General features: G+C 41.6%; 2 long non-coding RNA genes across 2 annotated transcripts; both read left to right on the forward strand.

The window, feature by feature from the left end:
• Positions 1-2,449: 2,449 nt before the first annotated feature.
• On the forward strand, positions 2,450-18,033 carry LOC128327921 (uncharacterized). Its single transcript, XR_008308886.1, has 3 exons — positions 2,450-3,134; positions 12,197-12,301; positions 17,163-18,033. It is a non-coding gene; the product is annotated as an uncharacterized LOC128327921 (long non-coding RNA).
• A 20,503-nt stretch (positions 18,034-38,536) lies between these two features.
• On the forward strand, positions 38,537-94,254 carry LOC128327818 (uncharacterized). The gene is made up of 4 exons (XR_008308799.1): positions 38,537-38,629; positions 56,672-56,757; positions 81,053-81,109; positions 91,249-94,254. It is a non-coding gene; the product is annotated as an uncharacterized LOC128327818 (long non-coding RNA).
• The last annotated feature ends 49,925 nt before the right edge of the window (positions 94,255-144,179 follow it).

Here is a 144,179-nt window from a genome sequence, read left to right on the forward strand (position 1 = left end):
AATTAATCCATTTGTTCTTTTCTATATCACTCTGGCCTGCCCTCCCCTTTAGATAGTTATTCAGTAGTATTGCTTTGCTGCTGTTTTATTTCCTTTTACTTTTCTTTTCCACATGGCTGTGGCATCCGAAGGCAAAATGTTAATTAGATTAGGAAGAAACTATATAGCAGCAAAGATAACAAAAATGAACAAAATTCCTGCCCCCTATCACTGCTGTCTTTTGAAGAGCTTTTAAAACTATTCTCATGCAAAATCATCCTTAGCTCCACACTGTACAGGCTAATTAGACCAGTAAAAGTGGTAAATCTAGTGTTAGTCACATTGAGAACTATAGTGCTTCTCCCAGAAATCTGCTATTGTTTTCAACTGTGTATGGATGAAACAATCCGATTTGCATATTCAACCACATAGCACCCTAAATAGTGATCTACACAACATATTTGGGGCTTGGTTTCCAACCACATAGATGGAAAGAAGCTGTGCATAGTGAATTATTTATTTAAGCAGTTCATAAGGATACATTTGCTAGCTCGTTTTATTTCTTTTAATATACATTGCCATTTTGTTTTAATAATCATTTGCATTCATTTTGATCTTATTCTTCATTCTTTGCTTATTTACACCACTTCACTTTTTTCATGCTTTGCATTCTGTTTTAAATGCTTCAAAATTTGTACAGAGGTATCTTTTTAAACTAAATATCTGGTTGAAAATAAACCTGCTCTTGTGCAATGCTTCCCCCCCTCTTTTAAATCACTTTAAAGGAAAAGAGATGCCAGCACTCAGATATCATGTGCTGAATCCCATTTGAAGAGGCAACAAGACAGCATGAACCCTTCCTACTTCCTCATCAAGAACCCACGGTGAGGCAGCACAAACAGATGCACACTGACTGCAGATAGGAACATAGGAACATAGGAAACTGCCATTTACTGAGTCAGACCATTGATCTATCTAGCTCAGTGTCTTCACAGACTGGCAGCGGCTTCTCCAAGGTTGCAGGCAGGAATCTCTCTCAGCCCTATCTTGGAGAAGCCAGGGAGGGAACTTGAAACCTTCTGCTCTTCCCAGAGCGGCTTCACCCCAAGGGAATATCTTGCAGTGCTCACACATCAAGTCTCCCATTCATATGCAACCAGGGCAGACCCTGCATGACAAGTCATGCTTGCTACCACAAGACCAGCTCTCCTCTTCAACAGAGATGAACAGAGGCTTACCACAATGAGTTCACACTGGCTATACTGCAGGATGGACAATCAGTTGTTAAACAAAATCCAAAAGTAGGTAGATTATTGAGACAAGATAATGCAATTTGGTGTGAACATCACATATAATCTCAATATCAAAAGCCATGGATTGAGTGAATTGAACCTTCTGAAAACATCCTTTGAGAGCCCATGAAGAAACTTAGAGAGGCTATTTACATGTGCATGCAAACTGGGTTAAGGAAGCCCAGCTCAGTTTTGCATGTGCATGTGTACTGCCAGGATTGGGCCCGATCCTGGCAGCACCATGGCAGCAAACACCACTATGGAGCCTCCTCTAAAACAAGGTTAAGGGAGCAAGTGCTCCCAAAGTGCTCCCTTAATCTCGTTTTTCCAATCATCTGTCAGTCTTGCAGCTAGCAGACTCAGAATCATCTTGCAGACTCAGAATCATCTAGCAGAATCATCTTGCAGCTAGCAGACTCAGGGAGGGAAGGGGGAAACCCCATTATGTGGGGCGATGCATCCCGACACTTGGAGCTACCAGCAGTAGCCAGTGCTCATCTGGGCAGACAATGCACCCACCCAAGGAAAGTGAACTGCTCATGTGTGGGGAGATAAACTCTTCAGGACTTCCTCCCCACTAACCCTAGTGCCCTTTCTCACTGCTCGTGAGAAGGGCTCAGAGACTTTCCATACATAGGTCATCAAAGGCTCAACAGCAGCCTCAGCTCAGGCAGAACCATTGAAATCACCAGTTTATCACGTAGAATTCTAACTTCATTTTCTTTTTCACGTGCCCAGTTTCTCAGCTATTGTCAAAATCACTCAGAATGTTTACTTGAGTTGAAGTTCCATTTAAGGAGATCTGAGAGGGATGGTGCCTTTGGACACTGACATATATCGCCCTGATATACATAGGGAATCTTTGCATGAAATAAGCGCTGGAAGGTGAAGATCACAATCTGAACCACACTTACTGTAGAGTAAACTGAATGAAAACTGAATGAGACTTCCATCTGAGTAAATATGCTTCCATTTGTTCTGCAAGGACAACATTATACAAGGGCCTTCTATCAATGTAGATGCATTTCTCTGTACCTTTTCCTCCATTGAGATGTGCTGGCTATTTTGTTGACAGGGAAAATTGCATTGGTTTTATTGATTACACCTGTACCCCTTTCACATTCAAAGCATAGGTCTGCTGATTTAAAGTTTCCCAGCAGACCCAGATCTGTTATGGATCAGCCAGAAAACTCCGTTCTAAGCCTGGCAGTAATTTGGCCCAAATGAAGTGTTCTCTATATCCAAATAGATGGCTTGCAAGTTTTCTAAAATATGCCTTAATACAAACGTGTATTTTGCAGTCTAGGCCCTTGTAATGGACTTTTAATAAAGCCGCATAGCAATAAATAGCATGCAGCCAATTGGACCAATGCACATCCATGCGGATGTGTCATCTTTTTTCCAAGCCTGCATAACTTAGTAGGAAGTTGAAAGAGCTTCTTCTTGTTGCCCTCTCCACTTTGGCATGTTTGTTTTGCTTTCATCTTCCAGTCTCTTCTCCTCAGTAGCAACTGCCAGGCCTTCAGCCAAAGGGATGGCCCCGGGGTTCCTTTGTTTAACAGCTGTTCTGTGCTGCTTGCACAAATTGCTTGGCAGAGGGTGATTTGTAGTGACAAGGCCTGAACCTTTTCCCCAGAGATTCACCAGATACCTTAGCAATGCTCAGTGTCTCTCAAGACTGGGAAGAGGAAGTCCAACTCCTTCACTGGAGCTTGACCTTGCAACATCTGATCTCTCGCATACTTTGTTCTTGCTTCCACTGGTACAACAATTTCTTAAGCAGGCTGGATGACTCTCTGTATGTTACAGATGGAGGAATACATCTGCAGTGACTCATTTTCATTGTTCACCTCTTCAAGTCAGGTGAGAAAAAGTCTTATGATTCAGCCTTGCAACCTAATGTTAATTGTTTGCATAATCATAGGGTTGTAGGAAGACAATTGTCTTCTTGAGTAAATTAGACTTAAAATCTGAGCACATGTTGTGTATGCAGTTTTTAGGAAAAGAGGCCTTTGGTTTTATTTTTTTTAATGCAGTCATGAATAAATCACAAATATTCTACCACTTTTAAAAAAATGATTTGATAATTGATTCAGATTCTGCATACTAATAGCCCCTCTGAATGAATTGCACTAACCTTTGTCACTCTTGCTCCCAATGGATTTGCCAGTGTTTTCCAATTTTAAATGTTTATTTTCTCTTATTGCACCCCACCCAATTCCCATAATTCTTAACTGTATTTTTGACATTTTCCAGATTTTTAAATGATGCACCTAATTCTGGCTTTTTTCTTATTGATATAGTTTGAAAATATTTTCAGCAGCTTTCATAAATCCATTTTCCTTTCTTGAAATTCTCACGTTTGTGTTTGGAAGATAAAAAGAGACATTTCTGTGTCAAACAAAGGTTCTGATCAATATTACCTACAATAAGAGTTCTTATTTCCTTAGTTGATGCTACTATACATATTTCAAATGCATATCCAATGCCAAAAAAGTTTTATTAAGCCGATAAATTGGTCAGGACATAAATGTAGACTAAAGATCATTTCTGCTGTTTCTTTGGGCATTTCAATAATTCTGTGTGTACGTGGTGTAGTGGTTAGAGTGCTGGACTAGGACCAGGGAGACCCGAGTTCAAATCCCCATTCAGCCATGATACTAGCTGGGTGACTCTGGGCCATTCACTTCTTTCTCAGCCTGACCTACTTCACAGGGTTGTTGTGAAAGAGAAACTTAAGTATGTAGTACACCGCTCTGGCCTCCTTGGAGGAAGAGCAGGATATAAATGTAAAATAATAATAATAATACTTGGAAATAAGCACCATTGAGTTCAATGGGATTTATGTCTGAGTAAAAATGAACTTGATTGCATAGGGGGAAGGCTATTGTGTTGTAAGTAGTGAACCATTATTTTCATGCCAAATTTAAAATGTCTAATGTGTGTGCAGTACTTAATGTATCAATTCAGCTTTATAGCTTAGATGGGCAATAATGTAAATAAGGGGATTGCAAGTCTGATCCAGAGAAGGATTTGTGACATTTTCTTGGACTGGTGTGACTGCAAATAGAAGGTCATGGTCTTGGAACATCTTTGCTTTTGCGCCTTGTGGAGGCTGGGATTGGGACAGATAGGATTAAAGGATATGAGATCCTGTATGGTTGAACCATATTCTAAATCCTCTTGTCTCCTGCTGAGGTTGCATTCAGACATGCACAGTCCTTTGTCAGTGACTGCAGCATACACCGATGCACTTAGATATGAAATAGCCATCCTAGATCAGACACAGACAGAACTTTCATGTCATCACTGTAACAGAATATTTCACATTGGATGCAATAATTCAGCCATTCAGCTTCAAGTGACTGGAGAAACAATATGCATATGTGAATCTGTTCTGACCTAACTCACAAACACAACCACTTACAAAGGCAGGTTCTTCTCACCTGTTCTGTACCTGAACTCGACCAAAGATATGGCCATTATATTACATACTGCGCTTACACAGACCCATTGTGACATCAAAGCAGACCAGCCACTCACTGTGAATTGTGGACATTTATTTATTTATTTAATCATATTCATACACTGCCTGATATATGTATCTCTAGGTGGTGTACATAATCCAAATTACAACAAATACAAAACCATAAAAACAAAACACTTTTCACAGAATAAAAACAGACAATTTACAATTCGTTTTAGTTAAAAGCCTGAGAAAACAGGTGTGTCTTGAGCAGTGTTCCCTCTAACAGGAATTCTCAGATGTTTTTGACTACAACTCCCAGAATCTCGAGCTGCAATGGTTTTTGCTTGGGGGTTATGGGAGTTGTAGTCAACAATATCTGGAAATCCCTGTTAGAGGGAACACGGGCCTTGAGGGTCTTTTTAACAACAATCAGAAATAGAAAAGCTCTTATTTCAAATAAGGAGTACATTCCAAAGCTTGGGGGCAGCCACAGAGAAGGCCCAGTCCTGAGTCACCACCAGGTGAGCCAATGGCAACCGTAAGCAGACCTCCCCAGACGGAGCAGGGTTCATGAAAAAGGAAGTACTCTTTTGCACACATGATAGGTTACAATTATGCTGTCTTTTAAATAACCTAGGAAAATGTTAGGGAAAGTGAAAAAACATTATCTTATGATGGGTGTCACTACCATGCTATGCACAGTAAATACAGAAAGTCTCAACCATAAGAAATGGTGGTGATAGGTTTTATATTTACTGTGACTCCATTTAGTGACCTTTTTCACTCAGCTACAATCAAGAAATCATATAAATAGATAAACATTTTTACTCCCAGAGGTTGTAGGAGGTGAGTGACTGTTCATATAATAATTGTAAATATCCTTGGGGCAGTGCAGAAACCAAAGATCATGACCCTTCCTCTCATTTTCAAGACATCCTTCAGTATCTAGAATGCATGGGAATCTTTAAGAAGATTTAGGTAGAGCCATAGTTTAAAGAAATTTACTTTGTTTTTAGATGTACATTCCAGATTGGATGAATCCAAAATATTCTGAAACAATGGACTTTCATGAAAAAAAGTTTGTAAGGATAACAAAAAGAATAAAGTATATAAACATTCTGGTTCTCTCTCCCCCTGCCCCAAGCCTGCAGGCTACAGTCTTTCTTGCATTTGGATCACAATCTGTAAAGATTGAGAGGATGCATAGGATTGCAGTCTTAGTCTGATTGGATGTCATTTTGTTTTTATTGGACATTTTAGTTGAATATTACATTGATTTATTACTACCTGTCCAAGAATTTTGTATGAAACAAACTATGTTTAAAGGTCCAGATCCAAAGATCTACTTTGGGCATGCTTAATGAACTTTTTTATTTTCATCTTTGAACAGCAGACTCTTCTCATGCCATATTACAAATGAATTTGGTAGTCCTCCTCAGTTTCAAAAGTGAGGGGCTGTTGTGTTCCAGAACACAAGCCTAAAGTCTCCTTGAGCAGGCAGAACTTGTTATGGATTTCTTTGGATTATTTTCATAAATAAATCTATGGATGATCTGTTTATTTGAGGAAGCATGTATTAAGGTGATGGAGTTTTTTGGTAGAAAGAGGACACTTGGGTAGATTAAGGCAACTAAGTGTTGAACCATGAACTGATATTTTGTGCATGGCAAGTAATTATATGCATGATCTGACAAGCTAACTTTGCTGTTTGTTGTCTCTGGGCTTAATACACTTTACAGAAGTTTCCAGGCAGTTGGCAAGTTGCAAACCTAGCACATGACTGAGATGCATCAGTGCAGTCAGACCATTATGTATCATATCAAAATATCTTCTTATCTGGACTTCAAAATGATCATTTGAAAGGACTCTTTGGCATCTTAGTACAGAATGAATGAATGGCTATAAAACAGGGGTTCTCAATGCTGGGTCCCCAGATGTTGTTGGACTTCAACTCCCATAATCCCCAACCAAAGGCCACTGGGGCTGAGGATTATGGGAGTTGAAGTCCAAAAACATCTGGAGCCCCAACATTGAGAATCTGTGCTATAAAAGGCCATTTGGAAAGGCTATTGAAGTTTCCAGGGCTTCACAACTTTGGCCCTCCAGCTTTTGTTGGACTACAATTCCCATCATCCCCAGCCACAGTGACCGATAGCCAAGGATGAGGGTAGGTAGTCCAACAACGGTTGGAGGGCTGAAGTTGTTTAACCCTGTGTTTTAGCCCCTTGCACCTGTGGAGTTCAATAGTTCTTAAATGGCCTTAACCTCAAATATTCTAACCACCATGTAGTTCAACCGTATGACTCTAGCCTGGCCCTCCTTAGCGTCCCAGGCCCTGGTGTAGTGCGTGGTGCCTGGGCCCATAGGAGGGCCTTCTTTGTGGCTGCCCCTCTTCTTTGGAACACTCTTCCCCCCACTCCAGATTTGTTCAGGCCCCCCCCCCAGCTGCTTTTAGGCCCTTCTTAAGTTCTACCTGTTTTGGCAGGCATTTGCCTTTTAACTTTTTAAAAAAAATGTTATTGGTATTGTTGTTCACTGCCTAGAGCCTTTGGAGGAGGCGGTATATAAGGAAATTATAATAACTAACTAACTAACTAAATAAATATTTACTCAAAAGAAAGTCCCACTTCATTCAGTGGGACTTACTCATATGTAAGTGTTCATAGGATTGCAGTCTTGGAATTTATTTCTTTATTGTTTGTTTGATTTCTATACCACTTTTCATTAAAATAATCCCAAAGTGGTTTGTGCAAAACAATGCACAATTAAAATACAAAAAGTACAGATATTAAACATAAATATAGAAATAATATCTCTGTTTAAAAGTGTAAAATCCTATATAAAACCAAGCAGCAGCAGTAAAAACTGTACTCTCGTATAAAAGCTTGGGTGAAGAGCCAGGAAAGGTCCTGTGTCTAGGAAGCAAGGCAGTGCCAGCTACCTCTGCTTTGGTTTTCAAGACATGTCCCTTGCAATTCCCTCCTTTGCTATCAGTTACAACTGGCACAGTATTCCGCCAGCTCCTTTGGCTCCGGTGAGCTAAAAGCTGGACTGTGAGTTGGGACCTGGCACAGTGCAATTGGATAAGTTGTCGCTTTATATTGGCACTAAGATTCTTGAGCTGGATCCTATACATTGATGCTGCCTCCGCACACCAGTTATAGGATCAGGCTGCAAGTGTCATGGAATCTAGTAAGATGGAAATTGGCTCGTATCCTGGTAATGAGAACTGCACTGGGCTATGCGTTGGGCTGTTAAACATTATTTTTAGTCTGCCCATTGCTTGCCTACGAAAGTGTCTCTTTTCTCTGAAGCCAGACATGCTGTGCACCTGACCTTTTACACATGCTAAGTGATGCAAAGAGGAGTTGGGTTTTCCTATGTCTTAATTAAATAAACAGGCTAAAGTCCAATGAGCACAACAAACAGTAAACAGGAGCCACCTTAGTTGCTATATTATATGTCTTATGTTTGTCAGCTAGGATGTGAACTGTGAGGTCTGATTCTACAAGGCCAATGAAGACAGATTAACACAAGCTGAAGAATACCCAGGAGTATGCTCTATGCCGAAGAATCCCTGATTTATTATAACAGGAAATTGATTTTTTTTTAATACGCTGAAAGACATGCACAACCTATTTCTGTGTCTCTAGACTTCCACTTACAGGAATGACCACTGATTTGTACCAATTAACCTTTCTCTAGGCTCTTTAATTATAGTCATTACAGATGTAATGAAACAAAATGTATTTAATGCATCAGATAGTTGAGACTCTCTGCATTCTAAGTAACTGGTCTAGTAACAGGTTTGCAGATGTGGCAAATGTACTGTAGCGCTTTCAAGTACACGCAAAGGTTTACTCTCTATTGAAAATACAGAAGACAACTTGGTTTAACTTCCATATTGCCACACTTTTTTGGCACGCACAGTGTGTTAGTATGCTGTTACAAAGACATAAGGAGGCTATTCCCATGATCAGGAGAAAACAGTCTAGGGGAATCTAGCCTGATTTCTCCTGACCGTGGGAACCACCGAGCTCGCAAGCAAGCCCGGTGGCCTCCTGGTGGTTAACACGCCAAAGTAACCCTCCCCTTAAACCGGGTTTGCGAAGCGAGCGCTCCACAAACCCGGTTTTAAATATCGTGAGTAGCCTTGGCGCGGCTCTGCGTGCGGCTACTCACGGGTAGGCCCCCGACGGGAGGCTGAAAAGCAGCCTCTTGGCTCGGGGTTCTCCCCAGTATGCCGTGCGCACTCATGCAGGACGTACTGGAGCTTCTGGGAGCCGTGCGCCCCCGAACTCCCCAGCCCCTGCTGGCTCTGTCATGGAGCTGGCAGTCATGTGGGTGGCTGATCTGGCCGCCTAGGGCTCCTGCCCAGCTCGTCTGCTGGGAGAGCGGGCTTAGCCCACTCTCCCTGCTTACCATTCCAAACTGGGTCTCACTGATCGTGAGACCCGGCTCAAGGACTGAAAAATACAGCCAACTTTTACACATGTTTTCATTTTCATTTTTCATTTTATTTTAGCACATTTGTATACCACCCCAAAATAGGAATGTGCATGGAACCGGTTTGGAGGTACTTTATGGGCCTCTGAACTGGTTTGAAAGACCGGTGGTTTGGCTGGTTCGAAGGTAGGGGGGTAACTTTAAGGTGCTCTTATCCTCCCCAGGTTTCCCCTGCCAGTACGTCACAGACAGGAAGTGGATGGAAGTGGCCTCTGTGCATGCACAGATTGTGACATGCACACCCATGAGCACAATGTGCACACACACATTGTGAAGTGTGTACATGCAGCAGCCACTTCCAGTACATGACGTATCAGGGCAGCAAGGAGGTACACTGCCGCCCCAGCGGGACCGTTACTGCAGGGGCATAACTACTATTAGGCAAGGGGAGGTGGCTGCCTGGGGGCCCCCACACCTCGAGTGGCCCCCCAGAGGCAAGTCACATGTGAAGTGTGTGTGTGTGTGTGTGTGTGTGTGTGTGTGTGTATCAGCGAGGGGCCCATTTTAAAATTTTGTCTCTGGGCCCACTCCAGCCTTGTTACGCCCCTGCATTATTGAGAACAGCGCTGGCGAGGGAAATACGACTTGGGGGGGTTAAGAGCACCCTCCCCGGTCCTTAAGGACTGGGAAGGGTGCTCTTACCTGCCCCTCCGGTCACATTTCCACCTTTTAACCGGCAGTCGCTAGTTCCGGGCACATCCCTACCCAAAACTGATGTCTCTGGGCAGTATTGAAGTCAGCCCATGCTGATTTGTATGTGTGTGCTAAAATCTTGTTTGACTTGTGAATGTTCCGATGCGTTTCAAAAATTGTCATTATGATAGTGCCCAGATTCAATCCACTTGTTTCCAATGGACAGTCAGATGCTGCTATGAAGTCACAAGCAAGGCAAGATGTGAATAGTCTGTAGCGATGATTTCCATTCTCTGGTTGCTGTCTTGGGTAATTTGTTGTTTTTGATCAACAGTTCCCATAATCCCTGGCCCTTGGTCATTGTGGCTGAGCATGATGAGAGTTGTAATCCAAAAACAAGAAGTTGCCCAAGACTGGTTGACTGTCTATTGTGTTACGATACTAGTTCTTTTGTTTGTTCTGAAACTAGTGCCAATCAATTTATCAAATTTATCAATTTATCAATTTATCATGGTACATACCATGATTCTGTAAAAATGCTGAAGAGTAAGCTTAGGTTGTGCTCACATTACACATGAGATCTGGTGTAATATTGCCAGAATTAATTTCCAAGTGAAACAACAGCTGAAATCTTGCAATGAGCTATTTTCTGCGCTATAGCTCATGGAATGCTGAGAATGAAGTCCTGTTTTCTGTAATTTTGTATTGATTTCTGCCCTGGCCTCTGTCTGCTTAGACAAGTAGTATAAACATGACACCACAAACATGGTGATATGGTTTGCTGTTTCTCATAAAGATACACAAAGATATATTTTCCCCCATGTGATTTCTTATCTTTATGACCCCAAATAATGAAACCATGGTCTCCACAACAGAATCGAGAGATTGCTATACTCAAACTCTGTTCATGATTCTAGAGCATGGATTCTCAAAATATTATCAGAGTGAATGTGAGTCTTCCGAAGTGGAGAAACAAATGGTTGAATTCTTCAAGTGTGATTCGGGCTGTAATTCTAAGAATACGTACTTGGCAGTAAATCCAATGGAAATCAATAGGATTTACTTCTAAGTATACATTGTTAGGACAGGGCTTCAAGATGAGTACTGTATGATTCATTTGGCCAGAACTTACTCTCATCAGCCATAGGATAAGCCAAGTCAATGGATAAAGGAGACACCATGACATGATTCTGAAAAGAGGGGTCTAGGAAAGGAATACTCTCTTGCAGTAATAAGGAGCTGCTGCCTTGGCCTATACCATTGTTGACTTTGGGAATCTAAGCTGGAGGTAGTTGCTGGTAGATTTATATACTTTGATTACTACTTAAATATTCCATGAACCAAATTTCCTAACTTAAAGAAATTCTGCCACGTGCCTTTTGTAGGTCCATTCCTCTCTATTCTAAGAAATCATCTTTCAGCATCAGAATTTTTAACTTTTTTGAGATCTGTAATGATCAAGAGACATAGTTCAGGTTTAACGTGTGGGATTTGTTGCATTCAAGAGAAGCAACTCTGACCATTCCAATGAAATAAGCAGTTTAAAATAACTGACTAGCTAGCTAATAGGGGCTCACATGTTCTTGAAAGGAAATCATTTATTTCCTCATGATTTCTGAACACCCATGTCACCCAAACTGTTCTCGTGAGGAACTTGTATTCCTTTGGTATTGTAGACAACCAGTGTCTATGCTTATGAGACTGGGTAATTCAGATTGTGCCTGAAGAGCCAATGTGCATCCATCTTACAAATGCATAGCTCCAAACACAGACATGATCCATGCTTAGACCTCAATGCACAGAGGTCAAGGGTGGGGTCAGCATGTGCAACCCTGATTTTCCCTTTGTACCTTTAATCAAGTCCTATGCAGGACATCTGAACAGAAGGAGTGGGATCTTTGTAACAGGCAAATAGATTTGTGATTGTATGATTCACCAGTGAGTTAAGTTTAATTACTTAGAGTGAACTCTTAGAGTTAACTCTGAAGCCACCTCCAGCCTCAGAAGTGGGATGCCTCTGAATTCCATTTGCAGGGAAGTAGCACTAGGGGAGGGGGCATGTCCTCAGCTCTTGCCTGTGGGCTTCCCAGAGGCATCTGATGGGCCACTGTGTGAAGCAGAATGCTGGACTAGATGGGCCTTGGGCCTGATCCAGCAGGGCTTTCCTTATGTTCTTGTACTTTGTGTGTCTCCTATCCATTTGTATCCACCATTCATGGAAATATTTCTCTAAGGAATAAAGCCATCACATCAAGTCTTGAAAATCAGATCAGTTTGAAACTTTAATAATTCACTTCAGCATCTTTCTCTCTTTTAGCTCCTCTTGTTAGTTTCTGGTTGTGAGTGCCCTGGTGTCTTCTGACTAAGAACCTGTGTGCAGAATTGCCCTGAAGACTCTATTGACAAATTCTTCAACATTAAGGTCTGTAGAAAATCTCTTGTATATGATGCAGACATAAGACACTGGAGAAGAGTATTGTGGTGGCAAAATGGTGTCTTTTTAGTTAATATGCTAACCCATCTAGAGATGACTTTAGGAAACCTATGTAATTAGTTTTGTGAGTATAAGCTTAAATAACTGATATTTATTTATTTATTTATTTAACACATTTATATACCGCCCCAAACTCACGTCTCTGGGCGGTTTACAACAAGCAAACAAAAGTTAAAATAAATGACAACAAAAAACTTAAAACAGTAGTTAAAACAAAATAAATGACATAGTAAGAGTTAAAACATTACAACAATTTAAATTTTAAAACAACATTTTAAAACGATGATAAAACTGTTAAAACAATATTTAATTAAAAGCCTGGGTGAACAGGTTCGTTTTTAAAGACTTTTGAAAAGTTGTCCGAGATGGGGAGGCTCTTATTTCAGCAGCGAGCGCATTCCAAAGCTCTGGGGCAGCAGCGGAGAAGGTCTGTCCCCGAGTAGCCACCCGACGAGCCGGACCTCTCCTGCTGATCTCAATGGGCTGTGGGGTTCATAATGAAGAATACTTTAACTTAAATATCCAGGCCCCAAGCCATTTAGGGCTTTATAGGTTATAAACAGCACCTTTTATTTTGCCCTGAAACTTATCGGCAGCCAGTGTTGATATTCCAATATGGGAGCAAAATGGTCAGTCTGAGATGTCCCAGACATCAACGTGGCTGCTGCATTTTGAACCAGCTGTAGTTTCCAGACTACACACAAGGGCAGCCCCACATAGAGCACATTGGAGGTTGTTTATCTCAAGAAACGGAAACAGCTGGCATATCAGCCGAAGCTGATAAAAGGCACTTCTGGCTACTGCCTCAACCTGGGACACCAGGGAGAGGCTTGGATCCAGAAGCACCCCCAGACTGCATACCTGTTCCTTCTGGGGAAGTGTGACCCAATCCAGAACAGGCAGATCAAACTCATCTCCCGAGTTTTGACCCCACACAGTGAGTATATTGCTTGGAGCCAAAAGCCATTGCTGATATATACCATCTCTGCAGCGCAGGGAGTAAATAATTCAAGATGCACAATTCACAAAAGGGCTTACACAACTCAGAAAGTTTGAACATAATACATCACAGGATAGAATGAGACTTAGGTCTGTGTTTTGAATAATAATTCCTTGCTACATATATCAAGTACCAATTTATGGTTGGGGCAAAAAAGATTCTCTTATTTCTTTATAAACAATAATTCTTTACAAGATGAAGTCTTGCATACCATTGTTCTTCCTGGAGATTTAGAGCTGTATGACGCAATCTTCACCAACAGTTTTAAACACTCTTTCAATTCAGGCAGTTTTACATAATTAACTGATTGATTGATTGATTCAGTGCCATCAAGTCAAATAATTAACATTATTTAGAATGAGGTCCCATTAATTGCAATTCAAATTATATGAAAGTTATGTATGCTTCACAACTATCATCAGTGCTAACTTGTTCTAACTGCTGGACTAAAACTAGCAATAACTCTATGATAGTCCTTATAGAATCTCATATGGCTCATATGCCTATCATCACCTACATTAAGTGCCCAGTATTTTTCCATATCTGATCTTCTCTGCGAGCATTTTGAGAATTATCACTGAATCTGAAAATACGTTGTGCTTGCACCCTGCAAATGCAGGCTTGCTTCAAAAAAACTGTGTGACTATACCACCTACTCAATGGACTTATCCTTCTCATGTAGCATCTCTGGATTCCACATAACAAGGGGAAATTCCCTTTGATGACAATGGGGATTTCAAATGTAGTCTGTAATGTGGCAGGGGATCTGCAAATCAAAGGGGGAAAGTCAAAAAAAGCTACTCAGCATGTGCAAACCTGTGGGTATGCCTAAAGTATTTATTGGATATGATGCATAGTCTGTTTAGCCCAAGGATGCCTAGAATTGAATGAGTTTGGCAGGCAAAGTCTCTTGGAGAAAATGGGAGGTTATTAGGTTTATTTATTTGTTTGTTTGTTTATCAAATTTATACCTCGCCCAAACCTATGTCTCTGGGCAGCCAACAACAATTAAAACACATATAAAAGTTAAAACAGTTCAACATAAAACACATTTAGAGTTAAAACAATACAATAATTTAAAAACCATAAAATTAAACAGTATTTTTTATTTAAAAATCTGATAAAGCTTGGTTAAATATAAGGGTTTTCAAATGTTTTTTAAGAATAGCCAGAGATGTTTAGATGTGAAAGCAAGCACAGAGTCACTTACCTAGGATAGATGCTTCCAGAGGCATCGTCATCAAAAAGGAGTGATCAAATGTTCTGCTCTCCTCCCTCCTTCCCCACCATTTTCAAGGTGTGAAATATTGGAATATAAAGAGTGTATCTTTAGAAACCTTTAGGAAACAGGTGGCTGCTGTGGCCAGGAGTATCTTTGTACAGCTTTGAATTGTGTGCCTGCTGCACCCTTTCATTGAGAGGCCACTGTCATCCATGCCTGGGCCACACTGGCATTTGGATTGCTACCATGCCGCCCTACATGGGGCAACCCTTGAGGAGCATTTGGGAGCTACTGGTAGTGGGGGGGGGGGATTTTATTTATATATATATATTTATATATATATATTTGTTTGTTTAACATATTTTTATACCGCCCAAAACTCACATCTCTGGGCGGTTTACAACAAAATAAACACAGGAAGTAAGACATTAGTTAAAAACTCAAACAAGAAATTTAAAACACAATTAAAAAAAAATTAGAACAATATTTTCTAAAACAACATTAAAACCATTAAAACAAGATTAATTAAAAGTCTGGATGCATCTTTAAAGACTTTTTGAAAGCTGTAAGAGATAGGGAGGCTCTTATTTCACTAGGGAGCGCATTCCAAATCTTTGGGGCAGCAATGGAGAAGCCCCGTCCCTGAGTAGACACCAGATGAGCCGGTGGCAAATGCAGATGGACTTCTCCTGATGATCTCAGTGGGCGGTGGGGTTCATGACGAAGAAGACGTTCTCTTAAATACCCAGGGCCCGAGCTGTTTAGGGCTTTATAGGTTATAACCAACACCTTGTATTTTGCCCGGAAACCTTTTGCCCGAGCATAGGTCTTCAAATGAGCTCTATGTTGCAATCTGTCACATTCAGGCCAAGTCTTTCTCCACTTGCGCTCCAGTCATTTACCTCACCGCTTCAGCCCCCATAGTTCTTCTGTATACCAAGGGGCCAGTTTTGAAGCGGGTTGGAGAGGACGCTTAGGAGCAGTCATGTCTACTGCTCCAGTGAGTTTGCTGTTCCAATTCTCCACCAGGGCATCAACAGCATCAACCGGTAGAGCCAACACTAAATCTCTGCAAGGCTTCTTGAAATCTTATTGGATCCAATAACCTTCTCGGACAGACCATCCTAATAGGTCCCTCGCCCCTGCAAAGGTGGGGTGTGACTGTAAGTCCAACCTTAACCAGATGGTGGTCCGTCCATGACAATGGGGAAATCACAGGATTCCTCACCTATGGAACACCACCCTGATCAGAGTGAAAGACCAAATCAAGCGTGTGACCAGCAATGTGCGTCGGTCCCGAGACTACTTGAGATAGGCCCATAGTTGTCATGGCCACTATGAACTCCTGAGCTGCCCCAGACAAATTGGTCCCGAAATGAACATTGAAGTCCCCCAGCATCACAAGCCTGGGGGACTCCAACACCAAACCTGAGACCAAGTCCATCATCTCAGTTAGGGACTCCATTGAGCAGCAGGGTGATAGGTACACCAACAGAAGTCTCAGTCTATCTCTGGTCCCAAACTTAAGTATACACATTCGATATGGTCCGAAACCTCAACAGGGATCCTGGTAAGAGAGATATTGTTCTTATAGACCACAGCCACTCCACCTCCCCACCCATGGGCCCTCATCTGCTCCTCAACAGAGTACCCTGGAGGGAGAATCTGGGACCACAGTGGGCCCCCAGACTCCCCCAACCAGGTCTCTGTAATACATACCAGGTTGGTGCCTTCATCCAGAATCGTATCATGGATGGTTTCTGGACCAACCTGGCATTACAGAGGAGCAAGTTGAGGTTCCAAGGGTGGTTGGCACTGCTCCCCAATGACTGGCAGGGCAGCCGGAAGGGGAAACAGCTATTAGATTTCTAAGTCCCCTTCCCCGTAAGAGCCCACTGACCTGCCACCTTTACTTCTTCTGTTCCCCACCACCACTGGAATTGCCGCCCCACAGCCAGTGGACACGCTATAGTAGTTAGATTTTAATTGGGAGCTGCTCAAGTTACTGCTCTGTTTCTGAAAGAGCTGCATTGGCTCCCAATTTATTTCTGGGTTCAATTCCAACTTCTAATTATTACGGTTAAAGCCCTAAATTTCTTGGGGCTAATTATCCTAGTTATCTGAAGGACCATCTGCTCCTAGTTGAGTCCATTCACCATACAAGATATTTGGAGCGGGCCATGCTCCATGTGTTGATACTGACTCATTTGTCATGCATGTGGGTCTTCTTGATGATTGCCCCCCAGGCTGTGGAATGCTCTCCCAGAGGTGATTCATTCCCTCTTTCACTTCCAGACTTTGCAAACAACTTAAAATTGTGCCTTTTCATTTGGGGCTGTTGAAAACTTATTGGCCTGATTTGTGGCATTTTAGATGCTGCTGGATGTGATTAATGTTTTTGTCTACTGGATTGTGTGGCTTACAGTTTTTATTCTTGTTTCTTGTATATTTTTAATGCTGTACACCACATTGAGCCTGGAAGGCAAAAGGTGGTTTAAACAATATAAATTAAATAAATAAAAACCAAGTGTAGGCTTAAATTGCCTTCTTTCTTTGGTTTTTTCCAGGTGAGAGAAATCCCAGTGTGATTGGACTCTGAAGTTGATTACCAGTACTACTACTCCTTTTTGCCTCATCTTCCTTTAAAACTAGGACTGGATCAAAACTACCCATACCATTCATTTTATATAAAACACATATTATTTCTGTTTTCTGAAGCCCTTTGAAAATTTTCAGTAGACCGATGGAATCTTCAGAGGAGTCCTAAAGGGACATGCTTGGAGAAGCCCTGCAACAGAGGCCATTTTGAAAGAGAAACAGAACTCATGAATATTCAGCTCAACCCTAATGAACCCCCCATCCCCGCATGCACTGTACAGATCCTGGGAAAATAGAAAATGGTACTAAGAGAAATTTTCCAAGAGAAATTAAGAACAACTTTGAATTGGGAATATCTGAACTTTGCTTGTGATGTCCTAGGCAGAAGAGAGCGAAAGTTGAGCATACATTTTAGCCAAAGTCAGCCGTGTGGGGTGACTGCTTGCATGGCAGGGCCAAGAAATTCTGGATGTCCAAGAGAAGCACATTGTCAATCACGTGTGTTTTCCCTTAAAAAAAAAAAAGATCTTGTCCATTAATGCACACTCTCTAGATCTGGAGCTATACAACTAATTTTTGGTGTCTTAAGATGATTGCATAGGAATGTAATGAAAATAAATAGTGCATTTTGTCATAACAACATCTGGGTTCATCACATGTGCACCCACAGCTTGGGTGAGGTGTTTAGAATCCTTTATGAAGAGCTGTTCTAGAAAGTGTTTATCACTTTAAGAGAAGGAACTTTCACACATGAAGTGAGAGCTAGTGAGGAAAGGACCAGAGAGTTGCAAGCTAGAAGAGATAACTATGCAGTTTGTTCAATAAAGTTATGTTAATATTTGAAGCAACTGGAAATGTCTGAGCAGTGTGTGTGGCGATGGTGGGTGGGTCCTTAGCTGGCCCTGGCAAAGCTGATTTTTCATTCATATTACAGACACAGGAAATGCAAAAGCTTATTCACATGTCACTTGTAAAAATGGCCGAAGACAAAAAGAACTGAAGTGCATGATGAGAGAACCAATACATCTAATAGTTCATAATCCCCATGACTCTTTTTTGCATCCAGCACAGTACTCAGCATCAGCGTCTTGCAGGCAGATGAACTCAATGATTTGTAGACAGTTTAGGATTTCAAAATTAGGTCAGGCCAGACCTTAGCAAGATCTGTCGGGTGTTCAGAAAGAGATGACCTCAAAGTTAGCTCACTTTGGGTTCAAGTTCTGCCAAACAGCACTTTAATTAAACTTTGGGTACACTGCCTTGTGTTTAAAACTGAACCACTAAAAGGAGAGATGCAGAAGTTTAAAATAACAGCATGCAGATTTCTTTTTAGAATTTAAAGAATGAAAAACACTTGAGAAAATATCAGCAGGCAGGGGCAGGAAGAACAAACGGTAACCAAATTGGTTCCTGTGACAAACCATAACATTTACTTTAAACCATCAGCATGCTACTCCGTAAAAGTCAAGCTACTACTCTTTTAATAGATCCCAGGCCTTCTTAAACTCACAGGTCTGCCAGTATTACCCAGGTCAAGAGCAGGTCAAAAAGTGAAAACCCATGTGAAAGTAAACTTTCAGATATCTGCTTTGGGAGAGCTGCCGCAGAGTGTCTCCTCTATGGAAAATACACTTCCTCGGTTTGTATCTGCATATGGTTGCCTGACACAATGTACTGAAAAAAGTTATACAGGTATATTAAGCAACACAATAGGGATATAGATTGCACAAATCAGAGCCCTGTTGTTTTAACACCTGCATCTTGTTTCACATATGTTTACTAACGGTGGTTTGGCAGCCATTTATGAGCCATGATCAAAAGATCAAGAGAAATGGACTATTGGGCCCTAGAAGCAGACATTTTGAATGAAGGTACTTTATCAGGAGGACGGAAGGAACCATCAGTTGAATAGTAGGGATGTGCACGGAACCACGGCTGGGCGGTTCGGAGACCCTGGGGTTGGCACTTTAAGGGCAGGGGGAAGGTGCACTTACCCCTCCTGCCACTTTCCCCCCGCTGGCACCCTATTTTTCTAAAAACCTATGGGGCGTTGCCCCATTGCCCTCATCGGCCGGAAGTGGCTGGATGTACTGGGCGCGCATGCGCCCTTTGCATGCACATGCATGCACGGCAGATGGGCGCACACAACAGGCGCATGTGCACCCGGTACTTCTGGCCACTTCCAGCTGATAAGGGCAATGGGGCGGCAGGGGGGTACACTGCCGCCCCGAAGGTTTTTAGAAAAATATTATGCCAGTGGGAAAAAGTGGCAGGAGGGGTAAGTGCACCCTCCCCCCACCCTTAAAGTGCCAACCCTAGGGCCTCCGAACATCCACTGCAGCATGGCTCAGGTCTCACCACCACCATTTCTCTTATCCACCCCAGGCAAACTTGCTCTTCCCTGGTAACAATGGGGGTCCTATTTCTGCAATTACCTCCTCACTATACAGACCCTTGATTTTCCTCCAGCAAAGCAGAAGGCTAAACTGCTTTACTGCCTGGGCCCTGAAAACCAAAGAATATATAATCATTTTCCATTTCCGGTCAACTTGGAAGGGGATGCCAATTCTTATGAAGCTGCTCTTCAAGGTTTAGATGATCATTTCAACCCTACTTTGAATGTGATTGCTGGAAGTTTCAAGTTCTTTTCTAGATCCCAACTTCCTGGTGAATCTATCCATCAGTATGTCAAAGCATTGCATGCCTTAAGTGTAATCTGTGAGTTACTGCATAAAAAACTGCTATTGGAGTGGAAGCTTACCTTGGATATAGTTATAGAGATGGCTAGGAGGGTGTAAACTGCTCTTCATTGTGCCAAATTGCTCTCTTTGGTACCCCAAAACCAATCTCCTGAAATCCAGGCTGTTCAGTCTAAATTCTTCCAAACCAATTCTTCTCACATGGCACTGCCCCAGAATTGGCAGCAGAAGAAAGGAAGAGCTACCACTGCCACCAATGTGGAGACTCTGCCCACAAAGCCAATTTTGTTTACGATCCTCCACAGAAGGTAACTTGCAGCAAGAGCAAAAAAGGGGACACTTTGCTAAGTTTTGCAAGTCTGTTCTCCACTCCATCAGGTCTACACCTGGAGCCTTCAAACATCCACCCATGGGGATGTGGAGGTACGATATGAAGTATAAATGGATACTTCACTTCTGTCCTGGAAAACAAAGGATGTACTGCAGAAGAGACAGTGTATGTGTCACAAAAAGGAGTCTCAATATTGGGCTGGAAACATCAGAAAGATCTACAGATTGTGTTAGACCCAAATAGCACAGAACCCATATTGCAGATGATGGAGCATCCATATGTTAATATGATTGCTGATTTCTGATCTCTCAGATGTTTTTTCTGATACTCCTGGCACTGCCATACATTTCAAACAAAGTTCAGATGAAAGCAAATACAATACCTGTACAAGACAAAATGAGTAATATACCCATAGCATTGCACCTACCACTTAGAGAGGAGCTCTTAAGACATGCTGACATCATAGAGCCTGTTGATTCATCAGAATGGATTTCTCCCATTGTTCTTGTGAGGAAATCAAATGGTACACTTTGAATGTATGTAGATTTAAGAGATCAGAACTCCAACATGATCGTGGATTATCATCCATTAAGCAATGTCAATTAAATGCTGCTTACTCTGAAAGAGGCCTCAGTGATCACAACTTTGGACTCATCTGCGACCTATCATCAAATTCCTCTGCTCTAAAGTTCTTGCAAATACACAGCCTTCAATACCCCAGAGGGTCTCTTCCCTTTGGATTAGCCTCTGAAGCTTCTGTATTTCAAAGAATGACGCATACAAAGAATTGTGCACCTAGATAAAACACACCATGACATACGCAGTATTTTAACACGTGGGTTCTTGAGGACACAAACAGCAACTGAACTCACAAGAATGTAAGAATTTAAAACAAGTATGTTTCTGCAAATATGCATTATCAGAAAGAAACTATTCAGCGTGCTAGTTAATATATTCCCATCTCACATATTTCCCCCCTCTTACCCTTCTATGTTTGGTTTAATCATAAACCATATGTTTAGAAGCTGTTCTGCTCTCCCCCAATGAGTATGTGGGAGCAGAACAATGCAGGGGGTGGGCGGGCAGAATGTGCATCCTTGTTTTTAATCACATGGTGTTTGGGGCTGATGGACAATATTGTCTGAACTGGTCCAATCCAAATAAACAGAAACATGAGGAAAAGTAAGGAAGAAGGGAAAGGGGAAAAACAATAGAGGAAAAGTGACACCTAGTTAAAATCTTAGCAAATCCAGCTCTTGTGGAACTGGCTGGAGACACTTGAGCCAGAGAGGGCCAATTCTGTGTTCATAATAAAACCTATAAAGCTGGGTGCAAGTGTGTGTGTGTGTGTGTGTGTGTGAGAGAGAGAGAGAGAGAGAGAGAGAGAGAATTCTTTTTTAAAACACCAACAGTATTGTAACCACTGCTGCTTCTGAAAATGGTTTAGGTGCTGTCTTGGCGCAGCAAATCTTGACAGGGAAGTTAAGAACATAAGAACAGCCCTGCTGGATCAGGCCCAAGGCCCATCTCTCCTGCTGTTACTCCCCTGCAACTGGTACCCAGAGGCACTCCGCCCCCGAGGCTGGAGGTGGCCTACAGCCCTCCAACTAGTAGCCGTCAATAGACCTCTCCTCCATGAAGTTATCCAAACCCCTCTTAAAGCGATCTAGGTTGTTGGCTGTCACCACATCTCGTGGCAGAGAATTCCACAAGTTGATTATGTGTTGTGTGAAAAAGTACTTCCCTTTGTTGGTCCTAGATTTCCTGGTTACAGTTACAGTTGCTTTTGCTTCCAGAGTGCTTCCTGCATCAGAGAAGATGTATTCTGTCATTGAAAAAGAAGCTCTAGCATGTTCCCGGGCAGTGAGGCACTTCAGGACTTACTTGAGGGGCTAAACACTCACTTTACGGTCAGACCATAAACCCTTATCTGCTTTATTTACAACTGAGATCAAGTCGAGCAACCCCAAGAACAGCCAAATGGATCACCAGACTTAAACATTTTGATTTCCAGGTGGAAAATCTTCCAGGTCTTTCAGACACAACTGCAGATTGTTTATCTCGACTTCCACTTCCAGGCCAAGGGAAGATCTCAAAAGACGACTATGAAGGAGTCATAATTGCACAAAAAGCTTCATCTACTCATGGAGTGATCACGTCTTCTGAATGGAGAGAGGCCCTTAGTGCTGATCAAGTGCTTACTGAACTTAAACCTTACATAACTAATGGGTGGCCATGCAAAAGCAAGGTACCTGTACATCTTCAACCATACATGCACATAACAAGTGAGGTGTCTTTTCTCAAAGAGCTGGTGAGGACTGATCATTTGGTGATGCCAACCTCCTTACTTACAGAAGTGTGCAAAAGTAATCAAAATTGTCTACTAAGGTCATCTGGGCATGAGCTTGATTAAAAGGCAAATCAGAAATAGTTTTTGGTGTTCAGGTATGGACAAACACATTGAAGATGTGATCAGGCACTGTATGGCTTGTGATGTATCTGAAAAGTCACAGAAGACTTTTGCCACCCCCTTGATACCAGTAGAGTATCCCAATGGTCCCTGGGGAAAACTTGCTCTGCATATAATGGGGCATTTTGATTACCAATTTGATTTGTTATAGCAATGGTGGATTACTATTACAGGTGGCAGAAGTTTCATTTGCTTATAACATTACTACAAACAAGGTGATCCAATTCATGGCTGCAGTTTTTGCAAGAGAAAGTCTTCCTAAAGAACTAGTGACTGACAAAGGGACTCAGCTTATCTCATTTGAAATGGAGCAATATTTGCACAACCATGGGGTAAAACACTATTATTTCCTTGTACCATCCTTGAGGGAATGACTTAATGGAAAGAATGAACAAATTAGTGAAAAAAGTATACAACTGGCTACTAGGCAACAACAGTCCTGGAAAAAGGAAATCCATGAAACTCTATTTGCTTATCAAACTACTCCTCATTCCTCCACAGGAAAATAATCTTTTAAGGATGCAAAGCTACCACCAAACCTACACAATGGCAACAAATGTTAGGGCTTTCCATGCCATCTCACCCTGAGGATGAAGAGATTCATGATCGGGTAAGGGAGAAGCAACAAAGATACATGTGGATCAGACATGGGGTGCGAAACAGCAAACATTTCATGTGGGGGACTTGAATATGGCTGCTTTATAAAGTAAGAAAGAGATATTCCCGATATTCTGGACCAAAACACATAATTGAAATCCAAGGAGATTCTACCCTATTGGCTGATGGAGAGAAATTGAACAGTTCGAGACAAGAGAGAAGAGAGTCTGATCGAGAGAGAGGGACTGGAGAGGACTTTGATCTTGCCTCCAGTTTTGATCTCACAGAGTAGGCTAGTGAAAGTGATTGGCAATCAAGCCAGGGAACACATTACTAACAGTTTCTATGCCAGATAACCCAAGAATTAGGAGAAGTGTGTGTGACAGGAGACCACCTAAAAGATTTCAAGACATTGTCACTGATTTTAAATCAATTCAGTTGTTGATGTATTAAAGTGGAGTGATATTATATCCGGTATCTTTTATGTTGTTTAGAAGTTTATCCCAGTGGGGATCCTGTAGAGCAGGGATTCTCAACGTTGGGTTCCCAGATGTTATCAACTCCCATAATCCCCAATAATCAAACTCCCATAATCCTTCAACTCCCATAATCCCCAACCAAAGTTCACTGGGACTGGGAATTATGGGAGTTGATATCCAATAACATCTGAGGACCCAACATTGAGAATCCCTGCAGGAGAGAGTGTGGGGGGTGGAGTCAGAAAGGAAAAGGAAGGGAAAGGAGAAGGATAAAATGGCATTGTTTCTCAATAAACTCTTAAAGGTAAAGGTAAAGTGTGCCATCAAGTCGATTTCGACTCCTGGCGCCCACAGAGCCCCATGGTTGTCTTAGGTAGAATACAGGAGGGGTTTACCATTGCCTCCTCCTGCACAGTATGAAATGATGCCTTTCAGCATCTTCCTATATTGCACTGCTCGATATAGGTGTTTCCCATAGTCTGGGAAACTTACCAGCAGGGGTTTGAACCAGCAACCTTCTGCTTGTTTGTCAAACATTTCACGGCTGCTCCACTTAAGGCGACTAATAAACTCTTAGTTAAATCATGTAAGATTCCTTCGTGTTTCTCAATGTTGGGTCCCCAGTAATCATATAAGATTACTTCGTGTTCGTGAGGGAAGCAGCTATAAAACACTCACCTATGGCAATCTCGGAGTGTTTCAAGACTAAAGTCTGGTCTACATACATACAGCAGACTGAAATAATAGAATTCTGGATTCTGCCACTCCAGAGGTAGTATTTTGAATTCTTACATATTGAATTATTCCATATGTAAAAATAAAAAGAGTTTATGCAATAAACTGCAAAAAAAAAGTTTGCAGACAGTGGGTTGAACTAGAACCTTTTACACTTCAGCTTGAATTGGTGACAGTCGTCTCTACTAAGGGTGTGTGTGTGGTTGACAGGTTGGTCCAAATTTGGATTGACCCGCAGTTCTGCAAACTGGTACATCCTGTTTCAGCCCAACCGCAAACTGGTCCAGCTGTTTGAGGGCCAATGAGGGCTGCACCGGGTGGTGGTGGAGAGACAGCAAGCAGAAAAAGGAATCAAGCATGTCCTTACCGGCATTATCACCACTCCAGGCAGCTTCCTGCTGTGGTGGACATTGCCTTTCCCTTTGAAGCTGCCACTTGCCACTGCCCCCCAGGTGCTACCCTCACCAGCCCTCGAGTCAGTCGACCGATTCATGGTTGGGCCAAACCTGTTCATGGAACCATGGGTCGGTCAGAATTCGGACTGACCCGCACACCGTGGTCCGTGCACAACCCTAATCTCTACTAGGAGTCTCTCACTGCATAGTTAGGCTGACCTTACATGGGTTGAGTAACATGGATTTACCAGGGAAGGCAAGATGACTGCACTGAAGCTTGGCAAACTCTCTGAAGTGCACACAAGAAGGCTACACAACTTTGCACCTGTAGATCAGTGTAGTAAAGCAGGGGTTCCCAATGCTGGATCCCCAGAGATTGTTGGGCTATATAACTCCCATTTTCCTCAGCTGAAGGCCATTGTGGATGGGGATGACGAGGACTTGTAGTTCAACAATATATGGAGACCCAAGGTTGGGAAGTCCTGCAGGGTTTGGGAGTTGCATGAAAAGCTGACACTTCTGACTCTGCTTGTACTGATGTTAAAAAGCTGAGATTTCTGACTCTGCTTGTATTGATGCTGCTAAAATAGGGAGTAAAGTCAAGTTACTGCCCATGGCAGTAAGTCCCACTGATTTTCACAGGCACTGTTACATAGGCTTAGGACCACAGCCTCAGATTTTCTGTTTGGGTTCTCTGCTCTGCTGGCCAGTGTATAATCTGTGAATGTTATCTCCTTGGCCTTGAATGCATTGTTGCTTGACTTACTGTTTTGAATTTATTTGGCTAGTAAAATGAATATTGCCTTGCCCTGCAGTACTCTTGCTGCAGCTTTTGGTAAAGTGAAAGGTCAGTCTCCTGAGCTGTTTTTCATTTCATTTTATGTGTGTTAATGTAACACCTTATGAATTACTTGGCTGCTGTGTTCTGACAGCTAAAAAGCATATTTCTTTCCCTTTCAGAGGAACTGAAAGAAAAGCAATTGTCCCTATTTGGGAAGAGATTTATTGAGAAAAGTTTCCCTTTAAAAAAAAAAGCAATTTATGGTCTCCAGGGTTATTTCCCTGTTGGTAGAGTTCACATATAGTGCCCATGGCAGTCTTGTATGTAACAGGTATGTGAAGTTCGCATGAACAATCTACCAGACTCCCTAAACAACAGAAAAATAACAAACAACAGAAAAATATGGCAATGGTTTTCCTCCTTGTCTTGGATCAGTCATGGAATATTGGAATCTGCAGACTTCTGTGTACCATGGATGAACATACAGGTGAAACTCGGAAAGTTAGAATATCGTGCAAAAGTCCATTAATTTCAGTAATGCAAATTAAAAGGTGAAACCGATATATGAGACAGACGCATTACATGCAAAGCGAGATAAGTCAAGCCTTAATGTGTTATAATTGTGATGATCATGGCGTACAGCTCATGAAAACCCCAAATCCACAATCTCAGAAAATTAGAATATTACATGGAACCAATAAGACAAGGATTGTAGAATAGAACAGTATCGGACCTCTGAAAAGTATACAGTGTACTGTGCTTGATTGGCCAGCAAATTCGCCTGACCTGACCCCACAATTATAACAAATTAAGGCTTGTTTCATCTCACTTTGCATGTAATGCGTCTGTCTCATATATCAGTTTCACCTTTTAATTTGCATTACTGAAATTAATGGACTTTTGCATGATATTCTAATTTTCCGAGTTTCACCTGTACCTGTTGCTTTAAAATGTCCTTGGCCAAATGTGGGGAAATGCACTACTCATTCATTCATTCATTTATAAAAACCACATTGCACCAAACAATATATAACCAGTCCACAATAGAAACATAAAATAAAGGACAACATTAAAAGCCCAAAAAACAGCCCAGCATAAAAACCATGAGAAAATAACACAGCAGAGCACATCTGTGAAGAGATCTTTTCCTGCTCAAAGTCTTGTCTAAAGAAGAGTGCCTTTGGGTGCCTGTGGAAGATCAGGAAGGAGGAAATGTTGTGGACTTTCTCTCTAAAGGCATTTCAGAATCTGGAGGTGGTGGTGGTGGTGGTGATGATGATGATGATGATGATGATGATGAATACAATTCTATTTGTTAGCCACCCCATAATACATGGTTCTCTGGGAGGCTCACAGTAAAACAATAGAATAAAACATACAATTAAAATACACAAAACAAAACAAAAAGATACAATACAAAGTGATGGCACCAGGCAAGCATCACGGTGCGGGGAGGCTATTCCATAAATGGGATGCCACCACTGAAAAGGGCCTTTCCCTAGTAGCCACTTGCTTTGTTTCCTTTGGTGGGACACTTGTATCTCAAAGATCTCGAAGTCTGGGTAGGGACATATGGGGCAAGGCGCTTTCTCAGGTAGCCTTATCCCAAGCCATTTAAAAGTTAAAACCAGCACTTTGAATTGGACCCAGATATGGACGGGGAGCCAGTGCAGCTGACAAAGCACTGTTGTGTTATGATCAAAATATAAATCTAAGAAATAAATAATAAATAAAATGCTCTGCCGCATTTAATGATCATGTGGCCCTATTTTGGACCAACTGCAGCTTCCAGACCTTTTTCAAAGGCAGCCTCACATACAATGCATTGCAATAATAACTAAGAAGGACCTGTCCTGTGTGCACAACAACTGGGCTTCACCTGATGTTGGCACATGGAGCAGGTTACTGCTGTTCAGTACTGCAATATATTATGCTTTTTAGCAACATGCTGAACTAATCTATCAGGCTGGTCTTCCTTTCCCACTCTGGAGGGGAAGCTTGCACTGGATTCTCAAATACAGCTGAGAGCTCCCTGTTATAATCTGCTTTGGCCTGTGCACTTGAATTTGACTTGCTGCAAAATCCATTTAATCATCTAGGTTTCCTTTGGAAACGTCAAGATGGACCGATTACTAATATGTCATGAAGGAAAAGAAATTTCCTTGCATTACATTGAAATCTGATTAGGGCAAATCACTTTCTTTGCAGACAAAAGTATAAGCCATTAGGTCATACAGTGAATTCTGGGTAATCTTTCCTCTCTTTAGAGGAAAGAATTGCTGGAGGGAGGGAATGGTATAGAAGGTGGTTGTCTGGTTCTGGGCTTCCTTGAGGGTGGGAAACAGATTCCTTTAGGCTGGCTCCAGGTTTCAGAGGGTGCTCAGTGAACTGCCATCCATGGTCTTCCTCCTACTTGCTAGGACCCTGAGAGAGATGCTTTACCACCATGGGCACAGAAATGGCCTTGGGGATCAATGGTGGTCATCCTGAGGACCCTTGGAAACTGTCCAACAATGCCCATCACTGATGCCTGTCTGCTGAACCTGGCTCACCTTTGTCTTTCCTATCCTATTTCCACTTCTGTTTGTTCATAATAACCTCCCACAGAATAGGGGGCTATATATCACTTTGACAATTTTATTGCATCAGTGATATCTAATTTAACACATCCAAACCAGCATGATTACCTCCCATTTTTACCAGGTTTCAGGTATGCTTTCAGTTATTAATTGCAGAGTTTGTTTAATAATGTACATTTAATAATGTATGTATGTTGTCCTCACTAAAGCGCTGTCTTGCTGTTTTGCCGTTTGCATTTGTTTTTTAGTCTTCTAATGAGAGTGAAGAAAATAGTTAAAGTTTCTTTAAGAAATCATAATCTATTTATGACTATAAGAGAGTATATTCTTTTTTAATGTTAATGATATTTGAAAAGCATCACACTTTCCTTTATATGATATTCATCTATTTTCTATTATCTCCTATATTGGGACACACACACAAATCACAGAACATGCTGCTTATTTACAAGGGGCTGAAACATGTATTTTTATAACTTTTCTGCTGTCATAATGAATTACCAGCTATAAGCGGTCCTTTGTTGGCTTTGGTGAAAATCAAATGAAACCCAGCAGGAGTTCCCAGAGTGCATTGTCCAAGAGTGTAAAAATGCTGCATTGATGACAGATCATACTGTTTTTATTAAAGCTGAGAACACAGGCTTTACTTTGCTTTTTGACCTGAGCGCTTTACTGTCAAGGTGATTTTATTTCTACAAATTTTCCTTCTTCAGGCCTCATCAACGATTCACCATAAAACATTAGACAAATTCCCATCACCTGTATATAATTAAGGCTGGTTTGGATGTGCTGCCCATGACAACTAAGAAGATGTTTTTTGACTTTGCGTAAAAAAGAAATCCACTTAGCAGCATTCATTCAAGACACAATGTCTCCTTGTTTTAGTACCTGCTTCTTTTCATTCTTTTTAAACTGATAAGAACATCAGTTAAAGGGTCTTAAATTAATGTACTACTTATAACGTTTACCCATGACTGAAAATCCTTTTTTCCAATTGTATATGAAAACCAAATTTAAAAAGTTAGACAAAATGCCTTAAAAGGCCAACAAAATGCAATGGAGAAGCTGAATGCAATGGAAGAAACATTAACTTCTTTACAAATTTTTAATTTGTAAATAATCAGTACTTCATTTCTAAAAAGAAATATATGATCTTTCATCTGGAAAGGCTCACCGTCTAACATGGAAGACCTTTATTATAATCCCAGATGTTGGAAGGGTGATACTATTAATTATTCAAGGTTGAGAGAGAGGCACTTCAAACATCTTCAGAGACACTGTCACCTTCATCATGTTCCGGAGCTAGACTTTGGTGAGGTAAGCCCTGGACTTTGTATATTACTAAAAGTTGTGGTTCGAAATTTGAGAGACATGATCAGCAGCATAACAACAGTCCAGCCTGAAATAGAAATGATAGGACACCCTTCTCCTTGATGGGAAACTTGTTTTAAAAAAGGTAGGGGGGGGGATGCTAGGGCTCAAGTCTAACTAGAAATTACTCTTATGATCTGGAAACCTTGTCCAGGAATCCCAGATGTGTATGGTATACAGTTGGCTGTAATGCTGAATGGCAAGACAAATGTTTACTCAGATCTGTTGTTATAGTCCATTTTAAAAACAAATAAATTGCTGTCTAGATCTTGTCTGATCCTAGGAGATGTCCACCAAGAATCTAAATGTGTGCCCACTTCATCACATTGGCCTTATTCAGATTTTATAAATTCTTGACAGTCCTGACAGTCCTGCTTGGCCTGTCATTCATTCCACTGCTAACTTGCCCCGGAAGGTCAGTCAGAATTACAGTGTTAGTCTGAAGAGGTGAATGCTGTAAGCATGTTTGCAGATGCTTCCATGATCGGCAGGTTCCTGCTTTATAATATCTGAATAGGGGCTGTTGCTTCCAGAATTTATCAGAACACATTTATGAATATGCAGACTTCAAGGGGAAAGATACCAGAATACCAAGGTCTTAAAATAATATAATGGCAACTATATAACTATAACTATATATAACGATATAACTATAACTATATATATAGTTGATATAATGGCGATGCAATATGCATGATGGATCTGCTAGAATGTGGTGAAAATTACATAGGGGAAACAAGACATCTAGTCACCCGATTCAAAGCCTATCTAGCAGATTCTAAATACATAAACAGGAAAAACCATGGTCAATACATATCAAAAATAAACATAATGGAATAACAATGCCTCTCAGAGTAAGCATTTTAGAATCTTAAAAGGAAGATAAGGGAAGCATTATATTTGGATAAACTACGGCCAGAGGCTAAGGGCAAAGAAGAAATGAGGGAAATCTTAAAGTACATAGGCCATTTTAGGGTGCAAATAACATTTTTGTGTTATACCCTCCCTCTTCTAGGTCTCTCTCTCTCTCTCTCTCTCTCTCTCTCTCTCAATGTCAGCAATAACTAAGCATAGCTGTGATTCATCAACCTTCTCCTCCCGCACTTGTTATGTATTACCCAGATGTTTAATTAGATTGGGGGGAAGTCTTGGATATAAGTATGGATTTTAAACAGTGGGATATTATTATTATTATTATTATTATTACATTTATATACCGCTCTTCCTCCAAGGAGCCCAGAGCGGTGTACTACATAAGCTGATGTTTATACATCAAAACGTCTGTTTGCTTCAATTCCCTCTTTCTGTGTTTTAATTTACACAATAAGAAATATATATGTATATATATATATAATCTCCAGACCATAGACACAAAACTATATCAATATAACTATATCATCTATATCTTTCTATCTATATAGGCAGACATCAAGAGTTAGTTACTCAACAGTAGTACTAAGGAGATACTCTAAAGGACTTCTTAATTTCAAGAAAGTTACTCAGGAGATATTTAGTCTGGATGTCAGCCAATTATATTTCAAAAGCATGCTGGAGTACTAGACCAAATGAGAGAACCCAAGTTGTCATCTGGGATATATAATTCTAATAGTATTTCTCACTTAACATGTATTTCATTTTAGGTTCCTAGATGTGTTGAAGGACAAGATTATATAATTGAAGATATAGATCCTTTTGCTGGACCAGCAGATTCAAGAAATGTTTCCATTCTAATGAGTGAGTTTTTCCCTTCTTGTTACTTCACGTGTTCCAGAGCCAAGGCCCTGGCACTGAGAGCTAATTCTGGAGCACAATCATCTTGAGTTCTGGCTCAATTAAGGCCCCTCCAACCTTGCCAAACTTTGCTTTATGTCTTAGTTCAGTTTCATTTCAAAAAATAAAATTCTGAGGGAGCCTTCTCTTCTTCAAGAGACATGCCCAGTGTTCCATTAAGGGTTGCCAACTCTGAACTATTCCTGGAGAGTTTTTTCCTCAATATTTCCCCAACATTTTCCAGAATATCAAGCCATTTAAATATCTAGGATTGCTTTCAACAGTCACCTGGAGATTGATGTGGATTCCTGGAGACTCCCAATCAATCCTGGTTTGGGACTTTGCCTACCAGCAGTAGACCTGTTTTCTGGGCTAGACTCTTCCCCAGTTGTAGAAACTGGGATCTTATCTTTAATAGGTGAGAATTTGAGTAATGAATGGAAGCAGCTGGTAGTAAAAGTTTAGACACTGGCCCATTTGGAAAGGTGGCATAACTTCTGCAAAATTTGAGGTCCTATAGTGGGAAAATAGAATTCAGTAATCTTCTGTCACCATGATGGGCTGCAGTCTGGTAAGTCTAAGAGATGAACATCACAACAATGCATTCCTAATTAGAGCAGAGATTCCTATACTCTCTTTTGGACATTCAGGATATTTCTACATTTTGGACATTTGGAGCAAAATGACTGAATTGGACTACTCTAGTTCTGGCTTCTGAAAAGGGTGCCTATCTTTCATGGTTGTGGAGGGGCCTTATCTCAGAGTAAAGCACAAACCTTCCATGCAGAAGGTCCCATGTTCAATCTGGCATATTCAGGTAGGGTGGAGAAGTTCCCTTGTCTGAATTTGTGGAGAGCTGCTTCTTGCCAGTGAAGATAATATTGAATTAGATGGACCAGTAGAAAGTACCTTCAAATGTTCAAAGGGAGCAGCACTCCATGCAGGCACTCTTTATACCTAACAGTTTTAGCAGGCCGTCATGCAATAAAATCACCCAATGGACAACAAGCAGGACTCCATCAACAACTTACATCATGCCAATCTGCCTGTACCTTTGGCTGAATAATGCACAGGAGACCCTTGTTATTTGTGGGTTCTCCATCTGCAGTTTTGCATAACCACGGCTGGGACCCAGCTGTGGACCCAGCCATGGACCCCATAAGGACCCAGTTTCTTTTTCTGTAGGGTGAAAACAGGGCTATTTTTGCCTATTTGTTGTCCTTGAGTGGCCGGACATGACTTCCGACATCATTTCCGGCTGCCATTTTCTAGCACAGAGCCATTTTGTGGCTCTTTTCTCTGCCAAAATGCAAGAAAAAGAGTGGGGAAAGGCCAAACATGGGGAGTTGGGGTGGGGGGCATTGCTGGAGAGAGTACTGTGCTAATTTCTGCTTCTCCTGCTTTTTCTTGTGGTTTTCAGCACACTTCAGTGTGCTTAGGAATCTAACACACACACACCCATCCCCATCGGGTTAAGGTCTCTTTATTCACAGTCTGTCTATTTGTTTGTTTGTTTGTTTAAAGATTTAATATACCGCCCAATCCACAGACTCAGGGTGGTTTTCAAAGCAAGCATAGCATCCAAGATTATTATTTTAAAAACAAAAAAACCCCCAACAATTTAAAGGGCAAATGCCTGGTGGCATTATCTGCGGAAATAGGTTGGAATGGAACCCCCGTGAATAAAGAGGGCCTCCTGTACTAGTTGAATGAGTTATTGCAGCTTTACTTCTGCTTGCATATAGTTGAATCCTATGTATTCGCACTTAGAATTGCATCCCACTGTAAGGGTTATTCTTCAGCAAAGCTCACAGGAATTCAGTCTTAAGTTCTGATTTGGGGAGGGAAGTGGCAGGGTGTGAAGGGTGCTTTTGCTCACCTGACTCACTGCCTACTGTTGCTTTGCTAAATGTCTGTAAAAAGTGATTGTTGAAAATGGGTGGCACTGGCACCCAGATACAGCCATGCATAGAGCTTCTCCAAACTTACCTAAGCTTTGAATTTGCTGTCCCTAAAAATATGTTACTCCAAGTGACTGCTTGGAATGCTTGTGCAGTCTGGCCAGCCCTGCTGAGCTGAGATTGCCAGAGGGCATGGAATTAATCTAAATCCAAAATTACCATGCTGATTGAAGAATTGCCAGCCTAACAAGATGGCTACTAAAGGGATACAGTAATCAACACGTAATAAAACTCACTGCACCAACAGGCGGCAGCTAAGTATCTTGCAGACAGAGACAAGAATAAAAGTGAAACACTAATTTGAATGCAGAAAGGCATCTATCTGAAAGCAGACAGCCTGGTTTGAACACCAGAGTCTTGTGGCACTTTGAAGACTAACACGTTTATTGTAGCATAGGTTTTCATGGACTGGAGTCTACTTTATCAAATGCATGAAATGTTATGAAATCTTGACAGGCAGATATATCTATTTATAAGTGTGGAGAAAAAAGGGTAAACAGTGGGACCATAGCTACCCTTCTGGAAGCAGGTTTAATAAGTGGTGAACCAATGAGGAATTAACTAAATTACCTCCAGAGAACCCACTGATACTTCCTCAAGAAAATTACTAAATGCAGGACTGCATTAACATTGCAGAGCTATGGGTGGGAAAGCAGAGACTGCTATTGTACAACTGAGGTTTGCACCTCCATCTTTTGCAATGAGTTCTGTAACTATTCAGTTATATGGGCCTGTCTAGCCAATTGGATATCAAATAGTAAATGGATTGACCCTAGAGAGGCTACCTTAGAGAGCGCCTTCTGCAGGTTCCCTTCCGCACATTAAGATCATCTGGAGATGTTCCTCTCCAGCTGCCACCGGTTTGTCCAATGGCGACTCGGGACTGGGCAATTCAGGATTGGGCCTTCTCTGCTGCTGCTCCTAGGCTGTGGAATGTGCTCCCTACAAAAATCTGAAGCTTAGTGTTACTGGCCATCAAGAGAGCCCTTAAGACTTTCTTTTTTTAGTCTGCCATTCTAGGGTCTTTAAACCATTTAAAGCTGTTATATATTGTTTTGATTTTTGATTTTTTTAACTGGTTTTAATTGATTGTTATGCCTTTGTTTCTTTTATTGTAAACTACCCAGAGCTGATAGGTGGGGTGGTATAAAAATATAATAAATAAATACTATCGGTACACAATGTCCTAAATCTCCCTGCTTCAAGGAATTAAACCATTTGGTCAATGCAGCCAATAAGACATTACGTGGCACATCGAATGTTGTTACCTGATGACGCATGGTGCCAAGATGCCACCATTGAAGGTGGTGTATGATATCTATGTCATCTGACACAATTCATGAGTGTTTTGAATAGGACACTGAACATAAGCAGAAAATAAAACAAAAATGTAGCAAGAGTTTCTGCATGCTTCTAATCAAATCAAATCATGCATTTTGTGGCTCTGGGAGCGATTTCTCAGTCAGAAATGGTATTGCACCCTGAAACACAAAGTGACTGAAGGGTAGGTAGCCTGTTTCAATAACTTTAGGGTTTTTTTTTTTTTGTTTTTTTAAGCAAAACTACACTTCAGACTACAGATGGAACTATAGGTCTTGCTTTTGGTGAGCAGCTAGTTAATCTGTCTTGTTTTGAGGATTTGTATGCTGGTCTTGGGATATAAGAAGCAGCTGCTGACAGAGGCTCAGTGAGAGCAAACACTGGAAAGAGTAGTTGTGCCCCACCCCCCCATTGAGACTCATTCTGGCCAGTTTCCTGATGGAGCTATTTGCTGCTGTGTTGATGAACTGCTAGCTTGGCCTGTTTCTCTATGGGCAGCTCAATGGAACTCTAGATGGTCGTGCACACAACCATAAGCTGCCCATAAAGGTAAAGTGGGCCGTCGAGTTGGTGTCGACTCCTGGTGACCACGGAGCCCTGTGGTTGTCTTTGGTAGAATGCAGGAGGGATTTACCATTGTCATCTCCTGCGCAGTATGAAATGCTCTTCCTATATCGCTGCTGCCTGATATAGGCGTTTCCCATAGTTTCCCATACCAGTGGGGATTCGAACTGGCAACCTCTGGCTTGCTAGTCAAGTCATTTCCCCGCTGTGTCATTAGGTGGCTGCCCATAAATTGCCATAAACTGGAGGGGTGGAGAGTTTGCGGGGAAGCAGGCTCCTTCCAGCCTCCCCACACATGACCTCCCTCCCCATCCAGACTCTGCCTCTTGCTGCAGCACATGAGCGGCCCCACGGCAATTGGCAGAGCAGGGAGCCAGAGGAGGAAGGGGTGCATTGAGGGATTGTCTCTCAGCCAGCGCTCTTGCCACTCTTGCCACACAGCTGGGGGGGGGCGGGTTGCCTGTGGCCTGTGCACACACACAGCTCTGAACCTGGGATTAAGGATGCGTTTGTGCCCTTAAACACAGGTTAAAGCCTGGGGTATATTCCTGGGCTTGGGGCCAAGGCAGCACTAGGATCGGGATCAATCCTGGTGATGCACACTCGTGGTGTGTACAAACCCAATTATCCCGGTTTGGTTTGAATCCAAACTGGATTTGGACTGGACTGGCTTGACCCTGTTTCAGTTCAAATTAGAACTGGTTTGGGCCCAGTTTGAAGCCCCTACTGCACACTAAAATTGTCCAAAAATTGTTACAGTGTCTGCAGTGGCTGTGGGGGGAGGCGGCAGCCCTGCAGCCCCCACCGGCCTCCTCACGAGGGCCATTCTGGGCCTTCTTCTGCCCATTTCAGGCCTCTGTGTATCCATGGATGCCATTTGTTTGAGCTCTGCATAGGCCATCTTTATGACCTGGGTCATGCAAATGGCCTGTGCGCATGCACTGAGGTACAAAAAAATGGTCTCCATGCACTCGCAGAGGCCGGAAACAGGCTGAAATAGGCCTGAAACAGGTCCGGCCCAGTTTTAGGTCAAGCCTTCAAACCAAGCCAGTTCAAATTCGAACCAGCTCTAATTCTAGCTGGTTTTCACATCCACATTGCACATGGGCTTGGGCTTGGCTGCCCATGTGGATAGCCTCTGGGTCCTTTTTTGGTGAGCAGCTAGATTGGTCTGTCTTTGAGGTACTTCAAAGGACACGTGTGAAGTGCCTGAGGGGGTTCTGCAGGGAGAGCAGGCTTAGCCCGCTTCCCCCGCGGATGAGTAGCCGCTCACAGTTGGGTGGCTGGATCGGCTGCCCACACGACTGCCAGCTCCATCATGGAGCCAGCAGAGGCTGTGGGGATTGGGGGCCACGAAGCTCCCAGAAATTCCAGGATGCCCTGCACAAGTCTGTGGGGCATCCTAGAGAGACCCTTGAGCCGGGAAGGCTGCTTGCAGCCTCCCAGCCAGGGGGGTCTAATCAAGTGTTGCCACACACTGCGGCGACACACAAGCAATGAAATGAGGTTAACAGAGCACTCGCTCCATTAGCCTCATTTAAGGGGAGTGTGGTTTAGGCAGGCTAGCCGCCTTGGGAGCACCGGGCTTGTCTGTGAGCCCGGTGGTACCCACGATCACTGGAAAGCAGGCTAAGCTCCCTTAGCCTGCTTTCCAGTGATCGTGGGAATAGCTTTGCTTGAGTTCAGGGTGGCTTCAAGGATCCTCGTGCTTTTTCAATACATACTTTAAAACTCCTTTAAACTCATCTCACACCTTCCCCTACTATGAAAGCAATGAAAGATCATGAATCCAACATCTTGTGCTGCTATAAATAGTTGTCTTCAAGGCATGCATTCTCAATTAGAAAGGAGAGCTGGTCTTGTGGTAGCAAGCATGACTTGTCCCCTTAGTTAAGCAGGGTCTGCTCTGGTTGCATATGAATGGGAGACCAGAAGTGTTAGCACTGTAAGATATTCCCCTCAAGGGATGGAGCCACTCTGGGAAGAGCAGAAGGTTTCAAGTTCCCTCCCTGGCTTCGCCAAGATAGGGCTGAGAGAGATTCCTGCCTGCAACCTTGGAGAAGTTGCTGCCAATCTGTTGCCAATCTGCTGCCAAGCTGCTGCCAATCTAAGACAATACTGAGCTAGGTAGACCAATGGTCTGACTCAGTATATGGCAGCTTCCTATGTTCCTATGTTCCTAATTTATCATGCATCCTTTTGATTACACGAACTGCCATATACCAAGTCAGATCATTGATCCATCTAGTTCAGCATTGACTACACTGACTGGCAGTGGCTCTCCAAGGTTACAGGCAGAAGTCTCTCCCAGGCCTACCTGGAGATGTCCGGGAGTGAACCTCACACTTCCTGCATGCAAGCATGCAGATTCTCTTCCACTAAACTGTGGCTCCATTCCCTAAGGGAAATATCTTACATCTCACATGTAAGATCTTACATGTGACATCTCACATCTCACATGTAGTCTCCAATCCAAATCCAAACCAAGGTGGGCTATGCTTAGCAAAGAGGACAATTCATGCTTGCTACCACAAGACCAGCTCTCCTCCCCATCTCCTCATGTCAGGGGCGTAACTATAATAGGGCAAGGGGAGACAGTTGTCTGGGGGCCCACTGCCTTGGGGGCCCCCCAGAGGCAAGTCACATGACTGACTCCCCCAGCCGCGCATATGCCCAGGCTTCCTTCAGTTGTATTCATCCTCCGAAATTAATGTGAGTGTTAAGACCTGAGCTGAGCTTCAGTGAGGGGGGTATCCCATTTTAAAATCTTGTCTCTGGGCCCACTCCAACCTTGCTACACCCCTGCCTCATGTTGTTGGCAACAACAACAACAACAAAAACAGACCCTGCACCTCATGGTGCTATAATGGTCTGCACAAATCTTCAAGGTGCTTATAGTCAAATCCACCCTTTAGTCTTTAATCCATCTGTGTTTGCAGATAGCATTGAAAGAATAACAGTTGGAATAAGTCCTGATGCTCCAGAACTCTAATATATTCCCAGAGCAGTTGGATCGTCATGATTTTTACAAATATAAAATACAGAGACCCTCTGAGAACTGAAAAACACAATGAATAATTACCTTAACTTGTTCAAATGTACTTTATTAGGCTTTAGGGTAGCCCAACTACCCCAGGTTGCCCCCCCCCACTGCTCATGGCCAGGTGTGGGGAAACATGTTAGTATGTCTAACTCTGTGGAAAGGTTGTGTAATGTGCAATGTCACAGAAGGGGACAACAGGTGGTGAGCAGCTGGTAACCTAGGCAACCAAGTGGGTTAACTTGTGGCCAGCCAAAGGAGGGAGAGGGCAGAGTGTGTTTTGGCTGAGGTTATAAGACAAGAGGCAAAAGACAAGAATTTCTGCTGAAGATAAGCAGTGCCATGTAAGCAAAGGATGCAAAAAAGAAGGGCCTGAAATGGGCCATGTAAGAAGTGCCATGTAAGCAACGGACACAAAAGAGACAGGCCTGAATGGGAAGCAGCTGAGTTGGTCCAGCCTTCCAGAATAATGAGGCAACCTTATTATGAGTCCAGCCGCGGTTTGAAAATCTCTAGCGCAGTCAACCCACGGCTACATGTAGCAGACGCCTCCACTGTTGAACAGTCCTTGCAGTTAGGAAATTCCTCATAATGTGTAGCCTAAACCTTGTAATTTCAACCCATTAGTTTTTAGACCTGCCCACGGAGCAAGAGGGCATGTCTACTCCTTCTTCGGTGTAACAGCCCTTCACATATTTGAAGGCAGCAGTTATATCTCCCTTTCATCTTCTCTTCTTCAGGCTAAACCGGGGGTTTGGCCATCCCTGCAGATGTTGGACTACAACTCCCACAGTATCTGACTATTGGCCACTGTGGCTGTGGCTGATGGGAACTGTAGTCCAAAAACAGCTGAAGGGTTGAAGTTGTGCAGCCCTGGTCTAAACAGGTCTAATATTCCTCACAGGACTTGGTTTGCAGACCTCTAACCATTTTAGTTGCCCTCCTCTGAACCTGTTCCAGTTCATTAATAGGCCCATTCACATGTTATGTTCAACACTCATTCACTCAATGAGTATACGGTGTACATAAGTACAGATCTGCACACAGGTATAGTCATTCACATGTTATGCTGAACGCAGGTACAGAAGTACACTTCCTATCTGTACCATGTGTTTGAAGGGCCTGTATCCAGGTTCACTTTTAAAATGAACACAGCTACAGTCATTCACACAAACACATGTACAAGTGTACAGACATTTGTACACTCGTGCTGCATAATGTCTGACTTGAACTAATGGCCTTCTTTAAACACAGTGCTTTAGACATCCTGACTAATGAAGTGTGCATACTCTGAGGCACTACAGGGGGGCAACAGTTGTGTAGCCCTTACACAACTCCCCCTTCCCCACTGTGCACAAACTGTAGTGCAAGAGCCATTAGACTTCTAAGTGCTGCTCGTGTTCTGCAAGAGCAGAAACACATTGCTGACCCTCATAGCACCTTGAAATTTCCACCCTCTTTCCCCCTCTATTTGGTGCCTTCCCCTTTCACCTTGTGGCTCCACATGTGCAGCAGAATGAGGGGGCAGAATGCTGAGGGGTTAGAATAGATCATACCGTTTCAGGCTACACCACTTTTGAATTAGTTGTAAGAGCAATGCCTTGTCAATAGAAAAGTAGCATATCCAGGAGAAATGTTCTAGCCCAGCTCTTTGCTGTCTGTGCTAGTTTTCTTTTTGCAGGGAATTGTTACAAGGGATCATTCCGCCACTTACAGTCGTGAGTGGGACTGTCAATGTTGCCCCCTCCTCACTCTGCCACATGTGTAGGCCTGGAGAGCTAAGAATCTGCCATCTTCCTGATGCTGTAGCCATGGATAGTAGAGTGGGCAATATTACCAGTTAAGCAGAAATTCAGAATTACAAAAGCTTATTTGTGCCCCAGCTGTGAGAAAATGCCTCCAGAGGTGGCGGAAGGATGTTATTGGATATTTGTATAAGCATTGGTATTGATACTGTTCTACTTTCTTCCCCTTACTCAATTTTTCTGTCTGCCTATTGGTTTGTGACCACCCTTTTTGCCTTCACAGGCAAATGAATCAAACATGTGACTGTTTGACTCAAACATGAATCAGACAAGGGGACTGTGCTGACTTCCCTTTTACTTTCCCCCAAGCAGAGGGCATGGAAGCTCACCGTTTAAAATGCATGGATTGCTCTAATAGCTTTAAACCTATTAGGGCAGGCATACAGCAACTTTGCACACAGATTGCCCCTGAAGTAAGTCTTGATTTTAGGACTAAGCCAAGCTGGCATGCAAGAGCAGTTGCTGTTGATCTTTTATACTAATTTTGGATTAATTGTGATCTACAGCACTGCGTAAACATGCTAACCTAGTGCTTCAGCTTTGGCACAGCTAAACATTAATCCTTCTTAATGCTGTAAGTCAACTTTTAGTCCTTAGCAGAATTTACCTTAATCTCTGGCTAGGAAACTGACTTATTTACAAAACATAATCCAGGAGCTCCAGAATCTTAACGAAAATGTGCACAAAAAGTGTTTTACCTATGCAGAATATCTCTCTCTTTGGTGTCCTTTATTAAACCCAGTACTTGGAAATATTGATCAGAAATGAACTGAGAATTGCTGGAGACATATTTTTTAAAGGATATTTTGTGCAGAAAGAACCCCTTCATTTTCTCAATAAGCTTCTTTAATAGTTAGAGTTTGAAAGCACTTCATTGTAGCAGACATCCTATCCAGGGAGATATTTTGAAGAGGAAATTATTTAGTTGAAAGCTGTTCAATAATTCTTGTGTGTAAAGAAATGTTTGTGAACAGACAGCACTATGGAGACAGATCTGAATCAACTGAATATTTTGATCCACAGTGAAGGCAAGGCAGAGCCCATTATCTCTACCTTCCTTATGGTCCAATATTTTCCCTCAAGAGCCTCAAGGGATGTCTCAAGGGATATCATATCAATGATATCTGGTCATTTGCAAATTCTGATTTGGGAAAAAATATTCTACTTGAATACTGCATAATAAAATGCAGCTCTCCATAAAACCCCTGAGTGCCATAAAACCCCTGGATGGAGTGGAAATAGGGATTTGCAATGGGTATTCCTATATGGTGATAATTAAGGTTGCTATCCTATGCACATTTACCTGAGAGTAAGCTTCTTTGAAAACAATGGCTGACATGCTCCCTAGCATAACATGGGCAGTTCAGAACAGCCCGTGCTGCTGCGGGCTCTAACACCAACTCCACAGTGCTGCACACGAGGGCTATTCTAGTACTACTTGCATGATCACAGGTCATGCATTACTTACTTTATTCCCAATCCAAATAGTGTTCAACCTGCAATCACATAAGAGTAAGCATAAGTAGAACAGCGTTGCAAAGAGTCTGTGTTAGAGCCCTGCACTGTTGTGGGCACTTCTGAACCACTCATATTATGCAGCTGCAGAGCATGTCATCCTCCATAATTTATTTGTGAGTAAATATTCATGGGGTAGTGCTGCACATTTGTTACATACGCTTTCCTGGCATGCTTCATGTGCAGCGCAGTTCTATTCAGAAGTAAATCCCACTGTGTTCAAGGACTTTGTCTGTAGTAAGTGTGTTTAACCTTAGCTGATTTTATTGTCACACCTTGGATGTATGCAGTCCCATCTATACCCAAGCCTCTTCATTTCTGGCACTGAGCCTGACTGCCAGCGGCCCGTGTCCAGCCACGGTGGCGGCCCTGCTCACCTCGCCCCCTCGCATCTGGCGTCAGACACGGGGGGCATGATCTGGCTTCCAAACGGAGGTGTGCAGCTCCATTTGGGAGTTGGAGTCCAGCCAGCGCTGCATTGGCAGTGCTGGCAATTTAACTCCCGAAGGGGCCATCTAGACTGGGGCTGGTGCTGCATTGGTGCTGCACATAATGGTGGCTCCACCCCTGCTTCATTTGTTTATTTGTGTCTCTGAGTCCGTGTAGGTGCCACAATAGGTGAAGGGTGGTGGTATTCCATAGGTGAAGGGTGGAGGTATTCCAAAAGTACATCCATAAGTGCAGTCTAGAACAGAGTTGCTCAACTTTGGCCCTCCATCTGTTTTTGGACTACACCTCCCATAATCCCCAACCACAGTGGCCAATAGTCAGGGATTATGGGAGCTGTTGACCAACATCTGCAGGAGGGCCAAAGTTGAACAGCTCTGATCTAGAAAGTTATTTGGGATCATAGGCTGGGCTGATGAGAATGAGGAAGGAAATACAGAAGGAAGGGAAAATTAGCAAAGGTGAGGGTGTGGAAGAAGACTGCTGGCTGGAAAGAAAAATGAAGAAAAAATTGTAGTTCCTGATCATATGAAGCTTGTTGCACATGGCTTTGGGGTTTAAAGTATTTAGCCACATATACTATATGCTTTCCCTCTTCTACTGCTGACATGATTTCTCAGGATGGCTGAAGAAACAGATCCAGCTCCTGCCACCTCATATGCTTGATAGCTGTAAATCCTTTAGAAATGTACTAGAAGCTTTACCAGGTGCAGAGTGAACACTCAGGCTCTTTTTATAGAGGGTAGTTATTGAGCCAGCATAATTTGCCATGTTGTATCTTTATTTACTTGTGATCGGTTGCAGCCACAGCCTCATCTGTGACTGCAGTTGGGAGTAATTTGACTCTCTCTTAAGGTGTGAAAGCCCTTAATAGAAGTATTCTTGCAACAAAATGCAAGCAGGTACATATGCAAGCTTGTCTTTTAAGTTCTGAAATGCATGTTCAAGGTTAAGAAGGTCGTTTGGACAAGCACGATAAATAGCTTTGATTTTTAAGGAAAGGAAAGTATGATTTTTGCTGATGGATTTTAAATATATATATTTAGGCTTATATTATTCTGCACAGTTCAATGAAATATGAAGATGTTGTTTGTATAAGGCCAAACTTGTGTCAAAATTTGAAAGCATACAATAATTGCAGCTTATCTTCAGAAAGGTTATGCCTTTAAACAGAACAGCACTTTTGACGATGATTAATTTGCCTGGATTAGACTGGTGGAAGTCCATATAATATGGTGGATGAAGGAAAGTGACATCTGAGTTAAAAAGGCAGATGTAAATGCCTGATCTGTTGTGCACCCACAAGTCTTTGAATCATTTCCCTAAGTCCTTTTCCTGCTAATGTGTACAGCTGAATGCAGTGCCTTAAAGGGGCACCATCTTATTATTTTACATTGTAGAGCTCCTCAATATTTTATATCTTGATTACTGACAATTGTCTTTAAGTGATCACAAATCAAAACACGTACTTGGCCTGTAAGCCTTCGTTTTTGCACACACATACTCTTTATATGTATGTGTAGGCTAGTAAATATCAATGTTTCTATCGTATTTACATTGAGTTTTACTGTGGGATGTTATGAGGCTGCTGCTGGACAGAATTTTTTAAAGCCAGAATCAAGTGACATTATTTCCTTGTAATTGTAAAATGAATTAAGTGGATATAAATTTGGCAAAAATTTTCCAAACCAGCCAGTAAAAGGCAGTAGTATATATTTTTGTTTTTTGTTTCCCCCCACTCTCCAAAAATTAGAAAAAATCCCATTGGGAATTTTGCAACCTACTTTTTGCAAAAATTATGCTAGGCTATTTACTACTTGGAAAATTTTAAGCTTCAGATCTTTAGGAAAAAATAAAGAGGCAACTCTTTCCTATCTTGTTGGTCTTCCTGCTGAGATTAGAGCTGCTCCATCCCCGTTGACCTTTAGGAAACAACTGAAGACACATCTCTTCAGCCAAGCTTTTTAGCAATTTAGTGTTTTTAGCTATTTTAATTTGAACTTTTATATGTTTTAAATTGTTTTAATTTTTTTGTTTTGTTTTAATATTGTAAACTGCCTAGAGACTTAGGTAGTGGCTAGTATACAAATATGCTATCATCATCATCATCATCATCATCATCTTCCCTCAGATCTATAAAGATCTACAAATTGAAATTGAAAGGCTGTGGCAGAAAAAGATCAAAATAATCCCAGTGGTAATTGGCACCCTGGGTGCAGTTCCAAAACACCTTGAAGAGCACCTCAACACCATGGGGCCACAGAAATCACCATCAGCCAATTACAAAAAGCTACTTTACTGGGAACAGCTTATATTCTGTGGCGATATCTAATAATAACAGCAACAATATTGATAATAAAATTCAGCCATCCCAGGTCCTTGGGAAGGGCTTGATGTCTGGATAAAACAAACCAGTCAGTAACACCTTTCTGACTGTAATAATAATAATAATAATAATAATAATAATAATAATAATAATACAATATTGCAGCAAGGGAATATTTCCCACAAGCTGATAGGCAAACAACTGGCAGAATAGTGGGGAAAGGGGAACAATCAGTGGTGGTACTGGGGGAAAAGCAGGCACAGAAGAGGAGAAGTGTGTTTATGGGTGGCTGAGGTGTGTCCCATATGTTAGATTTCTGAAACATAAATGGGTGTGTGTGTGTGACAAATTATTGGTTTCAGGGGATGCTACCCCCCACCCCAGCCACCCGTGGGAACAATTAACATAACAGTGATCATACAACTATCCAGCTCTTCATATATATATATATATATATATATATATATATATATATATATATATATATATATATATATACACACACACACACACACACATTCATTTGATGCTGTGAATCAGTTGTGATGAAACAAACATGCTGAATAAAGTTATCTGAGTCCAAGTGTTCGAAGAAATGCCCTGTTGTCTTGATATATCCTTTGCCAATATCTCACGGTAGCACTTTAGAATAATCTCAGGATATCCAGGGCAAAATACATACCTCACTTTCCTTGCTTCTGTTATGTACATGGACTGCTGCCTGATCTTTTTTCACCCATTTCCATGCAGAGAATAGCCAGAGTAGTACATAGAAAGATGAATTGCATGCATGTTCTGCTCAGTTTAATCAGTTAAAATATGGCTTCCTTGTCCAATTCAGTAGGAATCTCAGGCTTTTTAGTTATATGAGAGTTGTGAGGATTGCTGGGAATTCTGAAAATATGCTAAATATTGTTGAGGGATTCTATGAACAACTTGAATATTGGCCTAAGGGCTGATGATCCCTGAAAGCAGCCCTGTTACACAGTGAATTGAACGCCGATTACAAATTCTAGTCACCTTGTGGCTAGATCAGCTTTTCAGATTGTGATAAACCGAGTAATTTTTTCCATACAGATTTTCATCCTGTCGTTGCATGGTAGTACACAGAAACATCTGCTCAACCAGAAGACCTACCATAATGTAAGCAGAATGTTCCCAGAACCACTTTTTGTCTAATTCTGAATTGGCCTTAGATGTGTAATCAAAATGTGACCTCTCACATACATGCAAATAGCCTCTGGCACAGAATATAAACCTGTTTGCACCAAAGAGTATAGGCTGCACAATCCCCACTGTACATTAAGGTCATCTGGAGAGGTCTGCCTCCGACTGCCAATGGTTTGTCTGGTGGCAATTTAGAATTGGGCCTTCTCTGCAGCTGCTCCTAGGTTGTGGAATCTGCTCCCCACAGAAATCCAAGGCATATCAACATTATTGACATTCAAGAGAGCCCTTAAGTTCCATTTTTCTAGTCTGGATTTCCAGGATTTTAAAACTGTGTTAGCTTGTTTAAAATGTCTGATTGCTTAATTGTTGTTTTAATTGATTGGTGGTTGTTTTTATTTATTGTAACCACCAAGAGCTATTTAAATGGGTAGTATTTAAAATATATTAAATAAATAAATGATTCCCCCCCTTAACTTCTGGGCAGGTGGTTGATGGGAAAAAATATTCTCCTTGTATTGTAGGCTGGTTTGGATTATACTTTATTATTATTTTTTGTTTGCACAAACAGGTGTTATTGACTGGTTTGTTTTATCCAGACATTGAGTTCTTCCCAAGGACCTGGGATGGTTGAATTTTATTATCAATACTGTTGTTATTATTATAGATATAGTCACAAAATATAGGCTGTTCCCAGTAAAGTTGTTTTTTGTAATTGGCTGATGGTGATTTCTGTGGCCCCTATGGTGTTGAGGTGCTCTTCAAGATGTTTTGGAATTGCACTTAGGGTGCCAATTACTACTGGGATTATTTTGGTCTTTTTCTGCCACAGCCTTTCAATTTCAATTTGTAGATCTTTATATTTGGTGATTTTTTTCTATTTCTTTTTCTTCTATTCTGCTATACCCTGGTATTGCTATGTTGATTATTTTGACTTGTTTTTCTTTCTTCTCGACTACAGTTATATCTCATGTATTGTGTGGCAGATGTTTGTCTGCTTGTAGTCAGAAGTCCCGTCATATTTTTACGTCTTCATTTTCTTCACCTTTTTCAATTTTATGGTCCCACCAATTTTTGGCTACAGGTAGCTTGTATTTTTTGCAGATGTTCCAGTGTATCATCCCTGCTACCTTGTCATGCCTTTATTTGTAGTCAGTCTGTGTGATCTTTTTACAACAGCTGATTAGGTGGTGCACGGTATCATCTGCTTCTTTACAAAGGCGGCACTTGCTGTTTATTGTTGATTTTTCTGCTTTTGCTCTTATTGCATTTGTCTTGTACAGCCAGTATTAAACCCTCTGTTTCTTTCTTCAAGTTGCCATTATTAACCCACTGTCAGATCTTGGTGAAGTTTGATTTTCTGGTTATATTATGCAAATATTGACCATGCAGTGGTTTGTTTTTCCATTTTTCTGCTCGGTTCTTGACTTGTTCTTTCTTGTAGGCCTGCTTTGTTTCATTGGTGTTGAATAGATTCTCGTTCTTGAACATTTTAAATGCATCTTCTTCACTGTCCTTTATATATTCTTCAAGGCCTCTTTTCTCCTCCTCTACTGTTTGATGGACTTGCAGCATTCCTCTTCCGCCTGAGCTGCAAGGGAGGTATAGCCTATCTATATCACTGCGGGGGTGCAGAGCATGATTGATGGTCATGATTTTCCTGGTCTTACGATCTAGCGTCTCTAGCTCTGCCTGGGTCCAGTCTATTATTCCTGCAGTGTATCTGATAACAGGTATAGCCCAGGTGTTTATGGCTTGTATGGTGTTCCCGCCATTGAGTTTGGTCTTGAGGATTCTTCTAACTCTCCTGATGTATTCACTTCCAATTTTTCTTTTAACTTCAGTGTGTGCAATGTTATCCACCAGAATGCCCAAGTATTTGTAATGTTCTTTCTCTTCCAGGTTCTTGGTGTTGCTTCCATTGGGCAGTTCTATTCCTTCTGTTTTTCTTATTTTTCCTTTGTTCATTATTAATGCAGCACACGTGTCTAGTCCAAACTCCATTGCTGTATCGCTACTGAATATACCGACAGTATTTAGCAGTGATTCGATTTCTGATTGGGACTTTCCATACAACTTCAAATCGTCCATGTGCAGCAGATGTTTTATTTTATTTGATGTTTTAAATGTTTGGTATCTGAGGCCTATTTTGTTTAGTATTTGTGAAAGTGGAGTCATGGCGATTACAAACAACAGAGGGGATAGTGAGTCCTCTTGGAAAATACATCTTCTAATGCTAACCTGTCCAAGTGTCTCGCCATTGATTGTTAACTGTGTACTCCACATGCTCATTGCTTTTTTAATAAATATCTGAATGTTTTTGATGACACCAGTTGTTTCTAAACATTTTAGTGTCCATGTATGAGGCAATGAGTCGAAGGCTTTCTTGTAGTCAATACATGCAACACTTAGATTTGTTTTTCTTCTCTTGCAATTTTCTAAAACCATTTTGTCAATCAGCAGCTGGTCTTTTGTGCCTCTGGTGTTCAGGCCATTTCCTTTCTGTTCATCTGGAAGCTGCTTATTAGTTAATAAGTGTTGCATCACTTCATCTGCTATTATTCCAGTTAATAATTTGAACATGGTTGGCAGGCAGGTTATCGGTCTATAATTACTTGGAACTGCACCTTTTGCTGGGTCTTTGATTATGAGATGAGTTTTGCCAGTTCAGTTGCTAACCATTGTTCAATATCACCTCCTTGCAAAACGTGATTGAACTGTTTTGATAGTTGTTTATGAAGTCTTGTTAGGTGTTTAAGCCAAAAGCCACGCAGTTCATCGTCGCCTGGTGCAGTCCAATTTTTAATTTTCTTTGCTCTTTCACTTATTAATTCTGGTGTTATTATTAGATATTGCATTTGTTGGTTACATTTTTCGACCTCTTTTACCCAGCCTGCTTTTTTATTATAATCTATTGGATTGTCCCATAATTCTTCCCAGGATTGCACTGTTTCTTCTTTATTTGGTGTTTCTACATTTCTTGCAGTTTCTACTTCTATGCTTTGATAGAAACTTTTCTGATTCAACTGGAATTGGAAATTCTGCCTGTGTTGTGTAATTCTGGCTTTATATCTTCTAATCTTCCTTGGCACTGCTGTTATTTCCTGCTTTATTATTTCCAGAACTTCTTTAATTTTCCTTGAATCTAGATGGTATTTTTGGATCAGATACTGTTTGGTGTTTTCATTCTTCTGCTTCTTGTCTTTCATATCTTTCAATTTACTAGCATCTGATCTTAGCCTGGCTATTTTATTTTCTAATCTAATCTTCCATTTAGGTGATGTACAACTTTCTTTTTTTACAGGCCCACTGATCTTATATCCGAGCTCTTGTGTTGTTATTGTTGCTGCACTGTCCATTAGTTGGTTTGTTTCTTGCAAATTATTGGTTGTTATTTCTGCAAGTACAGCATTGACATCTTTTAATGCCTGAGCAAGTTGTTTTTGGCAACTGTTTTTAGAGCAGGAAGTCGAACCCTGGTGGTTGTTTGGTTCATGTGCTCAGTTATTTTATGCTTTAGTTCTTGTTGCTTTCCTGTTAAATGGCATTCAGGTTTTTGAGATGAAGGCAAAGAGGAGGTTGCCTGGTTTTGAATTTGAAACAGTTCAGCGACAGTGGCATCCTCTATTGCTGACACCTCCTCCACCTGCGCCTGAGCAACTTCTTCAGTTGGTGGTAATTATTCTTCCATGGCTTGAGCCTGTGTTGCTCTTTGCAATTCTTCCAGCTCAACTTCTGTGAATATTTTATTTCTTATTATGAATCTTCTCTGGTCTGCTAGCCTTTGTTCTGTTATTTCTGCGTCTGAATGCTTCTCTTCCCAAATTTGGTACATTCTTTTTAAATAACCTCTTCTAGTTGGACTAGACTTGCAATAGCAAATCATTATTTCTTTGTTGGTGTTTTCTGTATATTTTTTCTGGTTAAGTACGTTTCTTCCAGTAACCCTGCAGTCTCCAACCCTAGTTGCTCACTGAAGATCCTGAGTACTGTAGCCCACTTGCCACCAGATGTCCAGGGACTCCAACACCTGGCATGGTCCTTGGTGACCTGGGTGATGATCGATTCGGTACAGATTTATTAAAGTTACATCTCACCATATTGTTTATGGGAGAGGCACTCTTTGTCTGGCTCCTCTGATGAGACCTATCCAGTATGGTTAAACCTCTGGCATAGCTTTCACCTTCCTCAGAGCACTCAAGCCCCACAACCACACCAAGGTAGTGCCTCGCTGGGGGATTATTATTATTGTTGTTGTTATTTTTCAATTTCTACACCACCCTTCCAAAAATGGCTCAGGGCGGTTTACACAGATAAATAATAAACAAATAAGATTGATCCCTGTGCCCAAAGGGCTCACAGTCTAAAAAGAAACATAAGATAGACACCAGCAACAGTCACTGGAGGTACTGTGCTGGAGGTGGATAGGGCCAGTTACTCTCCCCCTGCTAAATAAAGAGAATCACCACATTAAAAGGTGACTCTTTGCCAAGTTAGTAGGGTTAGCAGGACTTTACCTGATTGGCTTGCTCCATGTAATCACACCATAAGTGTGAGCAAGCCATAAGCACACACCTGCCTCCCAGTTCATCGTTCCGTGTGTGTGTGTGTGTGTGTTTGTGTGTGGTCCAAATTGCCCCCCTGAACACGTTCCAGATACTATTTGAAAGTAGTGTTTAGAGTGCATGTAGGGGAGTGGTTCATACAAACTGCACCCTGTGTGATTAAAGAACAGTGCACAGGAGAAGCAGATGTACGAGCTCATGATGCACTTGCATCTTAATCCTTTGGAGTGAGATGGTCAGGAGGAGAAGTCTGAACTGGCCCTGTGTGTCACTGCATTGGTACCATACCCTTAAAAGATAAGCTGTCAAGCTCCACTGGCAACAACAGTGAGGAACTAGAGGTCTGGAATGGCTTGATGTCTGTAGTATAATGATCACTCAGAGACTGCCCAGATCTGAGCTTTACGTGAACTCGTGTGTTGTTGCAAATACTGAACTCCACAATAGAAAATGGTCCCTAAAGCGCTGGGGGGAAAAGGCCTGAACGGGCCAAAGAATGGCTTTACTATGAGGAGAGCTGGTCTTGTGGTAGCAAGCATGATGTCCCCTTTGCTAGACAGGGTTCACCCTGGTTGCATATGAATGGGGGACTACATGTGTGAGCACGGTAAGGTATTCTGCTAGAGGATGGTGCCGGTCTGGGAAGAGAAGGTTCTAAGTTCCCTCCCTAGCATCTCCAAGACAGGGCTGAGAGAGGTTCCTGCCAGCAACCTTGGAGAAGCTGCTGCCAGTCCATGTAGTCAATACTGAGCTAGATGGACCAATGGTCTGTCTCAGCTTCCTATGTACATCGAAAATCTGGTTGCTTTGAAAGTGGAGGTATTGACTTGAGCCATAGTCTAAAAAATATAGCACTGCATTTAGTAAACAAGGAACAAATGCAGTGCTTGGGAGGTAAACTGATAGTTCTTGTGATGGTACTGAGGTAGTACCACTTTAAGATATAAGGTTACATTCAGGAGGGAGACATCCTGCTATGCGAAGGGGGCAGAGGCAACAAACTGGGAGTAATGTATGTATATCCCTCAGGACTCTAGAACTATAAAAAGAGAATTGATCAGTTTGGAAACCGTAAATAAAGTGTAAATAAGTTGATCATCTTTGGATGGCTTATCATTAGAAGCAACACAGTTATGTTCATCCTAACTCATATATGCATTAACTTCATCAAGACATCATGGGTGTTCCTTGTAAACTGGATTTGCCAGTTTTAAAAAGAGGGCATGGACAGTAAGGAAGCAGCACAGGAAGATGAGAAGGCAGCCTGCATATTCCCCCCCCCCAAAAAAAGTAAAGTACTGTCCAACAGTGTTGCTATGGCTAGAGCCAGATACCATTATTAATATTATTATTATTATTATTTATATATAAACCACTTTTCAACAACAAACCATTTTTGAAGTGGTTTAAATAGAAAACAAAGGATGATAAGCTGCAGATGTTTCTCTGTTCCTAAAGTGCTCACAGTGTAACAAGAAATGCAAGGCAGACACCAGCAACAGCCATTGGAGAGACACTGCACTGGGTTTGGATAAGGACAGTTGTTCTCCCCTGCTAAATATAATGGAGCCACTACTTTTCAAGGTTTGTCTTTCTTAGCAGGGGCCCAGGGACAAAATTTTTCCAAGAGTGGAAAGTGCTTTGAGAGAAGCTTTGTTTGCAACAGTGTACACTTGTGCTTCTTTTGTCCCACTGTCATCTCTGGAAAAATAGTTGTCTCCAGGCTAATGATGAAGCTGGCCTGCATGTACAAGTTTTGGAATCTACAGTTTGGCAGGCATCTCATCACAGAGAACTTAAAATGGATTGGCTGCAATAGGGAGCTACTTAACACTGAACATAAAAAATAAACAAGTTGTAAAAGTTTAATCTTTTAAACTGTATTCCTGGCATTAAAAAATGGTCACAAATGAACAAATAATTACTGCTGATTCTTATCGATGTGCAGTTAATCTCTTGGCAGTAAAGTATGAGGAAGGGAAAGAGTGCTTTTTTGGTAGTTTGATAAAATATTCTAAAATGTTTAATAATTTGCCTTATGCATATTTGCATACACAGTATTGATAGGATTATTAATAGTCCCTGTTGGGTGGCAATCTGAAGTAAGATACAATGTTCAGTTGTAGCTAGTAAACTGCTAAACGATATCAGTGAGTGTTTGATACTGGCTTTCTCATTATATTATGAGCAATCATCAAAGTTATTTATTGCTATCATCATACATTTCTGTCACCCATAGCAACTTGGCAGAAAGGACATTGTTAGTACAGTTGATGGAAGATTCAGTTTCAGATTTGGTTCCAATAATCTGAATGTTTAAATCATTTTTGTAAATCTGTGCGTGCTTAATTAGCAGATTGTTACTTCTCTCATCTTTCTGCAATAGTAAATTTGTGTTCGGGCATGACCAATCAAAGTTAAAAATTAAGGCTTACTGATTTCAGTTGAAGTGTTTAAGCATATGCTTAATTCTCTTGTTGAAATCAATTGAATTTTAAAGTGCTAGCTATGGCTGGAGTGTGTGTGTGCGTGTGTACATGCACGCACGCACATTGGAATTTTGCATACAAACAGAGTTTAATTTAAAGACTTTTTTCTGAGATTCAACTCTTTCTTATAACTAGTAGAAGAATTGTGTCACAATATTCTGGATAATTGATAATCCAGAACCAAAGGTATGGCTAGATTAAAGGTGGAGAGTGAGTGGGCACAGGAACAGTAATAATGTTGGATGTTCCGGGATAGAATGAGACGGATACTTTCAAACCAGATGGAACCCATATCAACATTTTCCTACCCTTTCAATTGCATGTTAAAATGGGGATTCTAATCCATGTTAGCCATTTAATGTAGCAGTAGGGTAGTAATTAGGGTCTGCTTAGTTAAATCAGGACAATGGTAGAAGGGAAGAGTAAAAGGCTGTGAATTTCACCCAGTGGATAATATTTGCATCAGATTCATACACTATGGTGGTAAATGTGCTCTCTTATAATGTTGCAACACTGCCTCCTTACAGTTATAATATGATTTGAGGTTCTGGTGATTTTATATCCCATTTATAATCTTTTAAAAAATATCCTACATGTTTTACTACAGAAGTTGATTATAATGATAGAGTGAATGTCATATGTAGTATTCAAAAGGTGTGTGAGTCTCCGTTTTTCTGCCTATGCGTGTATTTCATTTTGATACAGTATTAGGCCTCTCTGTCATATCAGATTTAAAGCAAATCCTCAATGCGTGAGGAAGCATGATTGCAACAGTAATTATTTCAAAACAGCAGTTCTGTTCCTGTGATTTTGGTAGCCTTGTTAAATATGCTATATGCTATATCTTTAGACTCTTAGTAAACAAAAACAAATGTTCATTTAACACATTTCTTTCAGACAAGTATTTCATGTTATGTGTGCATTTCAATGATTGCTTCAGAGATTTTAATTTCATAGATGTTTATGGTGATAAACCTAAGTATAGAGGCTGAGGATTTACGTTATTGCCTATTAATATGTAGTGCTGAAGCAGTACAGTTCTTGGAGTTTGGTCCTATATTGCTGGAAAATAGCATGCCCTTTAATGGTACCTATTGATAACGTGATTCACCAGGCATACTAATATGTGCCCCACAAGCCAGACTGATGGAAGAAGTCTGGGGAACTGTGGGAAAGAGTAGGAGAGAGATTCAGTCTTCCACCTCTATACTGACAATTGTGAGTGAAGCAGGGTTGGGAGTTTTGGTTGGGAGATGGCATATGGAAGGCTATGAGCCAAGAAAGGGGCAGAGCCCTATGAACTGTACAGGACATGCATGACTGTAAATGAAGGATGCAGGGAACATCAGGGAAGGTGAATCATCAGTGCCATAGGTGGCTGTAAGAAGCACAGAAGCAGAAGGTAAAGTCCTTACTGTTCTTGGTGCCCAGGAAGGGATGTATCAAGAGAGCTGCGGCTTGTCCCCTCCAAGCTAAAGCTATGGAAGAGGCCCAGGATGAAAGCTCACCTATTCGCACCTGGGTGAACCAATCACATGAGTCTCTTCTCAGGTTATGTGGTATTTATCATTTGAGATATATGCTGAATTTGTGCCCTAACACTTGACTTGCGCATTACGTGTGGTCTATTTAGTTTTTAGAATACTTGATTCCTTGCCCCTTTAAAAACAACAACAACAACAACAACAACACATTTAAGAACTTGGCTAGTAGCTTCTGAATTTTTAAATTGTGCAGACTATAGCATTTGGAAACTAGACTATGATGCACTCAAATGTTCCAAAATTCATTAGTGAGATATTTCCTTAGAACTAGAGAAATAGGTATGTTTCACATCAATTTCCTTCTCCTCCTGAGGAGCTTATCTCCTCAGACATATTAATCAAACCAGTGTTGGAGACTATTAAAGATCTGGAAGGAAGGTGGGATTTCTAGCCCTGGCTAAGTTGACAAACAGGTGCCTGTTGTGCTTCCCCTTCATTCTGCATGGTCTAAGAGTGCAGTTTGGAGAGCATACTGTTACTGTACTCAGAGGCGCTCTTACCCCTGGACTTCCTGGCTGAAGTCCAGGTCCTCCACACCCCCTGAGGGTCCCCAAATCATCTTTAGTCTGACCCGGGTGGTGTGGTTGCTGTGCCGCACTGTGCTGCTGCGCCGAGCAGCTGAGCGTGACTGTGACTTTTGCCAGGCGGCTGAGATGGAGATATGTTAAGTTGTGTGTTGAAATGTTTCTGCTACTGCATATTTGCATAAACATATCTGTTTTATATTCTTACATTATTGTGAGTTCAGTTGCTGTTTGTGACCTCAAGAACCCACATGTTAAAAATACTGTGTCTGTCACAGTGTGTGTATGTAGGGGGAAGGTGCCTAACTTGCCGGGGTTTGTGGGCTCCAAAGGCCTTTAGGTCCAGGCTCCAAGATTACCTGACTGTACTCCATTGTGGCTGCGTATGGCAGGGGACAAGTGGAGGGCAGGCAGTCGTTCAGGAAAGCTTGTTTGCTATCTTTTCACTGATAAGCCCCTAAGTAGAAATGCTCTTACCCCTGGACTTCGGGGCCAAAGTCCAGAGCCTCCACAGCCCCTGAGGGCCCCAAAATCCTCTTAGTCTGTCCTGGGTGGTGTGGTCACCTGGCAGAGCATGATGATGCTTAATTTGCAGGGGAGGGGTACCTCCAAAGGCCTTTAGGTCCAGGCTCTAAAATTACCTGAAAGACACCTCTGTGCCTAAGGAACCCCAGTGTTTCCTGGGGCAAAGTTTGAAAACCACAGAGGGCTCAATCCCTATGGTTTCATAGGGGTTATCTCCACTAATAGAGCAAACAGGCACCTTTTATTTAGCAAGGGGATAGCAACTGGCCCTATCTGTCCCCAGCACAGTGTTCCTCCAGTGGCTGTTGCTGGTGTCTATCTTATGTTTCTTTTTTAGATTGTGAGCCCTTTGGGCACAGGGAACCATTGTATGTATGTGTGTATGTATGTGTGTAGGTATGTATGTCTTTGTAAACTGCTTTGGGAACTTTTGCTGAAAAGCACTATATAAATATTCATTGTATTCATATCCGTAAAGTATTTGGTGGCTTTTATTTCGGAGCTGAATCCTGTTATGTTTTCATAGGAATGCATGACATGAGTTAGTAGCTCCCAGGAAGCCAGTGGAGCCCACAAACTTTGGAGCCCACAAACTTGCTTACTGACAAAGCCACAAACCACGATATTCCAGTGAATATTGTGGTTTGTGGCTTTGTCAGTAAGCAAGTTGCATGACTGAGCAACTGCACAATATTTACAAATGTCTCTGGGATTCTTTAGCGTCATCCTGTATCTAGAAGATGCAGCTTATCAGTTGGCCTTGAAAAATGACTACTCCCACTCAAACCTTCCCCAAAATTTATAACTGGAAACTGTGAAGATTCCGCATCAACTTAGGGTATTTATTGCATGGGAGCTCATCAGTGCCAAAGCTGAAGCATGGACAATAAAGTGCAGGAGACTTAAAGCAAATAAGGCTCTGGGGTTACACAGAAGGCACCACTAGTGCTGACCCCATTTCCTATTCAGATAAGTAAGGGACACAATACTGAAAGTACAGATCCAGTGTCCACAAATTTCCCCACAAACAAATTTCCCTGCTAACTGAGTAAAGAGACACCTGTTAAAGTGGTGGTTCTTTTATATTTAGCAGGGGGAGAGCAACTGGTCCTATCCAGCCCCAGCACAGCATCCCTCCAGTGGCTGTAGCTGCTGTCTACTTTGTGTTTCTTTTTGTGCGCCCTTTGGGGACAGGCAACCATCTTACTCATATATTTCTTTTTCTATGTAGTTCTTTGAGAACTTTGATTGAAGAGTGGTATATAAATATTTATTGTAGTAATGGCAGGAGAAACAGTGAAAACCACAACAGTAGCTGCATTAGGTGCACTTGATATATAGCTTCTCTACCCTTCATCATTGTTCTTCTAAATGACACTGTGCTTTTTTTCTTGGAACAGACACTCTGCTTCAGATACTAATTATTCCACTTTCTAAGTTTTATCTCTCTCTCTCTCTCTCTCTCTCTCTTTTTTGAAGTTTCCTTAAGGTTCCATGATCAGATGAACTTAATTACATATCCTCATCTGGCTAATGTCTTGCAACAGACAGAGCCCAAAGGAAAGGTATGCAATACTTTTGTTCATCCTCTATCTGTCTCTCACTCGTATATTGCTCATTAGTATCCCTTCTTGGCTTTAAATGAATTTTAAACAGGAATTTTCTATTCCAGAATCAGTTCTGAGAGTAAACTTCTGGTAAGGCAAAGTCTTGAGATGCTCTAACAAGTCTCACGTGCTCTAGTTGCCTAAAATAGTCTTTTCAAAGCACGGCCAACTAAATCTATGTACACATGTACTTAGAAGTTTAAAAAAAACCCTGCCCTTGTGGCCCTTTCCCATCTCCCATCAAAAGTGATAGCTTGGTGCACTTCTGACTCAAATGATAAAAGCTTCTGTTTGTTCTTCAGTATGTTACACCAAGCAAAGTCATCAGCTTCTCTTCACTCAACCCCCTGCTCCAGGCCTGGTTGTTTGGTTGCATTGACCTTGTTGTTTGAACTAACCTTTGTTGAATTATAATAAAATATGCATTAAAAAAACCTGCTTAATTTTGAGTTTGCATCTCTATATAGTATATTATATATACTATATACTAGGTATATATACTATATACCTGCAAAATGTTCTGTGTCTGCTTTCTAATTAATCACGTTGCTGATGTAGGCTGGAGGGGTACCACAGAAAAGTTGTGAGGGATGGGAGGTAATATACTATGTTTTGAGGTGCTGCAACCTTTCATCTGGGAGAGAAACACCTTCCTCTTTGAAACTGCAGGAAAAAACCCCTCTGTGCATGCAGGGTGGAGTACATTTCAGACAGCAGTAAGTGAACTAATAACTCCCTGTACACATACCTATGTGCAGGATTAGAAACCGTAGCTCTCACTGGCAAGCAGATACTGGTCAGTCTGTGCTGCTAAGTAGTTGCCTAGCAACCACATCGCTTTCATCTCAAACTAAGGAAGTTGCATGTGCAACTTGGGCAAAGACTGCCAGAAGTAACAGTTCTGAAAGAATGGTTAAGAATGGATATTAATATAAAGACAGGAGCAATAGCTACTGCCTCGACCCATAATTCCGAACAAAGTGGAGTTTTGGGGGCAAGGAATCGATTTTTCATGTATGTGTTAAGTTAAAAATACATCACAGTATATTGTCTCCAGCCATGGCTATGTAAAGTATACAGTGACTGGGTACTGGATGCAAAATGGAGGCCATATTAAAAATCTAACCATGTCTATTGACACTCTTAAAAATCTACACCTGACTGTGAGGGCTGCACAGGTAATTATTTGGGGTTATATTCTTTTATCAAAGGTTGATTACTTTGCTCATTAGAATCTATTCAACTTAATTTCTTAAGCATTTTTCTTTCTTTTTTCTGTGCAAGTTTGTTTTTCAGCTCTTATCAGTGTTTATTGTTTAAATTTTTTCATCTGTAGGTTTAAATGCCTTTTATTATGCATGTTTTTGCTGTTTCAGAGCAGTAATGAAAGGTTGTTTCAAGCCACTTTACTCTGAACTGTGCTAGCATGATTTCCAGTTGCATTGTATACATTAGCAGCGATAAGGGCATGCCCTAATCTCCAGGGTCATCTCTTCCTACAGTAGTAAAATAACTTTAGCATGTGTAAAGTAGGTTGAGCTGTTTCATACAAAAAAGGTCTGACAGTCATATACAGTGTGTGTCTCTATGAACAGAGAGAGTGAGAGAGAGGCAATGACTCAGCTGTTACTCTTGGAAAGAGAACATATTTTAACTATTTGCATCTTTTTATTAATTCCAAAAGATTAAAAAGTCACAGAGTGTTTTGTTTTCTTTTCAAGGATGTGTGTGTGGGGAGGGGGGGATGTTCATGGGAAAAGCATAACTACTTCACCTGAAATAATTCTGCTGCTGTTATTCCAAGGGGAACTGCATGTGTATTTTCTGTAAAATGCTGCAATATTAGTACTCTGCTTCACAAATGCTTCTAATCATATGTCTGGAACAGTTTGTAGACTTGAGAAACTGTACAGGAGTCAGCCACCTCCTCTGATGAAATGCTGCTTCCTGCTAATGTATAATGTGATTGAATCCTTAGTGGGGGGGTGGGATTACATAGCATTTTTGCGATGGCTTGTATAGACAATAGTTGCCTGAACTGAATGGGATAACAAACATTATTTTCAAGAATGTGTGCATGTTGTCATTCTGTGCTTTCAAAAAGTTTCCACACTCCAATGAAAACATCCCGTCCTGCCTGTGTGAGCTGCTAATAAGTACCAAGTGATTCTAATAAACATGTTCTTATGCTCTTTATTTGCAGCATGTGAGAAAATTTAAGGGAAAAGCAAGGGGAAACGCAAATCTGGAGTGAATTTTCATCACCCATCATGGGTTATCCTAAGAAAACAGGCTTTGAATATAAACATCTGTATTTTTTTGCAGTGCCTTTCTAAAGAAGGGTAAATAGCTTGCTCCCACTGTAAAGCAATGGATTTCTTAATCTCCCTGGTTTGCTTGGATTTGTATAGAATGCAGGGTGCCTTCTAGTAGAGTTAATCATACATCTCTCCAAACTTCTGCTATCTTTTCCTCAACAGGATTTCCAAATGTAGATGCCTGTAAAATGCACTTTCATTCTCTGTGTTGGTGCTTTAACTTTAGTCTGACTTTAATAGGCTGGGATGATTTCAGCTTATAAATCTTCAACTGGAGGATAAAGTTCAAGTAGATAAAATCAAACAGATGTTGGTGGGAGGATTTCTCCATGACCCATAAAAGTGCTATCATCAAAGCCTGGAATCATTTGTTTTGAATTATTACATTGTTATCAAAAGGACTGTAGCAGTCTGTTTGTTGAGAAATTGGATCTGTTTATCTGAAAACAGGACCAAGATGCCATTCTAAGACGTTCCTGGGAAAGTGTCATTTAGCTGATGGCTGACACGGTAGGATAGCTGTGAGACATATTGATTGACAGCTGTCAACAAAACAGGAAGATCTGGCCATTCTTCTGATAGAAAATGCAACGTTGAATGTTAAGATAACTATCTTTTTAAAAACCATTTTTAAAACCCACCTTTATATGCAAAGAAACATATAAGCAGGAAACAGTGGAAAGTCTAAGGAATAAATGCCCTTGCCCAGGATAAACATGTTTGGATGTCCCAAACCACAATGCCTTCTTAAGCAGAAAAAAGTTGCACCTGTGGCCAGTGTGTTTTTATTGCCCATTAAAAAGGAGAAGCTCTTGCTCAATTCTTCCTGATCCATAAAAAAAAAATTGGCATGTGACACATATATTAATGCTTGAGCAGATTTAAGGCCAGTACTGAGATTTAAATGGACATCATGTAAAAGTAGGAGGAAATAACTCTTTTAAAGCCTACAACAACTGCACATATATTCCTGTGCTTAAAAAAAAAAGCATTTAAGGCTATACATTTAAGGCTTTACCTCCAGCAGAGACATTCATAAAATTATTTCCCACAGAAAAGTAGAATAAAAAATGAGAGAGGATTCATCCCATTACCCATGTATTACAGTCCTGATCCAAACAAAGTTAAACGTTTTAAGAATGCATTGATTTAAAGCCCCAGCTTCAATCCTGCTTCCCAATTAAAATAAAGAGCCATCCTAGGTGCTTTAGTTTTGGTTGGAACATGTTTATTCTTTGCATATATAAGGCTCTGGTATTGAATCCCATGCTCTTCTATTAAAACCTGTAAACACAGCTTGAGAATATGGTGACAGATATCAAGTCATATGAAGAAATCAAGTCATATAAAGAAACTGGTTTATTTTAGTCTGGAGAAAAGAAGGCTGAGCGGGGAAATGAGAAGTAATTTTGGAGCCTGGACCTAAGGGCCTTTGGAGCCACCCCCGTTCCCTGCTGCATGTTAAGCATTAACACCTGAAGGCCTTTGGAGCCCCACCCCCCATTGCATGACCCCCCTACACACACACACCGTAACACACAGGCAGTATTTTTAACATGTGGGTTCTTGAGGGCAGAAACAGCAACTGAACTCACAAGAATGTAAGTATATAAAACAGGTAAATTTATGCAAATATGCATTAGCAGACACATTTCAACACGCTACTTAACATATTCCCATCCTACATATTTCTTTTTGCACCCCCCACTCTGTCTCTAAAACACCCAGCACAGGTCACAATTACACTCAAGGGATGTGAATGAATTGATTTTTTAAAATTTGATTTGTGCCTGAATTGAACCACCCCCAATTTGTTTTGGGTCCAAATCTGGCCAGCTAGCACAGGGACAATTTGTTTTGTCCACAAATCTCCTGAAACAGGTAGATTCAGGTTCAAATCGTTTTGTACCCAAACCAGTTTCAAAGACAGCAGACGCAGGCAGTGATTCTCTCAGCAGCAGGAAGGGGATGGGAAAAATAATCTCTTCTCTTTTCCTCAATTAGGAAAGCAGGAACAAAAAGCAGATAATCCACTCCAAGCAGTAGGCAGGCAAGGCAAGGCAAAGCAAAGCTTTTCTTTCTCTCTCTCTCTCTCTTCTCCCACAAGGCAGAATGGTGGCTGGCTGCCTCCTTAAGTACATTTGAAAATCCCTCCTTCAAATTCCCCCTACCCTCGTCCCTTCTTTGACCCTTCCCCTAGCCAATGTGGGGTCAGTCACCCCTGGCAACACAAGATTTGAATGGAAACTAGCCAATCTGGAACCAGGGGAGAATTGCCAGCCAATCACGCACTGTAAATCACCAATCTGAAGCTTGGGAGGGTGGGATTATATTAAAAAAAATTCCTGACACAAAATGGAGATCCAAATCTACAAATTTTTCAGATCTGAAATCTTGGCGATTTGTTTTGGAACCGAATCTGGCCAGCTAGCACAGGGGCGATTTGTCCCCCCACCCCAAAAATTGCCCCAAACAGATAGATTTGGGTACAAATTGTTTTGTACCCAAATTGATTCACACATCCCTGTCACACTCGGCCACTCAGCACAGTGCTGGCCAGTGGCAACTACACCACCCAGGACAGACTAAAGAAGATTTGGGGGCCCCCAGGGGGTGTTGAGGCCCTGGACCTAGGCTTTGAAGTCAAGGGGTAAGAGCACCACACATAGCTATCTTCTAGGGGTGTGCACGGAACCAGCTGGTCCAGTTCGGTCTGAGTCTGGACTGGGCCTGAACCAGACCGGGCCAATTTGGTCCAGCACCCCCTCAAACCACCATCCCCTGCCTGGTTTGGTTCAGTCCATGGGGGGGTTTGTGAGCATTTTTTAAAAAAATGTTTCTTAACTTACCCCCTTTGGGGGAGTTGTTGGAGGCAGTGGGTGGGGGTGTCCGCAGAGGTTTCCCCTCCCCTCCCGGCCTCCCTTTATACCCAAGCCATTCAGAGGCAAATTGCACAGGCACAGCGACCTCCAAAATGCCCACCGCACCGGAGGGCGAAGGCCCGAATGGGCCGAAGAGCCGGCCGAATGGCCAGTGGAAGCATAAAGGGAGGCTGGGGGGGAGGGGAACCTCCATGGACACCCCCCTGCCACCTCCAACAACTCCCTCGAAGGGGGTAAGTAATTTTTTTTTAATTTTTAAAAATAAAAAATCCGTGAACCCTCCAAACAGTTGGTGTCAGGGATGGTTCAGTTTGACCCCGAATGGTCGAACCTGTTTGCACATCCCTACTATCATCAGGTATTTGAAAGGCTATCAAATAGAAGAAGGAACCAAATCTTTTCTCTGTTGCTCCTGAGGGAGGACTTGAACCACTGGGTAAAATGACAGGGGAAAAGATTTAGACTCAACATTAGAAATACCTTCCTAACAGTAAGAGTTGTTTGAAAGTGGAACAGCCTGCCTCATGCAGTGGTGGGCTCTCCTATTGGTAGGAGATAACCAATTTAAAGCCAAATGTACATTTTAGCCAATGCAAATTTTTAATTTGTATCACACATGTGAGAAAAGGGCAGGGAAAATAAACACTTTAAGGTCTCAGTCATATTATATTAACATTTAACTAGAAGTAAATTACTGGGAATTGCTTTGAAGCAAACATGCATTAGGTCAGGGTACTGCTTGTGAAAGCCAACTAATGGCACAGCAGGGAAATGCTTGACTAACAAGTAGAAGGTTGCTGGTTCAAATTCTCACTGGTATGTTTCCCAGACTATGTTTTCCAGACTATGGGAAACACCTATATTGGTCAGCAGTGATATAGGAAGATGCTGAAAGGCATCATCTCATCTGCACAGGAGGAGGCAGTGGTAAACCCCTCCTGTATTCTACCAAAGAAAACCACAGGGCTCTGTGGGCGTCAGGAGTCAAAATAAACTTGATAGTACTCTTTACCTTTACTGCTTGTGAAAACACCCTCAGCGAGATTCCATGAATCCTTAAAACTGCAGAAATGAAGATTTAGCCAACCCAGCTTGAAGGTGTTCATTCTCTGTAGTGGGCAAAAATACACTTTTTAAAATCACTATCAGCTACAGTAGTGAGGGTTGATGTTTGCCCCTATAATATCTTTTATTCCAATTATGCCTGAGTGTGTAAAACACAGGACTGCACAAACTGGATCTGATTTACTGCACCCTAAATTATACAGTGCGGCGTGGCATGGATGCTATCAGCCTATGGCACTGATGAGGTATTATGGAAGACCAGGATGCTTCATTAGCGGCCTTCAGCAATTCTGCATTGTTTGGTCTTATGTCTCTCATCCTTCTCTTGGCAATGCCCCATAGATTCTCTATGGGGTCAGGTCAGGCCAGTTTGCTGGCCAATCAAGCACAGTACACTGTATACTTTTCAGAGGTCCGATATTGTTCTATTCTTCAATCCTTGTCTTCTTGGTTCCATGTAATATTCTAATTTTCTGAGATTGTGGATTTGGGGTTTTCATGAGCTGTACGCCATGATCATCACAATTATAACAAATTAAGGCTTGACTTATCTCGCTTTGCATGTAATGCATCTGTCTCATATATCAGTTTCACCTTTTAATTTGCATTACTAAAATTAATGGACTTTTGCACGATATTCTAATTTTCCGAGTTTCACCTGTACATACTTGTGCTTCAAAATTGACACGAACATTGGCCATTATGGTTGCATGTCATCTGAATCCCCCCCCCTAATTTTGTGATGCCTAGTGCTTATGTTGATAAAATGACAACAGCCCCCTCTTGCTGAATGTTTTTGACATCCTGAAAATGTTGTTGGCCTGAGTCAGAGTGGATATCACTGTGTTGAAATACGGCTTGCTGCCTTTTTAATGTTAACAGCTAATGAGTCCCCCCTCCCCACATTCTCTGAACTTGTTGACAAAGTGTAGATGCAATGTTGAGTGAAGAATTTGAGTGAGGTAAAGTAAGTGTTGCTAGTGCTGGGAGGAATGAGAAACTATTTGAATCTCATAGTAAGTAAAATGCTATGGTGTTTATAAAGGATGTCTGTCTTTCTTACCCAATAATAGAAAACCAACTGTTGCTCTTCTGAGAATTTAGTGCAGAGTATATGGAAACCCTAGTCAGTCTGGCTTACCATTGTGTTGCTATAAATGGTCACCTCAGGCCACACTTTTACCTCAGAAGTAGAAGCAATTATCCTTTCAGTTCCTAATTTTGCCTTACAGAAGGACCTTGATATTCATGGGGGTTCTCTGTTCCCGGCTGCAACTGCGGATGTGGAAACTACAAATATCAAGTCATTGGGGCTATGTGATTGTGGGGGTTAGGTTCCTGGTTGTTGCGAAAATGATAAAAATCAGCCAACCTTTGGGAGGAAATGTGGTGGTTAGCGCCCTACCATACTTCACTGGTCCCCTGAGTTGCTCTGTGCCATCAAAATTGACTGAAAATTGCCATCCCCCCATTTTTTTTAGAATGGAGCCATTTTGACACTTCAAAACACAAAATGGCAGCTGGAAATGACTTCTGCAGTCATTTCCAGCTACCTCAACCCACGGACATGCTAGGTTAGCATTCCCCCCCCCCGTTTTCACGTATGCCAAGATTGGGTGTCTTTTAGCCGACTATGGATACGCAAATCCATGGAAAACGAATCCTTGTATATCGAGGTCTGCCTGTACTTTGTTATGTCATCTGGCTAAACGAATAACTGATATTCATACTGGCTTGTGGGATGAGCATCTTTCCTTAGGAACAACAGGGCCAAAGAGGATGAAGAGTGAGATAATTTAGCAAGTGCTGAAGGACAATGCATCAGACAAGGGGGACCTCAGGGACTGTGAAAGAGGTTGTACAAGTTGCTTATTTTCTCATTTCCAGGCCTTCAAAGTGGCTTATGATTTAAAAACAAAACAAACCATAAAACAATTGGACAATTATACACAGCAGAAATAAATGTACAGCAGAAAAATAAAATATTGTTATTTAATTTTTTTAAATATAGAGAGCAAGAGAGACAAACAGCCCAAATAAGCTCCAGTCAAATGTCTGACAAAATTGGTGGAGGGGAGCTTAGTATTTTGGCCAAAGGCCTGTAGAGGAGGAGTCATTAAGGCCTCAACAGGAACAAATTCCACCTGTACCTTCAAGGATGGCAGGACATGGAACAGCACTTCTGGTGAGGATTCTAACATGTAGGCAGGGTCATATGAGATGAGGTGGTCTTTAGGATACCCTGGGCACATGCTGCATAGGGCTTTAAGGGTAATCACCAAAACTTTGAATTGTGCCCAGAAATAACTAAGGAGCCAGTGAAGATCAAACAGAAGTGACATGAACCCTGTACTGAACACCTAACAACGGCTGACCTCTGCATTCTGGACCAGGTGATGTTTCTGAATGCCTTACAGAAGGCGCACCATGTATACTGTGTTAAAGTAGCAAAGTCTGGATGTGACCAAAGAATTGGTGGTAATGGCTAGATATGCCTTTTCCAGGAAAAGGAACAACTATGCACCAGTAGAGCTGTGTAAAGGCACTTTTGGCCACAACCACCTCCTGGCTGTTTAGGAACAATGGCAGATGCAGAAGCACCCTAGACTATGAATCTGGTCCTTGAGAGGGTGTGCAGCCTCATCCAGAACAGGCTGTCTATTAAAAATAGATTATTTTAGATTAGCTTTTCTATTGACCAAAAGCACCTCCGTAATGTCCAGATTAATTCTCAGCTTGTTATCCCACATAACCTATCTCAGACACTCAGGAGTTTCTCTGCTTCCCTGGATTCACCATATAAAGGCAAGAGGCAGATCTGGGTGTCACCTGCTTATTGATGTCCCCTGCTAGGAAAGATATATATATAGCAAGTAGTCTCACAGGAACACAGGAAGTTGCCTTATACTGACTTAGATCATTGGTCCATCTAGCTCAGTATTTTCTACACTGACTGGCAGTGGCTCTCCTAGGTTTGAGGGGAAAGATGCCTGGAGATACCAGGAAGTTAACCTGGGACCTTCTGCAGATGCTCTTCCACTGAGCTATGGTCAGTGCCGTCCCTAGGGGGGCACACAAGGCTGGGGGCGAATCAGTATGTGCGGGGAACCCCTAACATTTCGATCTAATATACAGCATATGTAAAACAGAAACACAAACATACACATTTTACACATATGCATTTGTGTGTGTATATCTCCCCCGCGCACACAAACATAGCATTTCTTTTTGCCTCTCTCTGCTGCATAAAGGGATGGGAGCTGGATGAGAAAGGAAGGAAATACACTCTGTGCTTCCTCAGAGGCATTCTCTCTACTTTAATGGCAGATGCCAGGTCTGAGCTTCAATGCTGAGTTGTGGCCTCAGTCCCTGTGAAGCTTTCCGCCTCAAATTAAAACAGGACAAATCAATCTGCTTTTCTCAGTTTTGCAAAGACCACAGGAGAGGGGTAGGAATGAATAATAATTCTCCTCCAACCTTCCAGCCAGAGTGCCTTATTGAAACCTGTTATGAGAACCAGCATGGTATAGTGGTTAGAGTGCTGGACTAGGACCGGGGAGACCCGAGTTCAAATCCCCATTCAGCCATGAAACTAGCTGGGTGACTCTGGACCAGTCACTTCTCTCTCAGCCTAACCTACTTCACAGGGTTGTTGTGAAAGAGAAACTCAAGTATGTAGTAGACTGCTCTGGGCTCCTTGGAGGAAGAGCAGGATATAAATGTAATAATAATAATAAATAAGCAAGGTTGCCAACTTTCCAGGGCTGACCTGGAGTTCTCAGGAACTGGAATAAATCTTCAGGTGACTATGGAAAACAAATATTTTTCAGAGATTTTTAAATTGTTTAATATTGTAAAAAAACATTGTGGGGAGAAAACGTCTCCAACCTTCAGTTAGAGTTGGCAAAGCTAATGATATGGGTGGCAGAGAGACCGCCCCTCCAGAAGAGTTGGAAGCAATGTTCCCTCTAATTTTTTTAATCAGTGAGCGGAATGAGTTCTATTCTGGGCGACAGTATCAAAGCAGTGTGTGCACATGTGCATTATTGTGTGCCACTATAGATCACACACACATGCATGCACACACACATACCCCATTAATATGGAATGAAAGTAAATTTTACAATTTTATTCAGTTTATAAAATTGGATTTTTCACTTCACATTTAAGTATACTTATGTGCTGTGTGGAAAACTACTCCCTTTTGTGGAGTCCTACATTTCCTGGCAATCAGTTTCATGGGAGGATCCCTGCTTCTAGTGTTGGGAGAGGTGGGGGGAATTTCTATCTTTCCACCCTCTCTCCTCTATGCATAATTTTGTAAACAACAGATAGGTCACTGCTCCCAAGAAACTTACAATCTAAAACAGACAATGTGAAAACAAAAGAAAGGAGGAAGAAGAGAGAAAAGGGAGGGAAGAACGTGGTCAAATTCAACCGTTACAGGTATTAAATCTCTGTTGCATTTGGGAATGAGGATTAAATGCCCACCCAACCCCCGCAAGGTAATATATATAACGTAGGTTTTGAGGAGCATTTGGAAAGAAGGGAGAAAAGTGGCACCACATAGATATGTGTTCAGGGAGGAAAAATAAATGATCATCCACAGTTTGTTTGCCCAAAGCAGAGCAACAGGAGGGAGGAGGAGGAAAAGGTTCTTTTAAACAAAGAAACCAACCGGCAGCCCCACTAACCAAAACTCACCAGCTACCAGTGATAGGGCTTACGTCAGTAAACATACTTGGGATTCCACTGTAAAGCTGAAATCGTATGCAGGCTTAATGGGAATATGCCTTTTGAATGCAGTAGCTTATACTTTTGTGTGAGCATTAATAAGACTGAGCTAGAGAGATGCCCTGCCAGTGCTTTCAGCAAAGAGAGATTCCTATATCTTCATCCCTTTCTCCCTGTCCCCTTTTGTTTGTTACAGCACTCCTCACTTGCCTTTCAGTAGTGAACGCCTCCTCACTCCAGAGAGAGGCAGCTTCTCCTCACAACCGTCCCCGCCATGTTCACTTTTGAGGGGCATTCCTTCCTGCTTCTCCATTCTGTTGCCATAACACAACAGCAGCAGTAGCGGCGGTGGCGGTTGGCTAGTCCATTCCCCCACTTCATTCCTGGCGGTGAGACTGTGCAGCTGAAATTTTGAGCAGTGTAGGTGCACAGGCATGAGCCAAGCAAGCGAGGCTGCCAACCAGAGAGGCAGGCTTGCCACACACTTTGCCAGTGTGTGCCGCTGCCGTGGAGCCCCTCCAGGCATGGAGGCTGGGGCGATTGGACTGGTCGCCCTGCCTTAAGGACAGGCCTGGCTATGGCCCCGTCCCCTAAGGGGAACATCTTACAGCAGACTGTGCTCACATGTAGTAACTCATCCAAATGCAAACCCAGATGGACCCTGCTTAGCAAAGTGAACAATTCATGCTGACTACTGCAGCAAGACCAGTCCTCTATTTTCCAAAACCTTTAAGTTAACTAGCCCCATTTATTCTAATAAGATCACACCCTAAAAAATTGAGTACAGATTGAAATTACCACCAAACACAATAGTGGAAAGACCAGTGAAGAAGCCGAACAATCAAATCCTGGAGGTTAAACAGTTTATTTTTAATTATGCTTATTTTCAATTATTGGCTTAAATTAACTTACAGCCCCTCTGGTTTGGCTGCCCTTACTTTAATGGATAGCTTTTCCTCTAGATAGGATAATGTGGTGAAGAAGAAACTTCGGTATTATGGGTTCCTGCTTTCAGATCTGGCTCATATAGGCCCTTTTAAGGCCAAAGAATCAATCCATCAGCGCCTTTGGGATATTGTGCTTCAAAAGGACAGAACTACATACTATATGGTTGTAGAAAATCCCAGACAAGTCTTATCCCCGGCTAATTACTCATACAAACTTACTTTCCCTAAATTCCACCAGGTCTTTACTTTACTCCCCTGTTAATTTAGCAAAGAGGCACATTTTTAACGTAGTGATTCTCTTTGTTTAGCATGGGGAGAGTAATTGGCCCTATCGACCCCCAGCACAGTACTTCCAGTGACTGTTGCTGGTGTCTGTCTTATGTTTCTTTTTAGACTGTGAGCCCTTTGGGGACAGGGATCCATCTTATTTATTTATTATTTCCCTGTGTAAACCATTTTGGAAACTTTTGTTGAAAAGCGGTATATCAATGTGGCTGTTGTACTTTGGCTTGTCTAATGTGTTGCCTTCTGCTGTTTTGGAGGGTAGATTTCACCGTACGCCGTATTCCCAATGGCTCTGCCCCTGCCGCTCAGGCATGATTGAGTTTGTGGGGCATGTATTATTATATTGAGTATTTTGAGTATACACTCTCTTCTTGTTGGTCCAGTTTTGTTACATTATCCAGGCAGGCTGGACAACTTTTATGTAAACTTACTCCTTTCTGACTCTGATGCCTAGATTACCTACTGTGTAGCCAGATTTTGTGCCACTGCTTGTAACATCAGGAAACAAATGGTTAACCTTTAAGTTATGTAAGGTACATGTGTTACTCTGGTGGTGGATTGGTAGTTTAGTATTATTTATTATTGTTTAATATCAGAGTATTTTAAGTTATGTTGCTTGTAACTGTTGATTATGTAATTACTGACTGGTTGTGGACTGTAATAAATGATGATGATGATGATACAGCACAACTAGCATCTTCAAGGAATCTTTAGGGATATATCATGCCTAAAATAAAGAGTTTAACCTAGAAGACCTAGCCTTATAAATCTGTAAAGTTACCTTCAGGTCTTGTCAATCTGCTGTAGCCCAGGTTGAATTAACCAAATTTGTAGTCTGTGTGTGGGGAGGGAGTATTTATATCTTGAATTCTCAGACTATAATTTTCCATGACTCTCCCATGACTGATTCAGATTTTTACTAAGTGAGCCAGAAACAACACATCTTCTGGTTATATTATAGCTTGCTAATCTGGAGAAGAGCCCTGTTGTATCAAAAATGATAGAAATTAATATGAGAGTGTGCTATGGGAGCTTTCCTCTATCCCCAGCATGGAAGATTCCCTACAGCCATTGGCCAGCTGGATGTGAACTGCCACAATCCAGGTAGAACGGCTGGATATGCAAAATATTCTGTGATTCTTCACTTTTCCTGTAGTGGACTGAGTGTCAAACTAGGATTCGGAAGACCTGTATTAAAACCTTGCTTAGTCATGGAACTCACTGGGTGATTATGGGCCAGTCACTATCTTTCAGCCTAAACTATCAGATAGGGTTGAGTGAGGGGGACTGTACACCACTGTAATGATGATAGAGCATAATAATAATTTCATGGAATGGTGACAGTGGCACTCAAAGAGGAAATAAAACAGGAAGTACCTCAGAGAGGAAATACTTGGAGGAGCTTGGTTTTGAAGCAATAGTGGCTCTGAGTCCTTGTAACTTTCTTGGCTAGCAGTATTTGGGTTGGGGAAGGGGACCCCACCCACCCACTGGATGCAATTTAGTCCAGTCCTCTAAATCGCCAATCAACCGAAAAATCACTTGTGTGGAAGAACCCTGAGCAGCTGAGGTTAAAGTGACATGAGGTTATTTTGTTCATTTCCGTACATAGTATTTTATTTCAGTGGTTTTTGTGGGTTCCTATTTTGAGTTTTTACCTAACTGGGCACTCATGGCAGGCCATTCAAATGCTTAGAAACAGGAATAGGTCTGGATAGGGCTCCCAGTAGTCAAGATGCATCACTTCTTGATAACATTCCCAGTCACTTCCTGTGGTTCCTTCTGCTAGTTTCAATTAGATCCTCAATTTAGATTTCCATTCTCTAGGCCAAAAATAGCAAAAAGACAAAAATAACTGGAATCTGAAAAATAAGAGGTCTGTTAAAAAAAAAGAAAAGCCTGCAATTCAAATGAAACATGCCAATTAAGAAAAATATATCAATACCTAGTTAATTGGCATATCATTGCATACCAGTGGTTGCATTTTGTACCCAGGATGTGCTCTTGCTGAAATCCCTTAGTTGGAGATGCTGCAATAATCTGGCTGGTTCAATTTCCAATCTCAATATTGTAGTTCCACAGGTGATTGTTGGCAGTTATATCAAACTGTCCTTCTGCCTCCGTGTGTCTGATTTTCTCAGTGAAAAAAACAATGGCAGAGGCTGAACATGCACATTCTTGTGCAAATTTGTTGGAATTGAAAAACAGAAGCTGGATGAGAAAGCTCTTGTGCAGGGTTTTTAAAAATAGTAATGGAATGTGTGTTTGGATGTGCATCAGAATACATGCATCTGGCAATCTATTCCATTTAAAGTGAGGGAATATAAAGACACTACAGTATAGTCCACTTCTAAGAGGGAGCAGGACCACATTGAAAGGATCAAGAAAGTCAATTGTCAAAGCAGAAACAGAGGTCCAAGGCTTGATAGCCTGGCTCTTAATAGAAAAGAAGCCAGGTTTTGAGCCCTTTCTCACAATCAGAGAGAAAGGGCTCTAATCTGCAAGGAAGGAAGCTTTAAAATGCTTACCTGCCTGGCAGGCAATTGAGGGCTCCTTACTGGGTGGGCGGATCACCCGCCCAGATGATTGCCAGCTACTGCTGGCAGCATGGAGGGTCAGGGGCTGGGATGCATCTTTCCAGCCCCCAGAACTCCCATAATTCACCTTGTGAGAGCACAGTGCATTATAAGGATCCTGCTGGCACTGGCCGGGAAGCTACTTGCATGTAGGTGCCACACTGATCCATGCAGCACTGACACGCAAGCACTAATCCCAGTTTAAGGGCATGCTCGCACCCCAAACCCGTGCTCAACAGTGGGCTCTCTAAGAGGGTTTGCTGCTGTGCTGCTGCCAGGAGCCACATGGCTCCTGGAGGTTCACACACACTGGTAAAACCGGACGGCGCATCCTTAGCCCAGTTTTGCCTGCACGTGTGAATAGCCCCACAGTCTGTATGGGTTTGGGGACCCAGGGGCACTCTTGCTGTTACTGGCCCTCGGGACTATCATCTCCAAACCTGGAGTACTGGGGGAAGGACCCCAATCGCCCATCTAGCTCTCCAACCCTGGAAACAAATGTAAGGAAATAAATGGGTAGGATTTATACATATATAACTTTCTAAATGTTACTTTTGCAAAGCATTTTGCAGTGAAAAATGGTAGCTGCGTTGTTTTTAAAGATGTAAAAAGTACAAAACAGTTTTTCATTTTTCTGTTTTGAAACTTGTCCTCTTATATTACTGCATCAAACTATATGGGGCATTTTTGTTTTTGGTGCTGCCCATGTTTTATAAGATTGCCAAGCTCTGGGAAGTTGGCCTCAAGCTTTAGTTTTGTTTTGTGTTGTTATTGGATTTTCACTCTCTGTGTCATGCAATTGCTTTAAGTACTTCATTAAGTTGTTATGTTGTTGTGCCATGGTAGTAGATTTTCATATTGCAATTGGTTATTTTTATCCATCAATACATGAAACACGAGAAGATGGAGAACCAGCCCCACAGCTGTATTTCCATTGAGTTGGTTGGTGTTTTATATAAGCAAAATGCTTTTTCTTTGAATGTTTGGCAGTTTCTGGCAGACCTGTCAGGGAAATAGTTATGACTACTCAATACTCAAATAAGAGCACTGAAAACTTACAGCCTCTCTGGGAATTTCAGCTTCTTTCTGTGAAATAGCAACAAAAAACATTTTATGTTATGCTTAATTGAAGACAATTTAGAGTTTTGAAGCAGATGTAAAGAAGAAAAAGGAATGCTGTTTATGTTCTGCAGTAAAAATTTGTCTCCTTTGGCAGTAGCTTCACTTTTAGAGGGCGGGGGTTTAACTGGAACCCTGTAGGAATTACTATACAATGACCAAATTATTACATGCCTGGTAGTTGCCATACATTAGCTTTTGTGGGGGAGGCCAACCAAATGAAACAGCCACAGAGAAAGAAGAAACTGAGCTGGAGATTCTGAATGCAGGCGTTACTCTTCTAGTTTTCAGTCAACGGTCCTCTGGGCAGCTTGTAGGTTTGCTGCTAGAAGTACAACCCCAGTGAAGAAGAGTGGCTGCTATCTTTCTGCTGGTACTTGTACCTCACTGGAGTTTGTGAGTGTTCTTTCTGTGTGTGTGTGTGTGTGTGTGTGTGTGTGTGTGTGTGTGTGTTTGTACCACAAAACTGGAAGAATGGCGGCCCCCTGCCTCTGCCACTTGCCATGCAATCCCTCTGTACCATTCTTCTGGAAGTAGGATGAGGAGGAGGCCTGGTCCCAGCCAGACTCCTCTCCTAGGCATTCTGTTGGCTACACACAACAGTAGTGGGCAGAGGAAAACATTTCATAGCAAACAGAGAAAACCCATCTAGTTTTGCCCATGTCCAAATAATGAGACTATCTATGTCTTCAGTGGTGCAAGGGCACAAATAAAGGTTTTCCTGGTGCCCCCTACTGGGGGAAGTCTGTTTTCAATGAAGACTTCTTGTTAGTAATGGCCAAGGTTAAGCAGGAGTGAAGGTAATTCTAAACTCAATGTTGCAGTTTGGTATTTGGCTTCATAGTTATTTATTTTATTGGATTATGGTTTTTGTCTTGCTTCCCACTTTGAGCTCTTGGAATGAAATGGCGTAGAAATAATTATATAAAGCCAGTTCCCAACATTCCATCCCAACGTTCCATCCCATTCGAGTGTGACTGAGAAACAAGAACCAGGACGAGCCTGTGCAGATAAAAGCAGGCTTGATTCTTACTTTTTAGGGCCACCGGGGGCAGGTTTAACCCCCTCTCCAATGGTGTCTCGAGTGCTCTCCTATATTTTTCTACAGGAGCACGAGGGATAATAGCAATGTGTCTTTTAAACAGAGTTCACAGCATATATTGCAGCACCCAGGGGGTTCTTGCAATATACAAACCTATAATAAATATAATACAAATCGTAATACTGATAAACCATCATAACAGTGAGGAATGGATGAACTCTCTGTTTCCAGAACTACATTTGAAATTTATTGTATAAAAAGCAAAAACATTTGGTATTGACCTTATGACCTAAACTTCCAGATTGCTGAATTTCATATAGTTTTTTGAAATATAAAGGACTAAATGGAATTCAGAAAACCAGGTGAGTTACTAGCAACTATTTGTATTCCACAGAAAATTTGGAGAGCTCAGTCTGCTGCACACAGTTTTGGTAATATCTGTCAGATGATCACAATAGATAGTCATCCCAAGTAGGGCTGAGTCAAAATATTTAGAGTTCTTTTTCACTTTGCAAAAACCTTTCCTCTCTGTGAAATGCAAACCTCCCATATTTGGGGTGATTTGTCAGAGGGATCTGTGAAATAAGATGAAGATGCTTGCCCTTTCAAAGTGAGGGGTAGGAAGCATTGCTCTTGCTTTTATATGGCTTGGTGATGTAATCACATAGCCAGCTCTGACCAACTGCCTGGCATTGTCAAGAAGACTATTCAGAGTGAGTGCAATGTTTTGTGTTCTTACTTTGATTTGGCTTTGTGGTGTCATAATGAAATCTGGCTGCATGATGTGATTACATCATCACATTATCTGCATGATCCCTGACTGGCTGGAATCACCTCTTGAAAAAGCCACCTTTTAAAAAATGGCGTTTGAACTGCAAATGGGAGAAAGAAACAGTTGTAAATTTGTATGCACAAAGTTAAGCAAAGTGGAACTTGTGATACTTCCCTTGCCATTGTATCTCAGTGTTTTCATGATGGAAAATCTGGTGCAGTGGTCCCAATCTTAGTATTTGGATGGGTGCCTGCTTTATTGACAATGTAATGTCAAGGATTTCTCAGATCATATTGGTGTAGCAGTCAAGGTACTCCCTCCTTTCTGAATCACTTTCTTGATGGAGCAGTGGATATAAGAATTGGACCTAAATGGCTTGTGCTCAGGTTATATTACATTGCTTTCTTTGTTCTTGGCATTTTCTACTAAATCGAACATATGATACATGTTTAAATATCTTCTTAATGAACTGGAAGCATTTTAATGATGTGTCTTGTGACTTCTACAGATTTTCTTGGGATAAAAGATCTATTATCCACAAGATTTAGTAACCTTAACTTGAATTAGAAATGGCAGGGAATTTGTGCATTTGATTCCTTTGCAGTTATATGATCTTCTATTCTGACATGATACTTAATAGTCTTTTTTGAGGGGGGAAATCCAAATGCTGCCGAAACCATGTTACATTTAAGAAGGAGGGAAATTGCTATAAATTGCTAATTTTAGCATATATTCTTTAAATTTAGGTAGCTTTTGATTAAGTTAGCTTATATAAACATTCAAGGATTATTTGCCAAACTTTCAGATGTATACCTTTTAAATTCTATTTTATCTCTCCTCTTCTCCCAATCTACAGGTTTCTTGATTATTTTGGTGCTGTTATATGCACTTAAAAGTCCATATCAGGTTCTGTCTTTGTATGTTGGTGTCTGCTAGGACAAAATGATGTCTTGAGGCACTGCCACTTGTAAAGCAAGAGTGTCCAAGACCAGAAGACCGCTTCACTAGAACACGAGAACACACAAGATCTGGGTTCCAGAGCATGGTCTAAGGACACAGAATACAGCTAACTTGCTGAAGCTATGCAGGTCTTGGTGTGGTCAGTGCTTGGATGGGAGACCCATGTATGCCACCTTGGGAGGTGGAGCTATAGCTCAGTGGCAGAGCATCTGCTTTGCATGTACAAGGTCCCAGGTTCAATTCCTGGCATCTCCAGATAGGGCTAGGAAAGACTCTTGTCTAAAACCTTGGAGAACTTGCTGCCAGTCGGTGTAGACAATACTGAGCTAGATGGACCAATGGTTTGGTTTAGAATAAGACAACTTCCTATATAAGAAGCAACGTCTTAGCATGACATTATTTAGCTGCCATGTCATCTAGATTGTTACAAAACCACTAACACCCAGATTATGCAGTGTACAGATCACTTATGAACATTCTATAGGCATTTGCAGTGTGAGTTCAATAGTGAAATCTGTATTGCTATGCTACAGTGCTCTACATATTGCACTACTGTAGCTGGTTCTGCAATATACAATAGACAAGTTTGTGTGTTTATTGCATTTTTATATTGCCAAATAATTTTTTCTCTAGGCAGTTTACAAAATTAAACCTTTAAAAGATCAATCAAAACAGGTAATCAAAACAGTAAGAACAATTTAAAGCCATTAGAACGGTCATCAAAATCAAGTTGTGTCTTTATTGCTCTCCAAAAGTTTAGCAGAGAGGGGAAATATCCTAAATTGGCTGAGAGCATGTTCCAGGCCTAGGGGTGGCTATGGAGAGGCCCACCTGGGGCTCACCTCATCTACCTTGCAGCGTTCCAAGCTTTACAAGTGAAGGGAATTATCTAAGTAAAACAGGGTTCAAGGAGTCATGGTGGACAGCTCTTTGAAAGTGCCGACTCAATGTGCGGCAGCTGTGAAAAAGGACAATTCCATGCTAGGGATCATTAGGAAGGGGACTGAAAATAAAACTGCTAATATTATAATGCCCTTATACAAAACTATGGTGCGGCTGCACCTGGAGTACTGTGTACAATTCTGGTCACCACATCTAAAAGAGGACATTGCAGAACTGGAAAAGGTGCAGAAGAGGGCAACCAAGATGATCAGGGGCCTAGAGCACCATTCTTATGAGGCAAGGATACAACACCTGGGGCTTTTTAGTTTAGAAAAAAAGATGACTGCGGGGAGACATGATAGAGGTCTATAAAATCATACGTGGTGTGGAGAAAGTGGATAGAGAGAAATTCTTCTCCCTCTAACATAACTCTAGAAAAAGAGGTCATCCAATGAAATCGATTGTCAGGAAATCTAGGACCGGCAAATGGAAGTACTTTTTCACACAATGCATAATCAACTTGTGGAATTCTCTGCCATAAGATGTTGTGATAGCCAACAACCTGGATGTCTTTAAGAGGGGTTTGAATAACTTCATGGAGGAGAGGTCTATCATCAGCTACTAGTTGGAGAACTATAGGCCACCTCCAGCCTCAAAGGCAGGATTCATCTGAGTACCAGTTGCAGGGGAGTAACAGCAGGAGAGAGGGCATGCCCTCAACTCCTGCCTGTGGCTTCCAGCGGCATCTGGTGGGCCACTGTGCGAAACAGGATGTTGGACTAGATGGGCCTTGAGCCTGATCCAGCAGGGCTGTTCTTATGTTCTTATGAGTGGCGGGCGGAGTGGCAGCAGCAGCAGCTCCTTGGCAATGGCGGGGGATGGCAGCCCCTCTCTGCCCTGCCTCTCAGCCCCAGCCCTTCTGAGCCCTGGGGGGGAGAGCACTCATCCCTTGGTGCTGAGGAGCCACTGCTACCCCCATTGCTGCACTGCCACCACCAGTAAGGTGCCCTCTCTCTTGCCCGCCTGCTTGCTCCTTGATCCTCTTTTTACTTAGGGAATCCCCTTTGCTTGTAAAGGGCAATTCTTACCATATTCCCCTTTGCAAGCAAGGCACTTGAACTGTGTCAAATAGGGGCATACCAGTTCGACCCAGTTCAACAGCTCGAACTGAACCACTGGCCGGTTCCAATGAACTGGTGCATGGATGGTGGTTTGGTTTGAATTGGGCTCAAATCAATACTGAAACACTGCTGACAGTTCCATGCACACCCCTAGTTACAGCAGTGCAGGCACTGTGGCTGGCAGTGGATTCTGGGTCATTGATTCTTTTTTGCCATCTTTGGACTGTGTTTTGCAAAATGTATTGTATGGGAGGGACTGTGCTTGCTGCTTCTATTCTGCAGGGTTGTTTTTCAGGTCAGGGTTGCAAAATGTGTGCACAGTGTACTCTGCTTGTTTAGCTATGCTTGAATTATCCCATTGTTCCCCATGGGTAGATCCTAGGGGCACCAAGGTGGGTTAGGTAGCACAGCGTGGTGGGTGCTACCTACCACCCAATGCACAAAAGAAACTGGTAGGCAGGCAATTAAAAAAAAATTAAAACCTAAATTCACCCTAGGATCCTATGGGGGGTTCGGGGAAAGTTAAGAAAAATTAATTCCCTGCTTGAAAAACTCTTTTGTGGGTTGAGTAGTAGATAGCACCCATCATGCCCTACCACCCAACCCAATTTGATGTCCCTAGGATCTACCCATGGGAAACAATGGGGTGATTTGAGTTCCCAATTGTTCCCTATGGGCGAATTGCGAATTTTCAATGAATTTTCAATTTGATTCATTGAATCAGCTTGCAATGGCCAGCCGGTTCAATGAATTGATTTGAATTTTTAAGATTGTTTTGCTCAATCAAAAAATTGATTTGTGCACACCCCTACAAATTAGGGGTTTGCCTTTGTGCGTAGTTCGGAAACTTCAGTTAGTTCAAAATGTGGCAGCCAGATTGGTTTCTGGGGGAACCTGGAGAGACTATATTATGCCTGTTTTGAAACAGTTGCACTGGCAGCTGATATGTTTCCTCGCAAAATACAAAGTGCTGATTATTACCTTTAAAGCCCTGAACAGCTTAGGTCCGAGTGACCTTAGAGAGTGCCTTCTTCTGCATGATCCCCACCACACGTTAAGGTCATCTGAGGAGGTCTGTCTCCAGTTACCACTGGTAGTCTGGTGGTGACTCAGAGGTGGGCCTTCTCTGTAGCTCCTCTGGGGCTGTAGAATGCACTCATTGCAGAAATCTATAATTTGAAATCATTATCGGCCTTCAGGAGAGCCCTCAAAGCCTATCTGTTTGGCCCGGCCTTTCCGGATTTTAAAATTGTTGTAAATGTTTTTAACTTGTTGTAACTTGGTTTTCCAGGTTTTTAAAACTCTTTTGAATGTTCTAACTGATAATTGTTTTATGGTGTTTTATAGTCTCTGTTTTTAACTGTTAATTGATTTTAATTGTTTTGTTTTAATGTAAACTACCCTGAGCCATTTTTGGAAGGGCAGTATAGAAATCAAATCAAATCAAATCAATCAATAAAGCCATTTAAGCGTTTGACTTGAATTCAAACTTGAAGCATACCCCTTTCCAATTTTTTTTCAGTTCATGAGGAAATAGGCATCACTTATTTATACCACAGGAGAGTAATAAGAACTCCAAGTATTTATCCAAATCTTGTCCCCATCTCATTGTTTTATTCATGGAACATCATTGGGGCAAATGCTTGTATAAATACAGCCAGTAGCATTTGACTATTGAGTCGCTACATTTTTTCCAGATTGCATAAATTAAAGATCCTGCTAAGAAAACAACCTGCTTGCCCAGAGGCGTATAGAAATATTATAAATAAATAAATTAATTAAATAAATGTTTTTCATAAAAAGTCATCTTATGCTCATTTTGAAATAACATGTAAAAGAAAAGAAGAGCACAGGTGAAAGAGAAGCAGCTTGAAAGAAGAAGCTTGAAATAATGGATTGGGGATTAGCAGATTCCTTCAGATGATGAAAATAGATTTTTGAATCAATTTTGTATATTATACTTCTCATACAAAATTAGAGGTGATGTTAAAAAGTTTCAAAATGACATGTTTGAGGTAAAAATTGGTATGATGGATTGTGTGGTGATGGAAGTACTACAGAATGCTATGATGCTTTCTAGTATTCAAAGGGGGGACACAGAAATAATAGTGAGGCAAAAGTAAAATTCAGAAAGTGAGAAAGGGTGGGAAAGTGTCATGGACAACACAATTTTGCTAGAGAAAAAGGGAAAATTGTAAGAAGATAAAATTGTAAGAAGAGAAAAAGCAGCATTTCTTAATTTAACACCTGAAGAATATCTGCTGCTATTCATCATATATATATATATATATTCACACAAAATACTGTTTTTTGTATCTGGAATGTGCAATTAATTCAGTGCATCTGTAAACATTCATAAATCAGGGGATGGGCTGTAGCTCAGTGGAAGATTATCTGATTTGCAAGGAGAAGGTCTCAGGCTCAATCATAGGCAACTCCAGGTAGGGCTGGGAAAGACTCCTCCCTGAAACCTTGGAGAAGTCGCTTCCGGATGGTGTAGACAATACTGAGCTAGATGGACCAATAGTTTGACTCAGAGTAAGGCAGATTCCTATGTCCCTATGCTCCTATGACATTGTGGAGGAATTAAAAAGAACAAATTCACGTGGTCACACAAATGGCCTCCATGCATCTGTGAAGGCCAAGTCTGTTCAGCAACCCCACCACTGCTCATGGGTGGGCTACTGGAGGGAGTGCTGGACCAGTAAGCACCTTACAACTACTTTTAAAGGTGCTTTCTTGCCGCCGCCCTGGCCTCCCCACCAGCCTCCTCACTCAAGCATAGCCCCTTGAACTGGTTGATTTGACCAAACCAGTTCGCAGACTAGAGGTTCGGTTCGGATTTGGTCTGAATTTGAACCAAACAACTAAAATCGGTCTGTTAACACCCCTAGTTTCCACATCATGAAACCATAAACCTATTAAATAAAATTAGTTCCTGAAAAGAGCGTCTTAGATCTAAATGTGCAAAATAAATAAATATAATAAACATCTACTTTGGAACATATTTTCCCATGGAGGGGGAAAATATTATAAATGAGGGTTTGGTGCCTGAACCCAGAGAAAGGCTGGAGATCTGTTCCCCCCCCCCCCACCCTGCAACTGCCAAAGCTGTGGAGAATGAGAAGTTGCTCCCTGTTGCCTCCCACTCCTGGCCTTCCCAGGCCCTTCCTGGCTGTTTTTCACTTATCTGTGGAAGGAATGGAGACAATTGGATATTCCACTTCCTCCCTCTGGTCAGTGGTTAGGGTGTGAAGGAGGATGAGCTGGAAGTGGCATGCAGGCTGGGACCGGGCTGGGCTGTCTCCCTTGCTCTGTCACAGCTCAGCAGCAGCTGTGCCTGGAGGAGAAGGAGCAGTGGTGGTAGCGGGAGCCCCTTGGATGGGTGCGTCAGCCCATTCCTCTGCAAGCTCAGATCAGCAGAGCCTCCTCTTCCCTGTGAAGTTGGAACAAGGTGGCAATTTGCCAATGTCTTAAGTGTTGTTTGTCTTAACCCGGAGCGGCTTAAGTCAATCACTGCCTGTAATATGCAACGGTTTTGTTTTGTTAGGAAAGTCTCCTTAGTGGCCAGAAGGGAAAAGCTTCACCCAGGGAGACCTCAGACAAGGTAATAAAGTGATTGTTTTATTAATCAGGTTAAAACTGCTAAACATCCCTTCCCTGCACACACATACCACTTTCAACATGAGTTTCCTTTCTTCTCCTCAGTCTTTCAGCCTGCCTGTTTAAATATCATCTCTCTTAGCCTCAGCTGTTCTGGATTCTATCTTTTCTTTCAGAAAATTCAGTAACCTGGTGAGTGGGGGTGGAGGGCAGCTGAACTTGTTTAGGACTAATGGTAGAATGGCAGCAAAGAGGAAACGGAACTGCCATGACAATTATGCAATCTTATTCTTTGTCACTTTGAGAGTGTGGCTAAGAGGAGACCTAAAAATTGAAACAGTAAATGCAGAATGAAGTTGAACAGAAGCAGCAGCAACATCATGTTTGTGCATTGTGTGTGTATTAGCCAGCCTTGAGAGAGGAAATGTAGGCCATGTCATGGCAAGAAGATCTCATTTGCTGAAAAGATAGCTCAAGAGCCCACAAAATAATAATGAACGTGCATCGGGAATGCCCACCGTGGACTCTGAGTTGAACTTTCAAAGTAATAAGTCTCCATATGAGCACTGAGGCTTATGGTTACAAACCAGAAAAACACCTATCTAGCACACTTCTATATATGCTTCTGTTTGCAAGGTAATGCTGGGAGCCCAGAGTAAAACTGAAACTGTTTTTTTTTTTTAGTAGATTATAAGAGTATCACCCACACCTTGAGTTGTGCTGTGTTTAGTTCAGCTTCAGGCACATAAGCGTAACTGTATTCTAGTGTTCTGCAGATGCTCATGAAAGGTTGTCACTTGAGAGTCTGTGTATATAGTGTGTGGGATGAAGAGAGAGACATTCTACGGATGTTTTGTCTGCTGTCTCAGTGCTGCTTGCATTCTTTACTTTCTGTTTCCTTTACTATTATTTGTCGTGAACTTTCCTGTGCAGCCCCAAATATAAAGCTTTACTAGCATGTTTGGTTATGCTAACCTTCCACAAAAAGGTTAGTTCGTTCTCTCTCTCTCTCTCTCTCTCTCTCTCACACACACACACACACACACACACACACACACACACACACACACACACACTCTTGGGAGGGTGGGGTCTGGTCACTCCACCAAAGTAAGGCTTCTTTCAGATTAAAGTGCCTAAACCTTATTTTGGGCAAGTAGAGTTTGGGATATGACAAGCAGAGTTGCTGGAGGAAACACATAATTGTCATGACGTGTATCTTCCTGTTCATAATTGTGTTTTTAAAAATGACTTAAAACTTTAATTCAGCTTTGCTGCACTGAAGAATTTCATACAACTGTAAAGGTAAGGTAAAGTGTGCCATCAAGTCGATTTCAACTCCTGGCACCCACAGAGCCCTGTGGTTTTCTTTGGTAGAATACAGGAGGGGTTTACCATTGCCTCCTCCTGCGCAGTATGAGATGATGCCTTGCAGCATCTTCCTATATCACTGCTGCCCGATATAGTACCAGAAAGGATTCGAACTGGCAACCTTCTGTGTGTTAGTCAAGCATTTCCTCACTGTACCACTTAAGGTGGGTTATACAACTATAGGAAACATTTACTCACATGTGGAGCAATCCAGCCACAGTTAAACACCGCTAAAGTCCTGTTGACCTCAATGGATGAGATATAAGTATATGCTTAAGTTTCCCATTGAAATAAATAGAGCTTAAAGGTGCTTAACATCAGCTGGATTCTCTCATACTTTGACATCTCATGCTTTGATGAATTCACATGAAGTAAAGAAGACAGTTTTCATCATAGTTTTGGATTCTACATGTGTGGCCACATTTCACCAACCCAGACATCCACAATGGCTAGCACCACAGTTTAGTTGTAAGTCTATACACTCTTGGCAGGACAGCCAACAGCACAACAATACAAGAATGAAGGCTTGAAGATAGCTGGTGTGTTGAGACTCATTGATTCTGGTATTTGATAGGGCTACCATCACTACTAAAAAAAGTCTTCAATAAAGAGATAATCCAGAGAAGAGAGCTGGTCTCTTGTGGTAGCAAGCATGACTTGTCCCCTTAGCTAAGTAGGGTCTGCCTGGTTTGCATATGAAGGGGAGTCGAGAAGTGTTAGCACTGTAAAATATTCCCCTCAGGGGATGGAGCTGCTCTGGGAAGAGCAGAAGGTTCCAAGTTCCCTCCCTGGTATCTCCAAAATAGAGCTGAGAGAGATTCTTGTCTGCAACCTTGGATAAGCCACTACCAGTCTGTGAAGACAATAGTGAGCTAGATAGACCAATGGTCTGACTCAGTATATGGCAGCTTCCTATGTTCCTATCCACTAAACTTCAGATGACAAGATAATTTGAAGCAGGATCTCCTCAGATTTTTTTAAGGCATTCTGGGAGCATATGTCCACATTATTCAATTATTTTATTGTTCCATGAAATGGACTAAAGTTTTTTGATATTATATACATATATGTCCATTGGGGCAGGCGTGAATCTGTTTTAGAGTGCAAGAAATGTAAGACAGAATTATAACCTGTTTTATTCTTGAAGACAAATTGAAATTCACTTTGAGGCTATTTTCATGATGGGGGAAAACCTGGCTAAAGAAGCCCAGCCCGGTTTTCCCCCATCGTGAGAACCAGAGGGCCGCGGGAGAGCCTGTTGGTTCTCTGGTGGCTAGCCTGCCAAAGTAGCCCTCCCCTTAGCCCAGGTTAGCAAAGTGAGCACTCCGCTGACCTGGGTTTTCAGATCGTGTGCCACCATGGTGTGGCTCTGCACCATGGTGACACACGAGGAGACCCCCACTGGAAGGCTGCAAGCAGCCTCCCAGGTTCGGAGGTCTCTCCAGGATGTCCTGCGTGCTCGCGTGGGGCATCCTGGAACTTCCGGGAGCCGTGTGGCCCCCGATCCCCACCACCCTTGTCGACTCTGTGACGGATCCGGCAGTTGTGTAGGTGGCTGATCCGGCTGCCCAGCTACGAGCAACTGCTCATTTGCAAGGAGAGTGGGCTAAGCCCGCTCTCCCTGCAGAACCCCCTCAGGCACTTCACACCGATCGTGTGAAGCGCCTCTTTATCTTTTACATGTGTTTTCTTAAGATTATAAGAACTCCAGGAGAACCAGATTTAACATTTTGGTTCCTTACCAATGAAGTAGCAGAAGTCGTGTTTCATATCAACATCTGTAACCATGTGTGTGGTGGAGCTGGTTAACATGCAGTAATGCTTCCAGGGTTTTGCTGCAAACATTCAGGGATGCAAATCCTTCTTTTGCATTCAAAACTGTTCCTATTTATTTATTTATTACATTTTTATACCGCCAAAAATGGGCGTCTCACAACAGTTTACACAAAAGTAAAAATAATAGTTAAACCAAACAATTAAAACAGTCAAAGTAGTTCAAAATAGCAGTAGTAGTATTTAATGAAAACTCTGGTGATCACTTTGGACTAACTAGGTAAAAAAAGTAGATGGATCTTAAAATCCCCCTTTATTTGCAGGAGCCATTGTTGAAATTTAGCATTCCAAACACCAGCACTGAAGGCAAAATGAGTCCACAGAGACTGTGAGATACAGACATATAAAACACAAGGGGACAGGTCAGGGAAAGTCCTTTGTATATTTGCTCTTATGATGATATATTTTTGATGAACTCCAAAGTGTGTTGGGTCTTGCAAACAGAAATATGGTCAGATCTAAGCAGCACTCATTTTACACACAAAAAGATCGAACATTGCTGTCAAAGATCAAGTAATTTATAGCCTTCTTAGTAACTTATATGTTATTTTCAAAATGCTCACTGTGATATATAGAAGGGCATGTATGTGTAACCAGGTATTAACATCAAAATTGGGAGCAGCTGGACATCTTAGCAGAAATTATTTATGTGTATTAAAGGGGTGAAAAGCAAAATTTATGGAACTGAAACCGAGGATTTATAAAATCTAAGTAGGTGAAAATGTTCACAGTATTGTTTGATTTATCTGCTTAGTTGTTAGAAAGAAAATATTTTGGAGCATTTGCATGTATGTTTTCCCTTTGTCTGTCTCACTGTCCCATTTTTCTATATAAAATGTACTCGAAGCAGTATACATAAACAAGAGCTAAAATACTAAACATCATTATAAAGCATAACCAATAAAACAGCAGTAATAAAATTAAAACAGCATTAAAGATGCTTAAAGAGTAGTAAATAATACATGCCAAATGCTTGTCTGAATGAAAAAGCCTGTCTATAAAGCAGGGAGAGAGGGAGTATGTTATATTTCTCCAGGGAGAGTGGCACCACAACTGAGAAGGCCTTGTTTGTATGTTCCGCAGTTGAGATGGAAGGCAAGAAAGTTGGGGTTGCAGAACTCTGGAGAGCTCCAAGTGAGCAACTTGCTTCAACAAAGGCCAGAGCTGGAATGGAGCCTTAAATATTTTCAGGCTCAGACTAAATATCCCAGGCTCTGCCTCCCTGCCTATATAGAGATATAAATGGGTAGTCATTGGGACTAATTAGCACCGTCAAGTCCCTTCTGGCCTGTTGCTTCCACTGGTGTGAAGTCAAGCACAAATTACTTGGTGTGAAAGGGGACTGTTCAATGTGGGGCTCGGGCCCAGAGAGTGCTGATTGTAGGATTTCTGGTTCCAGTGTTCCTGGCCTCTAGGGTTTCCAAACGGACAGGTTTAGGTTTCAGCCTGGTATCAGGGCTTGGGTTGGACCTCAGGGTGAACTCTTTCAGCCAGACCATTTTCCTGCTCCTGCACTATTGTTCGTTCAGGTGGGTACGGCACTGCCTCCAGTGCCTGCCAGCTGTATTTGCAGTGCATATGGGCCATTGAGACAATACTGAGTCTTGCACTGGTTCATATAAAATGAGGCAGTCCTCCCCCCACAATTCCCGTTGTCCCAATGCCTCATTATCCATGGTTTCCTCGTTATCCATGGTTTCGTTACCCACGGAAATCTACAGAAACAAAACCCTTACAGATAAAGGGGTCCACCTATATATTGAGCTAGATGGACTGATGGTCTGATTCGGTATAAGCCAGCTTCCTATGTTCATATTTATTTATTTATTTATTTATTTATTTATTTAATTAATTTATACCCCACCCATATGTACGGACTTTAGGAATTAGCACTTTCAACTGAACTGAGAACAAATAAATAGCTATGTAGCTTATGCAATGTGCTCCAAGTACTATTTTTTTTTATTTTTTAGTTATTTATTAACATTTTTATACTGCCCAAAACTTACGTCTCTGGGCTGTTTACAGCCATGCACCAGGCAGCATTTTGCTGACCTTATATTATCACAGCAATATCGTACTGGGCTAGTAAATCCACCCAACTGACATCATATCACAAGCCATAGTGTTCTACTGGGGGCCCTACCCATTCTGAATCCAAATGCCTCAACATCATTAGGACTAGTACTAAAAATCCCATTTCCCAATTTACTCATTCATTGTTTCCTGGGTTCTGGAGTGCATGAAAAAATGTTCATTGAGACTTATCTGCTGTTCTCAGATATGCTGAATGCTGAACCCTGCTATGCCTGCGGATGTGATTGAGGAGTGTGTCAGTATAGTCAGCACACTTCCATTCCACCTCTATACCCAATTCCATAATGCCTGAAGAAGACTCTTGTACTCCTGGCTATTGTGTCATGCATAGCACAATCCTAAATATAGTCATAACTAGTCATAAGCCATATTAAGACATTTTACTGTGTTATTACAAATGTCTGTCTGTATTAGGGGTGTGCACGAAACACATTTTGCCTTCAGTTCCAAGCTTGGAATGGAATGCAACATGCACAAAACAAACTCAAAATGCTTGGAGTGGAATGCAAAATGCATCAAACATGCATGAAATGGCACGCTGAACAGGGTTGGAACATTCCACCTCAGAGCAGGATGTTCTGTTCCAAGCTCGGAACAGGCCCCACCTTTTAGGGGTGTTCTGTTCCGAGCTCGGAAGCCTCGAAATGGCCCATTTAAAAAGTGAACCTGGGTAGAAGCTCTCTCAAATGCAGTGTACAGATAAGAAGTGTACTACTGTAAACATGTTGAATATAGTGTGTGAATAACTGTATGTGCTGGCAGATCTGTATGTGCATATACTGCACACAGATTGTGCATTGGCTATAACATGTGAATTATATCCACATATTCCTAACTGCATAGGAAAAGCTTGCAGAAGGTAGAAAGACCCTGCATATTTGCCCATGGCCAAGGGAGTATATTGAGGTGAAGATGGGAATGCGGTATACATCTGTATTACAGCAGCTTGCTGACAAAATATGAATCATTTCCTCCATGTTTAGTCAGTTAAATACTGAATTGGGAATTTGGGATCATTCTGGACCAGCTCAGCTGATTATCTATTTTGAGTCCTGGAACAATTCTTTGATCCTACTTTGGTTTAGGGCAGTGAAAGATTTCTGTTTTTGTTGGCCTGTAGCTCTTCATGCTTGCAGTGTTCGAGTAGAGATGGTGCCCAATTTTGTTTGGGGGTGGATATTCAGAAATGAGCTCCCCCACTTCAGAAAAGCTGAGCCAATTATGAGCCAAGAGAACTCCCGTCTGAACCTCAGCTTTGTTCACAATTAGTCTAGCTTGATGCCTGCCTTCCCTGCCCCAGTTTCCCCCACTTTCCCAAACTTACTTTGCAAAAGAAAGCCAGGAGCAGGGAACACTGGGAAAAACAAAGGGCCCAGCATGCCCCAAAGCCCTGGGAACTTCTTGGAACACTGGGAAATGTCATTTTAATCTGCCTTGACTCAGCCCAATCAGATATCATTTTTCTTTTCAGATATTCGTGTTTTAGCTAAACAGGGCCTATCAACCCACTGAAGCAGGGGCATAGCAAGGTTGGAGTGGACCCTGGGACAAAAAGATGGGTCCCTGCCCCCAACTTTCTTTTTTGGAGAGGCAGGAGGGAGAGAATGAAAAGCAAACTGTCACCCAACTGATGGCTCCCTTCCCCAGAGGTCCAGGGACATATGTCCCTCACATGTTCAATTATAGCTACACTCCTTCATTGAAAACTAGGACATGGAGCAAACTCTTTAGCACCCCAGTAGTAACCTCTTGAAATAGAGCAGCTGTGAGGATGCTATTTGATCACTTACATGGTAGGCAGGGGGGAATGTATGTACATAGGCACATAAAAAGCTGCCTTATACCGAGTCAGACCATTAGTCCATAGCTCAGTATTGTCTACACCTTGGGTTCTCAGCCTTGGGTCCCCAAATATTGTTGGACTTCAACTCCCATAATCCCTACCCAAAGGCCATTGGGACTGGGGATTATGGGAATTGAAGTCCAAGAACATCTGGGGACCCAAGGTTGAGAATGGCTGGTCTACACTGACTGCCAGCAGCTCTCCAAGGTTTTAGGTAGGAGTTTCTCCCAGCTCTGTCTGGAGATGCCAGGGATTGAATCTGGGACCTTCTGCATGTAAAGCAGATGCTCTGCCACCAAGCTCTGGGTTGACTGTGCCTCACTGCTGTTTTTGGCATGATTGCTGGGAAGGAGGTATCTGTTCCAAACCTTGAAGTTCAATTTAGTTAATTTATCCAGATCAAATACAGCAATGCTCCCATTTTAAATTCCAGATGCTGTTGGTTGTCTTTCATGTCTTGGGGCAAAAGGGAAATGTGTGCATTCACAAAACTAATCATGGTCAAAATAAAGCAATTCAACTTCCAGACTGCTCTTTTAAGCTACTTAGATTGCTTGCACTTAGGAAATGTGATTTTGAGAACAAGATTGGAGGGCATCATATACTACTTTCAGACATCCTGATAACAACCTAATTAAATTAAAGTACACAGCTTTAAGACAATTGAATCCCTACTGATGTTTACTGGGCTCTGTCTGCTTATATCCTAGTACTTCTATGGTAGTGAAATAGACTGAAATTGTAAAATAAAAACCAAGGCTGACATCCTGATAAACGAGGCACTTGTATAATGAGCAATATTGTGCTAGCAAAATAAGATTGTATAGTTGCACGAAACTGTTTTTTAATTTAAATTTAATTTTTAATTTGCACAACTGTTGTTTAACTTTCATGTAAAAGAAATCAGACATGCATAGTTGTGCACTGTTGCACAAGCATGCTTGCAATTGTGCAGCACTAGTCTGGAACACAAGTACCACACTTTAGCACAACTAGCTAGCATGACCATTTTGCACTAGTGCAATGTCTTTCTGCAAGTACTTTTTGTCAAGATGTCGACAGATTCCTACCATACATTATGATGTCGTATTAAGATGGATGTGTTTGCTTCATCTTGGTTCATAGGAACATAGGAAGCTGCCATATACTGAGTCAGACTATAGATCCATCTAGCTCAGTATTGTCTACACAGACTGGCAGCAGCTTCTCCAAGGTTGCAGAAAGGAATCTCTCTCAGCCCTATCTTGGAGATGCCAGGGAGGGAACTTGGAACTTTTTGCTTTTCCCAGAGTGGCTCCATCCCTTAAGGGAAATATCTTACAGTGCTCACACATCTAGTCTCCCATTCATATGTAACCAGGGTGGATCTTGCTTAGCTATGGGGACAAGTCATGCTTGCTACCACAAGACCAGCTCTCCTCTCAGTCCTCAATCCTCTAATCAACATTTTTTTTAAAAGAAAGCAGTTTGAGCTGTTCTTAATTTATTCTCATATTTTTAACCCACCCAGCCTTTGGTTTGAGGTGTGTGATGTGTCCATATTATATTCTTCTGACATGATTGTCATTTACAGTTACCATTTACAGTTGACATTGGAGCACCTGAAGCTGAGAACTAACTAACTTAAGGCCAAACAGCAGAGTTGGCCTAAGACATTTTGTTGCCTTCAACATCTGTATAAGCCAATCTAAGAAGTAATGCCACAGAGGAAGGATATTTGGACACAGCAGCAACCAAATCACCCTTCAGTTCCACTGAATGGGGATTATATTGCTGAACTTGGCTAAATGACCCTTTGCTGCTTGTATTGTTTTATGGCGCTGTGAACATTACTTAGAATAATTGTTTAATCAAAAATCCCAAACACTGGCTGAAATCCAGACTAAGTTAAGCAATAGTACTGCGGACATCCCTCGCCAACCGCAAGGGTTCTGTTCCAGGAAAACCTAATGGCTGGCGAAATTGTGGTTGGAGAGCAATACAAATGCATTGGAAACAGGGGGTTAAGGGAATTGCGGTTGAGAAAAGATAAAAAAATACAGTTAAAAATAGGGGGGGAAATCACTCCTGAACCCCTAAAAATCACCCCTGAGCCCCCAAAATCACCCCCATGTCCCAGAAATCACCTCCTGACCCCCTGAAATTGCAAACAAACAAACAAACCCACATTGCCCCCAAATCTCACCAAACTGTGGATACTCAGGTCACAGTTGGCGAGACCTGCCACCATTTCCCAGTTGCGGATAATTCAAACCACAATTGGGAAACCTGCAGTTGGCAAGGGATGACTGTACTCAGCAATTAGTCTACAGGACGACTTAATTTTAGTGGGACTTCTGCTGGGTAATTTAGTCAGGATGTCAGCCACTGGCTGCTATTTTATCATTATATTGTAGTATTTTTATCTTGCTGTTAACCGATAAAGGATTCATTTTGCTGCCCTCCCCTGCTCTGTTTGTGTTTTTATTTAATTCTAGGTGGAGTTGTATGTGCTACTGAGAAAAATCTGTTTTGAACAACCACTTTTGAAAGTAATTTTCTGTCATCAGAGCAAAGGTTGGCTACAGCATATCTTACCTTTGTTGCGTGTGACTCTCTAAACTGGTTGTACATATGGGCTGTGTGAAAAGGATGATAATTTTTAAAGGTCTAAGATATCTAGCGCTTACCACTTCTGCTTGTAGAAAAGCACATCTTGTAAATGGCTTGTGCTGTTGCATTGTCTGTGTATTAGAATTATCTTTGACTGGATGCATAGAATCCATGACTAGTTTCATGCACCAAGGGAGGTCTTGTGTTTCTTGAACAGTGCCCGGGCCGATGACAAATGAAATGTGATATGTCATGGAATCTAGTATTAAAAAGTAAAAGGGGGGGGGTCCACTCAGCATGTCCCAAAGTTATTTGGGCATGCCTAATGCAACTCTTTTCCTCCTAGCCTATATATTGTGGTCTTTGATCTTGAGTTCTTGTTTTTATTTTCTCTCCTTCTTCTGTAGGACTGAACCAAACGTCCTCCAGTAAACATTTTCTGCATGAAAAAGGGGCTTCTAAAGGATCTGAAATGCTTCCCCAAGTGTGCGTTTTTGCTGGTACTGGCAGCCCCTGATCAGTTGCTGCTTCAGTGCCATGTTTTTGACTTAAAATCCTCTTCTCTTATCATGACATCATACTTACATAGCCTATCAGATTTGGCTATGCAGTGATATTATTTAGGCGAAATGATGCTGATTGAGAGTAGCAGGATTTTTGTTTGGTTCTGTTCATTTTCGTTATTGATCATCTCATTTGTTTAGTTATTCATACTTAAAATAGCATTTACTGAAACAGCATTTATTTTGTTATATTTCTTTTCCTTGAAGCATGGCAGTAGCAGCAGGCTTCTCTCTACCATTTTAAGATGTTTGTTACATTTTAGACAGGCGGCACACCTGCGTCCGAACTTCTTTCCTGGTGGCCATAATGTTCAACCCGCTCTATGTCCCCAACACAGTGTCATTCATGAACAATGCAAGGGTGAATGGGGAATGGTGGATGCTGAGAAAGGAGCTCTGCTTCCAGTGGCAACTGTTTCAAGGGTAACAGAAGTTAAAAGCAAAGCTAAGAAAAAGTCTCCCACTGCTGCCACATTACCCTCCCTTAATTAAAATGAATGGAGGTCCAGATTAAATTAATGCACATGCCATCCAGTATGCAATTATGTATAGGCACTCGTTTTAGAATGAAGAAAAAAATGAATCAGATGGACCTGATTTAGTTTGCTTTTTCATTTGCTCTGAAATAAATACATACTCCTAATTCACAGGGAGTGCAGTGCTTGGTAAGAAAGCAGAGGAACATACTCTTTGCGGTGTTTCCTTTGAATCAGAGTTACTGAAAAAGATCTCCCTGCAGCTGTGGAGAAGGAGCTTTTTGCAGGAGGATAAAAAATTAGCAAAAGGCACTCTCTGTCCTGGCTAAGCCATACCCTTCATAACTGTTCTTGTTCTGTTCAGTTATTGGAAGTTTTGGGAACTGGAGGTTTTTTATGGTTTGCATTCTTCACAAGTAAAATGCAGTGTGTTTCTTAGAATTTAGGCATTGTTCTTTAGTCTATTGAACAATCAAGTGTCAAGCCCAGTATAATTGAGGGACACCTACACTGGATTGAAATAAATGGAATTAAATTGTGTAGTTAAATGTTTATGTCTTTTTGATTACAATGAGTTTTAGGTACATCATACTTTTGCTAGATTGCAATCTTTATTTTCATGAAGAAAATCATTTTGCATGTGTAACTTGGGGAACTGTTCCACTTTCTAGAATTCATTTTTAAAAATATAAAACATATTAACTCCAATCTGCACATTTGGTTATTTCAAAGTAAGCTCATTGGAACAAATGGGGAAGCATCTTTAATTATCTCTATTTGGCAGGCCAAGTGAAGGTATTTATCCATTGTATATATATTGGTTTTTTTTCAGAATAGAAGAAAAAGCAATGAAAATAAGTATGTATTTTTGTGTATGTAAGCCATTTTAGCACAAATGTACTTGGCAGAACATGGTCACCGTTAACCTTCATTTCATACTAAAATGTATGTTTATAAATAAAGAGAGAGATACTGTGATAAATTAGGTCATGTGCAAAAACACGATGGAATCGTTCTTTTATTGTTTGGAAAAACAGAGTCTGCTAAATTTGGTTTTCTGATATTAGTTTTAAAATATTGGGGTAAACAAAGACAATTCCCTGAAGACTATTTTAGTGTCTTTAATAGTGCAGATGAGAGGATAGAGGCATGTTTTTTGTGGGTTTTTTGAATGCACAAGATCAAATCTGCTCAGCTATGAAACACCCTGGGTGGTTTTGGACAAGTCACACTCTGTTAGCCTAACCTACTGCACAAGGTTTTAGGAGAAATGGGATCAGCACTTCATACATTGCCCTATAGAACTGCTATAGAAGTACCATTAACATGCTGAATAACAAACTCTGCTGAAAGGTGTTTTCTAGTTCTAAAAGTTCTTATTGACTTAAATTCTTCAGGAGAGCCCCATAATTATCTGTGTTAAATATTGCTTATTAGCATTGGGATTGCTGTTGTATAAGCTTTTTACACAATCTTTTTGAGGAATCTAGAGTTTTGCATATGTATTCAGTTTCATGGAGATTTTAGTTTATTATACGTGTTTTCACCCAAACTGCAGATTTTCAAACTCTGAAATGGTAATAGTTTCAGAAGATAGTTGCACACTATAGAATAGAGCAGGAATACATTAAGAATGTGAAGAAAATATAATTCCAGTACTGTATATGAGCTGATATTTTGGAATTAACTGAATCTTGAAAAACTGCAAACTACCTTTACTAGACAAATACATTCAGTCTATGTGTTGGGCAATAGTTTGAAATTCCTCCATTACTAGGGCTGTCTTAACAATGATTTCCGTTTAACAAAATATTTAAATGTTCATTTTAATTAAGTGTTGCAATATTGTTTCTTTACCTTTTAAAGTAAGTTATGTAGACAGTAATCAGCAGTAAAATTAATGGGCTTTAACTTCCATGTCATGGTTTTTTAGGATTAGAGAGTAAGGCTGTTTTTCTTCTACTTGAAGTTGTTCTTTTCATTGAATACACATACAAATATCTGGATAGTATGGCAACTAATTTAATTTTTAGAAGGTATTAAAATTATTCCACTCTCCCCTGAATTTTAAAAACTAGAAAAGATTATTAAAAGTCAGGTAAATGTATTTTCTGAGAAAAGATAAGTCCTTAAATGCGTGTTGACAAAATGGATTTATGTTATGATTTGCTTTGAACTATTGGTTTCATCAGCATTGGTCAGCTGAATAAACACCCTGGGCATTTTATGCTTCTTTGGACCCAGCCAATGTAAATGGATACACTGAATTTTAGTACTGTTTTTCATTTGTTTTGTAGATGCTAAATGATTGTTTTGGTTCTTTCAGTCTATATTCTTGCTTGTCGGAAATAAAGGATACCTTTGAATCCCCAGCAATTTCCTCTTTTGAAGTCAGTGTTGTTTTTGACTGAAAAGAATATCTTTTGTCTCTTTTCTCATGCACATTCAGATTTTGCTCCAATCTTTCATTTGTTCATAATTATTTTAAAATACTGATATTTTCAAAGTAAATGCATGATGGAGAGCCTGCTGTACTGTACACTGTAACATTTGTCATTTATTTCATTAATCATTTGAATGTTTATCTCTGTTTTAGAAATATTGCACCAAAACAAATCATTCCATAAAAAGTATATAGTATAAATATGGGACCCATGTAAATAACACGTTGAATGCATACTACTCTGTTTCCTTTATACTGCACAATTGTTTCCCATCCATTATACATGAAATATTATACAATATTTAAATGTATGCATTTTGGAGTTGATATCTTTTTACTTTGCCATCCAGTTTGTGAACTTCTCCATGCATTGTCTTGGGGGCATGAAAAATAGGTTTGAGTGTTGGGCAAAGATAATCTACAATAATCCCAAAACTGAAATCAGAGTACTAAATGGTCACAGCAATAAATTACTCTCTTTCACAAACTTGTTACCTTGATTCTTCCAAAATTTTCCAAATCCCTTACTTAGGGTCATAGGAAATATGACCCTCAGCAAAAATATTTAAATTAAGAGGTGGAGGAAATACTATGGTACAAATGTGGGTAATGTTAAAGATAATTGATGGCAAAAATGAATGTATGCAAGATGATTTCACTTCTTGCAGATCAAGAATAATCTTAGGTTCTGTAGGCAGTGAGAGCTATACGTAAGATCAATTCCCACACAACACGTCTGATTTTATTTTAAATATATTTAAATGTTTATGCATAAAATATTTAAAAGTATAAATTGCATGTGCATTTAAATCTGCAACAACCTTGTCTCAGTGAAAAGAATAGTCTATAATTTGTTTGCTCCCCACCCCCGCCAAAAAAACCCCAAACGCTGGTAGTCTTATACTATGAATCTCTGACTTTGCAGATGTGATTGCCATGTGCTATAAATAAGATGTGCAAGGTCATTCCTAAATGATACCTGAATTCAAAAATGATTTATATTTTATATATTCAGATATGCAATTACTTAGTTGTTTCTAGTAAAGAGAGTTAGCTGTGCAGATACCCTTTTAGGAAACAAGTTAAGGGAATTAGAATTTAAAAATATGAAGACTAACTAGACACAAATGGTTAGACTGGATTACTAGTTGAGCTAGAAAAAAAAATCAGAATGCACATTTGAAAGGATCAGACAAATCTGTTAGATAAGTAGATAACTTATTTTCTCACTACCAGTATTAAAGTAGGTAATGTAAAAATATACATTTTCAAATGAGTTCTGCTTTCTAACTTTTCTGTGTTTGTAAGTAATAAAACATGCTATTGTTTTTCAGGTCAACAGTATAAAATAGACAGGATTTTGCCATGCATACAAAATACCATTCAACACTGCTACCACAATTTTAACCCAATTGTATTTTTAAAAATGTTGAATGTGTGTTTCAAACTTATGTTCATTAGTTTAATTATGTAATTTCAAATTTATAGAAATAAAATATATTAGTGCCTTACATGTAAATTACATTTGTTCAATGTAATTCCGAAAGTAAAAGATAAAATTGTGTTGGGGAATGTATATTTTTAATTACCAAACATGGTGTTAATTATCATTAGTAGTATTACTATGATTTATTCTACTGTTCCAAAAAGTGTACTTATGTGTACAGATTGTATAATAATTTTGGATTTGTGTCCAGTTCTTTGGAATAGGAGTAGCACATATGATTTATTATTAACGTGAAGTTTGTTATTATGCAAACCAAAAATATTTGTTTTAGGACAAGGATGCAGAATAGAGGGTCTTTGTTATTTATTTGATTAAATGTAAAAATGAGATTGCTTGCAGGATGATGTTGTGCTGTGAAAGAACTTATTTTTACCAGTCACTTTCATAACCTTTAAAGAGCCTTAAATAGTACATATGAAAAACACATTCATATCAGGTTCCCCTTAGGGAATTTTCTTTGGTTTAAGAAAATTTTATTAAAGATTGGCATTGCAAATAACATTTTTCATAACTATATGTAGACCTGTTAAAATTTTTATTAAAACTGGAGTTCGGTCTGTTCTTTTTCATCATTCTATCAGATATTAAACTCTAGAAGCAGCTGTAGGAAATAGAGAAAGGGATTTTCGAAGGGATTTGAGTCTCCCTGTCTCTGTGCCTTTAGTGATCATATTATCATACCTATCACACATAACAAAGCCCCAAATCTGTAATTCAGATAAAGTAGTCAGGACTTTGAAATACAAAAATCCAAACAGATGCTGTAACATTTTTTCCCCTTTTTTCTACGCTAGTTCTTTTAACATGGATTTTGTAAACCTGAGCAGGCATCATACAGATTTTGTATACTAACATACATGAAAGGCCATCATTGCTTGCTTAGTGTAGAGAGAGATTTAATTAAAAAGGTACATTTGACTATATCTGCAGCAGTTCCATTAAGAGACTCCTAGAAAGAGTTCAGCTAAACCACTAAAGGTTAATAAGAAATGATGCTAGAAGCTTGTTTTGAAGTGAGTTATGTAAGCTAAACCCCCCCCCCCCAAGGCAATGTCTGACTGCTCAGTAGTGTGGGGGTCTCATTTCATGAGGACACAACTCAGCATAAAGGAGTGCTAAACTGGTAAGTGTGGACACAATTCTCCGCTGAATGGAAAGTGCAGTGTGACGAAAGGTGACTGGGTTAACTCTGGACGGGAATACAAAAGGAATTGGCTGCAAAGTTCTTTGAATCACTTCTGTGAGATTATTTACATAGTGGCTTGGGAATTGAATGCTGGGGGGAAACAATCACTGTATTGTGAAAAGTTACTCAAACTTCCAGTCTCAATTTCAAAACTGGCTTGTAAATGAGCAGTAGCATATATATTTATTGTAACAGTGCCTTCTGCTGGTCACACCTCATTTAAGTCAATGTGCCTCGTGGTAATGAAATGTTGAATTTCTCCTAAGGAACCCTCAGATACAGTTTAGTCCTCATTATTAGCTTCTGGGTTTTGTTGTTGTTGAAAGAAACTAATGTATATATAATAGTTCTCTAATTGCCGCATTATGTTCTGTTTTTAATTTTGTACCTGCTGAGCATATGATAAACTTATAAAGAAAACTGTTATCCACAGGTAAATTATGAAACTTTCCCCCTTCTAGGTTGAAGTTAGCGCATGTTTCTTTTTATAAGCAAGTTAGGGATTCAGTTCACTTAACTTTTACTTTATTTTCAGCCAGAATTCATTTTACCATAGGTGTAGGTGATATGGTATTAAGCTTTTTAGCAGAAATTATATCAGTACTCTGTGTCCTGAAAAAATATAAACCAAAGAATAGCTGAAATTATATTTCTAAAAGCTACATTTCTATGCACTGAAATAAAAATATGTATATGTTGAAACAAGTAATTATACAATATATAACTTAGATATTTTTAAAGTATAGCTTACAAATATTTGCTGGAAAACAAATCTGGCAAAAATCCAGAAAATAGTTCTAAAAGATAAAGGCTTCCACCATCAGTCTACCTTCAAATGATATTAATGCAAGGAAAGAGATAATATTCCAGAATATTCAATAAAATATACATTTCCCCCCTAAAACATCCAAGTTGGGGAGCCAAGTTTTCTATATATACAAAACTAAAATACATCATACTGGCATAAATGTATTAAATGATGATGGATACATATGTAATTGTGTATGTAGAGCAATGTGGATATGTTAAGATTAGGAAAGACAGCAGAATATTTGGATATGTACAACAAATACTATTTAAAGAGCTGTTAAAGTGATGTAAATGAGTGTCGTATTTAATTCAGAAACCTAAACGAAAAGTCAAATATTTGGCTGGAATTATCCTCAATTGAAGAGACTATATTGGATAAACCACACATTTACTCAGTGAAAACACTGGTATGTATGCCTGACTGTCTCCAGGAACATTAATGGCTAGAGTGTGCAGTGTGGGAAAATTTTTATTTTACTTTGGTTTTCTTCAAGAAGTCAAATCCTGCTTAAGTTGCCTGAGGCAACATTTTTAAGCACCTTTATTGCAGCACACTTAAAAACCTAGATATCTGACAAAATGCATTCTACTTTATTACAAAGGATTACTTCAAAAAGCGCAATTCCGTATGTGGTGGGGGATAATTGAAGCACCAAGAATCCCCTACTGTATGCTATATCAGAAATAATTACACATAAATGCATGCTGGGGTTGCATTTTAATGAGCCTGTCCTGAGAAACATGCAGAGTTTGTTCTTCTTCAAGAAATTTCAGGGTGTTCCTTCTGCAACTCAACTAGAACCGAGCCCCAACATTTCAGGGTGTTCTTTCTGCAACCCAACTAGAGTTGAGCCCCAAATCTATTGCTGTTTGTTTTTTGGCTGAGGAATTGAAGGATCCACTTCTGAGGTCCATAGAGGATTGCAAATGTCCCTTATGGTATAAAGTCCATGAATCTTACATCATCCATAATCAAAGACTGACTGACCCCTATATAGTGTGTGTTTTTAAAATATTCAGCTATGTTAGGTGTGACATTAATTAAAAGGTCACTTGTTAGCTAAAGATAGAATCGTTGTTGTAAGTGAATGTACGCATGAAAACATCTGCGGTTCTATGAAGCATCTCTATTATAAAGCTGTATTAAGGATGTTCAGAGTGAAAGAATTCTCCTAAAAGGCAGAAGGAACAAACTAAATGCGAATGAGATACTGGACAGAGAAAGCAGTACCCATTGCTGAAGCAATCCCTGTTTCCGATTTGAATAGGATTGTGGGGGTTTGCAGTGTAGTTCATAAGCTCCGTAAGTTTGTGCAGTTGAACCTCTGTGACTTTAGACTTGTTGACCACAACAATCCAGTACAGTACAGAGGTTTAAGCCAATTGATTTCAGTGGCCCTAAGCATATTTAAATATATTTAAGTCTGTGTTGGGCTGTGACTATTTGGTTCATGCAAGATTTGTCTTTTGCATACTGTAGCTCTGAAGAGCTCCTATGATAGTAGTAGTAGTAGTAGTAGTAGTAGTAGTAGTAGTAGTAAGCTCCTATGTACACCATGGCTATGTACACCATGGCTTTCCCATCCACTGAGAAGTCAAGTATGCTATGAAGTTATGTTCATGTGTGCGTTTCCATTGTACTGTACACACAAAGCTTCTCCTCCCAATGGTGCAGTGAATGGAGAAGCTTGAGCTTGTCCAGAAGCTTTGGATGCTTGTTGGGGTGCCTGTGGAGTTTTGGATTATGGCCTTTGACTTCAGTGGGTTTAGATTAGTTGAACAATTTTGTGAATACTATTTCTTAATGCTGGAGTGGGAGGGAAGATGCAGCTATATGTATGTGCCAAAAGACAATGGCTTTGTTTTCCTTAAATTTTAGATTCCCAAGATTTCCTTAAATTTTAGATTCCAATGCAGAGAAAACATGCACATGCACACACATATGCGCGCATACACCCCCACACACCATGGCTCTTGTGTTATAAATATAACCTATTGTTTGCTAAATATTGGCCTTTGATTTCCATGGATTTCTCTAAGTGAGAGTAGGTGCATGTGGATTTGACTGGAGGTAGAACTTTTAGTTTTTGTGTTTGGGGCAAGTATTATCACCATTTACCTTTAATATTTTCTCCAGTCTGTAAATTTAGCTCATGGATCTCATGAACAGCACAGTGCCAGTGACTGGGGTTGTATCAGTAGAAGTCTTGAAATTGTCTCCTGCTGGAGAAGCTAATGCCTTGATAGGCTCAGAGCAAAAGATGGACAGCTGCTCTTTCTGCTGTGCCCTAATGGGGCATTTCATATTAAAGAAGCACTGTCTTCTTCCACAGTTTATATATTATTTGGGCTTTTGTTGGCTTTCAATCTATTCAGGAGCTTGTTCACTTCCTCCCATTTTATTTTCCTTCCATCCATTTTAGAATTATGATGTGTGTGTCATGTGAATTATATGTAGGGGTTATGTAAATCACTTCTGCACTTTTCTCAGAGCTGAGTACCTCCACCTTGAATATAGAGTGCTATACCTACTTGAGAAAAGGAACCTCATTTCTTCTCTATTATTAAGACTGTGTTTCTTGCTCAGGGAAATGGTGTTGCAGGTAAATCTCACATTCGTTGCCTCTTCAGAACTCCTATTTTGTGTGCCAAGTAGTGTTTGTTTTGCAAGACCGTAGAGATGTCACAATCTCATCATGCAAGCAATGGAATTAGCATCCCGAGATGCTCGACTTAGGTTTCTTTGAAGGCAAGTTATTTTAGTCTTTAGGGGCCAAACTAGTCATAGAAACCTAGGAAGCTGCCTTATGCCAAGTCAAACCATTGGTCAATCTAGCTCAGTCTTGTCGACACTGACTGGCAGCAGCTATATGAGGTTTCAGGTAGAAGTCTCTCTCAAATATCACTAGAGCAACTCTCCTCCTAGACCACACACATACCTATACTTAAAAAAAAAAAAAAAAAGCAGGACCCAATCACACCTATTGTGTGATGGGACCTGGGTGTTTTTTAAAAATGTAAATGGCAGCTACATGGGTCTTTGATTCAAATTGGGACTACAGCAGCAGAAGAAGGGAGCCCTTTACTCCTGACATGGTCCCAATCTGAATTGCGCCCTCTGCAACTGCTAGTTGCTCCAGGAGAAAAACTCCCATTGGCACCGAGCATACAAGTCAATACATTTATGAGAGTTGTCTTGTTTTGTATAATGTATGGAGGCTGCAGAATTCATTTTTTAGTGCTGATTTTTAAAAAACAGTTGAAGTGTAAACCTCTTGGCTGTGGTCTTTGTAGTACAGAGGTACCTTTAGCAGATTTTTGCACAACCTCCTGCTGTCCCACATTTGGCACTTTAACACTATTATACAGATGTAGGGTCATATTCTTGTAAGAGCAGCACAGTGTGGTGCTGGAAGATCTCTGCTGGCACTATGATTTTTTGTATGTACAGCAGAGGGCCAGGGATCCAAATACTATGCCTGTGCAAATGCAGATTAGAAAATTCAGATTTTATCTGAAATTGCCCTGAATTGGTAAAAATTGGTAAAATCCAGTGGGTTTTTAAAAAATTGGATCAGTATAGTCACAATTAATTCTGAAATATTGAAATTAATTTCAAAACTACTTGGGAATTTTGGAATTAGCATAATGGAACAGGATTTTCCATCATAGACGTGAATGGGAATTTTTTTTAAAAAATCACCAAAAATCACTAGTTGGTTCTGGAGCCTTGGAGTTTCCCACACATTTGGGGAAGGGCTTCAGGGCTCCCAGCAGAAAATTTGAAGATAATTGGTCAATCCAATTATTTCTGGAGAAATTTTGATGTTTTTGTTAAAAAATGGCTTAAAATGGTGAAATCTGGCTTTTTTTCAAGCCAGAACTTTACAAAAACTTCTGAAACTAAAGATCGCCCTTGGACAATAATTCCACCAGCATGTGGAGGAATCTTCCCATTGCCTTCATAAAAAAGGGTAACAGCATGCCCCTTTTGACCTCCCTTTTATAGTTCTGGAATGGATAGGCATACAGTTATGAAATAAGGCACACATGAAGTACAGATTGGCAGTACTATGTGTACGTCCCCCCCCCCCGAAAAAATCTATGGATCAATCCCCTGATTTTTGGTGAATCTTTGTAAATTTTGTTTAAATGGCTAAAAATTGTGAAATCAGCCAGATTCCACCATTTTTAGCCATTTTAAACAAAACAAAAAACAAAAATCAAAAATAAGGGTATTATAACCAATCTTGTCAAATGCACAACAGGAGTCTCTGACCTCCTTCCCCACGTGTGAGGCAGGTTTTGAGGCTATAGGACCAAGCAGTGATTTTTGGTGATACATTATCAATTTCCCCATTGACTTCTATGAAGAAAACCTGAATTTAAGTCAAAATTCGGATTTGAATTTCAAATCTGATCTGATATTCATTATTGCCAGAGCCTGTAGAATCCAAATTCAGATTGTCAAATTCGGATTGGGTCGAATTCGCTTCTGGATTTTCTGAATGCACATGGGCCTACTAAATACAGGTGATGAGAATCTTATCTGAAAATGTGCATCCATTTCTCCCAAATAAATTCATAGAGAGCAACCATGCTGACTATGCAAATGGCCACTGTGCATGCATGGAGGTCATGTGCATGCTGCTGCCACTGCCATGACAAGACTCCTGGGAGTAGCACTGCTGTCACGTGATGGCTGCTGGTGGGGGGCTCCACCACAGTAGGAAGCTGTGTGCAGAGGAGAAGGAGCAAGTAAGGACCTGCTGTCCTCACTTTTAAAGGTGCCACTCGCCACCCTCTCTCCACCGTCCTACAGTAAAATCAGTTTGCCAGCCCCACAAGCCAGTTTGGCTTTGAATCTGGGCACGGACTTTGATTCATGCACATCCCTAGACAGCAGGCAGTGGAATGAAGGGATCTACTAACAAGGGCTTCAACAGTAGTGCAGTTACCAGCCCCAGCTAAATATTGATGGTCTTACCCTGACTGACCCAATGCAACATGCCTTTTAGAAGGGTTTAGGGGTGCTTTTTGGATTTCCTACATGGGGTCATAGCTCTCTTACCTTCCAATAAATGTAAAAGCTGTGGAAGTAATGAAGTGGGTGGTACAAAAGAAGGTAGACAAAGAGATTAGGATGGTAGAGTGTCAGGTCTGGATTTGCACCCCGCTCTGCCCAACCTTAGGACATCTCTTCTTGGAGTCATCCCTAAAAGATGTCTGGGGAGTATCATTTGATTCATCATTTGTCACACCCCAAAGGATATTCAGTAAATTACTTCATTGACCTGAGCTTTGCTTGGTCAAGTACACCTCTTTTGATGCCACAGTGTGTCTGGTTCACTGGTATGGTCACTGCACCCTGATGGCAAAATGCAACATCAAGTCTGCCTTCTGGCTGTTGCCAGTGCATCCCTATGATTTTGATTTGCAGAGCTTTAACTTTTGGGGACAATATTACTTTGACAAAGCACTCCCTGTGGGCTGTGCAATTTCATGTGCAGCATTTAAACGTTTCAGTAACTTTCTACAGTAGTGTTTTACTTTTCTTTCAGGCTTTTCATTCTGCACTTTTGGGATGATTTTCTGCTTGTTGGACATACTCTTGAGTGTGTGTGTGTGTGTGGGGGGGGGCTTTTCAAAGCTTTGCTGAACTGATGTTGGAGCTAGGGGTGCCCTTGGCACCTGAGAAGTCTGAGGGCCCATCCAGCATTTTGTAATACTTGGGTATAGACCTGGACTCTGAACAGGGGCTATCCAGGCTTCCACTGGAAAAACTAGAGACACTGTGCAGCAAGCTACTTACAGGCACATAAGGCAGCCACTCTATGCATGTTAGCACTCCATATGCATGTCACTTGTTGCATGGTACTGCCCAGCAGAGCATTTTGCCAATGCTCAGGGAGTGGGCAGAGGGAATTATGGTGGTGAGAGTTGGGCAGGCCATTACAGGGGGAAATGGTCCAGACAATTTAGGTCTGTTACTTTTTCTGGCTCTTTTCCCAATCCTGCAGCCCCAGAGAACTCTGGGAACACTCTCTCAAGGATTAGGGTGCTGGTGCTGAATGCCAGGTTAGTAAATGGTAAAACATCTCTCATCAGTGATTTGAGTGTCGATGAGCATGCTGACCTGGTACATATGACAGAGCTCTGGCTGGATGAGCTGGGTGGGGTTGGTATCTTGCAGCTTTGTCCTCCAGGTTTCCTGATTCTGCAGCAGCCCCATCTTGAGGGTCAGGGAGGCGGTGTGTTGGTCATCTATCATGAGATCTTTCCCCTTTCCAGGTGCCCAGTTAGGCAGTCTCCAGATTTTATTTATTTATTATGTGTTTATTACATTTCTATACCACCCCATCCAAGGGCACAACACTCAAAAAGATTTTGAGTTTTTGTTTTTGAGGGTGGGCTCTGAGATAAGCTGGGAATTCTGTTGGTGTGCTGACCACCCTGCTGCAATTCATTCTCCCTACCTGAGCTGATGGGGGTGGTCGCGGAGTTGGCATTGGGTTCCCCCAGACCTAATGTCTTGGGAGACTTCAGTGTCCATGCTGAGGTCCCCCTAGTAGGGGTAGCTCAGGACTTCATGGCCGCCATGGAAATCATGGGCCTATCTCAATTGGTATCAGGCCCTAACCACATGGCAGGACACACTTTTGATCTGGTTTTTGCTGACCAGGGAATGAATGGTTTGGAAGTGGAACAGTTTGAGATAACTCCCTTGTATGGACAGATCATTATCTGGTGGGGTTTAGTTTGACTGCAAGGGTGGTGGACCAATTAGAATGTCTGTCCTCAGAGGCTTATGGATCTGTTCAGTTTCCAAACAGCCCTCGAAGAATTTCCCATGTCCAGAGCTGGTGACTCTGTTGAGGCCCTGGTTAATCTCTGGAATGTGGAGACAACCTGGGCTATTAACACTTAATGCCCTCTCTAGCTTGGTGGAGCCCACTCTGCTCCTTGGTTCTCCTTGGAACTTAGGGCAATGAAATAACTCAGACAAAGGCTGGAATGATGCTAGAGGAAGAGTTGTGACAAATCTGACTGAACATGGGCTAGAACCTATTTTTGGGACTACTCCATGGTGGTGGGGGAGGCAAAAAACCATTTTTTCCCTCTGCCTCCATTGCATCTGCTCAGTTTCGTGGTGTGAAACTGCTCCAGGGTGATTGTTGAACACTCCAAAATCTACCTTTTGGGCTCATGTGGGGAAATTAGCTCAGAAAGGAAGTTTCACATAAGTTTTAATTTGCACCACCCACAAAGGAGGTTGAGCAAGCGATACGGACCTAAAAGATTTGAGTGATACGAACCATCAGATGGGTGAACAGAAGATGAACTGGACTGACTCAAGATTTAAGTTTCATAATAAAAGAAGATGCTTATTGTAGGGAAGGTTACAGAGGAGAGGAATATTACTATCAAAAATACATTTAACTGCAATGAGGCATTTTAGCTTAGAGTCCTAATTGTGTTAGTTTCCAGGCCAGCAAGAGAAAGAGGCTTTTAGAGAAGGAGGAGGGTTGGATCTAAGAAATGGGAACAGAGATAGACTTTGGGCCCGAGGAGGGGTGAAGTCTCATATAATCTGGTCTGGACAAATTGCTCTGGGGACAACTGATGAACTTGGTTCCACAGGAACAGGTCAGGCTAAGGTGGGTGCAAGAAGGTTGGAGGGGTTAATTGTTGAAGGTGATTCCAGGAGGGTGGTTCCTCCTTGAACCCAGTTTTCCCGTGAGGACTGGGCAGATCAGGCTGGGCAAGAAAGCCAATCTGGAAAATGGCATGAAATACTGAACATCGCTTTGCATTGTGGCCGGTAGACAGTAAATCTCCCAAAAAGTTGATGGAGTAGGCATTGGAGTCCCAAATGAAGCGTCCAAGGAAGCATGTGAATCCCTGGGAATACATGGTGGAGTCCCAAGTGAGGGGCACAAGGGAGCACACTGGTTCATGTAACTGGGGGTTCTTATATCCAAAAACATATCCTGGGGGTAAATTGGCAGGTATCTGGCAGGTGTGTTGGGAGGGACCAGCAAGGACCCCATTGTTGCTGATCTTCCTTCCTGAGTGTAACAGTGTGGGTATTGCTGGTGTATGCCAAGGCTTTTGTCATGAAAATAGAGTGCATAGACTCAAGAAGGGGCATCTGCATAAACAGAAAGGTCCAGTAATCTAATCAGTACTTTTGATGTCTGCATCTCTTAGGTTCATATCACTTGCTCAAATTCCTTTGTGAAGACTTACCTCTGCAAGCATTATTCTTCCTGTTGAGTTAATTCGCACATTAGCTGACTGCTATGCTATCCTTTTTGTGAAAGGAGGGGGGAAACAAGGCAGTTCACTCTGACGGCAGAGCAGCCTTGGCAGAGAGTTAACCTGCTTTTAGTTAACTTCTAGGGTCTACTTAGGATGTAAGGGAAGGCCTGCATCTGCTCCCCTTTACAATTTGCTTGTTAGAATCCAAATCTAGGGGCGACTGGCCCACTGTCACTAAGTGACCTGTCCCCATGTGTACAAGTGGAGAGTTTGTGACACTGTGAGGATCCTGAGCATATACAGAGTGGGATCTCCAAGCCTGGAGACTCACACAAATGAGGGGGCCAACAGAAAAGCTTTGCTAGTAACATAGGCCACTGGAGCTTTTTCATGTAGCAAAGTTATTGCTTCATACATTCCCCTGTGTAATGGGGGATGAAGCATCTATAGCCCAATGTGACCAGTCTGCATGCTTCTTTGCAGATAAAGTCACTTGTGTCCATGCTGATATGGACACCAGGATTTTGGCAGTTTTGGCAGATGTGCTTTGGGTAGTATCTGGTCCTACTGTGTTGGATTCTTTTCAGTTTGTTCAGCCTAAGGATGTGGACAAGATCTTGGACAGTGTGCAGGCAACATCATGCACTCTAGACCTTTGCTCTTCGTGGCTAATAAAATCTGCCAGGGAGGGTATGGGCAGGTGGTTAGAGGCTATAATCAATATAGCCTCCAACCACTATTAAGGGAGGGCAGGATGCTATCATGCCTCAAGGAGGTGGTGCTGAGACCACTATTTTTAAAAGCCCTCCCTTGACCCCTCCAACATGAACAATTACAGACCTGTTTCTAACCTTCCCTTTCTGTGCAAGGTAATAGATCAGGGGTGGGGAACCTTAGCCCTTCAGCTGTTTTTGAACTACAACTCCCACAATAATCGTGGCTGGGGATGATGAGAGTTGTAGTTCAACAACAGCTGGAGGGCCAAGGTTCCCCACCCCTGTAATAGAGCGTTTGGTGGCATTTTAGCAGCAGAGGGTTTGGGATGATATGGATTATCTATCTCCCTTTCAATGTGGATGACCTACACCGGGAGCTTGATAGGGAGAGTGCATCCCTATTGGTTCTGCTGGACCTCTCCGCGGAGTTCAATACCATTGACCATGGTATCCTTCTGGACCACCTCTCCAGTATGGGGATTGGAGGCACTGCTTTGGAGGCCGTGATGGGCTGGATGGGTTGAGATTTAATCCAGAGAAGACGGAAGTGCTGTTGGTCAGTAGGAGAGTCAATTGGGATGAAGGGACTTGATCAGTTCTGGATGGGGTTGCAGTTCCCTTGAAAGAGCAATTGTGCAGCTTTAGAGTACTGCTGGACCTGGCTCTGCTTTTGGATGCTCAGGTGGAGACGTTGTCCAGAGGTGCTTTTGCACAGCTTTGGCTAGTGCACCAGCTATGTCCCTTTCTTGAGAAGGCAGATCTTACCCACGCCTTAGTTTGGTCTTGGCTGGATTACTGTAATGCGGTCTACATGGGGCTGCCCTTTAAGAATATTTGGTAACTGCAGCTAGTACAAAATGTGGCAGCTATGATTTTTATCCGGAGCTGCCTGCTGAGATCATATTACACCCATTCTGAAAGGACCCAGAAACCAATTTTTCCCAGGGTCCAAATTAAAGTGCTAGTTTTGACCTTTAAAGCTCTCAACAATTTGGGCCCTGGATATCTGAGGGACTACCTGCTCCCAGGAGTTTCTGCTCGCTTGACAAGATCACCTGAGGGGGCTCTGCTCTGCATGCCAATGGTGAGAGAAGGTTGGCTGTCGAGCACATGGGACAGAGCCTTCTCAGTCATTGCCCCCAGGCTTTGGAATGCGCTCCCAGCTGGCATCCACTCCTCAGCTTCTATCACAGTTTTTAGAAAACAAGTTAAAATGTGACTCGCGCACTACTTCCGGTCACTTCTGGACCGAAGAGGGGATGGAGCAGCAGGGAGGTACTTTGCCACCCCGCCGGTCTGGTTTTCAAGGGAGCGTCAATGGGGGAAACGTGGCATGGGGGGAGGGTAAGTGCACCCTCCCCCATCCTTAAAGGTGTCCCCCTCACCTTTTCACCTTTGAGCCGGCTCCCTCCGGTTCCATGAACATCCCTACCTACTTCCCCACAGAATCCGCTTGTCCTGTGGCTATCATGAGTTCCTGGTTGTATGGCAGACCTTCCTCCAAGACTTTAATGGAGTTTCTTTGTTGAGGAGCACAGTTTGCTGGGAAGAGGGTTTTCAGGTTCAATCTGACATGGCTGGCTCAGTGGGCTTCAGAGTCTATTGGTGAGGTCAAATGTGTGCTGCTTGCTGGCCCTCCAACTGACCGGATGCCTACACTGAATTGAAATAAATGGAATTAAATTGTGTTGTTAAGGGAGCGAGCGCTCCTTTAACTTTATTTTGTTGACCGTGTGTCTGCTGCGGCTGGCACACTCGGTGGGGAGGGGGATCCCAGTAACGCACTGCACACTTGCATGGTGCATTATTGGGACTTCTGGGGGTGGGGCAACATGTGGTGGTTCATCCTGGCACTCCAACCCCCAGAGTTGTTGGGCCAGCCACAGGCAAGCTGCCGCTTGTTTGGGCAGGTTATCCGCCCGCGTAGGGACTGCCAGCCAATCATCTGTGGGGATGATTTTTTTCCCCATATGGGTGGCAGTTGTCCTGTGGGGAGCTGTAGATTTGAACAAAGCTGTTTCTGGTGTGACAATTTGGCTGTGGTGCAAGTGGTTAACTGGCAGCCTCTCAGTAAGTGGTTAACTGGCCCTCAAAACCACATAGAGTAATGGCCCTAGTATGGGATTTTGTTCTTATTTGCTTGCATCTGAATATCTCATTTAGAGCTTGTCCTGTGTCAGGTCTCAATAATGAAATGGATGCCCTGTTGCATTTTCAATTTTCCACATTCAGGGTGTTAGCAACAGAAGCAGATCCAGAGCCACTGCAACTCCCATCAGACATCTGGATTCACAGGAAGCTGAGCTATCTGCACTATTTCCTCTTCCATCAGGGTAGCATAAAAGCATAACGTTGCTCAATATCTGGCCTTTCTAGACTAGTAGACTTGTCTTCTGACTCTAGGTGCAGGGTTTTTTTCTCTTTCACAGGTCCCAAAATTTTCCATCTACCTCCGCACATCAGGCCTCTCCCTGCACATCAAGGTGCAACACCTGGCAGTGGTTTATTTTTTCTGTCAAGTCAGGGGTGCAAAAAACCCGTGTGATAATTTAAGGGTTAGGAAGGTGGTTCAAGGCTGTTCTAGGGAAAGGGGCAGCTATCCAGAGAATAGGTGGCCCTTAGTCCCATGGAGCTTAAATACTGGCAGCTCTGCCACTGAACTGTGCTGATGGATTTGAGGCCCTATTGTCCAAGTAGCCTCAGTTATTAAGCTTTGTCTGTTTTTCCTCAGGGTCCTGGCAGTTATTAAGCTGTTGCCCCAGCCAGGTTCAATTTTTTGAACCTGGCTCTGCATTGAGATGAAATAATAATAATAATAATAATAATAATAATAATAATAATAATAATAATAATAATTCGATTTCTATACTGCCCTTCCAAAAATGGCTCAGGGCGGTTTACACAGAGAAATAACAAACAAATAAGATGGATCCCTGTCCCCAAAGGGCTCACATTCTAAATAGAAACAGAAGATAGACACCAGCAACAGTCACTGGAAGTACTGTGCTGGGGGTGGATAGGGCCAGTTACTCTCCCCCTGCTAAATAAAGAGAATCATCACGGTAAAAGGTGCCTCTTTGCCCAGTTAGCAGGGGTAACTGCGAGGGATATGGCCTTGCAGGCTCTGGTTTGCAGCTGTGCATTTGGTTTTCAAAAACCAATCAAGCTGGGAGGGGGCTCCCTGGATGAGTTATATGCAAGAACCAGGCCCCAGCTTTACCTGGTTTTGGCTGCCCAATCCTGTTTGGCTCATTGCCCTTTGGGCAGTGCCACTGCCTTCCTCCTGCATGGGTCTGGCGTGCCTTTAATGCAGTTTCAAATCTTGTTGGTACTCCACCACTCATATTGGGTATTTGTTTGACATGCCTGCCTGTGGTGTAGGGAACTGGAAGGCAGGGATGCATAAGTGGAATGAGAATGTTATGTTAATTAAGTTATGGAGGTCACAGTGAAAGAAAACCAGTTTAATATGCAAGCTGAAGTTAAAGCTTTGGGATTTTGTTATTGTTAGCTAGATATGACCTCATTCCCTGCCTTCCAGCTGCCCTCATACTCAATTGACGCCTCTGTTTATTGTTGTTAGGGTTCTTAATAAGGTTAGGCCAGGCATTTGCCTGTGCCCCTTTACCCAGATATGATTGTGCGGCCTCTTTCATTGATCTCAGTACAATAGCCAACATCTTGACTAACACTGTACAGGTGCTGCTAACAGCAGGAGGCATGCAGCACTAACTTCAGTGCTTCCAAAGCAAGGGGTGGTTTGTGTAAGAGCACAACCATTTCACTGCTCTCTCTGTATTTTGGAAGAACTGTTTGACCCATCAAAGCATGTCCCTGAGGGCCGCACAACACTCAGGGATGTGTTTATGCTGTCAAACTGTGCTTCTGGAGCATGGTGAGTCTAGTGAAAATTGTGTTCTTGCACTTCAAAAGTGCCAAGGCTAGCACTGTGCGTGTGCTGCTGTTGAAAGCATGTGCATGGCATTAGTCTGGATGCCCGCCAATAATAATATAATAATCCACTGCTGTTCTCTCCCACCTTTTTCTGCTGACATTACTAGGACTGTCTAGGTCTGATGCATATTGTCCTGTAGTTCCTATAAGCAGGGTGTGCTTCTAAATCAGATTTCTTCTCCACTAAATGCCCAACACAGACTTAATCTTTCATTAGTATTGTAATGAATAATGGGTTGCCAACTATCCAGTGGCCAACATCCAGACTACCACCATGCCAGCACAACAGAGGTTTCTGTTGCACAAGTGGGGGGAGCATGAGTTTTTTTGGTTGTTCCTCCCTTCACTCTGCAGCTGCCCATGCCTCCCAAGAATATGTTCCTTCAGGGACATATTTTCAGGAGGCACAGGTGGCAGCAGAGGGAAGGGAGGGTCACCTAATATCATGCCCTCATTCTGTGATGAAGACTTTGTTGTGCCCACATGGTGGATTTCAGCCAGTATTTTTGTAGGTCAACTGGGAGAATATTTGGAGCAAAACTGGAGGACTGTGGAATGTGAAATTCCATGAAACCAAATGGACCTCCAAGTGTGTTTCTTCTGTAGCTATTATCTATGCAAGCTTCTATGCATAGCTCCAGAATTGCCCATTTGCTTAGACAATGTGGGGACACTTTCCTGTCTTCTGGTGCTGTGCTTGGCAGCATGGTAAGGTAGATGACCATATAATGGGTGGACTCTGTGTCCTCCACAGCATCAATAATTAGGGGAGGTATACAGAAGTCTTCAAAGTTAATTGGTAAGTTTCAACCCAACTCTAGTGTTTTTCTCTCAAGGACCAGCCCATGACATTTTGGCACCTGGAGTTGGGTACAAAATGCCACTCCCCGTCCCCTTCCACACATATAATTGTCTTCCACCCTTTACCTGCCTGTTCCTGCCATGCCACATTTGCTTTTCACTGCTAGGTTGGTGGTGAGTGAGAATGCTGCTTCACCCAGTATTGGCAGCAAACATAGGGACATAAGGACATAGGGACATAGGGAGTTGCCATATACTGAGTTAGACCATTGGTCTATCTAGCTCAGTATTGTCTTCACAGACTGGCAGCGGCTTCTCCAAGGTTGCAGGCAGGAATCTGTCTCAGCCCTATCTTGGAGAAGCCAGGGAGGGAACTTGGAACCTTCTGCTCTTCCCAGAATGGCTCCATCCCCTGAGGGGAATATCTTTCAGTGCTCACACTTCTAGTCTCCCATTCATGAAGGAGAGAGAACAAACAGAAGATGAGGCAAGGAGACCGAGAGGGCTTAGGCCACAGAGTTGGGCTAGGGTGGGGCTGGCGAGAGAGGTGCCAACAGATCTTGGTGCTGCCAACTGCAGAAGAGGTGAGTTTGTGGGGGAGGAGGGAGGAATGATTCCAATTTGGATTCCCCCAAATTCACCACCTGAAGCAACTCTCTTCACCTGTTGCATGATGGGATCAGCACTGCTCCGCTTTTGGCTAGTTACCAACACTGAAGGGCGCATACTCAGGTATGTAACCAGTGATTAATCCTGACATGCATAGGACTGTATGTATGTGCTACAAACGGGATGGAACTGATTATTTATCTCTGTTAAAGAGTAGAATACAAACACATTTCATCTGCAATGCTAGGAAAAAAACAAGTACTAGTTGTAGTAAGTCCTATTAGTTGTTTTCTAGCTGGAACAGCATATTTGCACATTGATAGGAAAGCTGTTCTTTGTAAATCTCATAGGCAATATTGTTGTGATCATGCTTGGGCATCTGACAGGTATTTAACAGTTGAGTTCAGGTTGTATGAGACAACAGGAATGCTGTTGTGGTGAATCTTTTCACTGCTGGGATGAAATGAGTTGTGACATAGCAGTGAAGATTAAATTTGTAACAGATAGAGCACGTTTAAAACACTAGCTTATGATTTCACAGTGGCATTACAAGTCTTACTGCAGTATTTAAGCAGTTAGAAAGGATGCTTGTCATTTGGGTTTGCATTTTTATAAACGAGGATTTGACTGTCTTTCAAGGAGCCATGACTCAGTTTGCGTGAGCCAAGCACAACATTTCTGTTGCTGCTGTGTTGGCAGTCTCGCTTCACACTTCAGCATACAAAACAGAGGTGCTTAAACAACTGGGGGAGGGGTACATCATCTCCTCAAACAGCCACTGCCCTTGCTGGTTTACAATAAAGTAGCTGACGAGCTTGTGCATTTTGGTTGGTGAGATGATCAGCCAAAACATCTCTTCTTTTTTTTTAATGTGGTTTATGTTGTAATTTCAAATATGCAAAAATATTCCAGGCTTGTACATTTATACATAGAGTACATGCCTTTCTTTTGGCAAAGAATTTAGAACAATATAACATTTTTTGCAGTCAATTCTCTGTTACTCTAATGATTTCTGATGGAACAGGCAATATTTATGTCTTTATTGGTTCATGTTAAAAATTTCTGCTGTATAATGTTACAGAAAGTAGCGCTATTGACAATAATGTTAGCTAACATCCTGACTAAATTGCTTGATGGAAGTCCTATTGGAATTAAATAGTTCTTTAGAGTAACTCCTGAGTAGTACTTTTGAGTAATCATATATCTCTTGCATTTATAAATAACCAGTAAAGACATTTCTAGCTAATCCCCTACCCTGTCTTTTAGATACTTGGCTAAACAACAATTGTATTCTACTGTAATGTAGAAAATTCTGAGGCCGTGTGTGTGTGTACTATAAAACATTTGTGTTAATTAGAATAAATATGATACCATCCCAAGGCTATCCTAAGAGCATGCATACATAAATAATGCATTCTTTACTCAGCCATCCTAAAGATATGATGTGATTTAAGAAGCACATTAATCACTAGCACACTGGTACATGGGACTTACCTGGTTGGAGCATGCTTTAAAATACAAATCCTTAATCTGTTCGACTAATAAACTAAGTCTAGAAACCTATCCATTGATTAATCCAACTGATGTTTTTTTCCTATTAATTATAAAGCACTTGGGGGGATAAATTATCACAGGATTCTTTCTTAATGGTTTCCCCATGATGCTTGTGGATTTGAAGCATTGCAAAAATTACTTTAACATGTTTATTATTATTATTATTATTATTATTAATATTCCTTGTTTGCACAGTCAAACAGGTGTTATTGACTGGTCCTTCCCAAGGACCTGGGATGCCAGAATTTTTTTAATCAATATTGTTGTTATAGGTATCGCCACAAAATGTAGGCTGTTCCCAGTAAAATTGTTTTTTGTAATTGGCTGATGATGATTTCTGTGGCCCCTATGGTGTTGAGATGCTCTTCAAGTTGTTTTGTAATTGCACCTAAAGCGCCAATTACTACTGGGATTATTTTGGTCTTCTTCTGCCACATAACCTTTCAATTTCGATTTGTAGATCTTTCTATTTTGTTATTTTTTCTGTTTCTTTTTCTTTTGTTCTGCTGTCACCTAGTTTTGCTATGTCAATTATTTGGACTTGTTTTTCTTTCTTCTCAACTACAGTTATATCTGGTGTATTGTGCGGCAGATGTTTGTCTGTTTGTAGTTGGAAGTTCCATAATATTTTTACATCTTCATTTTCTACAACCTTTTCAATTTTGTGGTCCCACCAATTTTTGGCTGTAGGTAGCTTGTATTTTTTGCAGATGTCCCAGGGTATCATTGCTGCTACCTTGTCATGCCTTTGTTTGTAGTCAGTCTGTGCGATCTTTTTACAACAGCAGATTAGGTGGTCCACTGTTTCAACTGCTTCTTTACAGAGGTGGCACTTGCTATTTGTTGTTGATTTTTCTACTTTTGCTCTTATTGCATTTGCTCTTAGTGCCTGTCGTTGTGAAGCCAGTATTAAAACCTGTTTCTTTCTTCAAGTTGTCTGTCTTGAGCCACTGTCAGTTCTTTGTGGTGTTTGATTTTCTGGTTATAATATTATTATTATTTCTTATATAGGCTGTTCCCAATAAAGCTGCTTTTTGTAATTGGCTGATGGTGATTTCTGTGGCCCCTATGGTGTTGAGGTGCTCTTCAAGGTCTTTTGGAATTGCACCTCGGGCTCCAATTACTACTGGGATTATTTTGGTCTTCTGCCACAGCCTTTAAAGTTCAATTTGTAGATCTTTCTATTTTGTTATTTTTTCTATTTCTTTTTCTTCTATTCTCCTGGTATTGCTGTGTCGATTATTTGGACTTGTTTTTCTTTCTTCTCGACTGCTGTTATATCTGGTGTGTTGTTGTTGTTGTTGTTGTTGTTAATTCATTTATTTTGGAGCATGGAATCTTTTAACAACTCCATCTGGACTTCAACAGGTTAATTTTTCAATGAGGGCTGGGTTTTATGTTTATATTTTCTTAGCCTTGGTCAAGAGAAGTGGCTTTGCTTGCTCTAGTGTTGTGCCAAAGTGATAGGATTTCATTTGTTTGAAAATCTAGCACATCCCAAGAGGTTACCTTGGTGTAGATTTCTTTCTCTCTGTATTAAATCGCTTATTGTCGCAAACTGACTAGTGCTGCCGGGCTTTGAAAAGAACTTCTAAGAAGGTTTAAAAAGAAAAAGAAAAAAAACCTTCTGCATTGAAGAGTTTTTCAGCTCTGCAGACTGGAGTACGATTTGCAGCTGTTTGACTTGTGACAGTGATATGGATCCAATTGTACACAGTGTGCTAAGGAGGCATGGATGCAGCTGGAATAGAAGTTATAAATTTTAAAAGCAATGCAGATTTTGGCCATTAATTGGCCACTAATAAAAGGAAACTCAACTGTTTCTAACTGTGGGAGCCTGTAGCTCTGTATCTGATAACAGGAATTCATACACATTACACAGTTTTAGTGATTCAGACCATGACTAATTGAAATATGAGGCATAGTGATCAAATTTAGCTTTACCAGCATGCACTCTGGTTTGGGACTGTATGGCGACAAGGTAGCATTTATTACTTTTTTTCCATAACACTGCCTGATTGAAATATCTAGCTGTGTTGTCAGCAGAGGCCCAGCTGGGTTTTGGAGCAGCTAATTAAGTCATTAAAGGACTGGTCAAACAATCTAAGTCTTGCATACTAAACTACGTCAAAGTCTTCTTTATATTCCTTAATAGGTCAAGATCTGAATTTTTAAAGGAAGGTTGTTTTAGTAACCAATATTTATTTGTCTTGGAGTTTGACTAAAATGTATTGTCAGAGGTAAGTAAAAGTTTCCGAACCTATTTTAAACACACATTTTAGCACAGTTGCTGTGCTATATTTAGTTTACCTTTGACAGATCTATAAAAGATGACTTAGTTAACAGCTAAATTCACGATGCCTAGAATAACCACTAAGCACCTTGTCAGGATGGGAGAAGGAGAAAAGATATACCTATAGGTTATGCCAGGGAAACGCTATTGAATTTCTGGCCAGTTTTTGAGTGGCTTTGCATAAAATAACACCATGGCAAAGATTCAGGGGGATCAATCATTCTTGTCTGACAATTCAAGGATTGCCTCACATGATGGTGGAGGTTTGGACCTGCGCTCCAAATAATGAGGCTGTCCTCATGAGCAGCCTAGTCCAGGCTAGGGCAGCCTAGCTTGGGTTAGGCTAGGCTGCTCATGTGGAGTGCCAGGAGCGGCATGGATCCTGGCACTCCCACCCAGCCTAACCCCACTTCCTAGCCCGGCGCTTAGCTGAAGTTAAGGGAGTGAGCGCTTCCTTCACCTTGCTGCCGGGATTGTGTGTCTCTTTGGGCTGCCTGCTTAGAGCACTTGTCTGATGGAGGAATCCCCCAAGGCACCATGCTTGTTGCACGGTGCCTTGTGGGATATCTGGAGGCTGGGAAAATGAGTCCCAGCCTCTGTTGATCCACACTGCTGGGAGTAGCCCGTATAGTGAGCCTTGCTGCTCCCGGCAGTGCAGATCATGTGGGCGCACGGACCATGCTATGAAGATACAAGCACTGATAGTCTGTGGGAAGGTAGGTTGGATCCTACCAAGAGCAGAAGTGTTCTATTCATGAAAATCTTTGTCTGGATGCTGCCCATTGTAAGGGAGAAGGAAGGCCTTCTCATAGCTAGGTTGTATTTTGCAAGCTGCTGGTATTTGGACCAACAAGTTATTTATCATAATATTAGGAGACAGGTTCAGCAGAAAAAAAGGGAACTATGTCAAGCTTATGAAGTGGGCCACTGCTCAGCTCGCATGTACTATATCTTTCAGGGAGAACCCCTAGTGTATAGCTGGGCACCATTTATTCACAAGTCAAGACGCATGTCGTTTGCACGGTGGAATGCATGAGGCTCAGGCTGTGCATTATGGAATTCCATGAGACAGATAACATTTTCCTCTGGATATCTGCTCAGCAATAAGTTAGTTATGCATAGAATTGAAGCCCAAGACTGCAGTTCTAAACACACAGTGGATCTACTTCTGAGTACCCATGCATGATTGCATTGCATGTGGAAAAATAGTAAGTGAGAAGATGGTGCCCAGGTATTTCCTCCCAGTCATTGTTCAACTCACAGTTGCCCTCTCTAAGCTCCTTTGCAGGAAAGACATGCAGAGACTTCATATCTCTGGCCACCCCATGGATGAAAAAAGCTATTGGCTGATTAGCTTTTAAGTGGAAGAAAGACGGGAGCGAAAAGAATTAAGCAGCCTTTCCCTATTTGTCTCCCCTCCTCTTAGACTCACAGGCTCCTTAAAACATTGATATAAATGATTTGTTTTGTCTAATACATGCAGATATAGAGTCTAAGACTTTATTCCCAAACCCCCAGTAAATAGTTTTTTTGCTTCTTCTTATCCTTTGTTTTGTTTTGTATTTCATGAATTTGTATTTGTACTTCACTTCCCTTCAACAAGTAATTACCAGGGCTGTTCACAGAAACCATAAAAGCAGCAAGATGATAACAATGGTAAAACATCAACAAAAAAATAATAGTCAGCTCCCATGCATAGTGCATCATTAGCTTAGTAGTGGGGGAAAGGTAGCTGCTTCAGAATACCAATTTACAAAGAGTTTTCTTGCCCGTAGCTGACCCTTTTGGTTTCTTATAGCTACAGAGTGGTAATTCTTCAGTCAATACAGCCAGGAGCATAACACAAAATGAGCTTCCGCAACATGACTGTGGATGTTATGATAAAATATAATGAGATAAATTTTGGAAGAGACTGGTCTTGACTGAAGAATTATAGCACTTGTAAGATGAAAACTTTAGATAGTTGAAGGAAATGTTATCAGTGCTTGTGAGCTACAGGAGTATATAATTAAATACCATTAAGGCGTCTGTTCATGTATTGCTCATACAGGAAAAACTCTGTAGGAAGACTGTCGTTTAAAAAAAACCAAAACATGTCAGTTTGGTTCATGACCTTAATACTTCTATTCAATTTTCTTACTTTAAAAAAATTCCTGTACCTTAAACACAGTGACTGAATTAAAAAGGTAAATTTTAAATTATTGAAGACCTGCAGTGAGGTAGGCCATTATCCCCTAGGTAACTAGTTTCTCTTGCCCCCACCCCATAATTTAATCCTATTAGATCTAGTCCTTCCCCCTGAAGCAGGAAAGTACCTCAATGCATGTCATGTAGAATGGCTACCTTTCCTTTTATTTCCTGCTTTTTAACTAAGTTGGATGTGATGCAGTCCAAATAACACCTAAGTGGTAAATTAATAACAGTCCCTATATAGGATACATTATCAGTGGGTGTCTGATTTGTGCCACAGGTTACAATATTATGTGTATTTTTGTTCTTTATCTAGAATAACCAGATTTTGATTTTGTGCTCATAAACCCTAACAAGGATTAGTAGCCCATCTTCACTTGTAGCAAAATCCTTGCTGACATCCAGGCTAATGTTACACATGCCAAAATACATCTTGTGTGCACAATGGGGGAGGGGTGATTTCCCCTCCCCCGCCCAATCTCCCTTTCTCTCTACAGCCTTCTGTCTCTCCGGAAAACATTTCCATCAAGGTTGTTGGAGGACCTTCAAGAACATATTTTCAGGAGGCACACAAAGCTGTGATGGAAATGGGGAATTAGCCAAAATTGCTCCTTCTCTGTTGTGCATGTGCCATCTTCACTGTGACTACAACAGGGCAGTAAAGATGTTGGAAGACAACTACTGTGGGTTTAATTGCCTTGACTCTGCCCTCCAGTACTCAGCAAGGTGATCCAATAGAAGTTCTTGTGGCAGGTTCATGCATGGCAAAGGAACCAGCCCATCAAAACCAAGGCAAAATGAGTCTTCTGGCATCTGGATTAATAGCATCGTTCTTCCCTCTGAACAGAAATAATTGGATAGTGCATCCTTTCCAAATGCAGCATTCTCAAGGGAGTGTGGGATAGGCATGACATTTCCCCCCAGCATATGGAATGTGATGATAAAGAAAGAAGGAAAGAAGAAGGAAGGAAGGGGGAGAGAAAGAGAGAGGTATTCCATTAAATCTAGATGGATCTGTAAAGAGATATGTATGAACAAAAGAAGCTGCTTTATATTGAGTCAGACCATTGGTCCATTTACATCAGTATTGGAAGGTCAGGGTTCTGAATCACAGGGAGAAGGTCTCCCCACATTCAGTGCTTTCCTCTACAGACAAGCAATTGAACCTGGGGGAAGCAGGGAATGTGGAAGTAGGGAATGTGGCCATGAAGTGTGTTGACATGAATGGTCATGAAGACCTGATGTGTTTCCACAGGGGCGCACCTAGATGATTTTCGTGCCTGGACCAACCCTTCCATGAGCCCCCCCCCCGCCAGGTGCCCCCCTGCAGTGAGGCCCTCAAAACCTACTTTTGGGGGTGGGGCTCATGCTTTGTTTAAAATAAAACAGCATGTAGGTCAGCCATGGTGCGACAGGCAGGTGCAGGGTGGCTGTAGGAGGCCCACCGCCCATATGGAGGCCCCCTTGGACCTTGCAGGCCACAGACCGGTGCCCCAAGGTCCGGGGCTTAGAGCACCTCTGTGTTCTCATTCTCCCTCTACCTGGGTGCATTGTGCCCAATTTTAGAAGTCCCAAAGAGGACTGTACTACTTACAATATGCTTTTCTTAAAGCCAGGACTAGGGGTGTGCAATTTGGGTATTCGGTGATTCGGTTCGGGACCCGAACCGAATCACCCCTGTTCTGTTTTGCGCCTGAATATGGGCCACCCGAATCACCCTTGATTCGGTTCGGATTTGGATTTAATCCGAATCTGAATCCGAATCAATTTGGGGGGGAAAGGGGGCCCAGGGGCAAAATTTTGGGGTGGGGTGGTAGTGCCAATGGGTGGAGTCTACCACCCAAATTTCAGGGGAATTGGGCAAAGGGCTGATTTGGGGGCAATTTTTGAAGTTTTAGTGACTTTGGGGCAGTTTGGGGGCATAGCATGGGATCTGGGCAAAAGGAGTGGGGTGGGGTGGTAGTGCCTAATGGGTGCAGGCTGCCACCCCAATTTCAGGGGGATTGGGCAAAGGGCTGATTTTTGGGAAATTTCTGAAGTTTTCATGTCTTTGGGGCAGATCGGGGCATAAAGTGGGGCCTGGGGCAGAATAGTGGGGTGGGGTGGTAGTGCCTAATGGGTGGAGGCTACCACCCCAATTTCAGGGGGATTGGGCAGAGGGCTGATTTTTTGGGAATATTTGAAGTTTTGGTGTCTTTGGGGCAGATTGGGGGCAGAAAGTGGATCTGCCCCAAAGGAGTGGGGTGGGCTGGTAGATAGTGCCTAATGGGTGGAGGCTACCACCCATCCCCAATTTCAGAGTGATTGGGCAGAGGGGTGAATTTTGGTGAATTTCTGAGGTTTGTCTTCATAAGGTGAAGTGTGCTAAATTGATTACTTCCTCATAAAGTTGAGGTGTGAATTCTCATTCTATCATAGCAAATGAGATTTTTTTCAATTAAACAACTCTCATGACCCCACTTTCACTTTTTCACACTCTCATTTACTATGAATATAAGGAAGTAATCAATTTAGCACACTTCACCTTATGAAGACAAACCTCAGAAATTCACCAAAATTCACCCCTCTGCCCAATCACTCTGAAATTGGGGATGGGTGGTAGCGTCCACCCATTAGGCACTATCTACCAGCCCACCCCACTCCTTTGGGGCAGATCTACTTTCTGCCCCCAATCTGCCCCAAAGACACCAAAACTTCAAATATTCCCAAAAAATCAGCCCTCTGTCCAATCCCCCTGAAATTGGGGTGGTAGCCTCCACCCATTAGGCACTACCACTCCACCCCACTATTCTGCACCAGGCCCCACTTTATGCTCCAATCTGCCCCAATCTGCCCCCAAAACATGAAAACTTCAGAAATTTCCCAAAAACCAGCCCTTTGCCCAATCCCCCTGAAATTGGGGTGGTAGCCTGCACCCATTAGGCACTACCACCCCATCCCACTCTTTTTGCCCAGATCCCATGCTATGCCCCCGAACTGCCCCAAAGTCACTAAAACTTCAAAAAAAAAAAAAACCCCAAAATCAACCATGAACCGAATCACCCGAATTTTTCAGGCCCGAAATTTGGGTCATTCGGCTCGGGCCTGAAAAATATTGGGGGACATTGGTTCGGTTCTGCCCTGAATCACCCGAAATTGCTCGTTTCGGGCACAGATCATTCTGTGCCCGAAATTTTTTGCACATCCCTAGCCAGGACTTCGCAGTTTGGGTTGGATTTGGTAACCAGCCCACATTTGTGGTTGTCACCAACCCTGCCCCTCCCATGATTTGAAAGTGGTGGTGGGGGGTTGGTTTGCCTGCCCTTGGTCTAAGAAGCAGAGACATTTGGAAATAATGAGAAATTCCACTGCTTCTAGTACCTCCAAAAGCCCACGGTAAAGTCAGAGCCAAGTGCCCTATCCATCTATCACTTTGGGCTGGCAGGTGCCACGGATGTGCTCATCAGAATAAAACAGATGCTTACCTCTGCTGAATGCTTCTGTGGGCCACTGCTCAAAATGGTTCCTGTGCATTGACTTGGGGCTCATTGGCATGAACTTCTGAGCTCAGGGTAGGTGTGTCCGTCTCAGCTGACTTTTCCTTGTGCTCACAGGCTCAAGTGGTTAAGTGAAACTCATAACAATTTTGATGGAGCAGCCCAGATTGGCTACTTACATTGAATCACAACTTGACCTTTGCCAGTTGTAATTTCTCTAATGCTAATTCTATATTTTGAATATATAACATACACAATCAAGGGATCATCTCTTAGCTACAAAGTTTGAGCATCACAGTTTCCTACATATGGAAGCACTGGCATACTACATTTCTCTCACTATCATTCTAAATTACAAATGAAGGCAACATTGGCGTTATGATCCATACCACAATCTACAGGGGTAGATTAGGGTGTGGGAAAGCAATCTACATAGCTCAGTGGAAGAGCATCTGCTTTGCATGCAGAAGGTCCCAGGTTCAATCCCTGGCATCTCCAGGTAGGGCTGGGAAAGGCTCCTGCCTGAAACCTTAGAGAGCTGCTGCCAGTCAGTGCAGATAATACTGAGCTAGATGGATCAATGGTCTGACTCAGTAAAAAGCAGCTACCTAGTGGTGTAGCTATAATTGAGCAAATGGGTTCAAAGAACCTGGGCCCCCCAGCTCCTGAGGGCCCCCCAGCTCCACCCCTCCCTATATTCTTCATTATCTCCCTCACTCTGAGAGGCTGCCAGAGAGAGGGGTGAACAGGGGCTGCCTCTAGCCTAGCTACACCCCTGCTATGTATCTGTGTTCTTGAACAAGCAGTGGCTCACAGCTTCAAACATAGGCTAAAACCTAATTTTTTTGAACACACATACACAGAGGAGAATCATAAATGTCCCACAGAAGCAGACCATCACTGTATGTAGAACAGCTGGGTATTCAAAATCTCAACAATGTCTGTATATGAGATAAATATGGAAGAATAATATTTTTGACTGAGATTACATTTAAAATCCCACCCCACCCCACAAATGGTTCTGCTGAAGTTTCAAACCCCTGAAGTGAGATACTTAGTGGCACTTGTTAGTGATGGATGCTAATATAATTGCAGAAATCAGTGAAGTTCTGAAGTGTTTTAATCCAGTTGTTAGGCATGCAAATGGAGAGTTGCTGGCAGGAATCTTTGAAAATTAAAACTGTGGTACTGTTTGTGAATAAAGCAACATTATTATCCTTATTTTACTTTTCAGCTCTTTGTGAGGATTTAGCAACCTGAAATGTTTAAGATTTTGAACCTGAACAGGATTATTGTGGAGTCTTAGGATAAAATGTAGTCATATTTGGAATTTGCTGGCCACTTAATTTAAGGCAAATTTTAGCATGCATTTTTGTTGTGTTACAATATTGCACATTACTTTGCAGAATTAAATTGCACATAGCATACATTCTTTGTCTGAAAGTTTTTTTTAGCTCTCGGAGAATATATATATATTTTAAAAAACAACGGTGGCATTTTCATTGGTATCGTATTTCAAATACCTTTTATTCAGCGCTTTTATGACCAGTTGCTTGACAACATATAGATATAGTTACTTCATGTGAACAATACCCTTGTGCAATTGGTGCTGGTATGAATTTTTCAGGGTATATGTCAATATATACAGCAGTTCCCCACAGAGAGACATTTTAAAGGGGCTTTGTTTAAAGGGGCAGTGAATTTTGCAGGCAGAAAATGATGTTTTCTGTGAAGTATTTTCTCACTGCACTGTTTTAATTGCATCTATTAGAACAGCCTATTTTTTTTAATTAATCTTGAGTGTTCCAGTTCTAGTAATATAGTTGCTTGCCACTAAAGCATTCTTTCCTATAGCAAGCAATATGAAATGCCAGGACTGTGCTGTTTAGAATAAGCATCTTTTACAGAATTGATTTATTTCTGTGTCGGAAGAAGCAAACTCTTTCATAAAAGCTATATAAAATGCTTAAGGCTGGAGGTAGACATGATTTTTCAGATAACTGAACATACTAGGCAATGTGGAGTGATAGAGCCTTCACTGTAGGTGGTGTGTGTATGTACAGTCTCACTATTGTCTGTGTTCACAGGTTCTGCCAGAGATAATGGTAGCAATGCTCCATGGCCAATGCTGTCCATCATGCTGGATTCAGCTCTCAAAAACTACTGCCTGTCTGCAACTCAACTGGGGTGTGAGTAAAACAGCTTCTTAAAACAAGTTTGAAAAGACTCAGGGGCAGAAAAGTTCCCCAAGTGCCAATGAAAATGCTGGCTGGTGTCCTCACTATGCCAGCCAATGTCAGACACCCTCACTAAGGCTCTATCACCCATCCTCACTAATAGTGTGCACATGCAGCCAAAAAGAAAGTGCATGCGAAGTGCTACCATCTGCACATCTGAAGCATGGGTGCTCATGTCGGGGAGATTTTTACCAATCTCCCCTGGAAATGATTGATGTGTCCTGGATGTAAGTCCCTGAGGAATGCACTGTCCTCAGGGACCTAATTCTGTATCACACAGAGGTTTCTAGAGGGAGAGGGGTTCAGCAAAATCATCCCCACCCACACCACCATCCACAGTTTAGAAGTGTGGATACTAAGCACTCTGCATGTGCTTTTTTGACTGTGTGTGCATTAATAATAATAATAATAATAATTAATTTATATACCACCTGACTTTAAAGGCTCTAGGCAGTTCACAAAAACATTAGTGAGGATGTCATTCTGTGTGTGTGTGTGTGTGTGTGTGTGTGTGTGTGTGTGTGTGAGAGAGAGAGAGAGAGAGAGAGAGAGAGAGAGAGAGAGAACAAGCAACATATGCCCCCAATGCATATTCCTTAAAATCATGGAGTACAGATGTGCACATACAACTCCTCCCCACTAGGATTTTATTTATTTATTTATTTATTATTGTTACATTTATATATCACCTTTCATTAAAAACAATCCCAAGGCGGTTTATAAAAGTTAAAAAACATACAATAAAAATGACAATTAAAAATTAAGCTGAAATATGGAACAAATCTGATTTAAAATATATAAAATACAAACATAAAAACTATACGTGGGTAAAACACATGGAAGCAGCAATAAGAACAATCAGGTAATGGCCTGGATAAAAAGCCAAGATTTAACAAGCTTTCTAAAAACTGTGATGGAGTCCAAGGAGTGAATGGCCATTGGGAGAGCATTCCAAAGTCTGGGGGCAGCAACAGAGAAGGCCCTGTCCCAAGTGCATGACAACCTAGCCTCCCTCATTGTCGGCACCCGGAGCAGAGCCCCCTCAGATGATCTCATCAAACGGGCAGCAACCCTTGGGAGCAGGCGGTCCCTCAGGTATCCCATGCCCAAACTGTTAAGGGCTTTAAAGTTCAAAACCAGCACCTTGAATTGGACCCGGAAACACACTGTTAACCAGAGCAGCTCTTTCAAAATAGGTGTGATATGATCACACCGGGCATCTCCAGATAGAACCCTGAAGAAGAAAAATAGGAGAACACGGGTAACAAGTACAAGAAATATAACACAAAACCCGTGAGCAATGGGCAAGGCAAAAAATGCAGAGACACAATACAGGGTAAAGCAATACCCCACGTATAATCACAAACTCCCACAGGCATCCATATTACAACAGCAAGTAAATACAATAATGTGGGCTGATACAAACTCCACAAACTAAGAAATGTGATGCTTGACAACAGTCACTGGAATGCTGATCTTGTAAAATAGTGGATAAAATGCTGATGGTGCCGGTTTGCTGAAAGTCAATCCTCATAAGTACGAGGTAATATACTCTACACAGAAACCTTGAAACTAGAATCACAGGAACCTTGAAGCAGATAGAACCCTGGCTGCTGCATTTTGTACTAGTTGCAGTTTCCAGATATTCTTCAAGGGCAGCCCCACGTAGAGTGCATTACAGTAATCCAGCCGTGATGTGACTAAGGCATGGGTAACTGTGGCCAGATCTGCCTTCTCAAGAAAGGGACGCAGCTGGTGCACCAGCTGAAGCCATGCAAAGGATTCCCCTTCTGTTCAATGGAAAGGGCAGTCTGCCCTCTTTTGTGTTTACAATAGAAATGCTCCATTGAACTGAATGCAAGAACCTGCATGCTTAGTAAATATATGTGCAAATAGAGGTTTATACCAAAATGTTTTTAAAATTGACATTCCTTTACCTGTTCCATTCTTGATTAAACTATAATAATCAATTTTAGGCTATATAATCCAATTTTCCAAAAAAAGTTAAAAAAATATTGAAAAGCTATTGTTTTATTAAATGCCTTTGATCCTAATGGGTTTATTTAACAACATGATTACAGATTTCTCATTTTAACTACTTAGGAAGAACAGTGACTGTAGTTGCCACTGTGGTGGTGTCTTGTTTTTATCATCTGTGTAGCAGTATTGCCTTTTCTATAATAGGGCTTAGCTACTAACTCAGATGATAAAGTGAATAGAAGTGCCACAATAACAGTTCAGCACACTGTGACACAGATTTATGATGCTACCCTTTCCCCTGTGATGTTACGAGTGAATGCAGCAAGATAATTTTTAAAGGATAAAAGCACCCTAAACACTATAAACAAAAGGATATATTTCTGAGAACTTGTTGGTTTCAGTTTTTACTTTAATGGGGGTGTTAGGCATAAAATGCTTAAAGATTCCCTCAGTGTTTTCTTTTTATTTCCCAACCAGTTAGACATTACAAGCAAACTAGCTGACCTGGCGCAGAGCATCTGCACCCCTAGTTCTCCCTGTCTCCCCCCCCTCAGCCCCATTTTGTGTGTCCCCCCCGCCGCAGCTCATTCTCCCTCTGCGGCCAGCTGGCCTGGCCGCCGCTTACCTTCCGTGGCTCGCTTGGCTGCTGCTTCCCCTCCTCTGCCACCTCCATCCGCCCACCACCGTTTTCTCTGCTGGCCGGCCAGCATTCACCACTATTTTTCTGCCCGGCCGGCTGGCTAGCACCACTGCCATTTCTTCCCCCATCCCCATGGCTAATCGGAAGCTGCTCGCGAACTCTCATGAGAGCTGCCACACATGGGATTAGCCACGGGTACATCTTAGAGAAATAAATATATAGACTATCTTTAAAAGCAATTTTTTTATTTTACTTTCAACAAATTACAGCACATGTGTAAAAAATTTGCAACAATGGAAAAGAACAAATAAAAAACTCAAATATAAGCCAGAAATTGAGAGCCATTTGGGGTTATATGCAATGCTAAGACTCAGATTCAGTAAGATTCAATATGATTACCATTACCATCTCTATATTTATCTTAGTAAGTTGCATAGAAGACGATGTTTCTTGTCCTCAAAGGGCTCACGGTCGAAAAAGACACACAAAGTAGACTCCAGCAATAGCCAGCCACTGGAAGGATGCTGTGCCATGACTGAATAGGGCCAGTTGCTTTCCCCTGTTCTTTTTATGGGAAGCATCTCATATCAATATATGTGCTTTTAGCAAATAATTTAAGAATATTCTGTTATTTACTTGACAACAGAGCTGATCCAGTTAAATGTTCCATATTATCTCAATCACGCAGCTGATTTTAATAGCTCTCCTTAGTAGGGGTGTGTGTGTGTGTGTGTGTGTGTGATAATGCCTTGTAGTTCAACAAAGACTAGATTTATGCAAAGAAAAAGTAGCTGTTGCCAGCAAATGCAAAAAGCTGATAGATTTTCAAGGAGAACTAGATTTCTGCACTTGTGAGCGATGATAGATGTGTTTGAAACATAATCCTGATTAAAAATGCATGTGTGAAACTCCTTTGACTGTAGTGTGTGCCTGGTAGCATGTATTTTTTTATAATCCTCTCCTCTCTCCTCTTTTATGTGAGAGGAGAAAGCAAGTTGTAATAGCTTCTGCCCAGTTACCTCTTTCTTCATCATTTCCTGAACACTTTGCTTTTCTTGGAGAATCTTTAGCAGATGCTATTTTGATAAACCCCATAGCTAAAGTTAGAGCAGTGGAAACAAAGGGAAGAGCAGCATGAATTAGCCATTTAAGAGCGAAGGACTAAACTTTTGAAAAGTAACTCACAAATAAGCAAATCACCCACCACATTTTCAGCACAAAGAGCAATGGGTTTGTTGCTGAACTAGTTCTAAATAATCATTACTGGTTTTAAATAATGGTCCTCACCTGGCAATTGTTATGGTCTAAAATTTATATTCTCACCTCCTGCATGTCTCCATGGCTATCTGTCAGCATCCCCATTCATCTGAGCAATATAAATTGCCTCTTCATTCCAGTCAGGACAATGATAAATATTTGCTGAATATCTGTTTTGGTGAAACAGGGGAAAAATAATTCTGTGGAATTATCATGTTGTACATCATTACTGTAACCTAAGTCAGAAGAAAAATGGTGGAAACTTAAGGGTTAGAGGGGAAAAGATATACTTCCACAAACTTCTATTATTGCCCAGAAGTGCTAGGGAGACCCTGGTTCGCCCCAACTCACAAAATTAATATTTGAGTATAATCTTGGAAAAGGTGTGAGCAGGTCTTGTGGTAGCAAGCATGACTTGTCCCTTTAGCTAAGCAGGGACTGCCCTGGTTGAATATGAATGGGAGACTTGATGTTTGAACACTGTAAGATTTTCCCCTTAGGGAATGGGGTTCCAAGTCGCCTCCCTGGCATCTCCAAGATAGGGCTGAAAGAGATTCCTACCTGCAACCTTGGAGAAGTCGCTGCCAGTCTATGTAGTCAATACTGAGCAAGATGGACCTATGGTCTGACTCAGTTTAAGGCAGCTTCCTCTGTGTGTGTGTGTGTGTGTGTGTGTGTGTGTGTGTGTGTGTGTGTGTGTGTATTGGACCTATAAAGCCCTAAACAATTTAGACACCATCCACAGGTTGTGACTTTTTCAACTTTCTGCCTCGAGTGACATTCAAAGCATGAGAATATGGTACTCTGGTGTCTTCTATAGTACATATCCAGCAGTCACCATATCTTGGTAGTGTTTTAGTCTACTGATGTGAAGAGTAGTCTGCAGTGCAGTGCTGTGGAGACATATGATGAGACAATGCAGGCCTGACTCTAAGGCCTCCTGCTCCTGTCCATGGGTACTACACGCTCCTATTATCTGTGCCACTTATGGTATCTGTGACACAGGTTGGCCACCTATACTTTTATGACTGCATCCTCCTAAGTGACCCATTAACTTTGCTTACTGAGCAGAGAGGCATCCAATAATTTAAATGGCTCTCTTATATTTAGCAGCGGGAGAGCAACTATGCCTCTTCAGTCCCAGCATAGCATCCCTTCAGTGGCTCTGCTGGTATCTCCTTTGTGTTTCTTTTTAGATTGTTATCCCCTTTGGCACATAGGGCTCTTTCTTCTTTTTATATTCACTCACTCACTCACTCACTCACTCACTCACTCACTCACTCACTCTTCTTATATTTTATGATTTATTTTGCTATGTGAACTACTTCGTAAACTTTTTTGTTGAAAATATAATAATAATAATTAAAATCTCTGATCACCTCAGGGCATTCTCTGAATACTTGTCTATATGTATGCTATCCCCTGCCCCCTTTAAAATGTGGAGAGAAATGCTCTCAGCCACTTCCATCCCTTGGAGACACAGTAAAGTCCAAGACTCAGTGAGGTCATTCTCACAACCCAAATCCCTGGTGGCTAGGGAGGGCTGGGATGAAGGCAGGAGTATACCTAGCTTCCCCCACATGATCTCTCAGATCCCATCGCTGTGCTGCTCCACCGCACACACGATCATTGCTGAGGTGAGTGGCGTGGCATTCTGGAGGCTGGAGAAACGTTGCCTGGCCTCCAGAAATCCCACAATGTACTGCATGAGGAGCACAGTGCATTGGGGGATTTCCCCACAAAACGGGCACTCTAGGAGCCCAGCTCTGTGTCTGCTCAGGCTGCAGACAGACACATAACTGGGACCAGGGTAGAAGGGTGCACTTGCACCCTCCTACCTGAGCAATGGTTGGTTGTGCCGTTGAGTCGGTATTGACTCCTGGCAACCACAGAGCCATTGGGAAATAAAAAGATAGGACTAGTATCAGTATTTTTTAAAAGCAAGCATAACAAGCTGTCTTTCCTTTCCCTTCCCTTTCTTCTTTTTCTTTCCTCTTTCCTTTTCTTGTGCTATTCTTCCTAGTGCTTCAGGCAGCTTCAGTTCCTGCCACACCACCTTGCAGGTCTCTCTCTCTCTCTCTCTGCTTACCAAACCAATTTTTTTCACCCCCACCCCACCTCCAGTGAAGTTTTGTTTCTTGTCTGGCCCTGTTTGCATTTTGCTAGGCTCTGGCAAGTTAGAGCATAAAACAATCTTTCTGGAATAGAGACTGAGTTGCAAAACAGGAAGTAGGAGAATGCAGAGCAGGGAGAGCCCAGGACCAGTGGTACACCCCTGCCAAAGTATGTTTTTAATAAGAATATAAAGACAGCTTTTAAAGTTCTTTTTCATTTTGCAAACTGTCACTCTTCCTATGCTGTGAGCTGCAAAATTGATCTTGCTATACCATATTTCCCACAGCCAGCCTGCCAGCTCCTCCAAGAATGTAACCTACCACCATTATACCATTAGGTAGGTCTAGGGCCTACCTAAGAAATCAAATCAACTTCAAACCCTGGATTTAGGGTATTAAGACTGGCCAACATCCAGCGCAGCCTATCATGGACAGTGTCAATCCACCCACAGTACCGAGGCAGCCAATCCAGCACAAGACCACCAACTCACAGTGAAGTGCCTGCAGCAGTCTTGCATTTTTGCACAAGTTCTAACTATTGTTTCTGTAGTATGGACACATTAATCAAAGTATTAGTGCTCTTGCACAAAAGTGCAAGACTGCCAGCACTTCAATTAGAGCCCTCAACAGCACAGGTGGATTAGCACCGCTGCATTACGCTGTGTTGAATATTAGCCACTCATGTAATATTTTATGCATATCAAATATGCAGCTGATATGAAGCTGCACATCAATAAAATGTTGCAGCCTAGAAAGCAAGATGTTCTCTCCCTCCCTCCCAATGACAGGACCTGAACTTAGCTTACCATCACTTTCAGTTTATGTGCAGTAGGCTATGTGTACCATTGTCAACAAATCCTTCTGATTGGACCATTGCTTCTTCCTAAGCCCTGCATGACATCTTTGAGTTTAAGCTTGTGGCTCAGGAAAAGTCCAGTAAGCAGGCCTTGGACTGGATTGGCTGCCTCATGCCCCACATAGGAAACCATGGTTCAGCTAAGTTATTGGGAAGGAAATGACCACACCCTTCTTCTTTAAGAAGCTTTCACTAATAATTTAACTCTTCTATAAGAATGATTGTTCCATATCCCAGAGTATTATGTTGGTTTCTGACAACTGACCTTTGAATATTCTAAAATCCCCCCATAGAACCTGATACACATTTATTTTAGACTAGCTCTCCTTGATTCCCCTGGTACTTTGTGCTCCTGTCTGTTGAACCACGAGCCTCAACCCTGATCTGGGAGAATCATCAATAGTCATAGCCCAGCATATAAATCTTATATCCTCCTCTGTGTTGATCATCGTTGTTGAAGAGCTCTTTGGCTATAGCCCTCTGCTGTTTTGGCAAGCTCTTCTACTTCTTTAGTTCTCTGCCAGCAATGATCTTAAATCATGCACTGTGACTGTTTTTCTTCCTTCTTGCACCTGGACTGAGGACATCAGAATGGATGCTGCTGTGGGGTAAACCAGTTTTTAAAATCCATTTATTTATTTATTTATTTATTTATTTATGTACTGCCCCAAACTTGCATCTCTAAGCAGTTTACAATTAAAATCATATAAACATTAAAACCATTAACATTAAAATTATTTTAAACCCTACATTAAAAGTATTAAAACTATAAATCTAATTAAAAGCCTAGGTGAACAAATATGTCTTCAGTGCCTTTTATAATGCTGCCATTTATGGGGAGGCTCTTATCTCAACAGGGAGCACATCCCAGAGCCCAGGGGCAGCACTAGAGAAGGCCTATCCCCGAGTAGCCATCAGACAAGCCGGTAGCAACTGTGGACGTACCTCTTCAGAAGATCTCAACAGGTGATGGAGCTCATGCCAAAGAAGACGTTCTCTTTAAAACACAGGGCCTAAGCTGTTTAGGACTTTATAGGTAATTGCCAGCACCTTGTATTTTGCCTGGAAACCTATCGGCAACCAGTGTAGCTCTTTCAACACAAGAGTAATATGGTCTCTCTGAGATGACCCAGAGACCAACCTGGCCGCTACATTCTGTACCAACTGCAGTTTCTGGACTACTTACAATGGCAGCCCCTCATAGACCACACTGCGGATGTCCAGTCTGGAGGTTACCAGCATATATACCACTGTTCTGTGGTCATTCGTCTCAAGAAACAGATGCAACTGGCGTATCAGCTGAAGCCGATAGAAAGCACCTCTGGCCACCACCTCAACTTGGGACATCAGGGAACAATTCGGATCCAGAAGCACTCCAAGATTGCATACTTGTTCTTCCGGGGAAGTGTGACCCCATCCAGAAATGGCAGATCAAAATTGTCCCCTGAGTTCCGACCCCACACAATAAGTACCTCTGTCTTATCTGGATTCAGTCTCAGCTTGTTACCTCTCATCCTACCCATCACCACCTCCAGGCAGGTATTTAGGGAGGTTATGCTTTCTCCCGATGGGGTTGACAAGGAGAAATAGATTTGGGTGTCATCAGCATACTGATAATACCCTGCAACAAATCTCCTGATGATCTCTCCCAGCAATTCCATGTAGATGTTAAACAACATCGCAGGCAATATGGAGCCCTGAGGGACACCATATGAAAGTTCAGATTTTGAAGAACAGTCTCCAAGATACACTATCTGAAATCTGCCCATGAGGTAGGAATGGAACCACTGCGAGGCAGTGCCTCCCACCCCCAATCCCTTCAGACGTTCCTGAAGGATACTATGGTCAATAGTATCAAAGACTGCTGAGATATTGGTTGCCTTTGATTTCATTCCATGAAAATTTGGGAGACCCAAAGGTGATTTTCTAGCTCAGAGAAGACAGCTCTAATGAAGTACAGAACAGGAATTCCAGGTATAGAACATGGTACATCTTTTCCTGCTACATCAGAGGACCATGATGTATTCCAAAAGTGCAGGGCTTGAAAGCAAAACAAAACAAAACTACCCCCATGCAATTAGGGAAAAACTCCCTGGTGCTCTAAGAGTGGGAAGAATGTGCATTCTCTTGACATGCTGCTGCTGCTACTACAACAATAACAACAACAGATATTTATATACCGCTCCTCAACCAAAGTTCTCAAAGTGGATTACATAGAAAAAAATAAATAAATTAATATGATGGTTCCCTGTCCCCAAAGGGCTCACAATCTAAAAAGAAAAATAAGGCAGATACTGAACCAGCAACAGCCACTGGGGATGGATAGGGCCAGTTGCTCTCCCCCTGCTAAATATAAGAGAATCACTACTTTAAAAGGTGTCTCTTTGCTCAGTTAGCAGGGGTAAAATCATTATCACATGTAGGTGGACAAAGTATTGTCCAAATTGGCCTTATATGTACTACTACTACTACTACTACACTTTATATTTGCTTACTTTACCTAGTTTGCATTTTTGACAGTTTTTTTTTTTTGCTGAAGTTATTAGTGAGCAATAAGAAATATACAAATACAGATTTAATAGGGGTGTGTGGACAACTGAAACCTTTGCAGTGTCGAAACATCTTTCTCCCTGATCAAATATTTTCCTCAAGTTTTCCCCCAGCATCTTGATACCTCCCCCCTGAATAATAGCTGAGAGATTCTCAGGATGCTGAAATGAACTAGCAAGTTGGGTTCTTTCATTGGTAGCATGACCATGGTCAAGTGGATTTACTATCACCTGATCCAGAGATTGCAGTGAAAAGGATATATGGCAAATTTGCTACTCATTTGGTATAATTATGCTATTCATTGCAGCTGACAACCTTCAATTAAATCTCATTTTTAAAAGAAAAGGGAACAAAGGGACCTGGTATTTATCACTTGCAATATACTTTTAGAGAATTATGGAGGTTATAAGCTATCAGATGCTAAAGGCTAGGACTAGTCATTAGGAATTTTGCGTGGTAAATTTGTAACACCTCATAGACTAATCTTTACTACACTTGAGCATTTAGGATTACAAATGTTGTATTCAATAAACAATTCATGTATGTGTAAGGGGCAATATTTTTCTATATCAAGTTTGAAGTCTGAGAAGAAAAACCAATATGTCTTTGAAATTCTATCAAAATAGCTACATGGTCAGTTGAATGATAAATGTTTTAAGGTTTACTAAGCATTGTACATCCTGATTCTATCCATGTTGACTTATGTTGACTCATGAAGTTCAATGGGACACCTAAATGTGCATAGGATTGCAGCCTTAGTTTAAAAAAAATAGATACATACATTAAAATAGTCTTTCAGTATCATTTAGATAAAACTTGCAATGCACTCTATGTGGGGCCGCCTTTGTACGTAGTCCAGAAACTGCAGTTGGTTCAGAATGCGGCAGCCAGGTTGGTCTCTGGGCAGGGGCATACCAAGGTTGGAGTGGGCCCAGAGACGAGATTTTAAAATGGGCCCCCCACTGACTTGGTGTGTGGGGGCCAAGGTCAATCTTTATGGTGCTGATTATTAAAGTAACACTTAATATTAATTAATTAAATCAAATTAAAATGAATTTAATTACAATTTGACTTTTGTTGGCAGGCTCAGATTAATTTAAAATTAAATTTCATTTTAATAAAATACATAAATACACTTGTTAAAAAGAAAAACAGCAGAGGCTTCTCCATGGATTCACAGCCCTCTTGATAATTCACAAACAAACTTGAAAATAGTGCATTTGTAAGGAAAAATAATACAAGCCCCCATGGTTTCACAGTTTATTATTCATACAGATCACCCCACTTAACATAGAGCACTTGTAAGGAAAAAAATAAGAGAAGTTTTTCTCTGAAATTTTGATTAAAATTACACCTTGATCCTTCACCACACACTGTTCTGATCTTTTAACACAAACTCTACCTGTGTGGAAGATGAGAGAGAAGGAGGAGGCTTGATTAGAGAGAGAAACAGGGATAGAAAAAGGGAAAGGGGGTGGTGCAGGCTTGAGGGGAGAGAGAGGGAGAGAAAGAAAGAGTGAGAGAAAGTTTAAAAAGAGATGGAAAGAGGGTGGGTAGGTTTGACGAGAGAGAGAGAGAGGGGGGGGAATAGAGGAATAGAAAAAGAAAAAGGGGACGGGGCAGGCTTGAGATGGGAGAGAGGGAGAGAAAAAAAGAGTGAGAAAGTTAAAAAAGAGATGGAAAGAGGGTGGGCAGGTTTGACGAGAGGGGGGGGAATAGAGGAATAGAAAAAGAAAAAGGGGATGGGGCAGGCTTGAGATGGGAGAGAGGGAGAGAAAGAAAGAGAGAAGAAAAAGTTTAAAAAGAGATGGAAAGAGGATGCATGGGTTTGGCTTGAGAGAGCGAGAGAGAGGAATAGAAAAAGAAAAAGGAGACGGGGCACACTTGAGGCAAGAGAGGGAGAGAGAGAGAGAGTTTTAAAAAAAGAAAGATGGAAAGAGCCACCCTGCCAAGTCATCAAAAAAGAGCAACCCACATCCAGTTATCTTGAAAGGGTTCTAGAGAAGAGGGATATATATTTCCTCCCCGTTTAAATAAACAGTTGCCGCCAGAGTTTGCCTTGGGGATACGAGTTCTGCTCCAGAAAAGGTGGTAGCCAAGCGACCCCCTTCGTAGTGGGTGTGTGCGCGTATCGTAGAACATGCCTGCACTTGCACAACCACAGACACCAAGCCAGAGGGGAACCTGCGCCTTGCCCCTAATGGAGGGCATGCGGCAGGGAGCTGTAGTCCTGTTTGGCCCTATTAAGCCTGGCCCACTTAAGCCGATCCAAATTGGGGCTCTCTCAGCCTTTGAAGCATGTTTATTTTGGAAACAAACAGCTGAAAAGTCAGCAGAACAAACATCGCTGCAAACATAGCTAGAAGAAGCGGGTTGCACTAGAGTCGCTCTTCCCTTTCGGAGGATATAACGAAATGGACTCAATTCCTAAGTCGTCCCCCCCCCCCAAAAAAAACCTTTTGCCACAATAAACCACAACAAGTAAACATGGCTTACAGAACTCTTGAGTTGTTTGCCATTTGGGGAGTGCTGGATAAAGGGAACTGCAGGTCTCTGCTCACCCGGGCTCCAAGTTCCACCACACCGTGCTGGGTCAACTATCATGCTAGGTAGCGCCCGTAATAGCCACCGATATTGCAGTACCACACACTCCATCTCTCCCGCCTGCGCCGCGAGTGGAGCGCAGGGTAAATTGCCCCTGCCCCCAAACATATTACCCACTGATAGCAGGAGAAGAGACCCCACACCTGTTTCCCTGAAGTCTTGCAAGGACTCCCCACTTTCCCCCTTCCTTTTTTTGTTTTTTACACCACCTCCACCCTCAGACCCCCCCTCCTCCCATGGCAAAACGATAGAGAAACAAACAACAGTGCCCCACCCAGGGGTGAGCTGAGTGTTTGTGGGGAGAAGGAGGAAGAGAAGATAGCCTGGATCGCTTTGGAAGCGGGCACACTACCCCCTTGTTTTACATTACCTCTTTACTTTGCAGAGTTCCTCAGGTTAAATAGCGCTGGATGCTGGATGTTAAACCACCAGCAAGGTGGGAGCAGCGGCCTCGAAAAACTTGGTGGGCAGGTGCAGCAAACACACGCTGGCTGACTACACATGGAGTGTTGCCTTCTGCTGGGGCAAGGAGGTGGATGAGCAACACATCTACTCGCCAGCCAATGAGAGCCTCTGTGAGCCCTGACTCTAGAGAAGGTCAGCTGGACGGGGCCAGGACAGGGAAGGAGCCTAGACCAGGAGAGAGAGGGCGCACAGGCGCAGCTCCTCAGATCTCCCCAGCTGAGCCTGGGGAGTTGGGATGGGTCAGGTGACTTGCCTCTGGGAGGCCCTTTCAGGCAGTGGGCCAGGAGACAACTGTCTCCCCTTGCCTAATTGACCGTATGCCCCTGTCTCTAGGTCTCAGAGAGACCATATCACTCCTATCTTAAAAGATCTACACTGGTTGCCAATAAGTTTCTGGGCAAAATACAAGGTTTCGGTTATAACCCATAAAACCCTAAACAGTTTGGGCCCTGGGTATTTAAGAGAACACCTTCTTTGCTATGAACCGCACCGCCCACTGAGATCTGGAGAGGTTCGTCTGCATTTGCCACCGGCTCATCTGGTGGCTACTCAGGGACGGGCCTTCTCTGTTGCTGCCCCAAGGCTTTGGAACATACTTCCTACTGAAATAAGAGCCGCCCCATCTCTTACAACTTTTAAAAAGGCAGTGAAGACACATTTGTTCACCCAGGCTTTTAATTCGATATTGTTTTAATTGTGTTTTTAATAGTTTTAACATTTTAAATTTTAATTGTTGTAATATTTTAATCTTTTTATCTGTTTTTATTATAAACCTCCCAGAGACTTGCATTTGGGGCTGTATAGAAATGTTTTAATTAATTAATTGATTAATTAAATGCAGCATGAGGAGCGTAGTGCATTGAGGGATTCCCCCTTAAGCCAGGTGCTCTGCCAGGGACTCAGGTACAAGGAAAAAATTCCTGCGATCACAGCAATTCCGGCAGCAATCACAGCAATTCACACGAGCAGCCCTACCCATGTAGCGCTTGCAGAGATGCACCTAGGTAATTTTGGAGTCTAGTGGGTCACAAAAAAGGATCCTCTCCCCCCACCCTCTGCACTAGTTCCATGGTTTCACACAGATTCTCATTAGTGTCCAAGGGGGGCAGGCTTCTGTTCGAGACATGTTTATAATTTCCTGCCATGAAACAAGCCACTTATAGGACTTTTTTGATTTTAAAACAATCAAATATGTATGAAAATACAACAGATTGACCAATCCACTTCAAATTAGAGATACAGAGCTCTCCTACCCTGCTGTACCCCATCTGTACTCAATATCAAAGCCCTATGCCAAGCCATTCCAAGAGAGCTAAAAGGTGGGGCAAGGTGGAGTGCTTTACCCATTTTTTTATGAAGGCAAGGCACAGATTCTTCCACATGGGAGTGGAATGATGTTCTGGGTGAGGGGGCTTCAGTTCCAGAAGTTTTTGTAATTTTCTGCAATGAAACAAACCACTAATAGGTCTTTTTGATTCATTAAATTCAAAAATGTATTTAAAAACTACAGATTGACCAATTCCCTTCAAATTAGAGATACAGAGTCATTCCATAAATATACAAAGTGGGGGATAACTCCCCCCCCCAAAGGAAATACCATAACTTCTATTATTACTAAGTCGGAGGAGGAGGTAGGCACTGCTCAGTACACAGGGCAGCCAGCCGGGCAGGGGCCAGGGGGTGTGCACAGTGCTGGCCACTCTGTCTCCAGACTGGGTTCCTTCAGGCAGCCTGCCCTGTCTCACTGTTTGTTTGTCCTCTGTCTCACTGTTTGTCCTTGCGGTGTGGCTCGGGTAGGCGGTTTGAAACAAGCCTGACATCACATGTGAGTTTAGCTTACCTGCTCACCTGGCCCGCCACAGCCAGCTCCTCAGGGAGATTGGGCAGCCGCAGAGGCGGGCAGGTATGGCCTGCACTGAGTTGGCCACGCCCCCTGCCGAGTGCAAGAGAAACCAGGGCTGGCTGGCAGGGACCCTGCAATGGGTCTTATCAGGCAAGCACATGGCCACACATGCACATGGCCGCCAGCTGGGGGTACATTTGGAGCCTCTCCGGTGGTGGACCAGACCTCAGACCAGAGGTCTGGTCCAAAGAGCACTGCTAGCTGCTTGTGTAAACAGCCGCCTCACAGGGTTGTTGTGAGGATAAACATAATAACCATGTACACCACTCTGGGTGTACAAATAAATAAATAAATGAAATATTTTCCCAATGCTATGATGCTGATATAAAATAGGGTTTTTGCAAGTTGCTACCATCTAGTTACGTTCTGCATCCAGTTACTTTATACAATCATATTCTATTTTGCAGATGCCCACGCTATTACTGTTGGGTGCAGTTAACTGCAAAGCTCTGCAGAAGCCCCTCTGGAATTAATGGGAGTTTTGCAAGAGCTTTCATATGAACTGTGTATTAATTAGTATTTATTCCAATGTGATCTCATTCTACCCCGAATATTTAGAGCAAGTTGCAATATAAAAACAAAAACTAAAAATCATACAACATATATGGGAGTCAGGATAATACAGTCGCTAGAATGTCAGCTTGGACTGGATATAAGCCTGCCCAGCTATGAAACTCACTGGCTGACTTTAGGCACATCAAAGGACTATTGTGATGATAAATTGACTAATTCCATCACAGCAGCACTCTGTCCTGCTCTGATTCTGTAAAGTAAAGTTGTGCTGTCGAGTTGGTGTCGACTCCTGGTACCCACAGAGCCCTGTGGTTTTCTTTGGTAAAGTACAGGAGGGGTTTACCATTGCCATCTCCTGCGTAGTATGAGATGATGCCTTTCAGCATCTTCCTATATCACTGCTCCCCAGTATAGGTGTTTCCCATAGTCTGGGAAACATACCAGCGGGGATTGAAACCAGCAACCTTTTGCTCCCTAGGCAAGTTACTTCCCCGCTGCACCATTTACGTAAGACAAGATTAGAAATTCCAGTAAAATAAAACCCTGTTTTCTCCCTCACAGGGAACTCCGAGCTTCAACTATCTACTTGCCAAATTCATTCTCTTTGCCTCCCACAACGGTTTGTAGCAAATTCATACTTATCCCTTACCACAATATTTCCTAGTCTCCCACTCCTTTTTGAAACATGATTTGACCCCAGGTCCAACTTTCCTTTCTGTAAACTTCCGTTTTCACTGTCTGCCAGCTTTACTTTCTTTATCAGAAATAAATAAATATTTATATTTTGAAAAGGAACACCAACATTCATTAGAACACCCAACAATGCTCATTCCAAGATGCCCTCCTTATTGCTTGGTGACAATAAGCAGATCAACTTATAGAAGGCAGGAGGGCTGGGTCTCTCATGTGATCTATATCTGTTTGGTGGTCATATATTGTAGCATTGGCACTGAAACACTAACAGAAGCAATGAAGAGAGCTGAGCATTGCTTCTCAGCTTGTAAGGAACTCATTTCCATTGAGCGCACTCAAACTAAAGTTCTTATCCATGCAATGAGGTCCTGTTGGTTAATATAACTTAGGGTACCAGATTTCTGTGATTCTTGCCAGATGGCGCTGTTCCGGAGAAGGGACCGCAGTAGCTGGAATACTGGAGTTGGGCTGGATTTGAATTCCAGCCGTACTATCATCAAGTTTAGTAGATTACCTTGGATGCCACAGTCTTGCAGCCTTTCCTACCTCACAAAGTTGCTGTACACTCGGCCAATCTCCCTGGAGGAAGGCCAGGATACAAAGGTGATAAATAAGAATCAGTTGAATGTGGGGTACCGACCACCTGGTGTTATTAACGCAAGACCACACAACTTGCCTTGAAATATTGATGGGGCCTTTCTGATGTGATTAATATTCATGTTTGCTCTATACCTTGGGCTCGACATATTTGGTGAACCTGGAAAACAAAGGCTTCTTCCATCTCCAGTTTAACAGACGTACATGAGTAACAACGATAACCAACGACCTCAGATGAATTACTACGGCTGTACTGTTATCAATTTTCTTCTCTGCGTCTGAAAGTATGGCTCAAAATAATATCAAAGAAAAGAAGTATATCTTGCTTCTTTTTCATGTTGTCTCCTGTCATTGCTGGAGGCATCTAGGTTTTTCATAACTTATACAATTATCAATAGGCTTTTTAAAATTTGACATTTTAAGGGCTGTGTTAGGGAAGGGATAATTAATAGCACTTACTTGCTTTAAACTTGAGCTTTGATTTATATATAGCATAATTACATCCAATGTCTCTAACTCAGCTAGCCCCACTAGGTATTTCATGTGTGTTTTGCTTTAATACATCTCCTTCCTTATAGCAGGACTAATCCTTTACCTGGGCATCTTAAGCTCAGAAACACTGATTACATATTGTGATCTTCTTGCAAGTACCTTAATTATTTCCTGATGTCTCTCCCTCTCTTCAGTTATTTTCTCTTTGAGTTCAATATAAAATAAAATAAAATGGTGGATGAAATTTCATAACAAAATTTGTTGCAGGTAAAAATCCAATGCATAAAAATTACTGTGTCTTCAAGACCAAAACATACCAATCTTCTAAAACCCTGAATAATTTTACCCCCCTAATCCCTTGGTGCCTTTTAACAAGTGAAACTATTCTTTATTTTTTATAAAATTGTCAATGGCTTTTCTCTAGATTTATTGGTGCTTCTGTTCAGCCTCACTCTTTTGCCTTTTGTATGCCGGGATACATACAGCAGTTCATCTGTATGGGTTGTGTATTTCCCCCTTCTGCTTTATTAAGAAAGAGTAATTAAAAGTTTGAAACTCCAGTGTAAATTGCCTAGTCATAAACCTGAACAATTATTTATTCATTTGTCATTTCCACACACATACACACAAAACCCCTTCCAATAAAGACAAGCCTATCAGCAGTAATGACATATAATTCATCTTTAACATTCTCTATATTTTCCTTTCCAATTAATTATCTTACTAGGTTACATTTATATTAATATATGTTTCCTTTCAAATTCTAAAGAGAGTTGTGCCTCTAATTTATTTCCCATCTTGGAGCTGATTTAAGCAGGTTCTTAATGCTGGTGATCTCTTCCTTAGTTACAAATACACACCATGAGCGTTCTGAGATTTATATAAGCAACTGGAATCCAGGTCTGGGGCTTTAACTTGCTCCTTCAGTTAAGATTAATTAGCCATTATTAATAAATTTCACAATGTGGGTAAAGTGTTGTCTTTGTGGTCTCACAGTCTCTCTTATTTGGATTTCAAAATTGACACACGATGAAGTAAAGCTGTTTTATCTCTATACTTGAAAAATAGCATTATAGAAGAAGAAGTGCTTGCTCCTTTATCCCATAAAACCGACAAGGTTTGTAACTGATATCATATTCAGGGAGGGGGATTAGAAGTCACAAGAAAAATAGTTGCAGGGTGGGTGTCACATTTCGATGTCCTAGTTTTCAGTGCTAAAACCAGTTTTATATAAAATATGGAATTTAAATAAGAAAACGTTTTTTAAATCAGTGCACATTTCTTTTAGAAAAGAAGTTGACATAGATCTAAACATTTCCCATTATTAGCCACACTGATACACATGAGTGAATACTCCTCTTTTTTTTTTTTTAATATATCAATGAACAAGAATAAGCCAAGAAGGGAAGGAAGGGGTGCTCCCAAACTCACAAGCAACTACGAAAGGAAGCTCCCCACTTTGTTCATTAAGGCGGGAATTCTCTTTCTACTGTTGTTTGAGTAGTATCTTTGGTAGAAAGTGGAAACACAAAGCTGGGCTAGCAGGATCTGACCAAGGACTATTTTTACATTCTTATTGTGGTCTGCAAACAGATTCAGGCCAGTTACAGAAGATTAGCTCACATTTTTCAAAGAATTTTGAATAGATTTTTGCAAGCCTAATAGAAACCTTCTGGCCTTCGGTTGGAAGACAGAGACATTCTGACATAGGAGGCATATTTCTCCCACACACCCTTATTGCTTCATTTTGCAAAGCTGGCAAGACTGGATCTCTCTGATCCTGATAATATTACTTGCAGGTAAATCTAGTTGATTTTTACGCAGCTTTTTTGCTGTGAATAAGTTTCCTTAGTAGAAACTGGTGGTTGCAATCCACAGTGCAGGCCATTTATTTCAGAAGCTCTTTGAGAACCGGATCAGAACTTGTGGTTTGTAGCCTGAGCTTCTGTTGAAATGTCAGGATGATGCTCAGTGATAGGTAGAATGTGGAGAAAATGTGTGCATCCTTAGTAATTACCAAAAATTTAGCGTGATTTTCCTCCTATTTAGAACAATCTCAGAATACCTGGGAGCTATATGCAAGAAGCATGCTAGATGCTTACAAACGTTTTGTCCTCACAGTACCTCAGTGTCTCATAAAAGAATGTGATTCTGTGTATATTGCAAATGAGGGTCAGACCCTTCTGGTTTTGATTAACCTTTCCAGCATGTGCCATGGAGCTTGGTCACTCGCTGTAAATAGCTTTATATACCCACCATTTATGTAATAAAATTTTCAGGCCAACATGTTTGGTCTTACCCCTAAGCAATATCTGTTGGGAATGGCAACCTACCTACTAGCCCACAGTCCTTAGTTAAATCATCAGTTTGTTAACTGCTGTTTGCAATCTAAACCCTCCCTCTGGAATGAACTTCTTCAAAGCAAAATGAAATAAAATAAAGGTAAGTAAAAGTAAATAGATTTTCCTATTGAAAGTTATTACTTCAGGAATGAAGAAGATGGATATTGATCTGCCCCATCCTTTGCCATTACAGTCAGGTTCACATAGATAGCTCAGACACTTTATTCTAAGCAAACAGCCATTTTCTCTTCTGACTTGGATTCCAGTGAGAATTGAAAAAAGTAAAAGGTTTGTAAAAACATTTTTCTGTCCTTCTTACAGGGACAATTTAAGTTGAAGTAACAGTTTTCTGAGATACCTGCACCTGTTATTGATTTATCTCTCCTATGTCGTGAACAATCTCCTGTTTTATAATACCCTTGTTTGCTGCCCTGAGGTGGTTAATTAGAAATAGTTTTTACTCTGAGGCAAGTTGTGGAGGGAGGCGGGGAGAGTTCAAAAGATATGGAATAGTCTGAATAAAGCAGAGACATGGACATGGGTGTGTTTTTAATCTTTTGTGGCCTCTGTCAGTGATTGTAATGCTTGTTTCCAATAATAAAGGGTGCATTCTCATGACTGTCATAATACTGCAAGTGCCACTCGAAAACTATCAGTCCTTCTGTGGTGTATTGCCAGATAAACCTCACACTATGACCTTGAGAATCTTCGTACAGGGACACTGTAAAACATCATGAATAAAGTCAATATTCCATCCTCCAACACATTCCTCGTCAAAACGTACATATTTGAATGAAAGCATGTATGTATGAATGAACAGAAAGCTCAGGCCAGTGTTATCTGGGTCTCTTTGTGTACACAATTCCTTCCTAGTTTGAATATAGTATTTCTCCTTCTTTGCAGCTTACTGTTTTATAGTTCAGGATTAATACTTGACCTCTGGCTTCTTGAAAGCTTTCTTCTGTTTTTACTTTTTATCGCATCTTTTTGACATTTTAGCAAATAATATTTGACAGCTATGAACATCTGCAGAAGTTATCGTTATCATAACCGGAGCTCCACAGAGCTACTGGTCCTGATGCTTAACAGATCATATTACAGTAAAGACCGGGAGTCCATTACAGACCACCCCCCACACCCGCCTTAAAGAAAGCTCTTCTCAGGTTTGCAGCAAGAACTTCTTTTAGTGGATTTAGAATGTTTTTCTTCAATACATTTTTTTAAAAAAAGAAAAACACAACTTAAATTTTACACC

The sequence above is a fragment of the Hemicordylus capensis genome, chromosome 5, assembly GCF_027244095.1.
Source record: "Hemicordylus capensis ecotype Gifberg chromosome 5, rHemCap1.1.pri, whole genome shotgun sequence".
NCBI lineage: Eukaryota > Metazoa > Chordata > Lepidosauria > Squamata > Cordylidae > Hemicordylus > Hemicordylus capensis.